We start from the raw sequence: 144,179 nt of genomic DNA on the forward strand, positions 1-144,179 counted from the left end.
TTCCAAAACACACGCGCACACACAACCCAACTGTAGTTCATATCTGACTCTTTGATGTCTTGCAGCACAAGTGAAAGCGGATGAAGTCGAAGGTGTGGGCTGTATTTAAGTGCTTCCAGTTATAATTAATGTCCAGTACGTTTTATTATCCTTAGGTGATTCCTATTTGCTAATTCTTTTCAAATCATGGCTCTGTGTAGCATATACAGAGATCGCCACCCAGACTTTTTAGAGTGACGCTGGGATAAATTCACCAGTAGTACCCCTTCTGCTCTAATATGAGATTTGTGTCCCCACCATCTCTTACATGTATCATTGTGAATTAGGAAAATTGTTAAAGGACAGGAGTGTGGGGAAGCTGAAATGAATAAGCAGAGACAATGACAATAGTGGGAATGGAAAGATGACCATAAGTAACAGCTAAAGGTAAAGTTGCGAAAAGGCGCATTGTCATGGTGGACCAGTTCAAGGTATACAGTGATTTAGTCCGATGCATTCATTAAATTAGATACTGTGAGTTCTAGTGGTTTGGGTTGTAGCGGGAAAGACAATTTTGGACAAACTAGGTTCTGGTCACGGGAAAATAACTGATAATTGGAGGATAATTTAACATTGAGGCTGAAATAAGAATAAGGCCCAACCAACTGTTTGCCATTGTAATGAAAACAGAAAATGAATTAGTGAAGAAGAAATTAGGGCAAAGGTGGGCGAAGAGGGACATTGCTTAGTGGTTCTTTATGTTTAGATTATAGTTGAACAGGAGAATTGCATTGAAATTATCACTTGAAGTTTCCTACTAAATGCCACCAAGTTTATATTGTTGTAGAGAATGCAAATACAACTATGCATGTATCCAATGTCCTACAAATGCCTTCAGTGTCACTGTATATAATCCATCATTGACTTTATATAATCAATTGCTCAGGATCATGGATAATTCAGTGTTTTCCTTGGGTCTTTATCGTCAATGGCCGAAAGTACCAGTTGTCACATGAACAGGTGAATATGAGCAGTGGCTGAATGCTACCCACAAGTGGCTCAGTGTTGGCTCCGGCTAGGTTTCAGCATCATCTCACTATTATTCTTAGCTCAGCATTTGCAGTGCTTCATATTGTCTGTCAGTCAGTGTCATCATAGAGTGTGTCAGTTAGGGGTGGGCGGAATTTGCGTAATTGCGTTACGCAAATCTCCGCGAAACGGTAAAAAATCTCCGCGAACATGCAGAAATTCCGCAAACACGCGGAATTGCTTGTTCGCGATGCTTTTTTCCTGTTCACAGTTGCTGTTTGCGTGCTCGGGGAGAAATATCTCGCAAACACGCATTTTGAGAACGCGAACAAGAAAAACTTTCGCGAAGTCGCGGAAAGCAGAATTTGGGGCAATTTCGCGTTCTCTGCGGAACACGAAATTACCGAAATTCCGCAAATTCCGCGAGCGGAACGGAATTTACCGCCCAGGCCTAGTGTCAGTGAGGCCAGTGCAGTGGTATAATGTTAGGATGCCGTTCTGCTGTGCCTTCCTGATGAGATGTTATGTTCTTCCTACAGCTTAACATGTGCAACTTCCTTAATTTGAGATGCTAAGGGGCATTGATCCCTAATTATAAGGAAACCAGATCAAATGCAGCCAGGCAGGATTCATTCAAGTTTGATGACTGCACAACGGTAAACATTGTTTACCGCAAAAGCCTTTCCCCTCAGGGAATTACAACACAGTTGTTACGACTGCGTTGTAACCACGCAAACCATTACTTCGCAAGTTGGAACAATGTCTTGCAGAGGGGGCAGAAGGTGGTCGATTTGAAATCCAACACCTTATCTACTGTCCGCACAGACTGGAGTTGGAATAGTAAATTATACTATGCAAGGAATAGGGTTTTTGAAGTGTGCGATAGGTGTTGGCGCCTGAACCGGTTGTACATATGTATCTGCCTACAGTAGTTCTGCGACGGTGCTACAGGTGGGGGATGTCCCTAAACCCCTGGAAACTGACACAAGGTCAACATAGCAAAAGCGGGCCTGTGCACACTTCAATGATGTATATGGAGAAATTTCTCTGTGTCAGGGTTCAACAGATAAGAAATACAGTATTCATACGATAAATTAAACATGTAGAAGAACACTTTGGAGTAATGTTTGTTCTTCTTTTATTGCGTGGGATTGCCCAGCCAACACGTGTTTCGCCCGGGTAATACCCCGATATTTCTTCAGAGCTGGTAGGGTCTTGAGCAGGCATAGCCAGCCATCCACACTCGTATCAGCCGGGACGGAAGTAAAGCCGGCGGAGAGACTGGCTACGCCTGCTCAAGAGTCTATCAGCCCTGAAGAAGTCTTGAGGTGTTCCCCGGATGAAACACGTGTTGGCTGGGCAATCGCACAAATAAAAGAAGAACAAACATTACTCCAAAGTGTTCATCTACATGTTTAATTTATCGTATAAATACAGTATTTCTTATCTGTTGAACCCTGACACAGAGAAACTTCTCCATATACACCATTGACGTGTGCACATGCCTGCTTTTAGTAAATTATACTATCCCAACATCCAGGGCCCCCCCTCCGCAAGTGGTTGTTACGACTTGCGGGGTAATGGTATGCGTTGTTACATTGGCGTTGTAATTCCTTGCGGGGAAAAAGGATGCATGAAAAATTGGTATATTCCTACACAACACACGCCAGGGTTTGATCAGGGAAGTTGGCAATTGCAGTGGAACTGGAACAGGCCTTGCTTTAGAATAACAGTGTTAAGGAGGCTATCACCCAAAACGGGTGGGAAATGTTTGGGTTGCTTGCTGCCCTCACTAGACTCTGATTCAGGGCACCTTGAAACACACATTATAAGTGACAAGACTCCAGTAGTTGAAAAGTCCATAGTTAATCTGGTACAGTTTGTACTGTACAAATCAGCTGGTCTATTTAAAAAGCTCAATTGTTGGTAACATAATTATAACATCAGAGATGACTTACAAGGTTTAATCATTAGACACATCAAACACAACGCCTCAAGACAACTTTCTGCACTGCGTCAAATGGAGAGTGCAGGAATGTGCCATAATTACTAACTATATGGCGCATTCCTGCTCTCTCTCTGCACTGGTCACTTGTGGATGCCAAGTGCCAACGCAGCCACCCTTGCAGCATGGTCCAAGGGAGCCTGTGTTACAGCCAGGATTGTTTTTGTGCAGGAAGGGAGGCCTTCAGGAAGGGAGGCCTTCCTGAAAACCAAAACATCCCCTGATACATTATTCTCTTCCTATGTTTGCAGCAGAGTGCAGCTCACGTAGAAAGATGAAATAACAAGAAGAAATAAAGAATGTTCTCCTTGTTATGCCTCACCTTGGAAGACATAGCATTTTGACCCACTTTCATGTTTACTAGTCTTAGTAAATCTAGGAATGCACCAAACACCATGGCTGAATGCGTAGGAATACCCATGCTCTACATATAGAGTAAAGCAAAGGCAGCGGCCTGAGCTGCCTTCCGTTACTTCAGATTTACTATGCCACGCAGGGCCGAGCAAGCTTGCTCCATGTCGCATAGAAAATCTAACTCAAGGGCTTGGGTTGCCGTACATCGCTTTGCGCGAGGCAAGGGCAACACAAGCCCTTGAAAAATCTGGGTCCTGATGTCTACACCCTTGCAGTCCGTGTTTCCCTAAAGTGCCTGAAAATGTGATATTGTTTATAAATATATATTAATACTGAACAAGAATATACACAGTTTTTCCAAAGGAAGCACATAGCTCATGAGAAATCTCCCACAAAAATAGGAGAAAGCTTGTAAATTACAATCCAATGTGTAATTGCGTTAACAGCTTCAAACTCAATCTCACCTAAAGAAAAACCTCTCAGCTGCATCTTGCAAATGTTCTTTCCACGCTTTTATTTTCATTTGGCTTTCCTCCGGGATTCTGTCACACACAGTACCTTCACAGACTCCTTTCAGGGCTTGCTGACGAAAATAAATGTCATTTAAAAATGGCGCCAGAAAATCCTTCACATGGCTCACAGAATTGACAAATAAAAATGTTAGATTAGATTGCTACTGACAATGTTATAATTGCTTTTTCAGAGAACAATGTGAACTCCCACATTCCTGATTCTCTATGAGCTGGCACAATATGCCTTGACAAGTCACAATTTTCATTATTTTATCCCACAACGCTTTAATTTACTCCTTTCTGTCGCTGTCAATTTTTCAGCGAGTTTTACAGTTAAGTGATTACATAAGGATGTGTCCTAGCATGTTTATAGCTGCCCGACAGTAAATAAAGGGAGTAATGTTTCTATAAATATAGACAACAATAACAAAAATCAGTATGAACTAAATACCTTTTCAATGGGAAGCGTTTCATGATTCTTGTGAGCATTACTAATTGTATTTGTAGTTGGGAAAGTTCCTGCATGTGTATTTTAATGTTCTAAAATTAGGACGTTTGAACATTCTTTAAAACGTTTTACAAAAAAAAAGACAACCAGCCGCCATCCAATTTCAGCATGAGGAAATGTTGCTAGTTAGCATGGAAATACCACCCCAAGGAATAGATTGGGAAAATGAGAAACTATGCAAAGAACGGCTAATCTAAAAATTGAATCTTCACTACACCTCGCTCGAGTAATAAAAGCGCTGCACACCCGACTCAAAATATGCCATTTCGTAACATTAACTTTCAAGAGCGAGACACAAATTACAGTAATACTGCCCTGACATTTGCCAAACACTACAGCAAAGTATCTATTTTGCATTCAGCTTAACGTCAAATTTCTGTTGCTTGTTTATCTTAATTGCTACTCGTTGTTTTCAGACCAACCCCTTTGTTTCTTTCCTGTTTTTTTAATCGGTTTTTAATTTCAGCTAATTATATCAGTAATTCTAGTGTAGGCATTGCAAAGTAACCCATTGTTCTATTTCAAAGATACCTGACAAAGTACAATTCCAAACATGTATAACTCACTCTCTCTTTCAAAATGTGAGCTTGGCCTGTCATTTCACTTGATTTTTTATCCCAAGGTCAGTGCAAATTGGGCTTGGGCACATTATTCCTCATTCCATCCATCATTTGTTTCTGCAGCACTTTTTGCCCTAATTAGGAAGGGTATGCCCAGACGTGGGTCCCTGCTCACTGCACCAAATGGAGTCAAGCTATCCTGGCAGAAGAGGGGTGATACCCCAAAACCGGTCCCAGGATGCTTGTTTCTGGTCCAGGGAGGACCAGACTGTTTTGCATTTGTCTGGGTCCAAACTGGGGTGGCATAGTGAGCAAAAGAACGATGGATTTAACCTAGATCTCTTGAATGGGTGTGAATGTTTGATTTATTCAGTATTCTGCCCATCATTTGTTGCCGCAGCACTGGGCACATTATTACCCATTGAAATATTCTTGCAGGTAAAACGTGTAATGATTTTACAGGAAAAACCTATAGGAATGTTTGTTTGCAATTCCCCCCTCAGACTATTTAAATACCGTTACCCAAAATTATCTTTCATTTAGCAATTAATTGTTTTGGCTCTGCTAGTCAATTTGTTTGGTCAAAGCAGAACTAGGCTATAAGTACCAGAATCTAATACTTTCTTAAATAAAAGGTAAGGCCTGGGTACCTGGTGCCCCATTATACTTTTGAAAAGGTGCACCAGGAACAATGAAGAAAAATGTACCACATTATGGGGAATGCACTGCCTCCAGGGCAGCCGTGGACTCATGCTGCCCTGGACGCAGTGCATTCAGATGAAATATGGAGCGGTTGATTCACAGCCGCTCTGTGTTTCACTGTGCAGGCGGTAACACGCCTACACTTTTAGAGGGAAGTAGAAATCCCCTTGCAGGTGGGTGCAGTCAGTGACTGCACCTACCTACAAGGGGATGTCTGGGGGTCCAAAGGACCCCTTTTACCCCCTGCAGAGGGCTGCTCTCAGAAGGCACACTGACAGTGCGTCACTTTTTAGGTGGCACACTGTCAGTGTGCCTCCTGAGGGTGCCTTTGCCTCTGCGCCCGCGACGGTAAAACAGCGCAGGCACAGAGGCAAACTGATTCCCTCACTTGCATGAGGCACGCCCCCATGCAAATGAAGGACTGCCCCCATGAAGATAGTGCTGGCGTTACGTGAGCGCTAGCGCTATTCGTGTTACAGAAGGGCCGCACAAGCGTCTGCGGACCCTTCTGTAATACCAAAGTGCCACGGGCACGCTCAGCATGCACAAACGCCCATTGCTCCCCTGGGGCACTTTATGTAATATGGTCCCTGGTGTCCTTGCGACACTGAGAAATGTTAATTTATACCACTTTACAGGGGTCACCTTATGAACCATGTTTCATTGAATTGTGTCAAATGATGCACTTTCAACAATTTTATACATGTCACACTTGTCAAAACAAATCTAACATAAGGATCATTTTGGGGAGTCAATTGGGGTGTTTTGTGCTGCACGTTTTTGTAATAGGTATGAACATTTCTGCATTTACAGCAATATGAGTCACAAACCATAGTTGAGACTTTACTGGGAAGATATTGTGGAAAATGGTGCATTTTAAAGCACCACCAAGTTTTAGAAAAGGTCGCCCCTCCAATGTCTCAAAGAATCCTGGTTGTGCATCTACTGGTGATACTATCACTTCCATAATGTCTCAATGGACCCTGAGCATGCAGCTACCAGTGATGCCCTCTCCCCATTAATGTCTCAAATAATGCTGAGCATGTAGCTACTGGTGATGCTATCACTCGCATAATGTCTCAATGTACCCTGGGTATGCAGCTACCAGTGATGCTCTCGCCCCTTTAATGTCCCAAAGAAATCTGAGCAATCAGCTACTGGTGATACTATCACTCCCATAATGTCTCAATGAACCATGAGCATGCAACTACCAGTGATGCTCTCTACCCTATAATGTCTCAATGAATTCTGAGCAATCAGCTACTGGTGATCCTATGACACCCATAATGTCTCAATGAACCCTGAGCATGCAGCTTCCAGTGACACTCTTGCCCCTTTCATGTCTCAAAGAATCCTGAACATTCAGCTATGCGTGATACAATAACTCCTACAATGTCTCAATGAATGCTGAGCATGCAGCTACCAGTGATGCCCTCTCCCCATTAATGTCTCAAATAATGCTGAGCATGTAGCTACTGGTGATGCTATCACTCGCATAATGTCTCAATGTACCCTGGGTATGCAGCTACCAGTGATGCTCTCGCCCCTTTAATGTCCCAAAGAAATCTGAGCAATCAGCTACTGGTGATCCTATCACTCCCATAATGTCTCAATGAACCATGAGCATGCAACTACCAGTGATGCTCTCTACCCTATAATGTCTCAATGAATTCTGAGCAATCAGCTACTGGTGATCCTATGACACCCATAATGTCTCAATGAACCCTGAGCATGCAGCTTCCAGTGACACTCTTGCCCCTTTCATGTCTCAAAGAATCCTGAACATTCAGCTATGCGTGATACAATAACTCCTACAATGTCTCAATGAATGCTGAGCATGCAGCTACCAGTGATGCCCTCTCCCCATTAATGTCTCAAATAATGCTGAGCATGTAGCTACTGGTGATGCTATCACTCGCATAATGTCTCAATGTACCCTGGGTATGCAGCTACCAGTGATGCTCTCGCCCCTTTAATGTCCCAAAGAAATCTGAGCAATCAGCTACTGGTGATCCTATGACACCCATAATGTCTCAATGAACCCTGAGCATGCAGCTTCCAGTGACACTCTTGCCCCTTTAATGTCTCAAAGAATCCTGAACATTCAGCTATGCGTGATACAATAACTCCTACAATGTCTCAATGAATGCTGAGCATGCAGCTACCAGTGATGCCTTTGCCCTTTAATGTCTCACTAAATTCTGAGAAGCTCCCGACCCTCAATGTCTCAATAAATCCTTAGCATACAACCTCAGCAGACAACATATTGCAGACTCTCAAGCAGCTGAGCCATGCAAGAGTAGCTCACTCACACAGTCCAGGTTTTTCTTTGGAATTTTAAGCTGTGTTCAGGATACATAATGGGATAAATAGGACTACATGTTCCAGAATGAAGAGACAAAACCTGGCCTGGACAAGCTACTTCCACATTGAATCGAGAAACACTGTTATTAATGCCTACTAAGCAGTGAACTTGAACCAGCCAATATACTGCCACCTGTTAATGCCCTATTACTTACCGGTAATCTTCATTACTCCTGGTCCCATTGTCCTCGTCCCATTCCTTACAAAGTGTAGATGACCATCTCCACGACAGAAAAAGAGAACAGGAGAATGCTGGAACAACTACTCCCACTCCTTCCCACTGGAAGTACATAAGCTGTACCTACCCAGCATTCCGCCTGAACTACCAAGCCACCAACATGAAGGCCGACTGCTCGGGATGGAGGGAGGTGCGTAAGGAATTTGCCGAGGACAACTGAACCAGGAGTAATGAAGAATACCAGTATGTAATAAGGCATTACCTTGGCCTTCCATACACCCACCAACACCAGGGACACTACACCGGAAGCAGCATCCCAAAAGAAGAAAGTGGGAGAACCACAGGTAAAAAAAAACACAGGCAGACGTGCACAACCCGCAACGACTCTAAGCAAACAACAGGACCAAACCCCAAAAACAAGAAGGAGACGACCAAGAAAAGCAAAACAAGGAACCAAACCACAGAGCCTCTACCCAAAGGGAAGACAACCCACAAGGAGAACACCTCCAAACCAACCACATAGGAGAAGAACCCAACAACAAAGGACTAGACACCGATCCCACCAGAAGGAAGCGATGAGGCCACCCAGAGAAGGCCCAAGGCAACCCCACACTGTAAGAAGTCAGGGCCACACCAACAGGGACAAAAGACCCCAGCCAAGGCAAGAAAGGAGGCAAAGCACAGAGACCCACGCCAAAAGAGAACCCCCAGAAGGGCCGAAGCAACCAGGATCCACCCAAAACAACCACCAGAATGTGGCCCTTAAGAAGTGAAAGGGCCTATAGGGCAAAAGAACCCAGAAGGGCTACGGACCCGTGAGAAGGCCGCCAAGGTCAGGAACACCATACAACACCCAGAGCCAGCAACAGAAAAGACAGAGAGTGACACCCCGCAGACAAGGGAAGAACGTCCCACACCACCGAAAATAACCCACAATTACCTCACCAGAAAGCTGAGGGGAGCAAGGAGAGACCCAACAGGCCCCACCCAAAGCTGGATGCAAAGGATCAACACGACCAACCACAGGGCCAACCCCAACACAGCGGGGAAGGCCCTCAGCAGACCCGCCCATACAAAAGAAGACAAGGCCCGCCCCAGGAGCCAAGGCACCGACCAAGATGACCAACCCAGGGCAGGCCCAGAAAGAACAAACCAGGAAGAGAGGGAGCAGTGCCTAAGTGCCGAAGAGAAGGACCCAGGGAACAGGGACAGGCCAACAGGCAAAGACTGAGGCAAGCACCCCGAAAGCAGGGGACACCGAGACACAAGCCTGGCACCCCGCCAAACAAAGGCAATGGAGAGGCCAGAAGCACAGCCCCCTCCACAAAAACGTGGCCAACAGGAACCCACCCAAGCAAAAGCAAGGGATGGACCCCAGCAGACCCCTAATCAGAGCAGGGCACAAACCAAGCAGGGAGAGACAAAACCCCCAAGGCCACTGAGACCAGGGGAACCCAAAGACCAAACAGGGCCAACAGTGAAGAAGCCGCCACAAACAACTCCCACCAAGGGCGACACTCCCAAACAGAAACCCGGGGGTCAACCACAGGGTAGAAACATGGGAATGGGGAAACATCAAGGAAACACTCCAGGTGAGACACAAGGATGAGGATGTGTTCTAGCATGTTTATAGCTGCCCGACAGTAAATAAAGGGAGTAATGTTTCTATAAATATAGACAACAATAACAAAAATCAGTATGAACTAAATACCTTTTCAATGGGAAGCGTTTCATGATTCTTGTGAGCATTATTAATTGTATTTGTAGTTGGGAAAGTTCCTGCATGTGTATTTTAATGTTCTAAAATTAGGACGTTTGAACATTCTTTAAAACGTTTTACAAAAAAAAAGACAACCAGCCGCCATCCAATTTCAGCATGAGGAAATGTTGCTAGTTAGCATGGAAATACCACCCCAAGGAATAGATTGGGAAAATGAGAAACTATGCAAAGAACGGCTAATCTAAAAATTGAATCTTCACTTCACCTCGCTCGAGTAATAAAAGCGCTGCACACCCGACTCAAAATATGCCATTTCGTAACATTAACTTTCAAGAGTGAGACACAAATTACAGTAATACTGCCCTGACATTTGCCAAACACTACAGCAAAGTATCTATTTTGCATTCAGCTTAACGTCAAATTTCTGTTGCTTGTTTATCTTAATTGCTACTCGTTGTTTTCAGACCAACCCCTTTGTTTCTTTCCTGTTTTTTTAATCGGTTTTTAATTTCAGCTAATTATATCAGTAATTCTAGTGTAGGCATTGCAAAGTAAACCATTGTTCTATTTCAAAGATACCTGACAAAGTACAATTCCAAACATGTATAACTCACTCTCTCTTTCAAAATGTGAGCTTGGCCTGTCATTTCACTTGATTTTTTATCCCAAGGTCAGTGCAAATTGGGCTTGGGCACATTATTCCTCATTCCATCCATCATTTGTTTCTGCAGCACTTTTTGCCCTAATTAGGAAGGGTATGCCCAGACGTGGGTCCCTGCTCACTGCACCAAATGGAGTCAAGCTATCCTGGCAGAAGAGGGGTGATACCCCAAAACCGGTCCCAGGATGCTTGTTTCTGGTCCAGGGAGGACCAGACTGTTTTGCATTTGTCTGGGTCCAAACTGGGGTGGCATAGGGAGCAAAAGAACGATGGATTTAACCTAGATCTCTTGAATGGGTGTGAATGTTTGATTTATTCAGTATTCTGCCCATCATTTGTTGCCGCAGCACTGGGCACATTATTACCCATTGAAATATTCTTGCAGGTAAAACGTGTAATGATTTTACAGGAAAAACCTATAGGAATGTTTGTTTGCAATTCCCCCCTCAGACTATTTAAATACCGTTACCCAAAATTATCTTTCATTTAGCAATTAATTGTTTTGGCTCTGCTAGTCAATTTGTTTGGTCAAAGCAGAACTACGCTATAAGTACCAGAATCTAATACTTTCTTAAATAAAAGGTAAGGCCTGGGTACCTGGTGCCCCATTATACTTTTGAAAAGGTGCACCAGGAACAATGAAGAAAAATGTACCACATTATGGGGAATACACTGCCTCCAGGGCAGCCGTGGACTCATGCTGCCCTGGACGCAGTGCGTTCAGATGAAATATGGAGCGGTTGATTCACAGCCGCTCTGTGTTTCACTGTGCAGGCGGTAACACGCCTACACTTTTAGAGGGAAGTAGAAATCCCCTTGCAGGTGGGTGCAGTCAGTGACTGCACCTACCTACAAGGGGATGTCTGGGGGTCCAAAGGACCCCTTTTACCCCCTGCAGAGGGCTGCTCTCAGAAGGCACACTGACAGTGCGTCACTTTTTAGGTGGCACACTGTCAGTGTGCCTCCTGAGGGTGCCTTTGCCTCTGCGCCTGCGACGGTAATACAGCGCAGGCACAGAGGCAAATTAATTCCCTCACTTGCATGAGGCACGCCCCCATGCAAATGAAGGACTGCCCCCATGAAGATAGTGCTGGCGTTACGTGAGCGCTAGCGCTATTCGTGTTACAGAAGGGCCGCACAAGCGTCTGCGGACCCTTGTGTAATACCAAAGTGCCACGGGCACGCTCAGCATGCACAAACGCCCATTGCTCCCCTGGGGCACTTTATGTAATATGGTCCCTGGTGTCCTTGCGACACTGAGAAATGTTAATTTATACCACTTTACAGGGGTCACCTTATGAACCATGTTTCATTGAATTGTGTCAAATGATGCACTTTCAACAATTTTATACATGTCACACTTGTCAAAACAAATCTAACATAAGGATCATTTTGGGGAGTCAATTGGGGTGTTTTGTGCTGCACGTTTTTGTAATAGGTATGAACATTTCTGCATTTACAGCAATATGAGTCACAAACCATAGTTGAGACTTTACTGGGAAGATATTGTGGAAAATGGTGCATTTTAAAGCACCACCAAGTTTTAGAAAAGGTCGCCCCTCCAATGTCTCAAAGAATCCTGGTTGTGCATCTACTGGTGATACTATCACTTCCATAATGTCTCAATGGACCCTGAGCATGCAGCTACCAGTGATGCCCTCTCCCCATTAATGTCTCAAATAATGCTGAGCATGTAGCTACTGGTGATGCTATCACTCGCATAATGTCTCAATGTACCCTGGGTATGCAGCTACCAGTGATGCTCTCGCCCCTTTAATGTCCCAAAGAAATCTGAGCAATCAGCTACTGGTGATACTATCACTCCCATAATGTCTCAATGAACCATGAGCATGCAACTACCAGTGATGCTCTCTACCCTATAATGTCTCAATGAATTCTGAGCAATCAGCTACTGGTGATCCTATGACACCCATAATGTCTCAATGAACCCTGAGCATGCAGCTTCCAGTGACACTCTTGCCCCTTTCATGTCTCAAAGAATCCTGAACATTCAGCTATGCGTGATACAATAACTCCTACAATGTCTCAATGAATGCTGAGCATGCAGCTACCAGTGATGCCCTCTCCCCATTAATGTCTCAAATAATGCTGAGCATGTAGCTACTGGTGATGCTATCACTCGCATAATGTCTCAATGTACCCTGGGTATGCAGCTACCAGTGATGCTCTCGCCCCTTTAATGTCCCAAAGAAATCTGAGCAATCAGCTACTGGTGATCCTATGACACCCATAATGTCTCAATGAACCCTGAGCATGCAGCTTCCAGTGACACTCTTGCCCCTTTAATGTCTCAAAGAATCCTGAACATTCAGCTATGCGTGATACAATAACTCCTACAATGTCTCAATGAATGCTGAGCATGCAGCTACCAGTGATGCCTTTGCCCTTTAATGTCTCACTAAATTCTGAGAAGCTCCCGACCCTCAATGTCTCAATAAATCCTTAGCATACAACCTCAGCAGACAACATATTGCAGACTCTCAAGCAGCTGAGCCATGCAAGAGTAGCTCACTCACACAGTCCAGGTTTTTCTTTGGAATTTTAAGCTGTGTTCAGGATACATAATGGGATAAATAGGACTACATGTTCCAGAATGAAGAGACAAAACCTGGCCTGGACAAGCTACTTCCACATTGAATCGAGAAACACTGTTATTAATGCCTACTAAGCAGTGAACTTGAACCAGCCAATATACTGCCACCTGTTAATGCCCTATTACTTACCGGTAATCTTCATTACTCCTGGTCCCATTGTCCTCGTCCCATTCCTTACAAAGTGTAGATGACCATCTCCACGACAGAAAAAGAGAACAGGAGAATGCTGGAACAACTACTCCCACTCCTTCCCACTGGAAGTACATAAGCTGTACCTACCCAGCATTCCGCCTGAACTACCAAGCCACCAACATGAAGGCCGACTGCTCGGGATGGAGGGAGGTGCGTAAGGAATTTGCCGAGGACAACTGAACCAGGAGTAATGAAGAATACCAGTATGTAATAAGGCATTACCTTGGCCTTCCATACACCCACCAACACCAGGGACACTACACCGGAAGCAGCATCCCAAAAGAAGAAAGTGGGAGAACCACAGGTAAAAAAAAACACAGGCAGACGTGCACAACCCGCAACGACTCTAAGCAAACAACAGGACCAAACCCCAAAAACAAGAAGGAGACGACCAAGAAAAGCAAAACAAGGAACCAAACCACAGAGCCTCTACCCAAAGGGAAGACAACCCACAAGGAGAACACCTCCAAACCAACCACATAGGAGAAGAACCCAACAACAAAGGACTAGACACCGATCCCACCAGAAGGAAGCGATGAGGCCACCCAGAGAAGGCCCAAGGCAACCCCACACTGTAAGAAGTCAGGGCCACACCAACAGGGACAAAAGACCCCAGCCAAGGCAAGAAAGGAGGCAAAGCACAGAGACCCACGCCAAAAGAGAACCCCCAGAAGGGCCGAAGCAACCAGGATCCACCCAAAACAACCACCAGAATGTGGCCCTTAAGAAGTGAAAGGGCCTATAGGGCAAAAGAACCCAGAAGGGCTACGGACCCGTGAGAAGGCCGCCAAGGTCAGGAACACCATACAACACCCAGAGCCAGCAACAGAAAAGACAGAGAGTGACACCCCGCAGACAAGGGAAGAACGTCCCACACCACCGAAAATAACCCACAATTACCTCACCAGAAAGCTGAGGGGAGCAAGGAGAGACCCAACAGGCCCCACCCAAAGCTGGATGCAAAGGATCAACACGACCAACCACAGGGCCAACCCCAACACAGCGGGGAAGGCCCTCAGCAGACCCGCCCATACAAAAGAAGACAAGGCCCGCCCCAGGAGCCAAGGCACCGACCAAGATGACCAACCCAGGGCAGGCCCAGAAAGAACAAACCAGGAAGAGAGGGAGCAGTGCCTAAGTGCCGAAGAGAAGGACCCAGGGAACAGGGACAGGCCAACAGGCAAAGACTGAGGCAAGCACCCCGAAAGCAGGGGACACCGAGACACAAGCCTGGCACCCCGCCAAACAAAGGCAATGGAGAGGCCAGAAGCACAGCCCCCTCCACAAAAACGTGGCCAACAGGAACCCACCCAAGCAAAAGCAAGGGATGGACCCCAGCAGACCCCTAATCAGAGCAGGGCACAAACCAAGCAGGGAGAGACAAAACCCCCAAGGCCACTGAGACCAGGGGAACCCAAAGACCAAACAGGGCCAACAGTGAAGAAGCCGCCACAAACAACTCCCACCAAGGGCGACACTCCCAAACAGAAACCCGGGGGTCAACCACAGGGTAGAAACATGGGAATGGGGAAACATCAAGGAAACACTCCAGGTGAGACACAAGAGCAGTCGCGGAAGTGCAAAAACAGGAGAGAAAAAACAGGGAGGCCCACAGCCCAATCCATAAGACACCCCCATGATCATCCAAGAAGCCAGCAGATGGAACAACAGAAATGCCAGCAAGACACGCGGCCACCAACACTGCACACCCACAGACCCGGAAGAGGAGCACAGGGCAACTACCACAACCCGAAACCCCCAACCACCGAGGGCACAGATAAAATACAGGAAACAGCCACAGCCAGGCCACACAGGGAACTCAAAGCAGCAGAAAGACAGCAAGGTAGCCAAGCAGCCCACACCAGCATGGCAACTCCAAGGCCTAGCCCACTCCAGGCAGTAGCATAGGAGAGGCCAAATTAAAGGGAAAGAACGGTTGCCTGGTCCCCAGCAACACCAGGCACAGGACTCCTGACCACCAAGGGGCTGAAAGGCCCACACCAAAACCAGGCGCACAGTGACCAGAGAGAGGAAACTAGACAAGGACACAAGCAGACTCCCGAAGGTGACCCCCAAGTGACCAAGGTCCCCATGGCCGGACCCAACCAGGCAGAAAAGGCACAACCAAACCTCCCGCAGAGGCAAAGGATGGGCCAAACACAGGGACAGCAGGTCAAGACAGACAGAGGCAAAGCCAAGGCCCCACCATCAGACTGGAAGACTCAAAGCCACACCACAACCCAAGGAGGGACGAGCCTGGAGAATTCAAAGGTGCAGAAGCCACAGAGGGAGGAGGGACCGGAAGAGGGACCAGGTAGAAACCGAACCCCAACAGACACTGCAACCGCAAAGCCCCCAAAAAGAACCAGAAAAACAGAGACCAGAGACACCACAGGCCCAAAACCAGCCCCCGAACCAGAGCGAAAAAAGGAAAAAACAGCCGGAAGGCGTGCAGGAAAACCAAAGGACCAATCCCAAACGACAAGCCCCAAGGGGAAAGAGACAAGACCAATCCAACACCACAGGCACCCCCCAAACAGCGCCACTGGCAACCAGGCACACCAGGGACATTCCAATCAAAACCTCATAAAGCCATTGCCCCAGGGCTGAGGCAATGCTAGGGCAGCGAAAGACACAGCCTGGAAACAGGAAATAACAGGGCTGCCAAGCAGGAGCGAAAACGGAAAGCCGCAACGCAGCCCAAACCCCAGGGCAGGCAGACACCAGATTGCAGTGGCTGCCCCACCAACACCCCCATCAGCCAGGCAAAAGCAACAGGGGATAAACCATGGAGATGCAGAGGCGAAGGAGGACCCACAACACCCAGCCCCCAACAGTGGTAAAACACCAGGCCGCAGAGAAGCATAGGACCCCCAAAAGCGGCCAAAGCATTCAGAAGGAACCACAGAGGGGAGAAGAAAATCACGACACGACGTCCAACCCCCTCCAACCAGTCCAAGTGCAACCCACAACTCAGCTCCGGGCAACAGGCAAACATCAACGCTGGCAAATAGGCCAACCAGGGGCACCACCAGTGCAACCACCGAGCCGACAGCCAACCACAGACAGCCTCAGAAGACCAGCGAGAAGCAGCAGAGGCACAATGCACCAGTGCCAAGGGCCATACCAGGCCAGATAGGGGCCACAATAGCAAACCCCCCAGGTGAGAATGGAAACCAATAGGCAGGGAGGTGGGGAACCCCAGGGCCCAATGCAGGAAGCCAGAAATGCAGCAGACCACAGAGTAGCGCAGAAAACCAACCAGGGAGGCAGATGCACACAACACCGGCAACACCTACCAGCCAGCATAGGCACAGACCATTAACAAAGCGCTGGGCAACAGGCAGAAAACGCAGACTCAAACATCAGGTTGGCCGGGGACTCCAAAGGTCAGAGCCAGAGAGCCATAACAAGAGACAAACCACCATGCAGTACTTACCGCCGGGGCAGGCAGACACCACAACACACCAGTTAGCCCAGGAACTGGCATCCAGAGCCAGGAAGTAGGCCAGCCGGAAACCCCCTTGGAAGAGAGAGAGACAACAGAGACCCAAACACAGACCAAGCAACAGGCATGCTGGTAGTCTCAAAAGGCCAGCAAGCAGCCAACATCATCAGGCATTCTAAGGAGGCCTTGCAGGGAAGGCACAAATCATGCCCGAACCTGAGAACACACCAGAAGACATGCAAGAAGGGTGAAAAGGCTGCAGGTATGCAATAATCACCCCCGGGGCAGGCTTATACCATCCCACACCGTCTGCCCCTACTAGCCAGCTCAGGTGGCTTCCAACAGACCAGCGTCTCATTGGAACAGTCCAGCCCGAACTGCCAAGCCAGGTCCTCCTTGGACCAGAAATGAGCATCCCAGGACCAGTTTCGGAGTTTCACCCCTCATCAGTCAGGATAGCTTGATTTCAGTGGCACAGTGAGCCCTGGGCCCACATCTAGGCATACCCGGTGCACTCAGGGCGAGGAAGCAAAACACAATTGATAGGCGGAATGCAAAACAAATCAAAACATTCACCCCAGTCAAGGAATCTGGGTTAAATCCATCATTCTTTTGCTTGTCACGGATATGCCCACACATGGGTCCTGTGCTCTCCATGCCATTGGAGTCAAGCTATCCTGGCTAATGAGGGATGAACCCCCGAAAATGGTCCTAGGATGCTCGTTTCCAGTCTAGGGAGGACCTGACCTGGCAGTTCGGGCTGGACTGTTCCCATTGGGCACAGGGTCAAAACTGATTTGCATTTGGCTGTGTCCGAACTGGAATGGCATTTTGAGCAAAAAAACAATGGATTTAGGCCCAGATCTCTGTACTGAGGTGAATGTATGACATTGTTCTGCATTCTGTCCATCGATGGTTTCTTTTGCATTGGTCACCCCGAGTGGGACGGGTATGCTCAGACGTGGGTCCCATGCTCTCCATGCCTCTGGAGTCAAGCTATGCTGGCTGATGAGGGGTGAAACCCCAAAACTGGTCCTAGGGGGCTTGTTTCCAGTCCAGGGTGGACCTGGCCTGGCAATTCGGGCTGGACTGCTCCCATTGGGCACAGGGTCAAGACTGATTTGCTTATGGCAGAGTTCAAACTGGAATGGCATGGTGAGCAAAAAAACGATTGATTTAGGCCCAGATCTCTGTACTGAGGTGAATGTATGACAATGTTCTGCATTCTGTCCATCAATTTTTGTTTTTGCAATTGTCACCCCGAGTGGGACAGGCATGCCCAGACATAGATGCAGTGCTCTCCATGCCACTGGAGTCAAGCAATCCTGGCTGATGAGGGGTGAAACTCCGAAACTGGTCCTAGGATGCTTGTTTCCAGTCCAGGAATGACCTGAGCTGGCAGTTCATGGCAGACTGTTCCCATTGGGCACAGGGTCAAGAATGATTTGCATATGGCTGGGTTCAAACTGGAATGGCATGGTGAACAAAAATAACGATGGATTCAGGCCCAGATCTCTGTACTGGGGTGAATGAATGACATTGTTCTGCCATCTGTCCATCAATTGTTATTTTTAGAATTGTCACTCCAAGTGGGACAGGTATGCCCATAAGTGGGTACCATGCTCTCCGTGCCACTGGAGTCAAGCTATCCTGGCTGATTAGGGGTGAAACCCTGAAACTGGTCCTAGGGGGGCTTGTTTCCAGTCCAGGGAGGACCTGGCCTGGAGGTTCGGGCTGGACTGTTCTAATTGAGCACAGGGTCAAGACTGATTTGCATATGGTTGGGTTCAAACTGGAATGTCATGGTGAGCAAAAACACAATGGATTCAGTACCAGATCTATGTACTGGGTTTGAATGTATGACATAGTTCTGCATTCTGTCCATCAATTGGTGTTTTTGCAATTGTCACCCCGAGTGGGACCGATATGCCCAGACGTGGTTCCCATGCTCTCCATGCCACTGGAGTCAAGCTATCTTGGCTGTTGAGGGGTGAAACCCCACAATTGGTCCTAGGATGCTTGTTTCCAGTCCAGGGAGGACCTGGCCTGGCGGTTCGGGCTGGACTGTTCCCATTGGGCACAGTGTCAAGACAGATTTGCATATCGCTGGGTTCCAACTAAAATGGCATGGTGAGCAAAACAATGATGGATTTAGGCCCAGATCTCTGTACTGGGTTGAATGTATGACAATGTTCTGCATTGTGCCCATCAATTGTAGTTTTTGCAATTGTCCCCTCGAGTGGGACAGGTATGCCCAAACGTCGGTCCCATTCTCTCCATGCCAGTGGAGTCAAGCTATCCTGGCTAATGAGGGATGAACCCCCAAAAATCGTCCTAGGATGCTCGTTTCCAGTCTAGGGAGGACCCGACCTGGCAGTTCGGGCTGGACTGTTCCCTTTGGGCACAGGGTCAAAACTGATTTGCATTTGGCTGTGTCCAAACTGGAATGGCATTTTGAGCAAAAAAACGATGGATTTAGGCCCAGATCTCTGTACTGAGGTGAATGTATGACATTGTTCTGCATTCTGTCCATCGATGGTTTCTTTTGCATTGGTCACCACGAGTGGGACGGGTATGCTTAGACGTGGGTCCCGTGCTCTCCATGCCTCTGGAGTCAAGCTATGCTGGCTGATGAGGGGTGAAACCCCAAAACTGGTCCTAGGGGGCTTGTTTCCAGTCAAGGGTGGACCTGGCCTGGCAATTCGGGCTGGACTGCTCCCATTGGGCACAGGGTCAAGACTGATTTGCTTATGGCAGAGTTCAAACTGGAATGGCATGGTGAGCAAAAAAAACGATGGATTTAGGCCCAGATCTCTGTATTGGGGTGAATGTATGACAATGTTCTGCATTCTGTCCATCAATTTTTGTTTTTGCAATTGTCACCCCGAGTGGGACGGGCATGCCCAGACATAGATCCAGTGCTCTCCATGCCACTGGAGTCAAGCAATCCTGGCTGATGAGGGGTGAAACTCCGAAACTGGTCCTAGGATGCTTCTTTCCAGTCCAGGAATGACCTGAGCTGGCAGTTCAGGGCAGACTGTTCCCATTGGGCACAGGGTCAAGACTAATTTGCATATGGCTGGGTTCAAACTGGAATGGCATGGTGAACAAAAATAACTATAGATTCAGGCCCAGATCTCTGTACTGGGGTGAATGAATGACATTGTTCTGCCATCTGTCCATCAATTGTTATTTTTTAGAATTGTCACTCCAAGTGGGACAGGTATGCCCATAAGTGGGTACCATGCTCTCCGTGCCACTGGAGTCAAGCTATCCTGGCTGATTAGGGGTGAAACCCTGAAACTGGTCCTAGGGGGGCTTGTTTCCAGTCCAGGGTGGGCCTGGCCTGGCAGTTCGGGCTGGACTGATCCCATTGGGCACAGGGTCAAGACTGTATTTGCATATGGCTGGGTTCAAACTGGAATGGCATGTTGAGCAAAAAAACTATGGATTTAGTCCCAGATCTCTGTACTGGGGTGAATGTATGACATTGTTCTGCATTCTGCCCATCAATTTTAGTTTTTACATTTGTCACCCCGAGTGGGACGGGTGTGCCCAGTCGTGCGTCCAGTGCTCTCCATGCCACTGGAGTCAAGCAATCCTGGCTGATGAGGGGTGAAACCCTGAAACTGGTCCTAGGATGCTTGTTTCCAGTCCAGGGAGGACCTGGCCTGGCGGTTCGGGCTGGACTGTTGCAATTGAGCACAGGGTCAAGACTGATTTGCAAGTGACTAGGTTCAAACTGGAATGGCACGGTGAGCAAAAACACAATGGATTTAGTACCAGATCTCTGTGCTGGGGTGAATGTATGACATAGTTCTGCATTCTGTCCATCAATTGATGTTTTTGCAATTGTCTCCCCGAGTGGGACCGATATGCCCAGACGTGGTTCCCATGCTCTCCATGACACTGGAGTCAAGCTATCCTGGCTGATGAGGTGTGAAACCCCAAAATTGGTCCTAGGATGCTTGTTTCCAGTCCCGGGAGGATCTGGCCTGGCAGTTCGGGCTCGTCTGTTCCCATTGGGCACAGTGTCAAGAGAGATTTGCATATGGCTGGGTTACAACTAGAATGGCATTGTGAGCAAAACAATTATGGATTTAGGCCCAGATCTCTGTACTGGGTTGAATGTATGACAATGTTCTGCATTCTGTCCATCAATTGTTGTTTTTGCAATTGTCACCCGAGTGGGTCAGGTATGCCCAAACGTCGGTCCCTTTCTCATCCATGCCAGTGGAGTCTAGCTATCCTGGCTACTGAGGGATGGACCCATGAAAATGGTCCTAGGATGCTTGTTTCCAGTCTAGGGAGGACCTGACCTGGAAGTTCGGGCTGGACTGTTCCCATTGGGCACAGGGTCAAAACTGATTTGCATTTGCTTTATCCAAATTGGGATGGCATTTTGAGCAAAAACACGATGGATTGGATTTAGGCCCAGATCTCTGTACTGGGGTGAATGTATGACAATGTTCTGCATTCTGTCCATACATTTTTGTTTTACGTAATTGTCACCCCGGGTAGGACGGGTATGCCCAGACATAGGTCCAGTGCTCTCCATGCCACTGGAGTCAAGCTATCCTGGCTGATGAGGGGTGAAACCCCAAAACTGTTCCTAGGATACTTGTTTCAGTCCAGGGAGGACCTGGCAGTTTGGGCTGGACTGTTCCCATTGGCCACTGGGTCAAGACTGATTTTCATTTGGCAGGGTTCAAACTGGAATGGCAAGGTGAGCAAACAACGATGGATTTAGGCCAAGATCTCTGTACTAGGGTTCATAATTTACAATGTTCTGCATTCTGTCCATCAATTTTTGTTTTTCCAATTGTCACCCCGAGTGGAACGGGTATGCCCAGTTGTGGGTCCTGTGCTCTCCTTGCCACTGGAGTCAAGCTATCCTGGCTGATGAGGGGTGAAACCCTGAAACTGTTCCTAGAAGGCTTGTTTCAGTCCAGGGAGGACCTGGCAGTTTGGGATGGACTGTTCCCATTAGCCAATGGGTCAAGACTGATTTTCATATGGCAGGGTTCAAACTGGAATGGCAAGGTGAGCAAAACAAACATGGATTTAGGCCCAGATCTCTGTACTAGGGTTAATAATTTACAATGTTCTGCATTCTGTCCATCAATTTTTGTTTTTCCAGTTGTCACCCCGATTGGGACGGGTAGGCCCAGACGTGGATCCCGTGCTCTCCATGCCACTGGAGTCAAGCTATCCTGGCTGATGAGGGGTGAAACCCCAAAACTGGTCCTCGGATGCTTGTTTCCAGTCCATTGAGGACCTGGCCTGGCAGTTCGGGCTGGACCGTTCCCATTGGGCATAGGGTCAAGACTGATTTGCATATGGCTGGGTTCAAACTGGAATGGCATGGTGAGCGAAAAAGCAATGGATTTAGGCCCAGATCTCCGTACTGGGGTGAATGTATGACATTGTTCTGCATTCTGTCCATCGATTGTTGTTTTTGCATCCATCACTCTATTCAGGCAGTTGTTAGCTTGCAGATCTCTTGTCTGTCGTACCTTAATGGTTAGTTAATTGACCATTCTTGATTCCGTGAACCATATGTAAGGTCATGTGACATACAGAGCTCCCAGCACAGAGTCTGGTTTGTCATACATCTGTTAACCAACTGCACGAGAGAAGAGAGCCAGATTGGGATTTATAGCAGCCCTGGGACAAATGTTCAAACCAGCCCCACTACGCTGCTGTCTCTTTCACGCCATTCCATCTGTCTCTTTCAGGCTCTCTTTTATTCACTCTTTTCTCTGCCCTATTGCTTCCTCGGTGCCTTACTCCCATAAACATGTAATAGTTGGGCATGGAGATGATGCCCACCAGGACCTTCAAAAACCAACCACCAATGACTTCAGCCCCCTCAGGAAAGGTCTGATTGGTAAACAGTCAGTCAAACACTAGGCATAATGATGCCTCTTTGGTGCAACTTTTCAAGGAATGATAACGTCCGAGCAATACTGCTTTGAAATCCTTACAACTTGGCATGCAGTGTTTGTTCGTAGTGCGAGGCTTATTTTCACATAGTTGATTGGCAACATGCAATGAAGTATATAATTTTACAAAATATAATCCTGTTTTTGTGTGACGTTGTCCAATATATTTTGGTCAGCCTCCTAACAGTTCCCCGCTTGTGGAGCAAGTGTTATTGTTGACTATCACTTTTAAATGCTGAAAAGTCCCATTTCAAGAGTGTAATAATAGGGGCGAGAATTGCTGTCATCACTTAATCTTGGCACTCAGTGGCTGCATGAGTTATCTGCCCTCTTCCTCACCCTTCATTACCCCCTCATGTGTCTTTCTCATCCCAGTCCTTACGATGTGAGACAACCCTGCCTCACGACAGTCCAATTCAGAACTTTAGTGTTTCTTTTATTTTTACCATATAAGCCCCTCCCATCCACTGCCATGCCTGTTTTTTTTACTGTCCGACACTACGGTTGGAGCTTTGGTGTTTGCTGTACCTTGTTTGTTTCCTGGTGCTGCAAGTTTGTGCAGGGGGGATAAGGTGCAGTGAGGTTTTTTTTCTCATATTATACTGTGTGCACGTAGACCTCAACAGTGTTCCAGTCGGTTGCGTTCTTGCTCCGCTGATTGAACGTGCTACCCGCGCATGTGCTTGGTTGGGGCGGGGAGCTTTCCTTTACTTTCTGTCTTCGGGTCATTGTGGTGCTGGAGTTTCAAGCAGTGTCCGGCTCCCCGGGCTATGGTCTTTGTTCCTTTGGCTGGGGGGCAGGCAGCAAATCCTTTTTGGCAATTCTAAGTCTTGTATTGGTTGAGACTTAGTTGCCTGGTAACAGTATTTAATGGGAGTTGCTGGGCACTGCTTTATTCTATGGCTTCTTGTGTGGGGTTTGTACTTCCTGCTTCAGCCATGGGGGATGAAGATTCCTCTCCAGTGCCTGCAAAATCTTCGTCCAAAACAAATAATGTACTGGAACTGCTGGAGGATGACCTGTTGCAGATTTCCAGGTCTGATTTGCAGGATTTAATTAACTCTGCTGTACAGGCTGCGCTGCTTGAGCCTTCTGCTAAAAAGTCTAGAGTGGAGGAGGATGAGGACATGGACAATTCCCCTAAGGGTAAGTATATCCAAGGGAAGTTTTGTTTGGACATGTTGGTCCACATTTGTGAGTTCCTGGGGTTTGATCCTAAGTTGTTGTCTGATGAAGGGTTTTACTTGTAGCATAGTACCTCCATGGTGGATGACCTGCCCTTTCATGATGTCATTAAGGACATTCTGGGTAAGGAGTGGCTTGTGGTCGTCAAGCAGGGGATTCCTCAACTGGCGGAGGTTGATGTCCCATTTTTGTCAAGTTCCTAAAGTCAATTCTATTTTGTCCCCCATGGCTTCTTCTTCTTCTTTGTCTTCGGGGGAGGCTTTCCTTGCTGCCCAGTTGAATGAAAGGTGGAGTCTGCTCTGAAGTGACCTTTTGCTGCTTCTCATTTTGGGGTTCGGGCTAGCACTTCCTCTTCCTATGCCTCGCAGGTCCTTATCAAGGATTTCGAGAAGTAGTTTGATTGTCTTCAGGATCAGGGGGATCCCACTTCTATCTTGATGCAGATGGAGGTCTTGGCTCAGTTTCTCTCTGATGTGACTTTTGATACCCTTTAGGCCTTCTCCTCGGCTGCCTGTGGCTGGTCGGAGGTCTCTCTGGACCCAGCCTTTGCGTCTTGACGCTCCTCAGAAGGCCATGATTCCTAAATTACCTTTTGATGGAAACCATGCTTTTTGGGGATGATTTGAACATGATGGTGCAGTTGTCTGCAGATGATAAGAAGTTGTTGATACCTTTTCAGAGTGTACAGAAGAAGAAGTCCTTTATCCCTAAACAAGTGTTTCAGGGTACTCTGTCTTATTCTTAGTCCTTTCGTGGTCGGGCCCATGGTTGGGGGGGCTATGTTCCATTTTAAATCCAGGCCTCAGCAGCAACAGCAGCCCCGGGTTGCTGGACAGAAGTGGCTGTGCCAAGGTGGGGGCTTGGCTCCATTTATTCCTGGATCATTGGTCAAGTCTGAATTTCGACCAGTGGGTTCTTTCGGTCATCGATCTGTGGTACCAGATTCTATTCTAGGGCCCTTCCCCTTTGGACTGTTTTCGGGTAACCCCATTGTCACGAGACCTCATAAAATGGTCTGCCATGTTGTCAGGGATGGGCTTTTTTTTGTCAAAGAGCGCTGTTGGGGGGTGTGGCTATCAGCAAAGTAAGATGGCCGCATCTTAGGAGTGCTCCGTGCCCGAGGGAGCCATCCTCGGCTATCCATATAATGATCCTGCAGCAACCCACGTAAAATAAGGCACAGCAGCAACCGGAATGTCGGAGGAGTGAAGTGCGGCGCTCCGGACCTCCGTGCGACCATCGGCAGCCGAGGAGCGTGAGACCGCGCACGCTGGCCTGCTCCTCTGACTGAAGCCAGGGATTTGAGTATATTTCCAGCCGCCGGCCACAAAGAAAAAGGCGGCACCGAGCGCACAGACACTCTGACGGGGGCCGTCCCGATTACCGGAGGCGCCCCGCCGGACTGACCAGCTCACGGGACGGTAGACGGCCGTGCACAAGGTAGGCAAGCCTGGAGAATCAGACAGCCAAAACTTGGTGCCTCACTACTGGTGCGGGGAGATCGGCGATGCGGGGCATAGTAATACTCAGGAACCAGCTGGGACAGCGCACCAGAGGCATAGCGCTAGTCAGTAACGGAGATGCGCCAGGGGGCAGCCTGCTAACACGCGGACTAACCTGGGATTCAGGAGAGGATTAATCCGGTGCCTTCAGGCGAGAGCGCCTGCAATCTGCGACTAACACGATCAGGATCCTCACAGCTGCAGACAGGGACACCAGAGGCCCGAGACAAGGCCTGGAGTGAGGACAACAGAACACCGCGTACAGATGCCGGTGGAGGAAGCAGGGGAACTCCCTTTGAGTGGCAGTAAGGGGGTAAATATGGTGTAACTCCACACTGTGAACTCTGACCCCATCAAGAGCCTGCTCCATATCTGCTCCATACAAGGGCCCCTTGAGTTCCGCAACACAGAGGTCAGCTCCGGCCACAGCACTAATATTGGAGGGCCCCAGGAAGTGCATTAGGACACATCAGCGCATGCCTTGCCGGTGAGTGATTCTACATAATTAGAACATCGTACTGCGAATCGGGGGAGGTCCTTGGTGCCCTGGGAATATGTAGCGCCACTACTAACCCCCGCGATATATCAAAACCGTGTTGGACCTGTGTTAACCGGGGTGAGGGTGAGAAAACCGACAGGACGCGCGTGACACACTAAAACGCGGCAGGCAGCGGTGACTTTTGCCCCTCCCACCACCTGAGGGGCCAGCAGAACTCTTATCCACTAATCCAAGATGGGTGGACAAGGCCAGAAGGGCGGACTATCCGGCAAACTGGATAAATACTCATACACTAAGGAGCAAGGGGAAAAACCACAAACAAATGTGACCCAGACGGAGGCCCCGACGCCTCAGGGCCTGGACTCAGTCACGTTACTGGACGTTATGGCCGCCCAGCAACACGTCCAGTCCACAATTGGCTCAATCTCCATGGACATTTCCTTAATACGGGCAGATTTTAAAAAATTGGCGCAGAGACTAACAGACGTGGAATCCACAACAACGACACTGTCCGCAGATACGAAAGCATTACAAAGCCAAGTACAAAGACTAGAAGCTGACAATAAGCTAATTCTAGCCAAACTGGATGACCAGGAAGGGCGATCACAGCGCAATAACATTCGTATTATTTGTGTACCAGAAAAGGTAGGGGGGCCGGCTTTAGATCTCTATGTGGAAAACCTTATCAAGAACCATCTACAACCACTCGGACTGTCTAGCTTCTTCTCTGTGGAAAGAGCTCACCATGTACCGGGGGGAGGCCAAAACTGAGTGCCCCCCCCCAGACAGATCCTGGCCCGCTTCTTCAATTTACGAGACCGCGATGCCATTTTACAGGTAGCCAGAATAGCGCCACCAATCCATCAGGACAACTATACAATTACACTCTACCCAGATTATACGGCGGCAGTAACTAAACAGAGACGCAGCTTTTCAGAGGTGAAAAAAGAACTGCGGGCTAAAGAACTCAAATATGCAATGCTCTTCCTGGGGAAACTTAGAGTGGAAGCGGAAGGCAAGACCTGGTTCTTTACCACATCAGAGGAAGCTCGAGATTGGTTGGAGGGGTGGCGCCCTGCAGTGAGATCAGGCAAACCGAGAACCCAGCAACAACACCGGATGCAAGGCAAGCACAGGCTACGATCACCCAATTCCAGCGAAAAAGGGGACTGAATGAACACGTACCATCACCTCAAGGCTCCGCAAATGTTGATTGGGCCTGCCGAGGAGGATTACATGGACACGTGCTGACCTGGGAAGCAAGTACCATAAGGAGCACAATACACAGGACAGAGGGGCCTCATGTTTATCCAAAATCTATGTGAACGCAGAGGGGTTAATTTGCTGATGGTGCCGGAGGGCTTCTGGGGAATGCGGTTGCACTCTCTCCCCTCACACGTACAAGTTATGGGGACAAAGCACTCTGCTCAGTTGTGGAGGCGGGTAGTTTGGGGTCCGCCGGGCAGGGAGACAGAGAGGGAGACCGGGTGGTTGATAGCAGTAGTATGAAGGAGTCACGAGTACACAGGAAAGTGAGAAGGGCGCTCGCGGGCCTGACGATGTGGGCTCATAGCTTGCTAACGATGCAGGCTGTTGATACAGAATGCCTAGTAATCCGAACATACTGTTGAAAGCTGGTCCTGTGCACCAATGATGGGGGAAAGAAGGGGGGGAAAAATCGCTCTCGGTGCTGACCTGGAATGTGAATGGGATAGTCCAACAGTATTTAAAACGCCAAGCTCCAGATGTGGTGTTATTACAGGAGACACACATGGTGGGGAACAAGAGCAAGGCCCTAACACAGTGGGGGTATAAGCTCCTGGTACATGCAGATTACACTTCCGATTCTAGGGGAACGTGTATCCTTGCAAGGAGAAACCTAGCACTTATAGTGAAGCGGTAGTGGGCAGATCCGGGGGGGAGGTTTGCGGGCCTGGAGGCACAGTGGGAGGGACAGACACTCAACGTTGTTTCGGCATACTTGCCACCAGCATTGGGCAAGGAAGCTTTAGCAGACCTGGGCAAAATACTAATAGACCTTCAGCCGGGCCCGTTGATTCTGGGAGTAGACTACAACATGACCATGATCGACCTAACGGACAGACACCCGTGACGGGGAGGGGCTCGACCAAATATGCTAATGGCAGAATTCACGTCAGCAATGGGTTTGACGAACATATAGCATGCACTACAACCTGATGGAGCTCAATACACATAATTCTCCAATGCACACAAAAGCTCATCCCGGACTGACTATTTCTTAACATACACGTCTCATATGGGCACGTTTCGCAAACCACATGCCCTTCCGAGGGGCATCTCTGACCACTCTCCAGTCAGCATTGATTTTACACATGGGAAACGACAGCCTCGGACCACGCTCACCATTAATCCGTGGATTTTAAAATCCCGGATATTAAAAAAGACATGCATACCCAGACCGTCAATTACTTTAAAGAAAACGTGGGCTTGGTGGACTTGTCGGTGACTGTGTGGGAGGCGTTCAAGGTAGTCCTGAAGGGGCACGCTCAATCATTGCAGGTGGGATACTCTACGAACAAAAACCAACACCTAATACAGTTAGAAAGTGAGCTCCAGCAGCTGGAACAGGATAGTGTCACCGCACCCACAGATGAGGTCCTCCACCGCCTCGCCCTTAAAAGGGAGGAATACAAAATGAAAACAAGGGAACAGATGATGGCTAAACTCCAACGTACTCGCCACAGAGTATATGAACTGGGGGACAGGGCAGGAAAGGTACTAGCGTGGATAGAGAAACGTGACCAAGGTGAGCAGTGGGTGCCCCGAATTATGTTAAATGATGGCACTTATGTCACACACCCCCGTTCTATAGCAGAAGCCTTTGCAGATCATTTGGAACAAATTTACTCCTCCTCCACTACGTACACGGCAGAGGACTCTAGCCAGCTCCTATCAGATAGTGACATCCCGTCGTTATCCGCGACAGACAGAGACGCCCTTGAGGAAGACCCGTCAGATGAGGAGGTCCAAATGGCCATTTGAAGCATCCAATCGGGGAAGGCCATGGGGCCGAATGGGATGCCTGTCGAGTTTCTGCACTTTTTTGCCTCCCAGGTGGCACCACACCTAGATATGCAGTTCATATAGACCAAAATCGTTAGCAAACATTGAGGCTAAGGTCTTAGCGAAAGTATTGGCATTACATCTAGTAGGGGTCATATCCTCCCTAGTATATCCAGACCAGTCTAGCTTCACGCCGGGGAGAAATACGGCACTCAACATTAGATGACTATACAACGTTCTGGCCAGGCGTGATTACATAGAGAAAGATGCAGTGGTGTTGTCCTTGGACGCCACAATGGCTTTTGATTAAATTGAATGGCCGTATTTGTTTGAAGTATTGAAAAGGATGGGCTTTGGGCCAAAATTTAGGGGGTGGGTGCAATTGCTCTACACCGACATAAAGGGCCAAGTGCGAGTCAACAACTGTACGTCGCGAATATTCACACTCCATAGGGGCACTCGGCAGGGATGCCCCCTATCTCCGCTGATATTTGCACTTATGCTGGAACCGCTAGCCGCGTGGGTGCTTAGGGACGTAATGATAAGGGGTCTCAAATGGGCTGAAGACCATGAGGACCGCATATCACTGTATGTAGATGATATAGTGTTATACCTTGCCTCTCCCTATCAGTCTATCCACAGCGTGTTAAACATCTTTGCAAATTTTGGAAAATATTCCGGATATGCTATTAATTGGAGTACGTCAGTGTTGTTTATACTCCGGGGGACAGTCCCAAGGCTTCCCAGAGGGTGTACCGTGGAAATAGCCACAGACGGATTCCGATATCTAGGAATCTATATTACCTCAGATCCCAACCTTTTTTACGATCGTAACCTGGCACCACTGTTGGCCCGGTTGCAAGCGCACGTAAAACACTGGAGGTCTTTGCCTCTTTCCCTAGTTGGCCGAGCGGCTCTTTTTAAAATGTTAGCCCTCCCGTGATTTTTATGCATCCTGCAAAACTGCCCACAACGGGTCCCGGACTCCTATTTTTCGGGAGTGGAGAGTGAAATCCGGCTGTTGCTGTGGGATGGGGGAGCTCCTCGAATAGCACTGAAACAATTAACTAAGGGGTGGTATGACGGGGGTATCGCCCTCCCGGACCTTCGGCTGTACCTTTGGGCGTCGCAGTTAGTTGCGATAAATCACTGGTTGTATCACTCCCCGGTGGACCCAGCCTATCTATTAGACAGGTATCAGATGGGAAGATCCGGATATTTGGGGGCCTTATACTCTAAAGCTAGTAGGAAAAGGTATTTTGGGCCCACCTCACACACGGTCACAATATGGCATCAGGCAAACTGCCGACTGGGATGGTTCAATAGAATAACAAAAGCCACGCCCCTATGGTACACTCAGAGACTGGGACTATTATGCCACCAGCCTGGCTTTGACAAATGGGACATAATAGGGGTATCCGCAGTCGGGGATTAAATTAAAAAAGGATCAATCCTCAGGTTCATCGAGCTGAGGGAAAAATACGATATGAACTAAAGGGAAATCTTCCGGTATTTACAAGTTAGGCATGTTCTTACCTCTGCAATCCCAGATTTCACAGACATACCGGACTCGTCACTGTTAGAGGACCGATTATTAGATGGGCCTCTACACTCAAAAGCAATATTACTAACATATAGAAAGCTCTGCAATAATTTACCTGACCAGTTCCTCAAGCTCAGAGAACAATGGCAGGGTTATCTGGGGCCAATCGATAACGAAGACTGGCAGTCGGCACTAATGTCCCCCAAAGAGGCAGCAATTAACCCTAGATTCAGATTGATACAACTCCGAATTCTACATAGATCTTACATGATTGGCACAACCTTGGTAAAGATAGGGGCGAGACCAGACACACTTTGTCTTAAGGGTAGCTTACAACCGGCTACTTTCTATCACATGATCTGGGAGTGCCCCGAACTAAGGCGAATTTGGGAGGGGACCACAATACACATCCAGAATGCCCTGGGGAAAGACCTACACCTTACTCCACGATTGGGGCTCCTTAATATCTGGGCCCCAACTGACCGTACAGAGGTAGAGCAGCAAATGACCATGCTGGGCTACACCCTGTTTAAGAGAGAGATTGCGAGAGGGTGGGGGGTGGCAGACGTGCCCTCTCCCCGAGTGTGGATGAAAGAACTAGATAGATGCATGGTGGCAGAGAAGGAAGTTTTTTAAGTCACGAGGATGTCCACAGAAATGGGATAAGAACTGGGGTAAATGGAATAAATACCATGGCGATCTATGTGTCTCCCCGTCGGTAGAGCTGGAAATGCAGCGCAACAGAGAAAGAGATTTGGCAACACAATGATTGTAACACCTTCCGCCAAGACAAATGTAATGAGATTTGTGACGAATTTGAGGTACTATATGAAACATGTATGTAATTTGACTATTGAACTTAATAAAAAGATTATTAAAAAAAAAAGAGCGCTCTTGTCCTGATTCTGGAGGTGGAGCGGGGCCTGGAGTTCTATTCAACTCTGTTCCTGGTCCCATAACCCGATGGTTTCTTCTGCCCGATTCTGAATCTCAAATCTTTGAACAAATTGGTGCCACTGGATCATTTTCGGATGGTCACCTTGCAATCTTCATTCCCCTCGTCCAAAAGTTTGATTTTTGTTTTCTTTGAACTTAGAAGTCGCCTATTTTCACATTCCTGTCCATCCGGGAAGTCAGCAATTCCTGAGGTTTGCAGTGAACAGGGTCCATTACCAGTTTCCGGTGTTGCCTTTCGGCCTCTCTACTGCTCCCTGGACTTTTACAAAGGTATTGGCTCCTGCTGTGGGGGGTTTGCAGCTTCAGGGTCTCTCTGTGTTACCCTGTATTGATGATTGTTTGGTCTTTGCTTCCTCCCTTCTTAAGGCTCTTCTGGCAGTGGCTGCGATGATGGCCATGTTCCAGGGTGTGAGGGCTCCTCAACTCCCCAGGATCGGAACGATGCCCGTTAATGGTCCACCTCTCGATAGCTTTAAGTCTGAAAGCTGTTATAGCGCAGAACAGTGAAGCGATCGAGCAAGGGAAGGAAAGGGTGGGAACAGTGAGGAAGGAGACCTGAAATGACACAGAGAGCACACAATCAACATCTATAACCAGACTCTTTTCCTCCCTCTCTCCTTACAGAAGGGCTTAGTGATTTACTACCTGTAAAGAAAAAGGAAAACATGTGCAGTTTCTAGTTGATCCAGCTCAACTGGTGCTTCTCGATACAGGAGGCCGATAAGGGCACTATAGAAAAAGAAACAATGACGCAATTTAGGTACCTAAGGTTTTGTATGCTTTCCTCTCTAAATGTAAAACATGCACCACACTTGAAAAGACACATACCTAAAACCCTTGTTGGCCATGTGTCGCAGAGGTTGTATGAGACCTGATGTGGCTCATCTACAAGCCCCTACTACTTGGGTACATAAAATAAACAACGTTATAGCAATGTTCAAAGATGCACGTTCTTTACTGGTAATGTCTTATAACATTCAAAGGTATACTTTGCCTGACCTGACTACTTGGCGTCAGGTAATCCTTGACAATCCTAAAGGCTAGTCAATTACCACTAACGTGCTACATTTACTGGAGTCGCTGTGGCAAAGGGGGTTCCATCATACTTAGCAAGCACATGACCCTTTCTGTTGAATCCATCAACAAGTAATAACCGTCTGTTGGTAGGACGCTGTTATAGCTCCTACATACACCCCCCGCACTGGTATCCCTACCACTCGCAAAAGACTACAAACGTGTGTCTCACCAACGAGGAGGAACACCTAGTACTTTGGGATGATACTGACACAGAAACAAAACAAATGCTTTCAATCAGCGCTACAAACAAAAGGGTTATTAGTCCCAACAAGAATACACTTATATTCTTTCAATGCACTCTCCCGTGCTTAGGTGAGGATATAGGGCTGGTATTAGTGGTGGTGCAACTTGCACCCTTACCGGACGCATTCTCGTGGCTGTCCTTAGAAGTTCCGGGTAGGTTCCCACACCGGGGCTCCGGCAACGAAGGTCCCCGAATGGAGGAAGATAGACGCGGCACCACTCTGAGGCACCAATCGCGGGGCTCAGCGCAGTATACAGGAATCAAATATGCGCAGAAAACACCAATGCCCCCAAACGCGGCTTAATCCCGCTCCGTCAGTGGAATACTTGGCAACGCCGCAGGGACGGAAGTGCTCAATAAGCCTTCCACTACTCTGCGTGCATGCCGCTCATGGGAAATGTAGTTCTCCGGGTGGTTTTGGTGCCGATCCCCGCATAACAGGACAGGGCTCTTTTTGAGACCTGACACAGGGTCTGGGGTTAAAGCTGAATCTGGTCCCTGTGCAAAGACTTCAGTTTATCGGGTATCTTTTCAACACCATGTTGGGGGAGGTGTTTCTCCCTTCTGCTTGGATCTCTACCCTACAGTCCAGCTGAGTCACCCTTCTGCCCCAGCTTGGGTTTGGTTGCGGGTCCAGGGATTGATGGCTGCCACAACGCTGTGGTTCCTTGGGCTCGCATGCACCTCAAGCCCTTGGTGAATCATCTGTTGACTCAGTGGGACCCTTCCGGTGCAGATTATGATGCTCTGTATCCTCTCTCCCATGTTCTGGTTCGAGATTTGGACTGGTGGCTTTGCACACCCAATCTAGAGAAGGGGGTGCATTTTCAGCTTCCTCCTTCCCTATTGTTGACAATGGACGCCAGTCTTTGTGGCTCAGGGGCCACATTGGGGTCCTTGGAGACCAAGGGTCATTGGTCTCGGGCAGGCTGCACCTGTTCCTCGAATTGGTGGGAGTTGGCAGCCATTTGGCAGCCAATTCTGTTCTTTTAGGTTTCTCTCCGTGGGGCGTATCTTTTGGTTCGTACTGACAATCAGGTAGCTCATTGTTACTTGAACCGTCAGGGGGGACCCAGTGCACATCTCTGACTCTGCTGGCTTCAATGATTTATACCTGGACAGAATCTCACCTGTTGGCATTGAGGGCTGTTTACATTCAGGGGCACCTGAACTTTCATGCAGACAGTTTGAGCTGCAACCTGTTGTCCTCGGTTCTGTTCCATCTGTCTGTTCCTCTGTTCCAGGATCTTTGTCTTCGGTTTGCACTCGCTGGATCGATCTATTTGCTTCCCCTCACAACTCCCTTCTTCCTCGGTTCCGTTCTGAGGTGATTTGTCCTCAGGCTTGGGCGGTGGATGCACTCTCTATTCCATGGCCCTCAGGCCTTCTGTATGCCTTCCCTCCAATTCCCCTCCTCCCGAGAGTGCTGCAGAAGATTCGGGGAGAGGGTTTCTGTACTCTTGATTGCTCCTTTTTAGACTCGACACCTTTGGTTTCCGTTACTGATGCAGCTGGAGGGGGGCTGGTTTGTCCGGCTTCCCTTGGTTCCGTCTCCACTTCAGTTTCATCTCCTGTCTTTACCCCCTTCTTTGTCACTTAAATATGATGGTGTGACTCTTGAGCGGCTAACATTGGAATCTTTGGCTTGTTCTTCTTTGGTGGCCTGTGACATTCAGCAGGCGCATCGGCCTTCAACCCTTTAGAGCTATGGTAAGCATTGGGGCTCTTTTATCTCTTGGTGCTCCTCTCATGGTTGTGCATCTTGAGGATGAGGAGCTGGCTTCTATTATTGAATTTTTCTGAGGTGGGTTTTTTAAAAACCTTTGCCCTTCCACTTTGTCTTCTCAATGGGCTGCGGCTCGGGCATGTAGGAGTCTGAGGGCCTCCTTAGAGGGTGCTCCTCCTTTGGTGAGTCATCTTCTGCAAAGTTTTCGGCTTGGTCATCCGGTCACTCCTGTGATTGTGTATTCTTGGGATTTGCCGACTGTTTTGAGGGGTCAGCAGTTTCCCCCTTTTGAGCCTTTGTTGGAAGCAGATGTATTGTGGCTATCTGATAAGGTGGCTTTTCTGTTAGCCATCACCTCCGATAGGCGGTTGGGTAAGTTTGGTGCTTTGCTTGTATCCTTTCCTTATTTGCAGTTTCTGCAGGGCAGGATGGTTTTGCTTTTCTCCCTAAATGCTCCTCCAAATTCCATTTGCAGCAGGAGTTGTTTATTCCTGATTTGCCTGGGGATGGGGTTTTGCTTATTCCTTCGGCCTTGGATGTTCGCAGGGCCCTTCAGGTTTACCTCCAACATACTCTGGGGTTTCATCTTTCTCCTGCCCTTTTTGTCTCCTGTGGGGGTGTGGCCAAGGGAAAGAAGGTTTCTACTTCCACCATCAGTTGGTGGGTGCGTTTGGTGGTCTGTCAATCATATTAGTCTGTGGGTCTGCCTCCTCCGTCTTAGGTGCAGGGGCGGTCGACATGTTCTGTGTCAGCTTCCGGGGCTGAGGCGGCGGGGTTTCTATCCAGGAGATTTGTAGGGTGGCTACGTGGCAGTCCCATCATACGTTTGTTTGGTATTATCGCCTTGATGTTATGAATGCCTCTGTGGACAATTTTGCTGTTGGTGTCTTGAACGCTGCTGCACCTAATCATTTGTTTGATTAAATGTTTTGTACTTTTGCGTGGATCCCTGGTTTCCTGCGTTTTTCTTCATGGTTTTTCTGCTTATGAGGTTTTTCACATCGTGAGAACTGGACTTGTTGATAACAGGCAAGGTGGTGGGTGGGAGGGGCTTATATGGTAAAAATAAAAGAAACACTAACGCTCTGAATTGAACTGTCTTGAGGCTGGATTGCCTCACATCGTAAGGACTGGGACAAGGAGGACCTTAATAGGGGTAATGAAGATTACCGGTAAGTAACAAATCATTCTTGCAGTGCGCCTAGATGTGAGGTGTCACATTTCTTTCAGTTTTTTTCTTCTGCTTCTACCTCTCACTCACTTTTTTTGGGCTTATAGAGTTAACAGTATTTATGTGCATACTGCTGAAATGCTAAATAATAACTTGAAAATGAAAAATGTGTTAAATGTTATAAAATGTGCCTTCACTTTAATGTGCAAATTAGAAAATGTTATTTATTTCCTACAGAAAGCTTTAATTTATGTATTTCTTCACTTGCTAGGCTGCACTGCTCATTTAGTCAACACTGTCTCTTTAAGAAAAGAAATGCTTATAATAAAATAGTTATTTAATATTAGATTCAAACTCTAAGGTTTGACTTTTTGTGAAATGTACTGTGTTTTGAGAATAAGTATTCTTCCGTTTTCTCACACCATATGACTTCAGTGTAGTTAGAATGCTCTCTTTGCCACATATGTATAATGAATAAGAGTGTTTATGAAAGGGAAATTCTCACTGTAGCTCACAATTCCTGATCTAACCAGGACATACCAGAATTTGAATGTTTCATTTTATAGAACAACTCAATGTTATACGGTGAGAAAATAGACAGATAACAGAGTAGGTTTGTAAAAGGTTCTCATGAAAACCTTTGTAGATGTAACTTTTTGTAATACGTTGCCGCCATTTTTAACACACTTCATACTGACGTGGACGTTTGCTGTGGTAATAGAGGGCAAAGACAATGGACCATCGGAAGACCTCTCACCATTTGATGATTATGATGACATTCACCTGTTTGTGCAACATGTTCAGCTGCTTTCTATATAGTATGTGTTCCTAGCAAGAGAGACCCAAGACCTTTTCATGTATCCCTACCCTGCCATGCCCCTAGGCACTTTGCTGTGCTCAACATGACTTGTCATAAGCTACAGTTTACAGTGATTTCTTTGTTTTCCTTACATCTTATAAGCAAATGATTTATTATATGCTGAATACAGCTACTGTTGTTATTCCTTTCTTCTCTCTTTATAGATGGTTGCTACTGCAAATGTCAGGAGAACTAAGCTGAGTCTTCATAACAACCCTTCATAGGGAGTTTGTTCTTTCTCTTAGCTATTTAAATATGCTCCGAAATCTACGTGCTGTTTTCCAGAAAGAACTCCTTATGGGTTTTTGTCAGAGTAGAATAGGTCATTCAGTTTAGAATAAGGACGATACTATGAATGGAACACACTGTTTTATTTGTCTATGCTTGTTCTAACTATTTACATTTCTTATTATTTCTGTGATGGATTTGCCTCTAATTTAATAAAAGAACAAAAATATTGATTAATCTACTTAATGAGGGAATAAACTTTTCAAACTTCACCAACTCCCTCATTATTGACTGAACATCAAATGTAATTATCAATGTCTTTCGAAAGCGGTGGCAAAGAAACTAGGCCGAAAAAAGTGCAGAACTTCCATGTTCTCTAAAATATCCAGGTTCTTTAAGTAACTTAAAAGTGATATGATTTGTGGAAATCTTTGTGAGCAAATCGTGTAGCAGAGGATAGGTTTTACACCATGAATGGAGCTATGAAATTGTACCCCAATGATAATTATAAAATTCCAAACTCCTGATTCCCATGTCTAGAACTTGAAGATCCGGCAAAGCGGTACTCAAAGGCGGTTGCGGTTTGAAGGTGTGAGTATTAATAGAGCAAATGTGTTGCTGCTGTGTTTGTATATTTTTCCCTGATTTAGATGGACATTGATTAGAGTGAGTGAGTGAGGAACAATAGTTGATAAGTGGTTAAAAAAGGTTTTCAAAGATTTCAGACTCATTGTAGTCAAAAGATCCTGGGATAAAATAATTGACAATTTGTTTGCAGAAATTTTGAGGTGTGGTGTGTGAGGTACCATCACCTGTACTTGTAACATAGGATTATTACATTGTTGTGATCGATTAATATTGTTCAGTGTTAGTTAAAACCTTGTGGAGCAAATAGGGGAAGCTGCACTGATTTGTTTTTTTTTACACTGGTCAAGAATTCATTAACAAATACTGAAGAGATTCTTGTTTGTATGTAAAATTGTATTTCTTTAGTAAGAGCAAACAAAGTTTGAACTGTTGGGTAAATTATGTGTGTAAGTGCAGAGAAAATTGGTAAGGAGGGTGAGTGCTGTAAGGAGTGAGGTTGTGCGTAAAGTAATTGCACTAAGATTGGTTGACAGGTGTGATTTTGCACTGCGATTGGTTGGTCACATAGCAGTGTCACACTGGGATTGGAGCACTTAAAGTGAACTGTGAAATTGGATTTGTTAGCAAAAGACTCTGAAAATAATAGCTGGAATTTCATTGGATTAGCAGAAATGTGTGGAAACGGAAACAAAATCATAACATTTGATAAAGCGTGTTGTTTCAGATTTAAATTTTCATCAATTAATGTTTTAAAGAGCTTACATTTTGGTGAGAGGGGATGTTACTATTCCAGTATGCAGAGGAGAAGAGGTGGCACCTGAGTGTATGCCTGCATATATTATGACTGCCAAACATGGGTTAAATAAATGTACTTGTCTTCACCAAAAGAGCAGGATTACTGAGAATGAGGGAGCTTTGAGTTTTCCTAGGTGTGGGAAATTTAAAAGCAGAATTCTTGATTATTGGAAGAGAAATTTGCTCGAAATAAAACCACCACCTAGACCCCTTCAGTATGAAGCGTTTAATGTATGGGAGAGAATGGCCAGGGCAAAGGCGAAGGAAAACTACCAGAGGAGGACTGGTAGGATGGTGAAGAATTATATAAATGCCCATTAAGATGAACAATTGGGTAGTTGGAGGAAAGCTATCAATGTGGGAAGTAGATTACATCCAGTCCTTACTTTAGAGACTGGTAAACAAAAGGGGGCAGGACTAAGACTACAGAACAAAAGAAGAGAGTGAGTAAAATACTGATTCAGGAGATGAAATACTAGAACAGGTGTTAAGTTTGAGACATCCACCACACATAATCTCAGCTGAGCCAAGTGGTTCAGGTAGTAGTATTAGTTCTTTTGTGCCAAACGCTCCAGTACAACCAAGTGTATCCTAAATTAAACAACTCCTGAGGATATTGAAATTGCCTCACTAGTAGTAGCCGAACCACACGTTGCTGTTCCAACAGTGACTTCTACAGCTATGGTGTTCAATGTAGCCCTGGTACCTGTTATTAGTACTCCATTTGTAACTCTGGTATAGCAAGTGCTCCTCCACTTGTGAAAACTAGACCTGAGACTCAAATAATTACCAGAGGAGTATCTACTTCAGAATTTGTGCTCACTTCCCAAAATTCACAGTTGTTGCCTTGAAGCCACTGCTAGTAGTGGTGGTCTCTAGTTGACAGAGGTAGGTAGAAATATGGATTTTCCCGATCAGTTATGTCCCCTATCTTGGACCCCAACGGTTCTATGTGCATGTTACAAGTACATGTATGTTCCCTCCAGTTCCAGTTATGAAGACGCAAATACATGTGCGTCCACCGTCAACATGCCCTCTGTCAGATCCGCCATGAATAGGCCGGATATTCCATTCCTAAATATGAAAGGCCACCGGCTTTATATGGTTCACTTATGCCATTCTACAGTCCAGGCAAGTAGGCCCGGATTCTGTCATCAAACTCCTCTTGCTTTCTGCCTCTGAAAACTCCAGTTCGAGCCTGCATCTGTGACCATGAACTTTGTCTCATTCTCTGCGCGGCTCACGAAGCCTGACATCAGCCTATTCTCTGCCAAGAACTGTATTTTGCCTTCGAGTTATCTGCTTCCCCCTCAGCCGATGCATTCCTGTCTAGTAGTTTAAGTAAACATTCTTCCAGCTACCGAGCAAAAGGCTCGACTTCTCTGTCCTCATGCAAGTAATTCATAGCCCTGTTACCATGGAATATTCCTACCCCCTCGCTTTCAGTGTAGACATTTAGACGCTTGTACACGCACGCACAGTCAGTATAGAATAGATTCTGTCCGAGAGTCCTTCTTTTGTGGATAACATAGTTCTTTAAACATAGGATGTTAGATATGATTTGGGATTAGGTTGACTTGACCCCCCAGACTTTTTGTCTCCACATGTAGAGCTAAATGTCAAGTCCCCTTCACCCCCTAGTTGCACGTCAATCACACGTCATACTGCTGCGCGCGCATCTATGCCAAGTATTATCTTATGGATCCACCTATAGGTGACATCATAACCAATTATGTTCCTTTTTACGCCTTATTACACCCTTTTTTCGGTTACGCAGACAAATCGTCATTTTCCTTATCAATTGTTACGCCTATTGCATTCGCTTCATTGTAATGTATGTACTATAAAGGTTACTTCATGTCAATAAAGTATGTACTTCACTTCCTGAACCTCCGTGGTGATGGAACTTGGAGCAACCGATTATAATCGATCATTGGAATAAAGCCCATTCCGAACCTCTAATACCACGGATTCTGCCTCTCATTTTACTGAGCTATTTAATTATGTTTCTGTATCAAATTAAGCCCAGGTAAAGGAAAATTATTTACCACATGAATGGCGCCCGAACAGGGACACTTTCTCATCTCACGCGCCGGCGGTGAGTTGCAGGCCCGGTCTCCTGCCACAGCTGGACGGACAATAACGCGTACCAGCAGGATTTCCTGTATCTCCCTCCGGTCAAGCGGGGGCGACTGAGACTGCGATCAACACCCAGACGAGGCGGTGAGAAGTGCGAAGTATCCCGACCAGAGCCTAGCTGAGAGAGCAAGATCCGAGGTATACAGAGACCCACCAGTTCGAAGTCAAGCCCAGTGTCCGACGAGTCGAGTCGAGTCCAGTCCGGTTCAAGTTCAAGTTACCGAGGCCTTCCGTTTCCGAAGCTACCCGGTGAGTACCATTGCTGGGGAGGCATTTTCTGACGTGCACATAGGTTGTGCCGGTCAAGACGGGTTTGGGTACACAAATCCGGTCTGCACTGTTTTAGCAGTGTATCTGTACTGTTTAGCAGTATATCAAGTATTCCGAAGTATCTAGTTATTGTCAAGAATTAAGCTTGGTGATTAGTTATGCAGACGATCATCATTGTTGGTTATTTTAAAGGTTAAAAATGTTTTAATGTTTAATGTTTAATGTGTTAAACGTCCTGCATATTGTGGTATGAATGGTTGTTCATTATTGTGCTTTTGTATTAAGTGTGTTCAAGATTAAGTATCGGATCAGTTGTCAATATGCCGCTCTTTTCGAAATTAAGACAGATCACTACTAGAAAAGGGGTTCTCGAAGAAGCCGTCCCTATTCCTCCTAGGGACACTCCAGGGCACTTCATGTATCACAAACATGGCTTAGACGCTATATTATTTCTTGATTTATGGGTAGACTACACCAAGGGATTACCAGAAAGTCAGAGGTGGCCCGCAGCGGGAACTTGGGATGCAGAGTGCATCATGAAAGTCGAGGAAGAGTTATGGAAAAGGAAAGTCAGACAGTCACAGAAAGACGCCGTTGAGTTATGGCGTAAAGAATCTCATAGACGCACAGAAAAAGCACGTAGACAGGAAGAAAAGAATAAAGAAAGTTCAAATAAAGTTCGAGAAAACCTATTAATTGAGGAAGGTATCCGAGTGAAATCAGAACAAGTAGACAGACAAAGAAACACCCTTATGAATGGTATGTATCCCCTTCTGGCCGAAGGATTACCTAAGGCTACTCCAGAGATACCGAAAGACTTGCCACCCCCATTGTTCCCAATAAAGGTACATCCTAAGGGGCATCCTAGAACAGCAGAAGATGTTTTTCTTTCCTCATATTTAGATGACGCAGCTCCCGAATATGCTAATTCCGCCCCGCATAGACCGCATACCAGGGAGGTCCAACGCCAAGAGCCAGCACCCGTATCCCTACAGCAACAAATCGAGTCACAAGTTCTGGCAAGCACATCTGTTTCTGCATCCGCTCCTACAGCTACTTCTATAGCTGTGTCCACACCTGTAGTTGCTGTGTCACGTTCGACGAATCCTTTCACACCCGACACCCCAGATGGGGCCACGGGAGGTGCTACTAATATCTTTTCTACGCCACCCAGAATAAATAAACTTACTTTTCAAGAGTCAGCACATTCACGTACACCCAAACTCATAAGTGCCCGTACGCTGAAGGAACTTCTTATAGATTGCAGATATGACCCTGTGCCCGGTAAAGAGGACGAAATGACCCTGGCATCATTGCGTATCAGACGAGCCGCAGTGTATTTAGGAAAGTTACCAGGAATGACTGAGCATCTAGATAAAATATATCATTTTGTCCAAACAGGGCGAGATCCAGAATGTATTAACAGAGCTATGGAATACCAGAAAGTAGAGATACAGGGGGAACTGTTACGTTTCCTCATAAACTGTGTGATCAGAAATCAAGACCGACCGGGGGTAGACCCGGAAGCAATGAAAATTCTTACAAGATGGAGCCAGAATATATCAGAAGGGAGACATGATAAACAAAATTGTATAATAGCCATGTGCCGAAAGATCCGTAAAGAAATAGAACGCCTACACGAAGAGAGATTAGAGGTAGACGAGTTCGAACAGAGCGAGGAAGAAGGGTCAGGACGGCCCACAAGACAGTCAGACACCATAGCCTATGTAGGTAGAGGAAGATCTTGTAATAATAATAGACGTCTTACTGACTCGATACGTCCGATATGTCCAGATAATAACAGGAATTTCCAAATACCTATAATTAATATAAGGTCAAACGAGCATTCGTTCCAAACCGCCGACGAACTACTCCGAGAACGAAGGGGTTATCATTTTCTCGATTCTATGGATGAACAAGATTTAGCCAGGGCAGCTGTCCATTGGGTGGACAGTCCCGGAAAATATAGTGATGATACAGTAGTACGCACATTTTTGAATCTTACCCCAGATGAACAGAGGTTAGCTGGGATTTATATGATTCAACAACTCATTATACTATATCGAAGTCAGCATTCGGACCCTGGTCCCTTACCTGACATACTGACTGAATTGCTTATGAATAAATGGAGAGGTGCAGGTACTAAATTAATTAAAGAAATTCTAGAATCAAGAAAGCAGTATATTCTTTTTGTATGCGCAGAGCATGTCTCATTGCCCGTCAAGGAAAGAACCACGTATCACATGGATAGACAGAATCCCTTACGAGAAGTGCACCCAATAAAAGGCGAGGACAACGAGTTCAAGCGCGTATTTGTATATACGCCCATATCGAAAATAGAATTGTTACAAATGAAGAAAGTGGTACCCAGTCATGACAAAGATCCAGCGGGTTTTCACCGAGAAATTAAAGACATGTTACTCATGGGAGAGTATACCTATCCCGACATTATGACAATATTAAAGGTATTGATGCCTGCTGGTATTTATGAGAAACTCAAGGAAAAAGAGTGGGAGGTAGGAGACCAAAAGATAGAATGGTCAGTGTTAGAAGCGGAAGAAAAAGCCCGAACTGCAGGAGCAGGACTTGGGGATAAAACTAAAGCACTGCCAGGTTTATTAGTACAGGTACTGCCACGTTTATTAACTACGAAAAAGGAAGATTGGGGTACAATTTCAGCCTGTAAACAGAAGCAAGATGAAGACACTAGTGATTACTATGCCCGATTTGAAAAATGTTTTGGTATAAATAGTGGCATAAAAGCAAGTAGCGAATCATACCCACATCTGTTTGTAACAAAATTAGTAGAAAATGCCCTGCCACCAGTAAAGAATAGAGTATTAAAATTCGAGAGTACCTGGCAAGGTAACACTCCATCACAAATGTTACAAATGTTACAGTACCATCATAATAGAATTAGAGAGGAACAAGAACATGAACACAGACGCATGAAAGACACGAAAATGAAAATGTTAGTTTCCCAGACAGTTCCAGCTGAAGGACATAAAAAGGGTATGACACATTCCGATTCAGCAGGACCTGTAAAGGGGACATGCAATTATTGTAAAAAGCCAGGTCATTATGTACACGATTGTCCAGTTTTAAAACATAATATCGCCATAGGTAAAACACAAGAAAGACCACGGCCATTTAGACAAGAGCAGAATGAACAAGGAGCTCTGCAGCATGCCCAGGCCATGCCAGCCGCACAACAGCCAATACAGTTTGTGCCAGCTGCACCACCGTTGCCTGTTGCTGCCACACAGACAACAACACGACAAATGTATCAGAACGCACAGTATGAATATCCTGAGTATCAGCGTTACGCATGAACTAGCCTAGAGAGGGAAGTTGACTTACCCCTTATTGAAATACCTGTAGATCAAGAAGGACCTTATGTACATAGTGAATTATTAGGCCAAGATAGGAAATTTTTACTCGATACAGGGGCAAGTCGAACAACTATAAAACGTAGTGAAGTTCCAGGGGCACCCCTCTCAGGCTCACAGAATATTTCCCTTGGTTTTTCAGGAAAACCTATTGTTAATGAAGTGTCACAACCTCTGCCACTCACGATAGGACCTCTGACCCGAACTACAGATTTATTGCTTACTAAATCATGTCCAGAAAACTTGCTAGGAATAAAAACATTAAAAGCTCTAGGAGCCATAATATGTTGTTCTCCGGAAGGAGTAAGGTTGTTTTTACGAGATTTTAAAGGTCACTATGTGTCTAGAGACATGGATCCCCGACTGCAGACTTTACCTACACGTCTATGGGCACAAGGCCCTACTGATGTTGGTTGCATGAATATTACACCATATAGAGTCACGTTAAGGGCAGGAGTGGTGCTACCACGAATGCGACAATACAAGTTACCACCAGATGCTGTAGTGGCTTTACTACAAATCATTGACGAGCTTATTGCCCAAGGAGTAGTTGTAGAAACAGACTCCAATGTATGTAATTCACCGATAATTCCGATTCTTAAACGAACAGATCCTAAGGCCCCGCTAGTATATCGATTGGTTATTGATCTGCGCGAGTTAAACAAATGCATTGTGCCACAATTTCCTGTGGTCCCAGATATCTCGTCATTACTGACAGCTATTGATTCCGAAGCAACATTCTTTACTGTAATCGATCTCAAGAATGCCTTTTTCAGCGTCCCAATAGATCCGGAAAGCCAATATTTGTTCGGATTTAGTTTAAATGGACGTAGCTTTAAATTCTCACGCGCACCTCAAGGATTTACAGAAAGCCCCAGCATCTATAGCCAAGCACTGAAACGAGAACTCGATAGTATCCACATGCCAGTTAACACTGCTCTGCTTCAATATGTCGATGATCTGCTGATCACCGCGAGAAGCGAACCGGAATGTGAAAAAGCATCACTGACAGTTTTACAATTTCTAGCCGAAAAGGGGCACAAGGTGTCCCCTTCTAAGCTGCAATTCTGTGTCCAGCGAGTTGTTTATCTTGGACACTCGCTGTCCAAGGAGGGAAGGCAGCTTACACCCGACCGCATTCAGTTAATAGCTAACATGCCAATACCCAAGACACAAAAGGAGGTACGGGCTTTCATAGGCCTCACTTCATATTGTAGGCAGTGGATCCCTCAGTATGCATTTCTAGCAAAACCACTCATTCAGTTGACAACACAGGAGGCAGCCACATCGACTGTTCTCCCTTGGACTCAAGAACATACACAAGCTTTTGAAAGCCTAAAGAAAGCTTTATGTCAAGCACCTGTTTTAGCAACACCATGTTACAGAAAACAGTTTACACTTTTTGTTACAGAACGCGAAGGTACTGCCTTGTCAGTACTCACACAGGAACAAGCAGGAGCACACAAACCATGTGCTTATTTTTCTAGTACATTAGATCCAGTAGCTCAGGCTTTGCCTGCATGCCTGAAATCAGTAGCAGCGACAGCTTTAGCAATCAGACAAAGCGATGCCATAGTGTTAGGACACCCATTGACAGTTCAAGTACCACACACAGTAGAGGTCCTTGTAAATAGAACGCAAACACAACACTTGACTATAGCGCGACTTACAGGGTATGAACTTACATTGTTTCAGCCACATATAGAAATCAGACGCTGTAACACATTGAATCCTGCCACACTTTTGCCAGTAACCGGAACAGACCCACTAGCTCATGACTGTATTGAAGTTATTACTATAACGACAAAACCCAGACAAGACTTGACAGATGTCCCATTGTCAGATCCAGACTTGACGTTGTATGTAGATGGTTCATGTATGAGAACAAGTACAGGAGAGTTAGTGGCTGCTTACGCAGTCACCACAGATACTGAAGTCATTGAAACTAATCGTATAAATACTTTGTCAGCTCAAGCCGCAGAGCTCATCGCTCTGACACAAGCCTGTATTCAAGCCACAAATAAAAAAGTCAACATATACACTGATTCACGTTATGCATTCGGAGTTGTACATGACTTCGGCGTGCTGTGGCGAGAGAGAGGTTATTTAACTTCCCACGGTGCCCACATTCAGCACGGACCCCTCATTCATGCCTTATTAGATGCAATACATCTACCCACTGCAATATCAATTATGAAATGTAAGGCTCATACGAAGGTTACTGATATCATTTCCCAAGGCAATGATCTAGCCGACAGAACAGCTAAACAGACTGCTCAAACTCAAACCCCCGACATGACAAAGACAATAGTCCCGACACCGACACATTGTATGACAGTTAAAGATCCTACCCTTGACGTAATTGACATACAGACACATGCTACACCAGACGAAAAAAAGAAATGGACTGAATTAGGAGGGATCCAAACGGACCAAGGATGGATGATGAAGGAAAAGTCTGTTTGGTTCCTTCCTGATTCAATGGTCCAAGTTATAATTAACACTATACATAGTCCAGCGCATCTAGGAGAAAAAGCTATGCTAGACAGCATTCAACACATCTGGTTCAATAAACATTTACGAGCAGCAGCCAAACAAAAGGTCCGTACCTGTATGATCTGTTGCCAGTTCAACCCAGGAAAAAGCGTTCCTGTAGAACAGGGTGGATTTCATCCTCCTGACCACCCTTTTGAAGTCCTCCAGATGGATTATATCCAGATGGAACGATGTCGAGGATTCAAATATGTTCTCGTAGTTGTCTGCGCTCTGTCCCGTTGGACGGAGGCATACCCGGTTTCAGATTACACTGCCCCGACTACTGCCAAACAGTTGGTTCGAGAATTCTTCCCACGATACGGTTTACCACGTGTTGTCTACTCAGATAACGGCCAGCCGTTCTCATCCGAATTAATGAAACATGTTTCACTTCTGCTAGGATATCAGTGGAAATTCCACTGTGTTCGACACCCCGAGGCAGCAGGTCTAGTAGAAAGACATAATCAGATACTGAAAATCAGACTGTCCAAAATATGCAGAGAGAAAGGTGTCGACTGGATAGTAGCATTACCAGTTGCACTCTTTTACATGAGAATGGTAGCACACTCTCGAACAGGGCTATCTCCATATGAGGTGATCTTCGGCAGACCACCAAATATGTGGGGGACGCCCATACCACGCAAAATAACTGATATTGACTGTAATATGCTGACAGATTACTTGGCTTCCTTGATGTCTGCACTACAATCTTGTCGTTCACAGGTTGCTGCAGCATTTCCCGACAACACTGAGGTGAAACCCCATGACGTAGTTCCGGGTGATTTCGTGTTTGTGAAAAATTTCGACCGAAAGACTCAGCTGGAGCCCAGGTGGAAGACACCCAAGTTGGTTCTGCTGACCACAAGAACAGCCGTGAAGATCGAGGGCCGCAAGGGCTGGATTCATTCAAGTCATATCAAGAAATTTCATGGACAATCCTCGGATATAGACATTGTGCCCTGCACTCCCTCACAGACTGATTCAAAACTTCCTTTGGTTGAAAAGACTGAAACTGAACTCTATAAAGTTAAATTGAGGCCTAGAACGTCAGACGATTTGATTGTTTAAGTCCTCTCCTAGGTGAAGCGGTTGAATCTGTCTCTGACATGTATCCTCTAGACCTGAATCATGGACAGTCGCGAAAAATGATGAAACGACAGGCGTATTGTAAATCACTGCGTAGCCATTGCATAGTGACATTAATAATCTTGTTTTTCTTGAGTCTTTTAATAATTACTGCAAGCATATTGTTGCACCTATATTACCCTATTTCTAGACATGTTTATAATGTTACTGCTGAACATTCTTTTAATGACTTACCTCCGCATGAATTGTCTTATAGACTTGCGCTGCGCAATAACACTTTCATTAGTATGTTACATCATTCCCATCAGACTAGTAATGCCACTAATTGTTGGGTGTGTGGCCGACTCCCTCCCTATCAGAATTATGAAGGAGTCCTGCCTTTCTTTCCACATCCGTTTACACATAATGGATCCTGTGGAGCATGGTTTAGTTTAATCAATTCCATAGACTCAGACACAGCAGTTTACCAAGATCATTGGGTATGGGGAAATCTGAACCTAGTTTTACTCAAGGTCTGCTACCCTGACAAGGAGGGTCGCCCCAAGAGAACAGGAACTGATCTAGAAAATGAAGTATATGGATTAGGTAATTTTACACCTAATCTCATGATTCTAAATGTCGTATCCGAAGCTGAACTAGTCTTGCCCACCATGTCAGTATTCCCAGCGAAGGGTGAATTATGTGTAAGAAAGGTTGGTTCCATACATATGGGCCATAGTAAATGCACCACTACAGTAGAATTCAGTGATCAAGGCAAATCTTCATTTAGAGCTTATCGCCACTCCTACTTTATATGTGGTCAGACTGCATATATGCGTCTACCTCTAGACTGGGATGGTACCTGCTACATTGCATTCCTTTTGCCACCTGTTTTCCTAGCTCCTCCTGATTATTACAGAAATATTCATTTAGTACACAACAGAGAGCGGAGAGATCTCCCAATTGTCGATTACACTGAAACAGCATGGGAAAAATACACAGATTTCAATAAAGGCATCTTTCCTTATATAGGTACTGTTACTAATAGTAAACTGATACGTAGACTAACTAGAACCCTTGAAGCAGTAGTGAATGAGACTATTTCCGCCTTAGGCAATTTAACGGAAGAGCAGTCTGCTATGCGGATTGTTGTGCTTCAAAATCGTCTAGTTCTTGACGTCATCCTGGCTGATAGGGGCGGAGCTTGTAGGGTCATCGGATCAAGCTGCTGCGTATTCATACCAGAAAATTCGCCATCTGTATATAAAGCCATCACTCGCCTTCATAAGATTGTAAACCAGATACACCAGAACCCAGGCACTTGGACTTGGTCCAGTTGGTTTTGGAGTGTGATATCGGCCTGGGGATGGAGAGTTTTATCCTTCCTAGGTATTGGCCTTCTCATACTATTCAGTTGCTGTCTATGTCTGCAATGTGGACCAGCGATTTGTGGTCTGTGTACCACATCGTGTATTCCACCACCAAGATTTTGTTCGTCCCGGAAGAAGAAAGAAGAACAAATGATGTTATATTAACAGATCAATGGATTGATGAAGATTGATATCTCTTAACGGGCAAGTAGGGGACAAGGAGGGAATGTGGAAATATGGATTTTCCCGATCAGTTATGTCCCCTATCTTGGACCCCAACGGTTCTATGTGCATGTTACAAGTACATGTATGTTCCCTCCAGTTCCAGTTATGAAGACGCAAATACATGTGCGTCCACCGTCAACATGCCCTCTGTCAGATCCGCCATGAATAGGCCGGATATTCCATTCCTAAATATGAAAGGCCACCGGCTTTATATGGTTCACTTATGCCATTCTACAGTCCAGGCAAGTAGGCCCGGATTCTGTCATCAAACTCCTCTTGCTTTCTGCCTCTGAAAACTCCAGTTCGAGCCTGCATCTGTGACCATGAACTTTGTCTCATTCTCTGCGCGGCTCACGAAGCCTGACATCAGCCTATTCTCTGCCAAGAACTGTATTTCGCCTTCGAGTTATCTGCTTCCCCCTCAGCCGATGCATTCCTGTCTAGTAGTTTAAGTAAACATTCTTCCAGCTACCGAGCAAAAGGCTCGACTTCTCTGTCCTCATGCAAGTAATTCATAGCCCTGTTACCATGGAATATTCCTACCCCCTCGCTTTCAGTGTAGACATTTAGACGCTTGTACACGCACGCACAGTCAGTATAGAATAGATTCTGTCCGAGAGTCCTTCTTTTGTGGATAACATAGTTCTTTAAACATAGGATGTTAGATATGATTTGGGATTAGGTTGACTTGACCCCCCAGACTTTTTGTCTCCACATGTAGAGCTAAATGTCAAGTCCCCTTCACCCCCTAGTTGCACGTCAATCACACGTCATACTGCTGCGCGCGCATCTATGCCAAGTATTATCTTATGGATCCACCTATAGGTGACATCATAACCAATTATGTTCCTTTTTACGCCTTATTACACCCATTTTTCGGTTACGCAGACAAATCGTCATTTTCCTTATCAATTGTTACGCCTATTGCATTCGCTTCATTGTAATGTATGTACTATAAAGGTTACTTCATGTCAATAAAGTATGTACTTCACTTCCTGAACCTCCGTGGTGATGGAACTTGGAGCAACCGATTATAATCGATCATTGGAATAAAGCCCATTCCGAACCTCTAATACCACGGATTCTGCCTCTCATTTTACTGAGCTATTTAATTATGTTTCTGTATCAAATTAAGCCCAGGTAAAGGAAAATTATTTACCACAGTAATATGGACCCTTGCTTCTAGTCAGGGTAAGGGGGATTCACTTCTAAAATAACCCCTGCTCATCCCCTTGGTAGCTTGGCATGAGCAGACAGGCTTATCTCCGAGGCAGTGTGGAAAGCATTTGTGAACACATACAGTAATACAGTGAAAACACTACAAATGGCCCCCACACCATTTTGGAAAAATAACCATCATTATCTAAACCAAAACGAAAAAAAATCAACAATCCAGTAATCAAAATATGGCTTTCAAAGTTAGAAACAGTTCTGTCCATAGCAAACTACGGATGCAACACTTTCAACACACAGTACCGTGGATGCATCACAGTCACAAACAAAATCAGCCACAGGGAAGGTGATGCGTTGGTTCCTTACACCCAGGGATGGTGATGTATCAGTTCCTTACTTCTGGGGACGTGATGCGTCGGTTCCTTACTGCCATCCAGGGGAGGTGATGCGTCAGTTCCTTACTGAAGGAGAGGTGATGCGTTGATTTCTGACTGTGCTTGGAAGGTGATGCTTCATTTCTTATTGCGGTCCCTGTGTTCTTGTAGACTTGGCGCCTCAGTGTGATGAGTTGCGCACCGGAGGTGAGACGTCCCTTTGCGCGGCTTCGCGTCATCAGGCGTTGGTGCTGGGGGCTCTGCGATGAGACTTTGAGTCGTCCGGTGGGACTCAGCACAGCTTCGCGTTGCCAGGCATTGGTTCCGAGAGGCTTTGCATGGTTTTGCGATGCTTTGCGCCAGTTCTTGCAGAGAGCAGCTGCAAAACCCACTTCTGGGGCCTTTCGGCTGCGGGAGGCACCTCAGGTAAGGGTAGGACTCACAGATGGCAGAGTCCAGCAGCACCAGTAGAGGTGCAGGAAGTCTTTTGTGTCCCTGATACTTCTTAACAGGAGGCAAGTTCTATTTCAAGCCCTTAGAGATCTTCTTCAAGCAGGGGACACAGCACACAGAAAAGTCCTTTCTCCTTTCCTTGGCAGAAACAGCCACTGCAGTCAGACAGCAAACAACACAGGGGCAATATTACTCCTCAGTTTTTCCAGCTCGTTTCCTTTCCAATTGCAGAAGGACGCAAGGAGCAGGAAGGAGAGAGGCCAGGCAGGGGAGGTAGCAGACACACATGTAAGTGCCTTCTTTATTCATTTGTAAATAATTTGGGAGGGGGGAGGAAGTGGCTAACTCCGGTCTGCCATGGAGGCAGAGTTTTGCCTACCTCTGAGTTTGCAATGGAGCGCCACGTAGGCAAATCTCTACAAACTCAACTGGCGGAGCGGAGTTACCTGCCCAGGGTTAGAAAAGAGCAAGCAAATAGTGATTGGAATCCATTAACTGCCATGGGTCCTCACTGTGGAGTTATTGTTAACCAGAACCAAGATGCAGTACATGACTCATAATAAGCTGACAAAACGCTAGCAAATAATTTTGTCTTCTGAAAATGTTGTCCTGCAGCATTTCACGGTGTTAAAACCTTCAACGTTACTGCCTGTAAATGAAGAAAATTGTGATGAAAGTGAACACGACTGTCTAGATGTCATGGAATTGTTCACCCTGCCCTGACTTTAAAAATTAACCCCTGATTGATCACAATCATGAGTTATTTGTAGATGGCTCATGCTTGAGAGGTAATGTTGACACACTCAGAAGAGCATGTGCCGTGTGCACCATAAATGATGTGATCAAAGCTTCATGGCTCCAAAAAGTATTCTCTGCCCAAGTTGCTGAGATATTTGCCCTTACTAGAGCCTGCAGTCTCACTGATCAAACAAGAGTCACATGATTTACTGACAGCCAGTATGGGTTTGGTGTAATCCATGATTTTGGACAATTGTGGTCAACAGCGAGGCTTTCTTACTTCTTCAGAGACCCCCAACAGAACCGGAATGCAGGTCAAGAACCTACTGTATGCACTGCAGTTATCAGGAGAAATTGCTATGGTGAAGTGCTTAAACAACAATTGATGGACAGAATGCAGAACAATGTCATACATTCACCCCAGTACAGAGATCTGGGCCTAAATCCATCGTTTTTTTGCACACCATGCCGTTCCAGTTTGAACCCAGCCACATGCAAATCAGTCTTGACCCTGTGCCTCATGGGAACAGTCCAGCCCGAACTGCCAAGCCAGGTCCTCCCTGGACTGGAAACAAGCATCCTAAGACCGGTTTCTGGCATTTCAGCCGTCTTCAGCCAGGCTTGCTTGATTTCCAGTGGCATGGAGAGCAAGGGACCCACGTCTGGGCATACCCTTCCCACTCGGGGTGACAAATGCAAAAACAACAATTGATGGACAGAATGCAGAACAATGTCATACATTCACCCCAGTACAGAGATCTGGGCCTAAATCCATCGTTTTTTTGCTCACCATGCCGTTCCAGTTTGAACCCAGCCATATGCAAATCAGTCTTGACCCTGTGCCTCATGGGAACAGTCCAGCCCGAACTGCCAAGCCAGGTCCTCCCTGGACTGGAAACAAGCATCCTAGGACCGGTTTCTGGCATTTCAGCCGTCTTCAGCCAGGCTTGCTTGATTTGCAGTGGCAAGGAGAGCAAGGGACCCACGTCTGGGCATACCCTTCCCACTCGGGGTGACAAATGCAAAAACAACAATTGATGGACAGAATGCAGAACAATGTCATACATTCACCCCAGTATTGAGATCTTGGCCTAAATCCATCGTTTTTTTGCTCACCATGCCGTTCCAGTTTGAACCCAGCCATATGCAAATCAGTCTTGACCCTGTGCCTCATGGGAACAGTCCAGCCCGAACTGCCAAGCCAGGTCCTCCCTGCATTTTACATTTGTCACCCAGAGTGGGAAGGGTATGCCCAGACGTGGGTCCCTTGCTCTCCATGCCACTGGAATCAAGCTATCCTGGTTGAAGAGGGGTGAAACCCCGAAACCGGTCCTAGGATGCTTGTTTCCAGTCCAGGGAGGACCTGGCTTGGCAGTTCGGGCTGGACTGTTCCCATGAGGCACAGGGTCAAGACTGATTTGCATATGGCCTGGTTCAAACTGGAACAGCATGGTGAGCAAAAAAACGATGGATTTAGGCCCAGATCTCTGTACTGGGGTGAATGTATGGCATTGTTCTGCTTTCTGTCCATCAATTGTTGTTTTTGCATTTGTCACCCCGAGTGGGACGGGTATGCCCAGACGTGGGTCCCTTGCTCTCCATGCCACTGGAATCAAGCTATCCTGGCTGAGGAGGGGTGAAACCCCGAAACCGGTCCTAGGATGCTTGTTTCCAGTCCAGGGAGGACCTGGCTTGGCGGTTCGGGCTGGACTGTTCCCATGAGGTACAGGGTCAAGACTGATTTCCATTTGGCCTGGTTCAAACTGGAACGGCATGGTGAGCAAAAAAACGATGGATTTAGGCCCAGATCTCTGTACTGGGGTGAATGTATGGCATTGTTCTGCATTCTGTCCATCAATTGTTGTTTTTGCAATGGTGAAGTGCTTAGCACACAAAGGAGGAAGCGGGTACATTGCAATGGGCAACTGATAGACTGACTCAGTAGCCAGATATTGTGCTCTGTTAGCCTATTCATTCAATGGAGGTTATGCATGTGAGTCTGAGGAGGAGGGAGCTTTTGCCATGTTGAAAATTTGTCAGAAGCAGAACAGAACAGTTGGGTAAAAGTAGGTTGCGACAAAAATGCAAATGACATCTGGATATCAGCGGATGGGCGATCAGTACTGCCAGACAGCTTGCTGTTTCCAATGACACAATATTACCATGGATATACACATTTGGGGAGAGACATCATAGCTGGACTTTTTAGGCAGAGAAGGAATAACTCCAGATTGAGAATGCTGGCAGAAGAGGTTTGCCATAGGTGCATGCCTTGTCAACAGCTAAACTTATGGAATTAAACTCATGTCACACAAACACACCTAGGGAGATCAGGTGGTCCATCCAATAGAATGCAGATGTATTTTATCAAGATGTCTGTCCATAACGGGCTGAGATACATCCTGGTGATACTGTGTGTCTTCCCATGATCGGTGGAAGTCTACCCAACTAGAAGAAATGACACCCTCACTGTAGCAAAAGTGCTATTACGTGAATTGATCCCCAGATTCAGCATAACGATCTCTCTTGAGTCAGATAGAGGACACTTCACCAATTAAATCATGAAACTGATCTGCACAGCCTTACAGATCAAACAAAGATTACATTGCAGTTAATTACCAGAAGCCTCAAGTATCGTTGTCCTGGTAAACAGTACCATCAATTCAATACTGGCCAAAGTCCATGCCTCCACCTCTCTGACCTGGTCGGATGCATTACCATTGGTGCTGATGAGTATTCAAAGTATACCTGGCAGGAAGACAAGGTTATCTCCATGTGGGATACTGACAGGCAGGGTGATGAGATTACCTGCTGTTCCTGCAAATGCTTTCATGAACATTACTGATGACATTATCTTGGACTATTGTGAGGAGCTGGATGACGTTGTCCATTCTGTCTCTCATCAAGTCTCAGCTGGCACACAAGATCCGCACCAAGAACAGTTCCATGACCTTAATCCTGGTGATTGGGTCATGATCAAGAAGCACACTCAGAAGATTTGCCTTGAATCCAGATGGAAAGGCCCAATTCAAGTGATCCTTACGACACACACAGCTGTTAAGTGTGCCGGATTACGGAACTGGTTCATGGTTCACATACAGAATGAGTGAACAATCCAGAAGGAGCACCTTTGTCTTGGATCATGAGTGAAGAGCATTAGGGGTTGTACCACCAGTCGAGAGACCACCTAGACCAGTGGCACCATTCTCGTTTCAGCGATGACGAATAGTGCACAGAGAATCAAGTGCCAGTGCTAGAAATAACACAGAGTGGGGTGGAGATCTCTTATAAAAAAGAAACAGAGATCGAGTCGCCAAGAAGAAGTGCTCTTTATGTGGCCTTAAGAGGCGAAGATCCAGGCACAGGAATAAGCACTGGAACAAGGAGAAGTAATCGACGAGCAGAATAGACAAAAGGCTATGAAAACAGAAATCTGAGAAGAAGTTCTTCAATAGCTCGAATACCAGAAACAATGCCTGTAGAGACTGAATCTGGTGATGAGAGCAGTTTGGACTAAAATCAGCAAAATCTAAGAAGATCAAAAAAAGAACGGGTGCCTTGTCGCAGGTATTTAGAACCTGAATGGTCATATTTTCTGAACAATGCCTTAAATGTTACATTGGAAGACTTGTGCAACGTGAACCCTGAACTATTCAAACCTCCCAAAAAAAAACCATAAAATACAGGAGAAATCATTAAGAAAATCTAAGTCTATATGAAGAAAGGAAGAAACATGAACTGTGCGTATTAGAGATTGTTATTATAGTTTGTTATTGTAAATAAGATAAACCTAGGTATGAGCTGAAAGTTACAGAAACAGGAGGATAACATTTTAAATGAACATGGAGTAGGGCTAAGAATTGTCTCGATACGAGTTTCATTAACGAAGAAAGAAGAAATCATCATGTTGCAGGGATTCTGCTCAGGAACAGAAATATGTTTGGGAGCATATAACATCAGTATATATCCCTACCCTGCCATGTCCCTTGGTACTTTGCTATGCTAAACCCGATTTGCCATAAGCTACACCTTACAGGTATGTCTTTGTGTTCCTTGCATTTTGTAAGGAGTGTTTCTGTTATATGCTGACCGGAGCTACAGCTGTGATTCCTTTCTTCTTTCTTTATAGTCGGTTGCTACTGCAATTGTCAGGAGAACTCAGGTGAGTCTCCAGAACAACCCTTTATGGGTAGTTCATTCTTCCTCTTAGCTATGTGAATCTGCTCTGAAATCTACTTGCTCTTTTCCAGAAAGAACTCTTTATGGGTTCTTGTTAGAGTAGAACGTTTTTTTTTTGTTTCGAATAAGAACAACACTATGAATGAAACACACTGTTTTATTTTTCTATGCTTGTTCTAACTAATTTTATCTCTTATTATTTCTGCGATCAATTTGCCTATAATTGAATAAAAGAACAAAAATATTGACCAATCTACTAAATGAGAGAATAAACTTTTAAAACTTCACCAACATTCTCATCATTATTCACTGAACTTCAAATGTAATTATCGATGTATTTTGATGTGCAAAGCTCCATTCGAAAATGGAAGCAAAGATTCATTAGCTGAAAAAGGCACAGAACCTCTGGGTTCACTAAGTAAGTTTAAAGTGGTATAATTAGTGGACATTTTTTGAGAGATTTCTGTGCTGTCACTGCATACTCTACCGCCATAGCTACTTTTTTACCTGGTATCAGAGAAGATTGCAAGGAAGAGGGTCCCACAATCGACATGCCACAAATTCAGCTTTCAAAATCAAATCTTTTAGCAACTGAGAAAAGTTGGTTCATTATTTAAGTATGTCATTCAGGGAAGTTTACATCAGCCTGCACTATGCTGATCTGTGGGGCACCACAGCATGGCCACAATCCACCTGTGCAGATGCTGTGAGGAAGACTGTTGGCTTCCTACCATCTACTTTCTGTCAAGGCAGGTGACTGCAGTGCCTCCTACAGATCTGTCCGGAGCTGATGAGCAGAAGCTGATGCCCCCAGCCTGCCGAACTCTGTCACCTACATGTACAGTGGGATCATAGCTTTGCCAGACATTAGTTCAGGTAAAAATGTTACATTTTGAAAGAGTGGGTGGACACATCCAAATGCAGGTGATTTGACAGGTTTGGGTAAAGTGGGAACCATATGTTAATCCATATCAGGAAATGAAAAACTCACAATGAAGATGTAAAATAACCCCGGGGAAAACCTCTAGTGCTATATCATCTCTTACACAGAGTGAATTGTACCTGCTTCAAAAGCCCAGACACTGACAAGAAGGCTGTCAGAAGGACATCGGTGTATCCTTGGGAATGCTTCATGTTGGCATGAGGGGGCCCTGAACTTAGAAGTGCCAGAACCCTGTGAGGCAGGGGAGGATGAGACTGACAGTGGCCAGTGCCATGCGGACACTTAAATAAATTGCCACCGGTCGCCATGTGGCGGAATGTTTCTTGTTAGTGTGGCGAGGCCTAGGACTACGTGCCCAGGAATCCAGCGATGCAAGGGAGGCAGAGACTGAAAGTTGCCAGAGCCAGGTCGGTGCTTTTAAAAATCAAGGCTGTGCCTCATAATGCAGGATGCACACAGGATGGGCCCGGGTGAAATCCAGGCCAAGCGTGGGCCTGTCTGTGCCCATCAGTGGCTGACAGAGGTTGGGGCTAGGCACTCCTCTTTCATGCTTTTGTGTTATTATTAGCATTGCCTGAGCTGTATGGTGCCAGCTGTCGGCAAGATGTTGAAAAGTCGACTGCCCTCTAAAGAGTCTTTAGTGGCTCCAAGTATTGTCACCTTTTAAAGTAATGCCAGGGTTGCATTTAATGAAGAGTTTAATAATGTTGAAGAGCGACTGGTAAACACCCAGGGCCTCATTTATGAGGTTTTGCCACAGGGCAGCACTACAGGCCTTCCTACTGCACTGCCCTACGCTTAAAAAAAAGGGCAGGAATGCGCCATATCTATCAGATACAGCACATTCCTGTCCCTTTCCCCTGTGCTGGCGCCCAATGGGCTGCTTTGTGTGAGAAGTTGGCCTGGTATATGCTGTCCACTAATTAAAGTGGGCACCTTGCACCAGTTCAAATGACCTTTATGATGTATGAGGTCAAAGACATCCTTTAGAAAGATATCGTAGTGGTAGCTGTGGAGAGCCGCCTTCAGGCTTAATCTTGAAGGAATGTAAACAGCTTGTTTTACCAGAATATCCCCTATAGAATTAATGAAATTAAAGGAGAACTACACAGTAGTTATATAAAAATATGTATTTATTAATATAACACTCTCTAGTATCCTTTACCCGAGGCTAGAAGACAAAGCACACAATATGAGTTCAATAGAACAGTTGGAAGTAGCATAATACACAGCGGGCTCCAGGGGGAGACCAAACCATATACTAAAATAGTAATATAACAACCACGACTCAGGTCAAGACAAGGTCTGGAGAAAGTAGATTTATTGGGACCCCAAGGAACCATCCAAGGTGAGTAGATAGGGACCCCACAGAGGACGGGTGCAGTGTGCTAACACGACCGCGGGCTCCGTACAGTTCTATGGGGAAGTCGCAGTATACATTTTTACAGTTTAAGGACCCTTCTAGAAGGACTTGGAGGAAACCCTTCAGAACATAAGAGGTTGGAGAGCCACCCCACCCGTGGATACCGTAGTACCAGAGTTACCTATCCCAGAGTAGCCGGGTGCATAGGGCTGAAGTGGAGTCAGAAACCGCCATTGTTTGCTATGGAAGGCTTCAAAGAAGTGCTGCTGCCGTGAAGGTGAAAATAGTCTGGTGGAATCCAAACCTGGATTCTGGAAGGAAGGAACCTGAATGCAGAGGGGACAGAGTCTGGGTCACTTCAGAGTGACCAGGGGCCCGGGAGACGAATGCCCACCGATGTCAGGTGCTTCAGGTGCAAAGAAGAAGGGATGCTTGATTCTCCAGCCACGCGGACCAGGAGACATCAATGATGACCAGGAGCCAGATGCGAACTATCCCACAAAGGATGCCGAGTGCTGTGGGGTCGGTGTCCAGCTGGAGTACCAACAAGCCTTGGCAAAAGCAACGCATGGAGGAAGGTCAAGCAGGCTACGGTGAGGACCAGCAAGGTCCAGGGGACTAACCAAGCAATGGGGAATCAGGGCACATCTGGACAACCAGGAAAGATTCTTTGGCTGTCCTTAGTGCACCACAGGTCGTGCACGGAACCTGAAAGGAGTAAGGGCACAGACAAAGCTTTGGACAGAGAGGGTGACAAAGTCAGGCCTAGTCGAAGTCCAGTGAAGTCCAGTGTCCAGATGATCAAAGGTCATTGGTTTCTTCTTGTAGAATCCTGTCCGCATAAAATCTAAAGTCTTACAGCCAGATAAGCTCTTTTGTACCCACTGGAGAGGGTTGGACAGATTTGGATACCCTCCTAGGGGAGGGTCAGGACAGAGGGATGGTTACACCCATGTCCTTTGTCCAGATTCATGCCAGTGCAGGAGTCAACGGCCAAGAGCTGGACTATGCACAGGGACACCAAATGAGCCCCAAGTGCAGACTTTTAGGCACTCTCAGAGTGCACCCACCCAGCCCAAATACACTAAATCCTGTCTGAGAGGTGGTCACACCTCCCTGTGACAGGATGCCTGTTGTGCTGCCTTCCTCTGCTCGAGCTCGGCTCAGCAACAGGAGAGCAGAAATGTGTCTCTGGTTGGCAGCATCTGTTTTGTGCTGACTGGGTCAAGAAGGCTGGCACTGGATAGACCAGTGACCCCACAAAGCTCACTTCAGAAGGATGGAATCATACCTCCCACACCAGTTACAGGTGTGGAGGTATGATTCCAAGGTGTTTGATACCAAACACAATATGTTTCTATGCAGCCGTTTTCGAGATAGCATTTACAGCGAGGTTATAACGCACCTCTACCTATATGTCTGGCTGAGTCACAGACAACCCAGTAGAATGGTCTCTGAAGGCTGCAGAGAGTCTCTGCTCATACAGGGGCACCCTCTCACTCAAAACCCAGCACCCTGCCTTCAGGATTGATAAGGCCTGATATAGGGGGTGACTTTTCAGTTTTATGTGCAGTGACCTATAGATATAGTGAACCTATATCTAAAGTAAGTGGTGCACACACCAGCTTACACAGGTTGCAGTAGAAGACCTGTAGTTCCATTTTGTATGACCTCTCATGGGTGACATAATTCATGCTTCAGCCCATGGGAGGCCTCTGGGGTACCTATGCCCTGGGTACATGGGTACTAAAAACTAGGGACTTATAAGGGTCCCCCAGTATCCAATCTGGCGTGTACCAAAGTACATGCATAACAATTTAAAGGAAAAAAAAGATAGACCAGGGTCCTGATTAGCAGGAACCCAGTTAGACTAGTTAAAACAGTGCAACATCAAGCAAAAAGTGGGGGTAACCATAAGAAGCTGATCCTACTTTCCTACACAACACTCCCTAAATGAAAGAAGATGAGACTAACCTTGACCAGTTGAGTCTTGATTTTCCAAGTGGAAATATCTGGAGAGTCCATCTGTATTGGCATGGTTACCTCTAGGTCTATGTTCCACTGTAGGGAAATGGACTACATCAAAAGCTTGGAGGTTTCACCCTTCATCTGTTTTAGCCATAAGAGGGGCTTATGGTCTGCCTGAACAATTAAGTGAGAGCCAAGCAAGTATGGCCTCAGCTTCTTCAGAGCCCAAACCAAAACAAAGGCTTCCCTCTCAATAGCTGACCGACATTTTCTCTGGAGGTCAGCCTTCTGCTTCTAAAAGCCCCTGGCTGATCCTGACCCTCTTCATTCAGTTGTGATAACAGAGCCCCTACACCCAACTCAGATGCATCAGTTTTAACAATGAATTGTTTAGAATAGTCAGGACTTTGCAGAATGGGGGCACTGCACATGGACTGCTTCAGGTCATCAAATACCTTCTGACAGCTAACTATCAACTGAACCTTCTTATGCATTTTCTTAGAGGTCAGATCATTTAGGGGATCACTATAATCCAAGAAAGCCCTGACTAGAGTCTGGATAGTTGGAGCAACCCAGTCCATGATGGTTTGGGTTTTGCTCTGCAATGGTTGAACCCAGCCTCCACCCACAAGGTGGCCCAGGTACACAAGCTTACTCTGTCCTATTTGGCACCTGGTAGCCTTGATAGTGAGGCCTGCTTTCTGCAGGGCCTCCAGAACGTTTCTCAGGTGGACCAGGTGATCCTCACAGGTGGAACTAAAGACAACAATATCATCAAGTTAAGTTGCTCTGTAGTTTTCCAGGCCTGTGAGAACTTTATTGACCAACCTTTGAAATGTGGCAGGTGCATTTTTAAAGCCAAAGGGCACCACAATAAATTGACCATGCCCACTAGGGGTTGAAAATGCTGTTTTGGGTTTGGCATCCTCAGCTAGTCTGATTTGCCAATATTCAGCAGTGAGGTCAAATGTGCTTAAGAACTTGGCTGAGGCCAAAGTATCAATGAGCTCATCTGCCCTTGGAATAGGGTGGGCATCAGTCCTAGTGACTGCATTGAGCTCCCTCTAGTCCACACACAACCTAATTTCTCTTTTACCTCCCTGGGTATGAGGTTTGGGTACCAGGACCACTGGACTGGCCCAAGGACTATGCGAGGGTTCAATCACTTCCAATTCCAGCATCGTTTGGACCTCAGTCCTGATGCAGCCCCTGACATGGTCAGGTTGGCTGTTAATCTTATTTTTAATGGGCAGACTCTCACCTGTGTCCACTTCATGGGCACACCAAGTGGTCTGACTAGGAGTCAGGGAAAACATATATCTGTACTGATTGAGGACCTTCCTGCGATCAGTCTGTTGTCTGTGAGGCTGCCTGCCCAGGCTACACCATCAACTGAGCCATCATCAGGGTTCTGTGAGAGGAGGTCAGCGAGTGGGTCACTCACTTCCTTCTGTCCCTCATCAGTAGCCATGTGCAAGCCCATGTCTGCCCTGTCCACATATGGATTGAGTCTATTCACATGGAGCACCCTGTGGGGCTCCTGGGAGTTCCAAGGTCCACCAGGTAGGTGACCTCTCCCTTCTGCTCAAGAATTGTATGGGGTCCACTCCACTTGTCCTGGAGAGCTGCTGGGGCCACAGGCTCCAACAACCATACCTTCTGTCCTGGCTGATACACAGTCAGTACAGCCTTTTGGTTATGCCAAGTATCCTGGAATTATTGACTCACCTCACGGTTTTTACTTACCTTCTTCAAATACTCAGCCATCCTGGAGAGGAGACCAAGTACATAGTCCACTATGTCTTGCTTAGGTGGTTTGAGAGGTACATTTCATCCCTCCTTCACTAAACACAAGGGACCCCTAAGTGGATGCCCAAACAGAAATTCAAAAGGGCTGCAGCCAACCCCCTTCTATTGGACCTCTCTGTAGGCAAAGAGAAGGCAGGGCAACAGGACATCCCATTTTCACCTCAGCTTTTCTGGGAGGCCCATGATCATGCCCTTCAGGGTTTTGTTGAACCTTTCAACTAACCCATTGCATTGTGGGTGATAAGGTGTGGTAAATTTGTAATTTACTCCACACTCCTTCCACATTGCAGTGATGTAACTGGACATGACGTTTGCATCTCTGTCAGTTAAGACCTCCGTAGGGAAACCCACTCTGGAAAATATTCCCAGGAGGGCCCTGTCCATCACAGTAGCTGCGGTGGTTCTAAGGGATATTGCCTCTGGGTACCTAGTGGCATGGTCTACCACCACTAGAATATATCTGTGCCCAGATGCAGTTGGAGGGTCCATGGGACCAATTATGTCAATCCCCACCCTCTCAAAGGGAACCCACCACCACACGTAGTAGCATCAGGGGGGCCTTTGTGGTACCACCTGACTTACCACTGGCTTGACAGGTGGTACAGGAGCGACAAAACTCCTTGGTGTCCTCTGACAAGTGAGGCCAGTGAAAGTGAGGGACAAGCCTGTCCCATGTCTTGCTGTGGCCTAGGTGTCCTGCTAAAGGGATATCATGTGCCAGTGGGAAATCCCTAAACCTAAGAGGTATGACCGGCCTCCTGGTGGCACCAGGTTTGGGGTATCTACCCTCTGAGTAAAGGAGTCCTTCATCCCAGTAGATTCTGGGAGACCCACTGGCACTCCCAGCAGCCTCAGTAGCAGCTTGCTGTCTGAGGGGTTCAAGAGAGGGGCAGGTTTTCTGCTCCTGACTCAGTTCTGCCCTGGGAGGGCCCCCTGTTCCCAAGAACTCGACCTGATCAGGTTCAAGTCCCTCTGAGACAGTTCCTTCACAAGGACTCGGATCCTCCCCCTCAGGAGAATGATCCGCACTCTGGGTCTGAGGAGAAGACACTACCTTACCCCTCTTGCTCCTTCTCTTGGAAGACTCCTGCTCCATCTTTTGAGGATCCAGGGCCTGTTTAGTGGAAGACAGTTCAGCCTGTGACCTAGTCACAGCAAGCACGTCTGCAGAGATGCCCAACATTGCTGCATGTGTCCTGAGTTCCACTTCAGCCCAGGCTGAAGTTTCCAAATCATTGCCCAACAAGCATTCCACAGGGAGGTCTGAGCTAACCACAACGTTCTTAGGGCCAGTTACCCCTCCCCAGCTGAAATTAACAACTGTCAAGGAATGGTCTGTCCTGACATTGTTAGCATTAGTCACTTGGCACATCTCATCAAGTATGAGCTGATCAGGGCCCACAAGATCTTTTGTCACCATGGTGACACTTGCTCCTGTGTCCCTATATGCCATGGCCTCCTTACCATTGATCAAATGCTGCTGTCTGTATTTGCCCAGATTACAGGGGCTCACAAATAAGGAGGCAATTTTCAGACTGAGATGGAGTTCTGACTAGGCCAGAGCCCATCTCGGATCCCAAGGTGAACCCTAGTATACCCTTGTTCCCTGTACCACTACTTGGAGCTGAACTAGGGGGAACAGTTGCCTTAAGGGCAGTGGTGGTGGTAGGAGGATCCTTGGACCTTGAACAATTGGCATCTTTTGTCCAATTCTTTTTTCCTTATACAGGAAGCACCAAGGTTTAGTTTTGCCTTTACCTTTGTCAGACTGTGACTCCTCCCCAGATGCAGGTTTTTGGGGCTCTGAGGAAGACTTCTGGTCTTTACCCTTTTCCCCACCCTTATCTGAAGGTTTAGCTTCTTGCTTCTTCTAGTCACCACTTGTGGTCTGGTTTTCCTGCTTCACCCTGGTTCTGACCCACCTAACTGCCTTCTTTCCCAATTCTTGGGGAGACGTCAGATCAGAGTCAACCAGGTACTGATGCAATAACTGATTTTGGCAATTATTAAGGATCTGCTCCCTCATAATCAAGTTGTACAATCCCTTGAAATCATTCACTTTGCTGCCAAGTAACCAGCCCTCCAGAGCCTTAGTAGGCCAATCTACAAAGTCTACCCAGTCCTGAGTCTGTGTCTTCTGGGTGTCTCTGAGCTTAATCCTGTAATGTTCAGTTATTAAGCCAAACCCATCAATGAGAGCACTCTTGAGGACTGAATAGTTGTCAGCATCCTCTTCTCTAACAGTGAGGAGCTTATCTCTACATGTGTCAGCAAAGGAGAGCCACAAGATAGCTGCCCACTGCCCTTGAGGGACCCCCTGTTTTTTACAGGCCCTCTCAAAAGCAGTTATTCATTTGTGGATGTCATCCCCACCATGGTTGGGAGGGACTATCTTGCTCAGGTTCCTATGATCATAAGTATATTCCTTTCTTCTAGGGACACTGTAGCTGCCACCATGGGACTCTAGTCCCTATCTTTTCCTTGCCTTCTGTAGTTCTAGGGATTCCTTATCTAGGGCCAATTGCTCTAGCTGAGCCTCAGCTTGACTTTCTCAAGCTCTAGAAAGTGGCACTGTCTGTCATAGGAGTTGTCTCTCTTATGAGATATGGAGGTCCCTTCGGACTGTGCTGAATGGTAGGATTCTAAGCGGGATATCTAGATCTCCTAGGTAAACTCTGCACTCTTCCAGTAAAGAGAGGGCCATTGGGGCCGTCTCTAATCTCTTCCTGAAGATCTGAGTTGTCCAGGTGTGTCATCTTGATCCTCCTGGCCAGGGTTTGAGTCTAGGTCAAAAAAGGTTTCACCTCATGGCCTACCCTCATTCCCTGCCCCGCCCACTCTTTCTACCTCATCTGACCCAGGGGTCTTCCTAAGGTCATCCAAGAGTACAACCTTAATGAGACATTGGGTGTTGGCATTTCTCCCTGTCTTCAGCTTCCTAGAAACACACATGGCTTTCAATTCCTGGAATGCAAAACCAGTGTATCTAGAAGGCAGAGAGCCACTGGCTTCTCCTTTAGAAGGCATAACTAAGTGTAGTGTGTTGTATGCACCTACCTAACCTAGTGGGAATTAAGCTCTCTTAGGTTGGAGAAAGGGTGCGCTAGACCTTTAACTCACCCAACCCTAAGTTCAATAGAACTTCCTTATTCTAACATTTAATATTATATGTGCCTAATACTTTAGTGGTTTTCAGTTAATCAACCCAAAGAGATTTATCTGGTAAAACAATTCAGGCTTGAATCCCAACCGCTGCACACCAATGTGAGAAGTTGACCTGGTATATGATGTCCACTAATTAAACTGGGCACCATGCACCAGTCCAAACGACCCTTATGGTGTATGAGGTCAAAGATAACCTTTAGAAAGCTATCCTTGTGGTAGCTGTGGAGAGCAGCCTTCAGGCTTAATCTTGAAGGAATGTAAAGCAGCTTGTTTTACCAGAATATCACCTCCTGAATTAATTAAATGAAAGGAGAACCACACAGCATAGAACACAAAGCACACAATATGAGATCAATAGAAGAGTTGTAAGTAGCACAATACAGTGAGCTCCAGGGGGAGACCAAACCCTATAATAAAATAGTGGTATAACAACCACGACTCGGGTCAAGACAAGGTCTGAAGGACGTAGAATCGTTGGGACCCCAGGGAACCACCCAAGGTGAGTAGATAGGGACCCCATGGAGGATGGGTGCAGTGTGCTAACATGACCGCGGGCTCTCTACAATTCTATGGGGAAGTCACGCTTGCAATTGTACAGTTTAAGGACCCTTCTAGGAGGACTTGGAGGAAACCCTTCAGAACATAAGAGGTTAGAAAGCCACCCCACCCGTCGATACCTTAGTACCAGAGTTACCTACCCAGAGGAGCCGGGTGCATAGAGCTGAAGTGGTGTCGGAAACTGCCATCATTCTCTATGGAAGGCTTCAAAGAAGTGTTGCTGCCGTGAAGGTGAAAAGTGTCTGGTGGAATCCAAGCCTGTATTCTGGAAGGAAGGAACCAGAAAGCAGAGGGGACAGAGTCTGGGTCACTTCAGAGTGACCAGGGGCTCGGGAGATGAATGCCCACCAATGTCGAGTGCTTCAGGTGCAAAGAAGGGATGCTTAACACTGCTTCACAAGGACCAGGAGATGTCGATGATGACCAGGAGGCAGATGCAAGCTGTCCCACAAAGGATGTTGAGTGCTGAGGGGTCGGTGTCGGGCTGGAGCACCAACAAGCCGTGGGAAAAGCAACCCACGCAGGAAGTTCAAGCAGGTTACGGTGTGAACCAGCAAGAATCATGGGACTCACCAAGCAATGGGGAGTCAGGTCATATCTGGAGCAACCAGGAAAGCCCAACAGAAATCAACATGACCCTCAGGAGGAACTACAGGCCGAATGACTTGGAGTCACAAGGGGACCTCGAGCAAGATTGCAATGTACCAACCCACGGAGCACTCGGTGTGAAGAGGCCAGAGTTCTTTGTTGGAAATACTGCTCAGGGTCAGGACTACACGGATTCAAATGCACAAGCTTGGGAATTGCCAACAAGCATATGCAACTGCAAATAGACGCTGTGCAGGGGTTTGGGTTATGCAGTCCCCACAAGGGATACTGACCTCAAACTTGCTGAGAGGGCAGATCGACCTCAGGGACCTTCATAACCCACCTCCTGTGTTGCTGAAATCTTCGGAGTCTGCAGGAGCTCAAGAGCAGCAGACCGGTCAGTTGCGTTTGGTGCCTGGGAATGCAGGGGAGTGACTCCTTCACCCCAAGGGAGATTCTTCAGTTTTCCTTGGTGCACAACAGGTCGTGCACGGAATCTTATAGAGCAAGGGCACAGACAAAGCTTTGGACGGAGAGAGAGGCAAAGTCGGGCCCAGTCAAAGTCCAGCGAAGTCGAGAGTGTCCAGACGGTCGAAGGTCAGTGGTTTCTTCTTGTAGAAACTTGTCCACGTAACATCTAAAGTCTTACAGCTAGGTAAAAGCCCATTTGTACCCACTGGAGAGGGTTGGACAGATTTGGGGGACGCTCCTGGAGAGGGTCAGGACAGAGGGATGGTTACACCCATGTCCTTTGTCCAATTTCGCGCCAGAGCAGGAGCCAATGGCTCACAGAACTGGTTTGAGCTGGACTATGCACAGGGACACCAAATGTGCCCCAAGTGCAGACTTTCAGGCACTCTCAGAGTGCACCCACTCAGCCCCAATACACTTAATTCTGTCTGGGAGGTGGTCACACCTCCTTGTGACAGGATGCCTATTGTGTTGCCTTCCTCTGCTCGAGTTTGGCTCAGCAGCGGGAGGGCAGAAATGTGTCTCTGTTCGGCAACATCCATTTTGTGCTGACCGGGTCACGAAGGCTGGCACCGGATAGACCAGTGACCCCACAAAGCACATTTCAGAAGGGTGGAATCATACCTCCCACACCGGTTACCAGTGTGGAGGTATGATTCCAAGGTGTTTGATAACAAACATGATACGTTTCTATGCAGACGTTTTCGAGGTAGCATTTACCGCAAGGTTATAATGCAACTCTACCTATATGTCCGACTGAGTCACATACAACCAAAAAGAATGGTGTCCCAGGGCTGCAGAGAGGCTCTGCTCATTCAGGGGCACCCTCTCACTCAAAACCCGGCACCCTGCCTTCAGGATTGATAAGGCCCGCTATAGGGGTGACTTATAAGTTTTAAGTGTAGTTACCTATAGATATAAAGAACCTATATCTAAAGTAAGTGGTGCACGCACCAGCTTACACAGGTTGCAGTAGCAGACCTGTAGTTCTATTTTGTATGGCCTGTCAGGGGTGGCATAATATATGCTTCAGCCCATGGGAGGCCTCTGGGGTACTGATGCCCTGGGTACATGGTACCATATACTAGGGACTTATAAGGGTAGCCCAGTATCCAATCTGGAGTGTACCAAAGTACATGCACAACAATTTAAAGGAGAAAGCAGATAGACTGGGGTCCTGATTAGCAGGATCCCAGACAGACTAGTCAAAACATCAAGCAAAAAGTGGGGGTAACCATAAGAAGCACATCCTACTTTCCTACACTGTGCACCAATGCAGGCACCTTTGCACCATTGTGCAAGGGTGCCTGATGTGCAGGATTAATATTTCTGTGCAGTAAGGGAAATCTTCCTGCACAGAAACAATCGGAAGAGGCTTTTTCCTCTTTCTATGTGTGCTGCAGAATGTAGTACACATAGAAAAAGGAAAAACGAGGAGAAATAAAGATATTACTGCTCGTTGTGCCTCCCTTACGCATCCCCTGGGGAGGCATACATTTTTGAGCTTGCTAAGATTTATGATTTCACGTAAATCAGGAACAGTGTCAAAATGCCAAGGCATGCCCCTTTAATGCAGAAAACTGTGTTAAAGGGGACAATATTTCTGAGGCAGCATTAAGCCTAAAAAAGTGGCTCAATACTGCCTCGTAAATATGGAGCATGCTCCTACGCCAAGGAACATCACAAAAAGTGAAGTTCCGACGGCGCGGGCCTCATTGATGAGGCCCCCAATGGGCTGTGAAAGAGGTGGCCAAAAAGAGTGTTCGATTGTCCTCCTCCAATAGAAAGACCACAGCGCTTTCTCACACAGGTAATTTAAAAGGGTCTAATTACCAGTGAATTCAGTTTGACAAATTGCTCCAGCATCCCCCATGGATATTCATGGATTGGCAAAGAGATTAAAAAGTACCACCAAATCAAGGCATATAGTTGGGAAAGGAGCAGCAGCTTCACTTCAATCAAATAGGTTGCAGAGTAAAGGAGATGCAGCCCTAGTAGACTGTAAGTATGCGGATACATCATGTCCTAAACAAACATTGATGAACATTATGGACACTACTTTATGTTCATTGGAAAACTTTGTAAGAGATTCATTTAGGCTGGTTTTTAATAGGATTGATTCCATGGAAGTGAGGCTTTCTGAAGTTTTAGATCTGATTCAATCACCTGTACTTAGCCAAGAGAAGAGGGGCAATAGAGAGGTATGTGTAACAATCAGAGTTCTAATGCTTTAGGGGTCATAAGGCAAGATTTAGTTGGGAATAAATTTGACCCTGACACCAAAAATACAAATAGAGTATCCTATGAGGAGGGGAGTCCTGCTATCCACAATAACGACCTAGACCATAGGTTTTGTCAACCCAAGTAGGAGATGCGCATGTTCTATACGAGTTCCTTTTTACATTTACAATTAAAACACAAGGCTAACCCATATTTTATTATTTTAAAGTGGGTTCTCCACCTTAGCCCTGATGTACAGGCGGGGTAGAGAGAGTTAAACAACACAGTAAGACGTTGACTGGGTATAAAAGCTGAATTGGAGCATCATTCATTTGACAGAATAAAAATGGTACATCATGTGCCATGGATCGGGCCAGGTCCAAAAGCATGCAAAGAGTATTTCATGGTGATACATTTTAGCTCAGCACAGTTTGTACTCACCATTCCTTTATAAGATAGGGGATCTCAGCAGTGTCATTAGGATACTTCTATTGAGGCATGCAACAAGGACCCTGTCTCTGGGACACAGAGTGGAGAATTAGCGCGTTCTGAAAGTGAAGCTTATTCTCCTTTTGCCTATTCACAGTTTTGAGTGAGCAAATATAATCATTATACCACACTCATGGGTAAGTCCTTTCAGGGATGACAGGTGATAATGGAAAGCCAGGTAGTGGAATTAGAGAATCCTGCCATGCCTCGCATACCAAAGAGGTGACAAGATCTTGCAGGGGAGATGGTGGGGGACACCCTCCACATTTAAATGGAGGGTTCAATTCCTATTTTGGAACATAGCCGGTGTGCGGTCCAAACTAGAAACCCCAGACTGTCTAAGCTTCATTTATGAGTTCCCTGTTTTCAAGAAACTTGGGCAATTAATTCCATTTTTCTGCAAAGGTATACATCTGTTTGTTCCCTGCTATTAGGTCAAGTCATGGCAGGTCAATAGAGAGCTAGCTATCCTGCTATCTGTGATTCTTCTAGGCAGTGTAATTAAAAATGGTGCAAATTGGGTGGCGTGGTTATGGCGCTGTGCAAGATGGCCGCCTAAGGATTCCGCTCCTCCGTATCCGGACCTGCTTGGAGCTTTCCGATGCCTTTTCTGCCTTCCTCCATGACGGAAACTGCCCGTATCCTGTATTGGAATATGTTGTTCTTCTGGTGAGCCACTTTTCAGCTTCAACCACATACGCGACGCGCTTCACCATGTCTCAGGCATTGCGGTCATCTCCTCACAGCGGCCGCCATTTTGGGCGCGCGCTTTACCGCCACTGCTCCCCACGCTCTGACAAACGAGCACTTCTGCAGCCAACATCTTTCCACGTTGAAGAATGCAAGATTCACTCTGGTCCTCAAGTTTCATCCTGCTGTTTTTGACCTGCTTCAGCTATTGTGCTCAACATGCTTTTAGCTGCTTATGTTTTGGAAGTTAATTATTTCTATAAACTGTGCAATACTCTACTACATCTGGTTCTAGGATGTTTTGTTACTGAAACCTATCTCTTTCAGTCATGTATAATATATTTAATTGAGGCATTTTTCAGTGAGGCAATCTTCAATCGTCCTGCTGTATTTTTCCTCACAGTTTCCTCAAAGCACCCGCCATTTTAGAGATGCGCTTTTTATCACGTGCCTCTTACACACTAATGGCGATGTCCATCAAATAATAGCCATTTTCATGGTGTTTTTCTCCTCAGTTTGTTCTTCTCAAGTACGCATCTCATCCATCAACCAAGGAGATTTATGGCTATTTTCTGCGTCTTATTTGATTTCATGCCTGTATCTTTACATCCTAATTAATTTACCGCTGTGGAACTTCGCAGCTGTCTATGACAAGGACTTTTCTCACCTAATCCAACTGTGCTTTTCCAGGGGTCTCGGACTGTTGTTTTGCCTGGAGCTTTTATTATCTCCTGTAACTGGTTACCCACACTACTTACTTTTGTTATTTGATCTCTATTGGTCATATTGATATTGAACATTATTTTTCTTGGTGATGTATTTATTCTGATACCAACAACACAACGGACCTTCATCTATCTTAAGCTCTGGTTGTTACTTATGGGACGATTGCGCAATCCAAAATTTGTTTTTGTACCATCAAGGACTACTTCTTTGGCTACGTCTACATCCTCCGTATCGTTAGCACCAAACTCTCCTCAAATGGCTGGAGTAACTGCTGGCCGCTCATCTTCGTCACAGACTGCTCCAAGTAAATCCTCTCCACCTGTTTCTTCAACTAAGCGTTTGAAACAAGAGCCTCCCTCACCGGACAAAACACCTTCTCCCGTTTTTATGGAATTGCTTTTAGAAGAGATACGTGCGTTGAGCCCTTTTGTGGAATAAACTAACAATAAAATGCAATTTCTTGAAGAAAAGTGTCCTACTATAGACAACAGAGTGACCTTATTGGAACAATAAGCATCAGAGGTACAGGTTAATTCCCAAAGGATCTCCTCTTTAGAGAAAACTGTTCTCAGTCTCTGACAACATACTGAGGATTTGGAAAATAGGAATAGAAGGAATAACCTTCGTATTTATGGTTTGCCAGAATCTCTAGAAGATGATGATCTTGTATTCCAATGGCCCAAAGCTTTATGAGGAAGCACTCGACAGCAAATGAAAAACCAAAAGGTTTATTTTCACCAAGAAACCAGCATTTGCATTCCAGTTAGCATTCATAGCGCCTGACGCGTTTCAAGGCGCCTGCCTTTCTTCAGAGGCGACTTACAAGATGTGAATGTTTCCAGAGAGCTTTTTATTCACAGCTGCATGTAGTTTGTTAATTGCTTTGCTCAGTGCGTTTTTCTTTTCAGTGCATGCTGGAATGAGTAGTTCAGTGCAATGTTAATCACGTCCTTTGTAGGTTCTGTTTAACCATTCACGCTTTTAAAATCCATTATTTTCTTTAGTGGGACCCAGAGTACAGAGCTGGTTAAAATAAACTCACTTGCTGTGCTGCAACAGGTATGGAAATAGTTTCCGCCAACAGCCTCTCTCATTTCGTGATGGTGCATCCCTCCACGACAGGGCTGCCGTGTGATTTATGTATTCCAATGGCCCAAAGCTTTATGAGGAAGCACTCGACAGCAAATGAAAAACCAAAAGGTTTATTTTCACCAAGAAACCAGCATTTGCATTCCAGTTAGCATTCATAGCGCCTGACGCGTTTCAAGGCTCCTGCCTTTCTTCAGAGGCGACTTACAAGATGTGAATGTTTCCAGAGAGCTTTTTATTCACAGCTGCATGTAGTTTGTTAATTGCTTTGCTCAGTGCGTTTTTCTTTTCAGTGCATGCTGGAATGAGTAGTTCAGTGCAATGTTAATCACGTCCTTTGTAGGTTCTGTTTAACCATTCACGCTTTTAAAATCCATTATTTTCTTTAGTGGGACCCAGAGTACAGAGCTGGTTAAAATAAACTCACTTGCTGTGCTGCAACAGGTATGGAAATAGTTTCCGCCAACAGCCTCTCTCATTTCGTGATGGTGCATCCCTCCACGACAGGGCTGCCGTGTGATTTATGTATTCCAATGGCCCAAAGCTTTATGAGGAAGCACTCGACAGCAAATGAAAAACCAAAAGGTTTATTTTCACCAAGAAACCAGCATTTGCATTCCAGTTAGCATTCATAGCGCCTGACGCGTTTCAAGGCTCCTGCCTTTCTTCAGAGGCGACTTACAAGATGTGAATGTTTCCAGAGAGCTTTTTATTCACAGCTGCATGTAGTTTGTTAATTGCTTTGCTCAGTGCGTTTTTCTTTTCAGTGCATGCTGGAATGAGTAGTTCAGTGCAATGTTAATCACGTCCTTTGTAGGTTCTGTTTAACCATTCACGCTTTTAAAATCCATTATTTTCTTTAGTGGGACCCAGAGTACAGAGCTGGTTAAAATAAACTCACTTGCTGTGCTGCAACAGGTATGGAAATAGTTTCCTCCAACAGCCTCTCTCATTTCGTGATGGTGCATCCCTCCACGACAGGGCTGCCGTGTGATTTATGTATTCCAATGGCCCAAAGCTTTATGAGGAAGCACTCGACAGCAAATGAAAAACCAAAAGGTTTATTTTCACCAAGAAACCAGCATTTGCATTCCAGTTAGCATTCATAGCGCCTGACGCGTTTCAAGGCTCCTGCCTTTCTTCAGAGGCGACTTACAAGATGTGAATGTTTCCAGAGAGCTTTTTATTCACAGCTGCATGTAGTTTGTTAATTGCTTTGCTCAGTGCGTTTTTCTTTTCAGTGCATGCTGGAATGAGTAGTTCAGTGCAATGTTAATCACGTCCTTTGTAGGTTCTGTTTAACCATTCACGCTTTTAAAATCCATTATTTTCTTTAGTGGGACCCAGAGTACAGAGCTGGTTAAAATAAACTCACTTGCTGTGCTGCAACAGGTATGGAAATAGTTTCCGCCAACAGCCTCTCTCATTTCGTGATGGTGCATCCCTCCACGACAGGGCTGCCGTGTGATTTATGTATTCCAATGGCCCAAAGCTTTATGAGGAAGCACTCGACAGCAAATGAAAAACCAAAAGGTTTATTTTCACCAAGAAACCAGCATTTGCATTCCAGTTAGCATTCATAGCGCCTGACGCGTTTCAAGGCTCCTGCCTTTCTTCAGAGGCGACTTACAAGATGTGAATGTTTCCAGAGAGCTTTTTATTCACAGCTGCATGTAGTTTGTTAATTGCTTTGCTCAGTGCGTTTTTCTTTTCAGTGCATGCTGGAATGAGTAGTTCAGTGCAATGTTAATCACGTCCTTTGTAGGTTCTGTTTAACCATTCACGCTTTTAAAATCCATTATTTTCTTTAGTGGGACCCAGAGTACAGAGCTGGTTAAAATAAACTCACTTGCTGTGCTGCAACAGGTATGGAAATAGTTTCCGCCAACAGCCTCTCTCATTTCGTGATGGTGCATCCCTCCACGACAGGGCTGCCGTGTGATTTATGTATTCCAATGGCCCAAAGCTTTATGAGGAAGCACTCGACAGCAAATGAAAAACCAAAAGGTTTATTTTCACCAAGAAACCAGCATTTGCATTTCAGTTAGCATTCATAGCGCCTGACGCGTTTCAAGGCTCCTTGATCTTGTGTCATTTTTCTCCTCGTTTCTCTCGAGACACCTGGAGATGCCTTCGACAATCTCTCTCAGCATTCAATTGGCTCACAGATTGGGTCTTCGCCTTTCCAGCGAAGCCTTGAGGTGTCATCATCCTCTTCTTGAAGTTTACAGATCTTCTCTCAGTCCTTTCTGCAGCCATATCAAAACATCAACTTTCCTGGTTGGGTCAGAAAGTATTCCTTTCTCAAGATGTCTTTAAGGCTACTGCCTCCAGAAGAAAATAATTCCTCAATCTACGGGCTCCTCTTAGAACGCTTGGTGCCAGATATGGTTTATTCCACCCATGTCTTTTCGAAGTGACGTACCAAAATCAAACTTGGTCCTTATTCATACCACCAGTGGCATGGACACTACTAACTCTTCTAATGGTTGATCATTTAACCTTTCTTTTTTCCTTACAGGTTTTTGTTGATGTTTTACAGCTTTTCTCTATATTTGTTATGCAGTGTTCTGTTTTTGGCACTACCTGTTAATTGTTCATCCGTAGTTTTATCCATTGTGTTGCAGTTTTGCCTTTTGATGATTCTTAAGAGTTTCAGTATGGTTCATTTTGATGTTCATTTCCTCTCTCTATGTCTGTTTTCCTCAGACATCATGAGTTCTTAACTTTCTATTGATTTTTTGCTTCCTCATTTTGCTTCTTGACTGGTTTTCCATGCTTCTATGTTTCTCCTGATGCTCTCCGTCTCCTTTGTTTATTCACATAGATTGGTTGGTGTTTATTCCTTCGACCCATATGGCTCCCCTACTACTTTCCTTCGTCCTGGTGTGGTCTGGATTTCCTTTTTCGGGCGGCTCGTCTTGTTGAGTGTCGCTATTGCCCCATTGTCCTTTTTTGTGTTCCCCTCAGGAATGTTACTTTCAGTCATCCTTTTTGGATATGTACTGTCTCTTCTTGTATTTCCTTTTCTTTTCCTTCCCCTCTATTCCTTCTTTTTCCCCTTTATCTACTTGCTTAACTCCTGTTTCCTCTATCTATATCTATCTTCCTTTTCTTTCCATGTGCGGTATTATACTCTTTTCGGTGTTTTCTTAGTTTCTTCTCTAAATGCCCCCTTTTCTTTTATTTCACTTTTCTCCTTCTTATTGACACTTTTCTTTTTCCCTGTTTCTCTCTGTAGTCTTTGTTCTATCAAATTTTTTTTGTTTTTTAATTCAAAGTCATTTCCTGGAATGTAAAAGGCTTTATTAATCCTATTAAATGACAGAGAATCCTTTCCCACCTAGCTTCATATAACCCTGACATCGTTCTCTTGCAAGAGACGCATCTTACAGAGGCCGAATCTCTTAAGCTCAAAAGAAGCTGGGTGGGTACGGTTTTATTCTCCTTCAACCAATAAAAAAAATGGTGTTGCCATCTTATGTCATAAAAAATTAAAATGTAAAGTCATGTTACAAGAAAATGATTCTGATGGTAGATGGATTGTTGCTTAGTTATTAATTAATTCTGTGCCTTTAACAGTCTTTAATGTCTATGGTCCTACAATTCCTGACTGTATTTTTTGGCCTTCAATTACAAAAAAATGTATTCAATACCGAGATGACATTTTGGGAGGTGATTGTAATCAGATTATGGATCCGTTTCTTGATCGCAAATCAACTGTTCGTTTTACACCTCATAAAACTCACAAACAATTCCTTGATTCTATCTCTCAATCACATCTCATCGATTCTTGGAGGCTTGCTCATCCTGACACTCTTGACTATTCCTTTTTCTCTCCCCCCCATGCTTCGCTCTCTCGCTTGGACTACATTTTTCTCTCTCAGTCTTTATCTCAAAATTTACTATCTTCCTCTATTGAACCCATAATTATTTCGGACCATGCCCAAATTGTAGCGGACCTAGACTTACTTCCCCCGCATCCCAAATCTTCTCGTTGGCGCTTTAATAACTCTCTTCTTACTGGCCCTCTTTTTTCCTCCTCTTTCCGCTCCTTTGCTAACAATTTTTTTTTGCTCAATTGTAATTCCAATACTTCTCCCCATCTTCTTTGGGACTCCTTTAAACAACTGCAAGAGGATTCATTATTGATTTTGTCTCTAAGAAAAAAAAACTATTTCTTCAGAAACGGAAAGATATTTTGGCCCATATTAAATTTTTGGAACATGAATTTTACACTTCTTCATCTAAATCCATTTCACCGGATCTCATACAAGCGAAACTTGAATTCAATACATCTACTACCGACAATGCATCGTCAATACTTCTTCACAGTTATTATGGAGGCCGTGACAGATCAGGGAAACTCTTGGCTAATTACCTTAAATTGCGCAAAGAACGCTCTTTTATAGACTCTGTTTTTTCTTCTGATAATACTCTTCTACATAAAGATCAGGAAATTCTTAAGCAGTTTCAACTTTTTTATCAAAATCTTTACACCCCAGAGTCCCCTTCCTCTGCTTCTCTTATTCAGTCCTATCTGGGGAAACTTCCTAGTCCCTCTACTTCTCATCTTAACTTTTCCAATCTTTAAAAAGCACTTTCACTTGACGAAGTGTCCCAAGCATTGAACGCTCTTACTAAAGGAAAATCACCTGGACCAGATGGTTTTTCAGTTGAATTTTACTTGCACTTCTCTGACCTTTTACTTCCCAAACTCTTATCGCTTTTCCAATCATTCTACTTATCTGGCAAGGCAGATGGTACTTTTCAGGAGGCCACCATCTGCCTCATTCCTCAGGAAGGCCGTGATCCCCAATTTTGTAAAAATTATCGCCCGATCTCTTTAGTTAATGTGGATTATAAACTTTTTGCTAAACTACTTGTTTTACGTCTGGATCCTCTTTTGCCCCATCTTATTGGCAAAGAGCAGTGTGGTTTTGTTAACGGTAGGCTAATCTCTGATAACCCTCGACTTTTTCTCAATGTCTTGAATAAAGCTTCATCTCTTTCTATTCCTCTAGCTGCTATCTCTGTTGATGCAGAAAAAGCTTTTGACAGAGTTGATTGGTATTTTTTGTTTGCTTCACTACGTTGGCATGGTTTTGGTCCTAATTTCATATCCCTTATCTCCCTACTGTATTCTGCTCCCAAGGCTTCGGTCCTAGTTAATGGTCAGGTTTCTTCTTACTTTCCTCTTCAACGAGGAGTTCGTCAGGGTTGTCCCTTATCCCAACTTCTTTTTGTTTTGGCCCTTGAACCTTTTTTGGTCTCGATTCGTAATAATGATTCCATCTCCAGTTTTCCCTATGGTGACAATCAGTTAAAGCTCTCTGCATATGCAGATGATATTCTTCTATTCATTTCTAATCCAGAAACTTCTCTCCCCCCTTTGTTATTGGCATTTATTTCCTTTTCACAGGTTTCCGGGTACAAAATTAATTCCGATAAGACTGAAATTCTTCCTCTTACTAAATTCTGTCTTCCTCACTTGTTCTCCTCCACTGGGTTTGCTTGGAATAGTCCGAAGATTAAATATCTAGGTATATGGCTTTCTAACTCTATTCCCTCCTCAATTCAATTAAATATGTCTGCAGTTCTGTCTCGAATTGAAAAGGCATTTTCTACTTGGAATCCACTTTTTCTTTCTTGGTGGGGTCGGTTGGACTCAATCAAGATGATGATTGCCCCTATCCTTATCTATATCTTCTCCATACTTCCCGTTCATATTCCCGCTATTCACTTCAAACGTATTGATTCATGCCTTTCAAGATTTCTCTGGAAAAACAAAAAATCTAGAATTGCTTTATCATATCTTCGAAAGTCCAAACTTAATGGTGGAGTCAATTTCCCAGATTTTCGTCGCTATCATAAATCTTTCTCATTACGTCAAGCTTCCAGGTGGCTTACTTCAGAACCTTCTCCCTTTACTCCTCTTTGGCTTTTCATTGAACAGATATTGCTGTTACCCTTCTCCTTCAATGAGGTTATACGTTTCTCCTCTAAAACTCCCTATACTTCTCTTCCTTTATTCAAATATACCCCCTAACTCTTGTCATCCTTGGTTCATCCTCCTATTATTACCCATGAATCTTTCTTAGATGCCCCTATCTGGCATAATTCGCTTATTCTTCTAAAGAATAGACCCATTTTTTGGAATGCTTGGAGGTTACGTGATGTCAAGTGGGTCAATCAGTTCTTTGATGGAACTTCCTCTTGTTCCTTCCCCCAATTTCAACTCTTATTTCATTGCCCTCGATCTTTTTTACGTAAATTCTCCATTCTTATGACAGTAATTCTTGACACCTATTACTCCCTTCCTTCCTTGTCTTCTTCTCCTGCCCAAAATCCTCTTCTCAAATTACTTCTCACCCTTCCTAAAGCTTCTCTCATCTATAAATTATTTTTATCTCCCGATCCAGATCGGGCTAAATCTAAAGTAGAACTTTCCTGGGAAGCGGATTTGGGATGTGTCTGGTCTGTTGCTTTTTGGGATAAACTTTGGTCCAGATCCTTAAAAATTTCCCGCTCTGCCTCTCTTACTCAATCTTTATTTTTTCTATATCACAGGTTGCATCTTTCCCCGATTTCCTTGTCACGTTTCTCTGTTTCTCCTGATTCTAAGTGCTGGACTTGCGGCTCTCCTGATGCTGATCTTATTCACCTCTTATTTCTCTGTCCTACAGTCTCTAAATTCTGGGATAAGATTTGGCTATATATCTCTCGGATATTCACAATCTCCATTCCTTATTCTATGTCTCTTCTCTTTCTGGGTAGTCTCTCTGAGTCTTTAGACCTTCCCTCACATTCCCATGGCCTACTTGACCTCATGCTTGCTCTTGCATTCCGAAACATCTCATTTAATTGGAAATCCCTTACAAACATCTCCATACAATGTTGGTGGAATACTCTTTGTCACTTTTGCTTCCTCCTGTAAGCCGGTCCATAACAGAGATCTCTTCTGGCTACCACATACTACATACTTGGATCGGCTGGCTCTAAAGAAAATTCCACATAACAATTCAGAAAATTTTAAACCCCCTTGAAGGATATTGTCTCTGCCTTTCTTCTCTTTTTAATTTTTCTATGATTATGTTTTATTATCTTGTATACCGTACACTCTGTATGCTTTATCCACAATATTTTGTTTTTATGCCATTCTTTGTATTTTATAATTTTCTAGTCTTAATGTTTCTTTTCTTCCCCTTTCCCTTCCTTTCTCTCTGCTCTCCCCTTCTGCCCCGTCTGCCCCTTCCTTCATCTTCAAACTTCATAAAATGCTTTTACTTTTTCTATCCAGATATTAGCCTAAGTCATTGTTTAATTTCATATCCAAATTTTTTCTTCTGTATTTGCTGATTTCCTTATGTACTAATTATTTTATTCAATAAAGCTTTTCCAACTTAAAAAAAAATGGTGCAAATTCACCACAGATCATCAGGATTCATTTGAAGGGCACTTGGGACATTGTGTTAATTTATTATTATGATAACATTTTTAATAGTATGTCAAATGGGCAATAATGAGCTGAGAGACAATGTACGATTAGGTGAGTATTTATTCTCAGGATTTCAACATATATCGGTACAAAGTCTTGGTTCTGGCTTCCTTCTTGTCTTCAGAGGACGTCTTCAGGGTTGGTTCTCTTCACCCTCTCATCGGATAGGGTGAAGAAACAAAGAAACACGTTTTAATGGCTTCGTCGTGCACAGGCAGGTTGGTTGTAGGGAGAGGAGTGGGGAGGAAAACACCTTAAGACCACCACCAGGTGACCGCCAGCGCCATGCTCGCTAATGCTGCGTACTATCAGGGGCTTCTATGCCTCCTTGGTCCCCGCGGTTGATTCCCTCCTGTTCCGACCTCCCTTAGAGAGCCATCCCTGTACACGAGAGTGTACCTCTGATAGCCACGCTCCTCCTGGAGCATGGCGGGTAGGCGTGTAGTACCGGATCGGGTCCTGCTCCCTCTGTTGGGTTCTTGGGGCCAGTGACGTCCCAGTCTCTTCCATGGAGGGAGCGTCTTCTTCTTCGCTGGGGTTTTGACGGTGTCCTTCTTGTCCTGGGGTCCTGACGCGTAGGTGCTCCAGTCCTCTGTCTTTCCGATGCCTTTACTTCTGCTTAAAAGGCCCACCTCCTCCGTGCCTTCACTGGAACAAGGCCCACGTGACGGGGTTACATGGGTCGGGCTGGCCTCCTGGGAACCGGAATCCTTAAAGGGGCCGTAACCGGTCTCTAACTCCTGTTCCCACGGCAAGTGAAAACAGAATACGGGAGAGATGAAAGGGGGTAAGGGGTCAACTATTTCACTTTCCTCCTCGCCCCGTGAAGTCACCTCGTGACATAGTACCAAGGCCAATGTGGTATATGCCTTAGAAAATGCTTGAATTTTTTTTATACATACTAAGGGCAGGGGGATATTTATAGTTTGGCTAGGTAATTCCATTGCATATATGTGTCAACAATATGCAAAGGTAATTTGCGCAATGATAAACAAAGAGGGCAAAGGGATGGCACATTTCTATTCATGGCATTTATGGAAATGTTTTGAACATGTTTTTAATGAAAATTAATTTAGCTTTTGTTAATGATATCTGCACTTTTCAAGAAGATATGTTCAAGTACAGTCGATTTTGTGCTTGTATCAGAGAATGCTAATTCTTTCATTGAAGGATGACAAATTGTGCCTACTTACACCAGTGATCATAACCCCTTATTACCGGATTACTAAGTGGATTTAGCCGGTGTGCTGTCGAGTCTACCAGGACAACATTTTGTGTGATTTAATCAAGTGCAAACACTTTCAGATGGGTATCTGTCTGGATGATAATGATATCATCATTCCAGCATTAATGGAGGTTGATAACTATGTAAAATAAGCTTTATTGCAAAGGCCAATGGAATCCCAGGCAAGAGTTTTGGGTGGTTTCACTCGAATCATTTTGTACAAAAGCTTGCAATATGTTAAAGAGGGCTTTGAAGGCCAACCCAAGAGCAAAGTACAAGACTTTATAGAGAGGCATTTAATAAGAGTAGGCCGGTTATAAAGGAGATGATATTGTTGCTGGTCAACGGGCCTGGTGGTTATGCAGCTTAATTCTCGTTAGCATTTTTGGTCACAGCCTTGTGCTAATAAAATAAACCATTTACCAGGCCTAAACAATCCTTTTTAATGCATACAGGTAACCCCTAGGGCAATCCCAAACAGTCTATATATAGGGCAGTGCGCAGTGCATTTAAAAAGTATACTTGTATCTTTTACATATCCTGGTAGTGAAAAGCCCCTAAATGAATTGTTCACTATTGCAAAGCCTACCTCTCCCATAGGATAATATTGAGTTACCTTATTACATTAAATAAGTGCTAACTTTTAAGTGGGAGGAAGGAAAAATGGGGAGTTTGGTATCTAAAATATTGTAATTTGAAACTCTCTTTGTTTATTTATTGATAACGTTTTATATAGCGCGAACGTGACCCACGAGGGTATCAGAGCGCTTTACAATATACAATTATTAAACATTAGATGGTTGATGTAGTATACAAACATTTGGTCTTTGCTATTCAGTACAAAAGAGGTAAATAATATTATATGGATAGCATAGGTGACCAGTAGACAACAAAGAATGACCCACGAGGGCATCAGAGCACTTCACAGTACACAGTTATTAGACATTAGGAGGTTGAGCTAGAATATATACATTAAGTAATTTCCATACAATCCAAAAGATGTAGACAGAAATATCTGGATATCATGGGTAACTATTAGTCAACATCGAATTATAGCCTTAGGATGTAAATTCGTTCAGTAGAAGCATTTTACTTCTTTTTTGAAGGAGGTAAAGGACGAGATGCCATGTACCCGTGAAGGGAGGGAGTTCCAAATCTTCGGTGCGATCCCCGAGAAAGCTCTGCAACCAGTTCTCTTTTTATGAAAGGATTCTGGTTACACTAGTAGTGACCTCGCACTTCGCAATTGTGTGCATCCTCCCCATCGCTCTAACTTTAGTGCTAAGTAAGTGGGGGTAGTGTTATGAGGGCTTTGTGGGTCATGCAGGCAACCTTTAGGTGTATTCTTCCCTTGATGGGCAACTAGTTCATAGCTTTCAAGGTTGGAGGGAAGTGGTTATTTCTTTTAATCCCTGAGACCAGTCTGGCCACAGAGTTGAGCGAGGCCCTCAGCGGAGCCAGCTTGTATTTGGGGAGACCGCATAGGCTGGTGCTTCCGTAATCCAATCTTGGTAACACCAGGGCTTGTACCGCCATTTTTAAGTTGGTCTGTGGGAGAAAGGTTTTAAGTTTGCTTAGTATACTCAACTGGTGATTGGCTCCGTTGGTGGCATTAGTGATTTGCGCTTGCATGTTCAGGTGTTTGTCTATGGTGACTCCCAAGGATTTCGCGGAGTCAATGATGAGGGAAGCACAGTCAAAGGAAGTTAGATGCTTCAACCATAAGTCTATCTTGGGTATATGATTGGGAGGGGAGATGAGAAGGAATTCTGTTGTTTTGGTGTTAAGCATTAGGTGGTTGCCAGTGAGCCAACTTTGAGTGTTCTGCTAAATAGCGTTGAGAGAGATGAAGTCTACTTGCGAGGAGATTTTCATATACAGTTGGGTGTCGTCAGCGTACAGGTGATATTGGATGTTCGCAGAGTTCAATGCATTTGCCAGGGGCTCCATTAATAGATTAAAGAGAATGGGAGAGAGTGCTGAGCCCTGCGGAACCCCTATGGTGACCAAGGGGTATTGTGAAAGTAAATGCTTCATCTTGATTCTTTGTGTTCTGTTATTAAGGAAGGAGGTGAACCATTGTAACACTGGTCCAGTAAGGCGCATCATTCGTTCCAGTAGGGACAGTAAGTTGTCGTGCTTAACCGTATTGAAAGCGGAGGATAAGTCAAGCAGTATCAATAGGCATGATTTGCTGTGGTCTAGCATTTTTAGTATGTCATCCAATATGTGGGTGAGAGCAGATTCCGTGCTATCACCTTGCAAGAAGCCGGATTGGTGTTTGTCTTGTAGATTGAAATTCTCGATGTGATTACATAGTTGTAGTTGTACACATTTTCCAGCAGTTTCGCAAGAGTAGGGATGTTGGTTATCGGGCGGTAGTTGTTTAGATATGAGGGGAGGGAGTCAGTTTTCTTTAGTATAGGTGTGACCTGCCCTACCAGGGCCGGACTGGGAACCAAAACCGGCCCTGGCAAAGTGCTCGGCTGGCTACCCGGGGCTTGGGGGTGCCGCCGAGCTCTTTGCCAGGGCCGGTTTTCGGCCGATTTTGTTACAGGGCCGATTTTGCAGCTAGGCTGCAAAAAACGGCCCTGTAAAAAAACGGCCCCCACGGGCCCAAAAACGGCCCCCACCCATGCGGCGTACCGGGGGATTGCCCAGTGCCCGCTACGGCCAGTCCGGGCCTGTGCCGTACTTTAAGACAGTCCGGTATGGAGCCTAATCTTCGACCATAGGGTATCATAGATGTTTTGATCATTTTGAATAGGGAAGGAGGTAGGGGGGCAGAGAAGTGATTGGAGGGGTTAATCGCTAGAAGAGTGTTGTAGATTTCTTGTTCAGGGATGGGCAAGAAGGCGCGCCAAGAGGCATTGTTTTTGGGGGATTCCGTCAGAGTACTAGAATGGGCCACGATCTGCGCGCAAAATTTAGTGTCCTGAGCAATAGGTTGTGTAAGGAGCTTCTTGGATTGGATGTGGAGTTCAATGGATTTTGTTTTTTCAAGGAAGAAATTGGCAAGCTCATCTCAGTTAGGAATAGCCGGATTGTTTAGTTCCACAGATTTAGGCGTATTGCGCGCTTGTTGTTTGACTATTTTCAATAGTTACTTGGGGCGGTTAATAGCTTGGTTCAACTGAGTCTTGAAAAAGTCTGCTTTAGCCTTTAGGATCTTCCTGTTGTATGCATTCCTCAGCACTCTAAGGTGATATAGGTGATCAGTGGAGGGTGCTGATTTCCATAGTCTCTCGGCTGATCTTAGCTTTCACCGGTCAGAGTTCAGATTCTCGCTGAACCATGGTTTGGAGATTTTGGAGGAAATGTTTTTTTTTGGAGGGGCGCTGTAGAGTCAAGAATTTCAAGCATAGTGGAATTGTAAAAGACTGTGAGGTCATGGACGTCAACCATGTCTGTCTTGGGGTTAGGGCGGAGATGTATTGGTTTACTAGGTCGGTGGGGTCAATATTTTTAATATTCCTTTTCCACTGTTTTGTTTTAGGGGGTTGGCCCCTTTTTGTAGCTACCTCAATATTGATGAGGAAGAGAATGCTGTACTGGTCCGTCCAATCACATGGGGTGATGGATTCTAGTGATACAGTGTTCGTTTTTGCTATGATGAGGTCTAATGTCTCTCCCTTGTTGTGGGTTGGACTGCCACAGAATTGAGAAAGATCCTGATCTGACAGAAAAGATTTGAGACAGCTTACAACATGGTCGTTTGAATTATTCCAATGGAGATTGAAGTCGCCCAGGAAAATCTGCGGTACTTGTGAGTTGTTGTTGGATGTAATGACTTCAATTAGCTCATCGATGAATGACAGATTGTCACCAGGGGGGTGGTAAATTATGTGAAGTTTGCTGGTGATGCGCTTGTCAACTGAGATGTTGATACAGAGATATTCACAGGAGGATAGAGAGATGGGGTCTACTTGATTGACTGTGATTGGGTTACGATAAATGCAGGCTAGTCTGCCGCCAGGGTTTACGTTTCTGTCCGGATGGATTATATTGTGACTAGGAGGTACCAGTAAGTCTAGGATGGGAGAGGACAAGCTATTTAGCCATGTTTTTGTGAGGACGATAATGTCTAGATTATTCTCGAGGATGAGGTCATGGATGTCAGGAGCATGTTTGCAAGCGGATCTGCAATTGATGAGTGCACACTTCATCTTGCTAGATGAGTGGGATAAAATAGTCTGCACTAAGTTGATATTAGTGAGATTTTCTCTATTAATGGATCTGAAGTTGTGAGTGGGTTCTCTGAAGGGGTTGGTTTGTATGGATTCGATAACGCTACATCGGGGCTTACTGTTGACATTCGGGGTGGCATAGGATAGGAGGAGGTCATCTAAGTCATTGTCAGATAGTTCAGCAATTGCCCTCCTGGGACGGGATGGGTTATTGGGGTAGGGTATCTTACTCTGCCTAGTGTCCTCACGGTGTGATTTCTTGGTGATGTATCCTCTAGTTTGGTGACTAATACGATTTTTGATGGTGAAGTCAGATTTTGCAACACAATTTTGAAAATGCCACTTTTAGAATGTTATATACAGGAAAGAAAAGCAACCCAGTATTCCCTTGTGCTTGGGTGAACATTAAAATAGTAGAACAGAGTACCTCAACGGATGTATTTCTCAGCAATGAATGTATCTGTTTTTTTAAAGAAATTCAATATGTCACCTTATGACATCAAAATTAAATTCACAGTTATTCAAAAATCAATTCCGAGAAATCAAATGTAAATGAGGTGCATGCTCACACAGTTGTATAGATGTACATACATTTACTCACATGTGCATTTATTACTACACCTAGATGAATCTCCAAATTCTTTTACTATTAATTTCCGATTGTAGATTTAAACGTATGAGTAGAGATATGTCTCCAACCCCTTAAAGAAGGGGATGGAACCTCCTAAAACAGGAGTTAGGACTGTAATGGTAGTACTAGTAACTTTGCACACAAGTGAACATCTCCAACACTGTGGCAGAGTTCTACCTGTAAGAAGGAATAAGGACAATTGTAAAATTGAAATAAACTTTAAATCATAATAAAATGTTTTAATATACATGCAATTAATTTTAAATATGTATTATTAGCTTAAAGCTTATACAATTAAATATAAAATTAAATTAGTCCATCAAATTAAATATTCAATAAATATTTAAATATTTTTAATATATTCATCTGATTTCTAAACATGTTTCCAAATATTAACTAAAAAATTAATTCCCCCCTCACTAACCTTTCCAATGTTATTTAACATGTAGTAAGTTTTGTCAGTTATCTGCTAAATGAATCTAAATGATCTTAAATGTTTTAAAGAAAGTAATTTTTTTAGTCAAGTTTCTTATTAGATTTAAAATTAATAAATATATATTATATATCTATATTTAATGTAACATATATCTGTGTGTCTATAGTTTAAATGTCTAAATAATTTAATTAATTTAACAATGGTTCCTATGTGATGTTTTTTTATTTTTCTGTAGCACCTGTGACTGGCCATGTGTGGTGCTAGACTTACTCTGAGGCAAGGTTAAAGTACAATTTAGCTTGTTTTGACACACTTAGGGCTATATTAACTTTCCAAGTATAGTTTGTGCACAGCAATGTTCATATTATTTTGTGTGTGTGTTTGTCTTAACATATCCCTGTGCAAATCCCTCCTTAAATTTTCCTTAACGGCTTCCATTTAGTATTAATTCATCCCCATTTTCCAGCCACTTGCCATTATCTCTTTCACATTTATTACAAATTGCATGGCTGCGTATGTGGTGATCTCTGCCACTGTGGCAGAGATCTCTGCACAGAAAGAAAGGAGAGGAAGAGATGAAGGTCTCTGGTGTTAGGTTTGTGGAAATCATTCTATAATATCTGAGTAGCACTACTGTAGAGTTACTTTACGTACTACAAAATGCAGTTTGTGAATCAGGCTGAATCTGTGGTTTACAGACATTTTTCAAGCATTTCTCAAATTCATCTCTACATCCAAAATACTTCTGAAAGGCCATGGCGTAGTGCAGGAAGCATAGCTAGCCATACCACATTGCACAAAATGAGTTGACGAGAAAAAAGCTTGACATTCTGAAACAAAAATGTAGCATTTGCCAATTTTCAGAACCCTCGACATGAATGCTGTATGTAGTATTTGGTGTACAAAGAAATAGATGTCGGAAATTATAGTTAAGCATGTTTAACATACGTATGAAGGGTTTGTAGAGATCTGTCAAAACCCCACCAAAGGTACATTATATATTATGGGGTCATCAACCAAATTAACAAATGGAAGTGCTTTTTTTACACACACCCATACTAGTCATTTTGATGCCCTTCCCCTTCAAAAAAGATTTCAAATGTCGGTTATTTTTTTTGTTAATGTAGTAAAGAAACATTTAATGCAGTGTAATGTGAAAAAAGAAAAGGCGAAGCAAACTTTGTTTATTTAGGCCTATGTAAACTTTAGCACTCTCAGGACAGAATTTGAAAAAAGGGTGACAAATTGAGAACTTGTCATGAAAACAAGATTTGTTTAACAAAAATAATGTGACAAATTACCTATTTACACATTTATAGAGGGAACATAATTTGCAATGCATAAATATGAGGCAGGCTTTCCTTTGGGCTATTGCTAAGGCTTCCATATTCAATACATGTCAGCATCGATTTAGCCGTTCTAGCAGAGATAAGACTTCAGAACATTTCCAATTCTAGGTTTCAGTATGTTTCAGCATTGCCAGAGTGGGAAGAAGGCCAAATAATATTAAAAGTCCAAATGTTGTTGTTGGTGCCCTGCCGGCATAATTTAGAGGCATTGGTTCAAATGTAGTGACAGATAGCAAATATGTAAACACTATCTATTTCTCAAAACTTGGACCCACTATATATTGTTAAAACATGGTAGAATATAATGGCTAATTCATAGAGGGTTGTGCATTAACAACATAACAATACCACCTAACTTGAAAATGTTGATTCTCGTAACATTTTATGAGAATATTCAAGAGTACACACCACAGATGACAGCACAGTAATAAAATCAACTTGTGTTCTTTTAAAACATCTAGCAATCTTTAAAATTGGTGTTTTTAATTGTTTCTTTTGAAATCCTACATATAAATAATTAGTTTGACCTAATGCCTATATACAAAGAAGAAATTCAAATGGCACAGTAAACAGCAGTCCATCGTTCAATTTCAAGTACACCAATTTTTGGGGCTTGTGCTTTATGATCTACATGAACTATAATTATAGTTTATTTGTGGTTACAACATACCATATAACTTTAAAACACATGGGGTCATATTTACCAAACTTTCACACAACGCACCGTGGCAAGACACCTTGCTTTGATGCGTTACATGAAAGGGAGGGGGCACGAATGCTCCATATTTAATATTATATGGCGCATTCCAGTCCTCTCCTTGTTCTGGCATACCTTCGTACAATGGTGCTTGCATTGCTGGCAGGATTGTTTTTGTGCAGGAAGGGACACCTTTGTGCAAAAGAACAATGCTTTGCGAGCTTGTCTAAGTGTGCAGCAGAGAGAAGAAACATTTAGGAGAAGTAAAGATATTTCTCCTCTTTACATCTCCCCTGGGGAGGCACAGTTTTTTGACACTGCATTCCCTAGTCTACAGTTCATGGCAAATCTGAAAATGCGCAACAATCCATAGGTTTATGTATGGGTTCACCCACGCTCCACCAATGGAACTCCTTCCTGGGGCAGAGTAACGTCAAGGTAGCAACTTGCGCTGCATTGAGTTACTGCAGATTTACAAAGCACTGTAAAGCCATGAAAGGTGGATGCCTCATCTAGCATTTGAGTTGCCCTTGTGTTACCTTGCGTGGTGCAAGAGCGACGTAAAGCTTTCATAAATATGGCCCATGGTTTGGTGCATGTTTTCAAATACTTGCTGGTATGCACATTTTGAACAACATGACTGTTTTACTGCAGATGTTTGGGCTGTTTTGTTTTCAGTTTTTATTTTTTGTGGCATTTAGTAATGTTTTCCTAATGTTTTCCAAACCTTTGAAATCAGTCTTTATTCAACTGTCTAACCCCCAAAATAGACAAAAACTGTGTTTTTCGGTGATTATAAAGCACAAATTTATTTTGAAGAAGAGGTAAATGGATATGTAGTGTTTTCCCATTGGCAGTGTATTCAATGGACGTATGTTAGACTGTTAGAGCTTAGAAAGTCTGTGTATTGCATTCTCACTCACATCTCTTTACCCTTCACGCATCTCATTACCTCTTGCAACTCATTAATTGGCACTCTTATTTACATGATTATTCATAGTTTAAAACCTAAAAGTGCCATATTCAAATGTTGTTACAAAATAAATATATCAGTTTTTTGTTAAGCGCAAACTAATCACCCCTAATGGTCTCAAAGCGCAGTGGCCATCGGGGAGATTAAGAGAGCTATTGTCCTGAGTCACATGGTGCTGAGGGATCGAACCGTGCTCCCTACATTCCAGAGTCAGCCGCTCTGGCCGCTGTGCCACACATCTCCCACATTATAAATTCCCTGGACACAACTGGGGGTCATTCACCTACTCCTTAGTGACTAATATGATATTGTAGGAGTGGTCAACCCTGCCAACAGCACAGTACCTTGTGAAACCTCGAAATTTGTTAATAGAACCAAATTAATTTGTAGCTTTAAAGCATGTTAACCTTTATGTTTTAAGCATGCTTAACACCGCTTCATGCATTCTTTGACTGACTACATTAAGGGGGTGTTGCTGTTGTGTGGATATTCATAACTGCCAAGTCTCCCGATGGCAAATGTCTCACGTTGTAAGTCAACAAATTAAAAGAGAGGGCTCCACAACAATGGGGCAGAGCACCAATATCAATAGTACAATACAACCTCCCCTTGTGAAATGGTCAACTGCATGTGTAAATCTCACATTCACCGCAAACTCAGTTTGAAGGCGGAATGCCCACACTTATATACTAAGTACCACAACAGTATTAAAAGACACAACGTTTGAATGAAATGAATAAAATTGCATTGTGCTACTCACTTTATAAGTTAGTCTTGACCTTTCAGTAGATATCATCCTGTACTCTAGGACTTGAAAATTATCATAGTAACAACACCAGAAGAAAAAAGAGCATGTCCGAAAGCCACAAATTTTGTTGGTATGTAGAAATTCTGGTGACAACATACGTTCCACAGGGGTAAACTACCATGACTTCACGGGCACTAATTTGAAGTACCATTTGCACACATCTTTTTCTTCGCAGGTTCCATTACTACGCATGCTTTAACTACGCATGCTTCTACTACGCAAACACCATTACTACTGAATTACCATTACGCAGGCTAACAGATCAGATACATCAAATTAGATCAGCTACTTCAATGAAATTATTTATTATTATTAGTTTAGTGTAATTAGCAAGGGCAGAGAGACGCACAGCACTCACCGGGTAATCCTCCTCATTATGACACTGCTAGCGCCGCTGGACATAATCAAGAGTTTTATGGAATGCGCAACCGTCTCCACTATGGTGTACAGGGGGCTACCTCTGTGGCGAAAAACCGGCCTCACAATGCCAGCAGACAGGAGCGTCAGCCTTAGGCGCTGCAGGCAGGTATCGTTGGAACCCGGCATCACAAGGCAATTACAGAGAGCATGCACAGTGTAGTTGAGAGGGGCACATACATTACCAAAATGAGAAAGGTAGCAAGAGGAAGGACATAGTTGTGTCTCTGGTGACGGAGTTTGGTTATGGGTCAGTATGCAGTTAACAAGTATGTTTAATAAGGGTTTTATTATACATTTAAATGTTTTGAAATCACAAAATTGTCCTTTTTCTATTTTTATTCAAATGAAGTACGTAGACGTAAGAATGTCATTTGGAGGATCGACACCAATGGAGAAGAAGAATAGAAGACCGATGTACAGGTAAGAGCTTTAAAGAGATTACATTATTTTTTTTTCGAGGTACTTTTTAATAGAAGGAGAGTGGAGGGAGGATAGTTGGATTAGTGAGGAGTAGAAAAATTACATATTTGAAAATGAGAAAAAAAGAGTAAACGAGTAAAGGTAGCAAGAAGAAGAACGAAGTCCGGACTTTTGATTGAACACTCACCCAACTAAAACACCTATTTCCCTGGCATTACGTGCCAGGGGATAGGTTACTATTTCAATTAAATTATAATTAAAAAGAGCAAATAATGCATTGTACTTGTATGCGTTATATTTACTTGCGAAGTAAAAACATTTTTAATATATTACTAAGAAGTTGCGAAATAAAAGCATGCGCACTGAAAAGTTGCATTGTAATGGTATTTGCAAAGTTAAAACTTCGTATTAAAAGCATGCGAATAATTTGTTTGCGTAGTAACAGCTCATATTCGTAGAAGGAGGGGAGAGATTAAAGGAGATTGCACTATGGTCGGTCCAGCAAGTAGGAATAGTGTTTTAGTATGTAATTCTTATATCATTGGTAAAAATTCCATCCAGCGTGTGGCCCACCTTGTGAGTGGGAGCATATATTAGTTGCTGTAGCCCAAGACTAGCTAGCGACTAATAGAACACTAGAGTCTTGGTTGACCATCACTTCTAGGTAAAAATTAAAGTCATCCAGAATGGTCAGCCTATTCTCCGCTATATAAGGTTCTAATGGAGTTTTAATTTCATGATGGAACAGCAGTCTAGGACCTGGGGGTCTGTTAATCAGCAGTCCATCTAATGAGCATGTTGCTGAAATCATAAGTTTAAAATGAGTGGCTTCGCATGTATGAAGGTTAGATCCCGAGTCTATCAGGGATTTAAACTATGATTTAAAAACAATTGCCAGTCCCCCTCCCATGCGTCCCACCCTGGCTACCCTCTGGATAGAGTAGTTAGCCGGAATAGCATTGATTAGGTCAGGTCTTGAGGCTGTATTAGCCCAGGTTTCCCTGATGAACACCCAGTCGGGTTCCTCTTCAGCTAGAAGAATAGCAAATTCCGCCTTCTGTTTTATAAGGGAGCAAGCATTTAGAAGTAGACCCCTATATTTCTCGAGTTTTCCCTGTGTTGGATTTGGCATGGTTTTTGTCAATCATGTTTATCCCGGAGAGATTGCTAGCAGGGGACGTAGGGTAGCCACAGGAGGTACATGTATGTTGCAAGTGTTTATCCTCGCTCTAAGGAGGGAAGATAGCCCAAGAACAGTGATTCTCACCATTTTTGATCTTAAGTAAGGTTTCCGTAGAGTAGGAGAGCACAAAGTGGAAACTTCTCTGTCATGAGAACTAGAGTCTCGTGCGCCTGGTGGAGTCCGGACACGAAGGGTCAGACGGGCCTGCCTTTGGCACGCCAGCAGCGCGCCCGCTGCGCACATCCGCTGTGCTTCTGCGTGGACATGTGCGTTAAGTAGTGGTACTAGTGAAAACACTAGACAGCTAATTGCTCGCTAGACTCTCCACTCCGGAAACCGGAAGTATAGAAAGCAAAGGCGTATGCCTGCCCCCGCAACAAATGAGAAGGAAATGCTCGCGGCAGACCGGGTGGCAGCACTCAGCCAGGCAAAAAGGTAGGGAACAGAGAAGGGTTCCAAAGTAGAGGAATAATAGAAATAATTAAAAGCAAAACAAAAATAGCACCCCTCGCAGAGTAGGTTCAAGCAATTAATGCAGATTACTCCTGAGAGAGGTCACATGTATAAAATGGCAAAGGGCCCAAGTGCAACAGCCCTAAAGAGTCGGCCGGGGGAGTACTGAAGTGTTTCCGGATGGCTGACAGGCTTTCCCGTTGTTAGCCATCCGGAAAACCGAGTCGGATTCCTTTACGAGCGAGCCCATCAGAATGGCTCAGTCGGAAAGGAATCTGAACGGCACATTCTGATGCGGGCAGGAGGGTTCGGAATGGCGGTCGGAGAGGTTCCTGCCTGCATCAGAATATGCCCCTTAAAACGAAGGCTAAAGCTCTACCCTCCTTTTTCCTTTCAAACCTTGCAGGTTTTCCTTTCCACAAAGTCTTCATAGTTTTTTTAAATAATGTTAAATTGTGAGTCACCTGACTCCCCTAAAGAAGACATATATGCGGGGAGCAAGGCAACACTCTTCAAGGGCAAGGAGAAAAAGTACTTATCTTGGTCAACATCTCTATGATAGTAAGAGTAGAAGCAAAGGCCCAACTGAACAAAAACGTGGGGTGCTTTTGGCAATCTTCACTTCCGACAGGATGCATCTGTTGACGGAAAAGTCACGTATTGCTGGAGTCGTGTCGCAAGCACGACGCAACTTCAGCAATGCTCAGGGGTGCCCTATGCCTAACATGCTGTGTCACTCCTTACGCCTGCTTCAAGCAGGCGCAGGGTTTTGACGCAGCATGGACGTAAAAGTGACTCAGTGAAAACTTGTAGATTTCACTGCGTCACTTTTACGGGGCTTCCTGCGACGGAACGCCCACCCTGCATACATTAAACCTGACGCAGGTTTTATGTGGTGCAGGGCTTCACAACGAGACACATCTCCCTAGATGCGTCACGTTGTAAATGGGCCGCAACTTTTACGCTGCCGCTGCATCACAAAAGTGACGCAACGACGGTGCAAAAGTGACGCAAGGGGCTTGTAAATCAGCCCCTAAATTTTTTTCATGCAGTCATGACCCAAATTCAAATTCAAATTTATACTTTATTGTTTAAGTTAATAAAAACTATAACAATATCCTAAAAATTAGATTACGTTTAAATTGTACAAAAGACAATTTCATATCATATAATAGAAAGTATCAAAAAAGTTGTTGGCAATATTATTATCACGTTAGTGCTCAATATGAAGTGCATTTATACAGCTAACTAAGCGTTTTAAGTGCATGACCCATAAAGGAACATGTGGTGGTTTGGAAAAGAGTTTTTTTTCCTCATTTGATAAGACATCAGAGGAATCTTGCATTGGTGTCCTGGACAAATGCCTACTCTCTTCAAAGCTATTTATTCTACACAGTTCTCAAAGGAGAAGCTGTCATGTGGTTAAATCTTCCACTCTAAGAATAAATTACTACCTTCTTTAAGGTGTCTGTAACTTTTCAAAGGATTGCAATTGCTGTTGGGGTCGCAAACCATCGATTCAGATCATTGCAATCCAAAATTAGCGGGTCACACCCCTTCCTAATTCGGATTCAAAATTAGTCTGAAATCCCCTTTTATAAATTCGCAAAAGCTTTTCCGAACTGCAAAAAGGGAATTTGTGCACACACAAAGACATTTTGCAGTTGCAAGACTAGAGATTTTGCAAATCACAGCGACTGCGACTATGAAACGGCTTTGCACATGAGGCCTATGGGTGTAAAGGCTGTGGTTGAAGATCAAAAGAAGAGACCCTCTAAGGAGCATGGATCAGAGAGATGACCTATCACCAGGCTTCGAGAATTACTATGAGAACATGGAAAATTTAGGGGCATATTATCAAGAAACGGCGTTAAGATTATCCCCGCTTTAGCGGCAGAAAACTGCCGCTAAAGCGGCGATCATGGGCTTGATAATAATCCACAGAGAATTCCCATAGAAGCCCATGTTGACACCAGAACATGGGCTTCTATGGGAATTCTCTGCAGCATATTATCAAGCCCATTATCGCTGCTTTAGCGGCAGTTTTCTGCCACTAAAGCGGCGATAATTTTAACGCCGTTTCTGGATAATATGCCCCCAAGTTTGATATTTTCTCGTTAATAAATTCATGGAACTTGGGGGCATATCAGCAAGCAGGCGATAAAACATTATCGCCGCTTTTGCGTCCGTTTTCAGATGAAAAGCGGCGTTAATTTTATCGCCTTATCAGCAAGGTCACGCTGTCGTGTGAAACCTTGCCTTATCACCATTTCCCTTAACGCCCATCTTTGCATCTTTAATGAGATGCAAAGTGGGCGTTCCTCCTTAGGATAACGGGAGAAATGTCGCTAAGCGACATTTCTCCTATTATCAAGCCTCACGCAAAGCTACATAGCGACAAGAAAAGTAGCGATAACCTCTGTTATCGCTACTTTCCTTACGCATGCTTTGAAACTGACTTAGCCATGATATCCTATGGAAGGTGGATATCATGGCTAAGTATGTGAGACCCTATCAGAAAGCTATCGCCAAAAGTTTTGTGATTATCGCTAGATTTCCAGCGATAATCGCACATTTGCCAGCTTGCGCTCTGAATTTTTGAGCTTTGGAGATAAGCGTTGCTAATAGCACACTATCTCCGCTATAAAATTCAGAGTTGGCCGGCGATAATTAGCCTCACGCTAAGAGCGCTGAGCGATGAATTATCGCCGGCCCTTGCTATATCAGCAAGGGCCGGCGATAATTATCGCTCAGCGCTCTTAGCGTGAGGATAATTATCGGCGGCCAACTCTGAATTTTATCGCGGAGATAGCATGCTATTAGCAACGCTTATCTCCAAAGCCCCTTAGCCTTAAAATACATGCATACCAGAGTATTGAGCCTCAAATGGTACAGTTAGCGCGTACATGCAAGAATGTAATCACTACCTTTGCAGCTATTTTTACAAATTGTATATTTATGTACGGATGGGAAAGTTGCCATGTTGAATGACGCAGCCACGCAGTTCCCACGCCCTTATTTCACTTTTACCTTCTCTGTGTTTCTAACTCAGCTAACATATTATACATAGTATTCCCAGGAAACTGTGTTCTGAGACAACCATGCAAGAGGGGTGGATACACTCAAACTGAACACAAAACATTTGCAAATTCCCAAATTTAATTACAGGAGAAAAATATTTCTAACCCCCCTCTAAAGGTTTACAGGCAAGAACACTACAGTTCTGAATACCAAGAAGTGTTGAATATTAATGCTACTTCAGAATTAAGCTTTCATTTTAAGCTACTTATCTTTCAAGGGCTTTTTACTTATTTCCTTTGCTGTATTTCTAATTATCAAGATATTTGTATTGGGAAATTACAAAGTGCAAGCAATCTGCGTCTGCATGCCTTTTCTGTTACTGTTCTATAATAACTAGTTGATATGTTACACTAGTCCCTGGCTGAAGCTATATAGCTGGAATTAGGATGTAGTGAGAAACACGGATTTCAATAGACAATTGAGAGACTCATGCATTATCTCTCTGCCAAATGGGAACATAGAGTTATACAATAAGTTTAGTTTTTCACGCACGGCGTATTTAATCACTATCCATATGGTATGTTTATAAACGGATGAGTGTAATATGTAAATCTGTTGATTAATTCTGTGCCTTCTGAAGAGAGTGTGCGAAAGATATTAAAATTTGAAATTGAAATAATAGAAGCGTGATATTTGCTTTACCAGAAAATATTTTTCTTTGAAGTGTCAAACCTAATTTATTCCTAAAGGAAAGCAAGAACACTTCATAACAGCATTTAATATAAAGCCAATGAAAAAACTGAGGGAAGAGTTCACATTTCTCACTGTATTACGCATTTTTAGAATCGTGCTTGTGCCTTCGAATTTTTTCAGACAAATTAACACAAAATTATGAATCTCATTACATAAACTACAGAAGTTGCTTAATTTGCATCACGGTCCTATTTATTTATTGATTACATAACATAAGCGTGGTCTATAATGCCCCACTCCTTGTGGATTCTGGTCGTCAGTGCTGCTTTTACAGCGGTAATTAAAAATGTGTGTGTTGTTCACAAAGGAAAAAAAAAGATGTCTATTGCATATTGCTGCTGCTAAAAACACTGAACACCAAAAAAGGTAAGGGCACAGAATAACATACACGTACAATATCTTTTGTGTTGTTTATGTGATGCACATGCCCTATGACAACCTTTACCAAGGAGGTGGTGATCCAGCGGGATACCTACCTCAGTTATTCCATCACCACATACTCACCTGGGCCATAAACACTCACACAATCATATAAGCTAGCAAATACCGCTGGGGTCAATTTTATAATGTTTTATGAGATTAGTTACCTGTCAAAATTTAACTAATCTTTCACTGATCAAAAAGTTCTTTCCTCTGGTCAATGGACCTCTTAGTTGGAACTAGTTGATGGTGAAATGACATCAGGATTATTTATATTCCTTACCATTCTGAAATAACCACAGACTCAGGAGAAGTTTAATTCCCTCTTAATTTCCTCTTTGCATGTATGCGTTTTTCTGCAGTACACATACAAAGAGGAAACGGCCTTGTAGCTTCATTTTTGTGTATAAAGGAACCTTTTCCTGCCCAAAAACGATGCTGTCCACAATGCAGGTACTCTTGCACTTTAGAGCAAGGATATCAGAATTGGCACATGGCAGCATAAAGAACACCAGCGCAGTGAGAGTGCAGAACAGCGCTACATCTTTGTAGATATGGCTAGTTGTACGATTTATTTGTAAATGTGGGATAGATTGGTTTGGAGCATAGGCGCCGAATAAACATCAAAAACTCTTCTTCAAGTCTTAATAAAAAAAGACAATCCAAAAGGAAGAGCATTGAACATGAAATGCTCTACCGATGACTCATTTGTCTTTGGGCTTTGTTATGACTTTTGCAGTGTGGGCTGCCACTCCTGCACCCTGCTCCCACATTGCCAAAGCGATAATTTGACAGCCCACCAGATCATGACTGGAATCCAGGTTGAGCTGTCCTGTGGCAGCAGGCCAACAGCGGTGCCTATTTAAATGCTCGTATGAGAGCCGTAACAGGTACCGCAATGGGAACACCTTTACAGGTTCCTTCTTTGAATGGACTGCCAAGCCCATGCCCTGCAGGAAGTTAGGGTGCATGCAGATAGGGGGGCACATAATGCATCCCTTGGCGCAGAGGCAACAGGTGGCTCTATAGAGCTCCTTTGTTTCCTCACCGCCAGACTGTTTATGGCAGTCGCAATGCCATGAAAAGTGTGGCGGTGAGGAAACTAGCAATATATTTGGCGGTGCCAGCATATTACCAGCCTCACACCATTGCAAGACCCCTGGTGGTAGCAATGGTTCGGTGGCATTCCAACCTCCATAGTCAAAATATGGCAGGTGGGCCTCCTGTTTGGCGGTCTAAGGACCGCCACCATGACTATGGCGATCAGTGGTAATAAGGGCCTCTGGCAGTTTGGAGAGCACAAATGACAGACTGGCAGGTTAAAATAGCTGATTTTCTGTCTCAAATGTATTGAAATGGAGTACATTGGAATGCATCCAATGATTTCAGATAGCTGTGTCCCTTATGTACTGGAGAAACTTCACCATCAATGGAGACAGATTATTAAATGTAATTACAGAGCTTTAGGGGCTGAGTCAGTTTCACCAGTAAGGAAGTGACCACTCGAGGAATATGCCGATGGAAAGACCATAAGTGGCAATGTCAGTAAGATTAATGCTTGTCTTTTATATTAGCAAATACAATATATATAAGGTCCGCAACATTTTCATTTGCCAATGTTTAACAGACTAGCTGATGAAGCATAATTTCACATTTTGATATAGGCAAACAGATTTTAAGGAGAATGTTGCATTTTAGGTGAACGGAGCTGAGAATCACCTTTGTCAGAGGACTTGTATTTGGCCCATGGAAAATGGGCGTTTTTCTCTATATTTGTTAGAGTGGTTTCCACTTTCTATTATTGGGAGTGTTCTAAGTGAAAATCAGTAAGGATGTTGTTGCACTCTATGTGAGTTGGAACTACCTAATGACAACTATCTCACGAAACTTAGGGGCAAATTTACATGAAAATGGCGCAGTGCGAAGCCACAAGCAATTTAGTTGCGCCAAGCGGTGTCATTTGCAAAACACAGGGATGTGCTGTATTAACAAGAATATTGTGCATCCATTGGCTCACCCCTGCGCCATTGCTAAAAAATGCTGCCCAACACCAACACATGCACCCTTGCACCAAGGTGCCTGCATTTTAGGAATGATTGTGTTTGTTTTTTGGCAGGAAGGTGTCACTTCATGCACAATCATTAATGGTGTGTTGCTTCTTCTATGCATGCTGCACACATAGAAAGATCAAAAAATGAGGAGAAATAAAAGTATTACTCCTCGTTCCGCCACATTAACGCCCCCTTTTTTAAGGCGTTAGTTTCTTGCACTGCCACAGATTTATAGATCCTTGTAAATCTGGAGCAGTGGCAAAAAGCAATGAGTGTTGCTGGGAACGCCTACAGCAACACCGATTGCACACCCCTGTGCCACAGAAAACTGCATTGCAGAGGGCCATTTTTAAAAGGCTGTATTAACAATGCAAAGTGGCTTAGCATCACCTTGTACAAATGGGCTTGCACAGAGCGTCACAGGAACATAAAAAAAAGTGATGCTCCGATGATACTAGAAACTTGTAAATATGTCCCTAACATACAATGTCATGTTCAAAATCCTATTTTCAAAGCTGTGATGTTGTCCTTGCGTTTATTAGAAAGCACTCAGCAAAAGTTATATGTCATAGACAATATAATCCCAAATCGCAGAGAGTAGTGAAGACTAAGCCTTTCACACTATCAGCCTTATGCTTCAGTATTGATTAATCCACTTATGTTTTGTTGGGTCTTCATGTTCTGCTACACACTCTGTTGTGAACTGTCATTCCAATAATTAATTGATTACAATTGCATTCGAAGAACACAATGATACATCATAACGTTAAAATGCATTCATGAGATGTCCTACACAGGTAAGATGGGTAGTCCTTTTTCAAAATCAATATAAGCAATATATTTAACATTCAAATGCAAAATCTGAAACCAAAAACAAAATTAATTCAAGTAAAATTCAACGTTATCATTTTAATGACTAAATCTGATCAATTCAAAGAGTGCAGCATCACATTCGCCTCATGGTGCACATAGAAATGATTAAACCTTTTAAGGGTCGATTTTCAGACACTTTAAAATGTTCTGGGCTTTCGATGTGTTGGGAAAAAAATGAGATGTACATGGTGGAACAGTAGGCAATATAACAGTGCTTCTTAAATTTTTTAGAACCCCGACCCACTGTCTAGAATGACACACATTGGCAGCCTACCTAGCTTTAAATGGCATGAGGTGGCCGATATTTTGAGGTAACTAAAGCATCATGTGGTAGCGCATTTACAGAATGTAATAGTGCGTTTACAGACAGCACATTTTCCAATGAAATTTGCACAGTCACACGTAAATATATATTTATATATATATATATATATGTATGTATCCACACAAAGAAAGGTTGCCCCCATGGAAGAGCCGCCAGGTAGGTATTACTTGCACATTTATTAATGAGATGCTGCAAAACGTTCCGTCAGGGAACATGCTTAAAAATCATCAACCTCCTTTGCCAGACGCGTTTCAGGTTTCCCCTTAATCATTGGCATCCGGTTTGGTGATATTTCAGGGAAAAACAAGGGTGCTGCTAATTATATCCTTGAACCTCCCCCAGTGGGCGTGGCTGCTCCTGCAGCCTTCTGGTTCATGTAGTCGCCCTTCGTGTTACTCAAGTGAGTTTTGCCCAGAGTTCGCCTATAGTCACTTGAACAACCCCAGTGGGTAAAAGCTACAGTCCTGTTGGAACGCATTGACTTTCTCGTGCATCTCATAAGGCTCTACCTCCCGCTGTGGCGATGACTTCACCTCTGATGTCACCTCGGGTCTGCTGCAGCAGAGTGGCTCCTTCCACAACTGGACCAGCCTCTAATTATTCCACACAAAGTAAGGATGACCCCATGGAAGAGCCGCCAGGTGGGTATTACTTGCAAATTTATTAATTAGTTGCTGCAAAGCTTTCTGTCAGGAAACAGGCTTAAAAATCATCAACCTCCTTTGCCAGAAGCGTGTCAGGTGTCTTTGCCCATAATGGGGTCGTCGCGTACTATCATCCAACTTTTATTAATAATTTTACGCAATGTTTTATGTTGCTTATTATATGTTAATATTAATCTTGTCTCCTGCTTCTGTATGTTAATAGAGTCGACTACTTCTGGCATAATTCTAGATGTTAATATCTGTCTGTCCTGATTGTTTGTTTTTCTGATGGTGATGTCTATAGTTTTTTCACTGTAACCTCTGGCTAAAAAGCGTTGTTTACTCTGTTCTTGAGCATGTTGCAGGTCTAAATCAGTGCTACAAATTTGTCTGATTCTCAACATCTCTCCATATGGTATGCTGTGGATGAGATGTTGAGGATGATAGCTGGTGGCATGTAATACACTATTAACTGCGGTGTCCTTGCGGTGTAGCCTAGTATCAATCTGTTGGTTGTGTATAAACACCTCAACATCTAAGAAGTTAACCAAATGTTGAATGATTGTGGCTGTGAAACATTAACTCATTATCCTATATATGTATATATATATATATATATATATATACATATATATTACCTACTGGCGGTCGCCAGTAGGTAGTTATAGTTAGGACCCCTTTTCCATAGGAAATCCGCAACATTCTATTTTGAATAACTTTGGCGCCGGTCGATGAATCCTCGCGAATTTCTCAAAATAGGTGGGGCGCTACGCTCCGCTCCTACCCTGAAAGTCTCGGGGGGATTCGTCAAGCAGGGGCTGAGATAAAAGGGGGGTCCCAAAACGCGTTTTTCCCATGCATTTTTCCATAGGACCTTTAGAACGAGCTACAGCCCGAACGGCTGATCAGAATTACTAGAAATTTGGCAGAGAGGTAGCCATAAGGTCAAGGAAGTGCCTTTTGCAGGTCTGGTGTAAATCTGTTCAGTATTTCCTGAGTAAATAGCATTTAAAAGCATATATATATGTGGGCGGAGCCTAACCACACATCTCATCCTGAGATCTGATTGGCTGTCAGCACTTCATCCAAGAAGTGTTGGCAGCCATCTTGGGACAAATATACATGATAGCACCTCATTAAAAAGCATTGCAGTTAATAGAAGGTTTTAAGACTTTAGTTACATTATAAATCATTTGTTGATGGTACCATACTCATTTTAGGAATTGTGGTATGTTCTAAGGTGATTTCACCATGTGAAAAAGCCTTCTGCTGGGATATCATGATTGAGAGAAAAATATTTTCTCATGCTTTTACCACAGAGGTTTGGAAGGTGATCTATAGGCTAAACTGAGAGCTTATTTTCTGTAAATTCACATTATCTTTCTCAGTCATGTGAGAATGAAGTCTGATATTCTCAGTAAAACATGTACATCCAACAAGGGCAGAGACTGTCAGTTGATTCCTTTGTGTTCCTTTGTGTTCTACTGCAGCTTCCCAGAGTGTTCCAAAGAACTACTAGAGCGCTAACAGTCCTACTTATGATAAACGTATGGCACACCTGAAGCCATCTTGCTTGGATTAAAGTGGTAACTCTTAAAACATTTAATTTAAAAAGGAACAAAATGAGGGGGTTCATTTTTCCATAAAAAGTATGATTAGTGCTGCAGAAAGAAAAATTAGGGCACATTTTGAGTGACTTCTCAAATCCTCTTCTATTTCATTAAAAAATTCTGACATGCAGACTGAAACATGCACTTTCAATACCAGCAGCAGTTTTCCCTGGTGAGCAGTAGCTTTACTACAGTGATCTAATGAGCAAAAAGAGTGCTAACATTCTGAATTTATGGCAAATGTGTGACACATCTGAATGCCTTCTTGATGGAATCAAAGTAAAAAACTGAAAGTATTTCCTACTGAGGAGACTGCAGTAAATGAGGAAATTAGGAAACTTCATAACAAATAAGTCTCCCAAGATGGCCACCAGAGACAAAAGAGCCCAAATGTAGCCCAAATATCACCCAGATGTAGCCCAAGTATAGCCCAATGACAGAATGTCCCAGAATGTTCTTAAAAACAACTAGAGCGCTTACTGTCTTCATTATGACAAAAGTATGGCACACCTGAAGCCATCTTGATTGGAATAAACTGGTAACACTTAAAACATTTAATTTAAAAAGGAACACAATGAGGAGGTTCATTTTGCCATAGAAATTATGATTAATACTGAAGAAAGAAAATGAGGGCACATTGTGAGTGACTTCTCAAATCCTCTTCTATTTCATTAAAAAATTCTGACATGCAGACTGAAACATGCACTTTTAATACCAGGAGCAGACTTCCATGGTGGAGTAGTTTTACTACAGTGATCTAATGAGCAACTAGAGTGCTAACATTCAGAATTTATGGCAAATGTGTGACATATCTGAATACCTTCATGATGGAATCAAAGTAAAACACTGAAAGCATTTCCTACTGAGGAGACTGCAGTACATGAGGAAATTAGGAAACTTCATAACAAATAAATCTCCCAAGATGGCCACCGGAGACAAAAGAGCCCAAATGTAGCCCAAAATCAACCAGATGTAGCCCAAATATAGCCCAATGACAGAAGTGTGCAAAACACTTATTATTTTGTGTTTTTGCAGTGTTATATAGTGCAGACTTGTCAGGTATTGGAGTGCTTTACATGAGCATTGGTTACATCACACAAGAACAAATTCATTTTGGTTGTAGACATGGGGAGACTAAGTGATTTGACCAGAATCACAGAATGTCGAGCTGAAGCAGAAACTTCAACCTGGTTCCCCAGTTGCAAAGTCTGCAGTTCTGGAAGTAACACCACATCCTCTCCCCTAAGTGCAACATTTAATCAAGTGGTCAACTGGATAAAAAAACATAAAGATAACAAATAATTTAAAAGTGCTTTGTCGCTATTTGAAAACTCAGAAAATATGTCCTTATTTTAGTCTTTTAGAGCACTAACCATAATTTTGATGCCAATAAGACCCTCTCATATATGTAATTTCTAAAGGAAATGCTCTAGGTATTACAGTTTTGATTACATCAAGATGATGTCAGGCGTTCCACACTTTTGTAATAAATATAGAATGTTAGCAATCTAGTTGTTCATTAGGATACTGTTGAGAGGCAGAGGCCAGGGGCACGGACTCTGAAAATTGAAGGCAGGTAGGAGGGTGCAAAGGCAACAATTTAACCACACTGAGCAGGCAGGAAGGGCCGTGGAAGCACAACAGACAATGGAGGGCAGTGGAAAGGGGGGCAGGGGCAACAAACCAACAATACAGGACTTGCAAGAGAGGCTGTTGGAGGGAAGATCTATTACGGGTCAAGGAAGCTAGGGTCGGTCCCCAGATCCCCGGGAGCCACCACAGAACTGAGCAGGAGAGTGAGTCAGGGACAAAAGGGGCACCTTAATTTGAGCCGGGGTGCCTAGGAACGCTTGCTCCAAAAATGAAGAAAACAGACATATGAGACATGGAATTGGAGGCAGAATACAATGGCAGTTTAATGAGAAGATGCAACTTCAAAGAAACCGCAGAATAGAGACATAAAGTACAAAAAACAGAATCCAGATAATCATACAGCTGTCATAATATTCTCTGTATCTCAATTAATGTACTGACAGAGAGAGAGAGAAAACACATCTATAAATGCATCATGAGAAACAAGTTACACCAAGGAAAATGTTACCTAGGAACACTCACGTTTACTCTTAGAGCAAGCATTCCTGCAATTACAATACAAAATCTTTTAAATGCAAAAGTAAAGAGAACAATGGTTAAACATAACATGACATTTCATATAGGTAAAATAGAATAAGATACTTCAAGCAAAGCAGAGCAAGACATTTTAAGCAAAGGAAGACAAGAGCTCCCAGCTCTTGGGGAAAACCTGCACTGCCTGTTAACCTACATACAGACGGCGAGGTAGTCCGTCGATATCTGTGGGTGCTCCCTTTTTATATCATTTTGTGGGCTCCTTTGCACGCTACATCTACCTACGTATGCTACCCAAAAGCTTCGACTGCAGATTTTACCAGACATTTCGTCATTTACCCACTTAATGCTGACAATGGACTGGGTGAAAAGGTCAGTCTCTCAGGCCAATCGCTTATCGTAAGTTCCATAGAGCAAGCAGAAAATAATGGGTATTGTACGGGAATTCAATATATTCATGTATAAAATCTCCTCAGTTCTCCTAACTTGACGCTCTGCGGTTGCCACTTCCTTAAAAGCGGGAAACCTGCCCAGAAAGCAAGTACCAGTCCAGCATGCAGCCTACTGTATGTCGACAGCTTCAGGGGGATGTTGAACTTTGATACCGAGCACGGAGCACTCGGGTAGGGTGGGGGCTACTAGTTTGGATCAGAAGGCCTCGCAGACCTGCCTTCAGACTGCTATACCCTAAAATTGCAGAGCTATGGTCAATTTAACAAAGAGGCCTACATATTGAACAGAAGGGCCTACACAGGGGTTTTATGCTGGCTGAGTGGTAAGGATGTCTCAGGATAATTATATAGCAATACAGGACCCGCTGGTCAATTTAATACGGCCTACAAATGCAGCTGGCAGGGCAAGGACAAGGGTCTCATACTTCAGGTGTGGACAGAACGGGCCAGGGGCCCCCTGTGATACAAAATCTACCCTCCTTCAAGGCTGTGGCAATGTAATAGACCATTGTGGGCAGAAGGAAGAGGCAATGGTAGTACAACCATACATGCCAACAGACCCGATTCAGCCAGGAAACGTCCAATGTTTTTAAGCTCAAATGGGCTTTATTTGATCTGTCTCCTGTCTACAATATCCTCTTTTTCAATGTAACTCAAAGGGGAAAATCAATACCCCAGTTTTTTTTCAAAATCTCCCTCTTACCAAGTTCAAAATGTTCGCAAGTATGGTACATTGGATCATGGAAGGAAATGGGATAGGGACATGGACTTGGATAACAGAGGACAGGAGGGACATGGAGAGGTGCACCAAACTGACCCTGCAGGGCAGGCATCAGGGTTTGCAGCAGCACAATACACCACACAGGGCATGCAGGACGGGAGTGCAGCACAACAATCCATAGAAAGCAAGAGGGAGGGGACAGGACCATGCACATGGACAACAGAGAACAGAGGGGCAAGAGGCAATGGTAGCTAGCTGACCATAATGGACAGACAGGAGAGAAAGCTGCAGCATAACAGACCATAAAGGGCAGGAGGGACGGATCAGGGGCATTACAATGGAACAGACAAGCCAGGAGGGAGGGAGTAGGGCTGGGGGCAAGGGGGCAGGGCAGGAGCAGCAAGATAGCCATGGAGGTCAGGCAGGATGGGCACTAGAAGCAAGACACACCATGAAGAGCAACAGTGAGACTGTGATGGCATACACACAGACCATGGAGGGAAGGTGGCAGGGGGTCAGGGGCAGCTAACTGACCACACAGGGAAGGTGGGAGGGGCCATGGCAGCACAGAAGACCATGCATGGCAAGTGGGAGGGTTAGTGGCAGCACAATGGCTATGATGGGCAAGAAGGAGGGTGGAGGGGCATGCACAAAGGACAATGGAGGATAGAAGGGAGGGTCAGGACCTGTGCACAGACAAGCAAGTTCAGGGGAAGGGACCTCACAACAGACCACACAGGGCAGGCAGGAGGAGCAGTTGCAGCACAACAGACCAGGGAGGGCAGAAGGGTGTGGCAGTACAATGGACCATGTAGGACAGGAGGAAGAGGATAGGGGCATGGCATGTGGACAGGCAGGGTGGAGGTGGCAGGGACAGGTTACAGTCATCTGACAATGCTAGGCAGGTGGGAGGGGAGTGGCAGCTCAACAGAACACTCAGAGTAGATAGGAGTGGCAGGTCCATGGGACATGGTGGGCAAAAAGGATGGAGCAGGGGCATGCACAAAGACATCGGAGGGCAGGGGGAAGGAGAATAGGGGCAGCAAGCTAAGCACAGAGTTTAAGCAGGAGGTCAATGATGGGGCATAGAATTGGGCAATGGAGGGCAGGAGGACTGGACTGGTACATCATACTAAATTGAGGGCAGTGGCAGCACATCAGACCATGCATGGCAGGAGGGAGGAGGCTAGTCCATGGATTCACACAACAGAGGATAGGGAGGAAGGGGATGGGGCAGCAAGCTAACTGTTCAGAGAAGGCGGGTATTAGGAACTTTATTGTTTTTAAAACAGTGTGTCTGTGCGAACTACTTAAAATATGAACAAGTATGCAGCATAATCTCACTTTTATTCAGGAAGAAGAGGACGTTTGTGACTGTGACTCCGGGCTCACTTGGCAGAAACACCCCCTGACCCTCCACCCCCTATCGCAAAATGTAATGCCCGTGAAAAGGGTAGGTGAACACAGTGTTATATAGAACATAGTCCTGAGAGCACGATTGAAAATGAAAACTAGATATAGTGTATGGTATAAACTATGCACCAAAAAGTGTGATATAAGATGAACCGGGCGTGAAATATAATTTGCAATACATTGTGCGCAATGACAGATTCATTGGAGAGTGCGAGATAGCACAGGCACTAGCGCGTGCTATGCGATATGCGCCTTGGAGTGTAATATGCACAGGGCAGTGTTGTGTAACCTAACTAGTCTCTAAAGTTGTAATATAAAATATGTGCTGGGGAGTGTAACGTTGCATATGCACTGTGACAAATATATGGATCCCAGATTGTAATATGTATGGCATAGCACTGTGCGTTATAACATAGGCATCGAGAAAGGCACGTTAGATGGGGCAATATAACCCGTGCGAAGACAAGTGTGGCATGACATATTCACGGGGTGGTGTTACAGTGCACATGGGCTAGAGAGTGTCATAGCATATGCACTAGCTAGTGGAATACAACACAGAGGTGTGTGGCACTCGGCAGGCAATGGTGGGTGTAACACAGCATTGGGCTCTGTCAGGAGCACGCTGTGACTCTCAAGTGATGTTCGTCCCCTTTCCAGAGAGTAAAATAAAAAGTATTACACATCCGGCAGTGGATGTGTGTTTTATTAACCGTGAGGGGGGTTTCTTGCATAGTTTTGGTCGAATTTTTGTCGAATCCCCTTTGAATGGCTTGGTGTGCATGTGTATTAAATGTGCCCGTCAATAGCTACCCATGTTTGTATAAATAAACGACAAGGGTGTCTACCAGGATTAGGCACGGTAGGGCATCAGACATGTCAGAGCTTCACTAGTGGTGTAAATACATTCCACGTGGATTCATTGCATGCATAGTCGCCTTTTAATGAATATCACGCAAATCGTCATGGTGATAGGTACGTACGGTTTGTCCAGCATGTCCTAGGTGTGTCTATAAATATATATTTTTTAAAAATAATAAAAAACAGTGGCCGGCCCTGGGGATTGGGGTCAAAAAAATATAATTAGGAGACTGGCCCTGGGGGATGGGGTCATCAGGGCCAATAAATTAGAATAAGAAGGGGAACCAAACAGCCCCCCTTCTTAAAAAACTAAAATAAATAAAAGACTGGCATCGTGCCGGAGGCCATGCCCCCTCCGTGCAGCACTCTGCAAACGCGCCCCCAACAGGCATCTCCAGTATGCACCAGGGAGCTGCGCTGCAGCCAGGTGTTCTGAGGCCAAGCCCCTTTTTACACCTCTCTGCAACGCAGCTCTGTGGCGCTTACTGGAGGTACCTAGTGGTCTAGTTTGACCCTAGGGACCCTTAGGATTCAGGGGGACTCTCAACTTAGAACAGCCACAGGGCGCGTTTACACAGTGGTGAAGGGAGGGGACGGGGCCTGAGGTGACGTGTGCAAACACGCACTATGGCATGTTTTAAATTGGGGATATAATTTCCCTTCAATACTGAGGGCCCCTGGGGGCTAACTAGCCCACCAAGTGCTTCCAGTAAGCGCCACTGAGCTGCATTGCAGAGAGGTGGTCCAGGCCGTGCCACTTTTTACACCTCTCTGCAACGCAGCTCTGTGGCACTTACTGGAGGTACCTAGTGGGCTAGTTGGACCCTAGGGACCCTCAGGATTCAAATGAACTTAATCTCCCAACTAAAAATGGACACAGGGCGTGTTTACACAGTGGTGAAGGGAGGGGACGGGGCCTGAGTTAATGTGTGCAAAAACGCCCTGTGGCCTGTTTTAAGAGGTAGTTTTAATCCCCATGCCCTATTATACACTAGGGGCTTACAGAGGAGGTCATGCTAATCACAGGGGGACCCCAACGCATAATGTTCCCTAGTGTATGTAGGTGTTTTCACTGTATTCTAAGTGTCTTTTAACATAGCACTGGCTCTAGGACTGGTTAGTCAGACTCAGTTACCACCAGTATCCGTCTGAAAAAGTTGAGGGTACAGGATGATTTTGCAACAAGGCTTCTTTCTGCTCTTCTTTTTGTTCTTTCTGCACGTTATCCTTCTTCCTGCACTTATCTTCGTATTTGAGGACTTCTGTTGCTTCTTTCTGCACTTCTTTTGTTTCTTTCTGTGCATTTTTTCTTCTTTCTTCACATGTCCTATCTCTGTAGGCATAGTTAGAAATTAGCATTTAAAAAACCTTTGAAATTCACTGAAAAAACCATGGGTTTCACACACGTTATAGTTAGGAATTAGCATTTAAAAAACCTTAGAAATTCAATGAAAAAACCAAAGGTTTCACACATGTTATAGTTAGCTGGACATTTCACTCATAAAAAACCATTGAAATTCCCCCGTTATAGTTAGTTCAGCTAACTATAACTCGCGCGCCCGCAATGCACTACTGATGACGTCACATATTACATCACTCATGACATGGTCACTGACATCACTCATGACATCACTGATGACATCTCAAATGACATCACTGATGACATCACTGATGACATCATCCAGTGATTGTGTGTTTTTATGAAAACTATATATTTTTTATATTTATGTATATCTCAAGGTCAAAGGAAGAATAAATGGGTATATAAGTGTCTAAATGGATACTTTTTTTTGGAATTTTTTTTGTGTAACTGACTGTTTAAGTGTATCATAGTGAATACATGGCTTACTGAGTAATCTTTAAATATTTAAATATCTGTATCAGTTTCTTACTTTGTGTATAAGTGGCTGCATGGGTTGGTGAGTAGCTACATGAGTGTCTATATAGGTTATTAGTTGTTTTTTTATCACTATGAGTGTCTGAGTTTCTGTATGGTTCGGTGGGGGGTATTACTTAGTGCATAGGTGCATGAATGAGTGACTCACTGTTTGTATGTGTTGAATACAGCATGTGTGCAGGACTGTATGGGTGGATGAGTGTGTGCATGGGTGTGTTAGTGAGTGAATGACTGTCTCAATAGTGTCTTTATGAGTAACTACATATGTTTTAAACTAGTATATGTGACTATTGGTGTATATAAGTGAGTATATGTGAGAGTGAGAGATTGGAAGAGTTCCTGTATGAATAAGTATGTGTTTCTATAAGTGATTGTTTAAAAGAGTAAGTATATGTAAGTTTCTGTAGAAGTAAGTGTGGTGGTGTGTGTATAACTGTATATGCAAGTAAATGGATGATTGATTCTTTATTAGCATGAGTGACTATGTGTGTGAGTTACTCTATGGATGAGTGGCATTGTGTAACGGGATGTACAGGTGTATGAGTACATATGATGAGTGAGTACATGTATGAGTGACTGTAGAGGACTGTTGGTGAATTACTGTATGTGTATGTGGTTCTTAGAATTACTGAATAGGTTGTTGTAACTGATATTGATATGTTCATTATTTTGAACATTTTAGTTTCTATTTTTGAATGTGTGTTTCAATGGTTATATTAGGGGGAGAGGAGGTCTGCCACTCTATCACAAGGATGATGTCATCAGTGATGTCATCAGTGATGTCATTTGAGATGTCATCAGTGATGTCATGAGTGATGTCAGTGACCATGTCATGAGTGATGTAATATGTGACGTCATCAGTAGTGCATTGCGGGCGCGCGAGTTATAGTTAGCTGAACTAACTATAACGGGGGAATTTCAATGGTTTTTTACGAGTGAAATGTCCAGCTAACTATAACATGTGTGAAACCTTTGGTTTTTTTCATTGAATTTCTAAGGTTTTTTAAATGCTAATTCCTAACTATAACGTGTGTGAAACCCATGGTTTTTTCAGTGAATATATATATATATATATAATCTACTGGCGGTCGCCAGTAGATAGTTATAGTTACAACCTAGTTTCCATAGGAAATCTCAAAATTCTATTTTGAATAACTTTGGCGCCGGTTGACGAATCCTCGCAAAACTTTCAAAACTAATGGGGCGCTCCGCTCAGCTCCTACCCTGAAAGTCTCGGGGTGATTCGTCAAGCGGAGGACGAGAAAAAGGGGGGGTCCCAAAACGCGTTTTCCCAATGCATTTTTCCATAGGACCTTTAGTCGCAGCTACAGCCCGAACGGCTGAACAGAATTACGTGAAATTTGGCAGAGGTAGCCATAAGGTCAAGGAAGTGCCTTTTGCAGGTCTGGTGTAAATCTGTTCAGTATTTCCTGAGAAAATAGCATTTAAAAGCATATCAATATCTATACGCGCGCACCGTGCGCGCACTGTGCGCGCACCCTGCCGTGCGCGAGCGCAATTCTGATTGGTTGTTAGATGTCGGTAAACATTCGATTCGGTTGAAACCAGGAAGTGTCGGCTGACATTTTGTCTCTCGCAGTCTGAGGGGGTGAAAAAAAAAGTTGGAGAACATGAAAAGGGGGCAGAGTGGACAGTTCCTGACCCCCTAGCCTTGCTCAGGGGGTCACAGAAGGACCCCCAAGGGAGGTGCGCGCACGGTGCGCGCACCTCGCGATTTAAAAAATCCAAAAAAAATAATGGTGCGCGCACAGTGAAAAACCAGAAAAAAAAATTATAAATACATAACTTAGCTTTTTAAAAAACGTACAAATTCACTGAAAAAACCATAGGTTTCACACACGTTATAGTTACGAATTAGCATTTAAAAAACCTTGCAAATTCACTTAAAAAACCATAGGTTTCACACATGTTATAGTTAGCTGGACATTTCACTCGTAAAAAAACAATGAAATTCCCCCGTTATAGTTACTGCAGGCAACTATAACTCACGCGACCGCAATCCTCTGCTGATGACATCAGATATTACATCACTGATGACATATGTGTCTTTAGGAAAAATAAATATTTGTAATATATGTATAGCTAAAGATTAATGGAAGAAGACATATGTAAATAAGTGTCTAAATACAGTGATGTAATATCTGACGGTGGTTTGGCAATGTTTTTATGCACCTTGGGAATCAAGTAAAATGTGGGGATAACTGGATGCTCCTTTTTCAGAAAACGATATTCCTCATTCGTTAACAAGCCCCCACTTATCCAGGCAAGAAGCTTGCGATAGTGGTCATCCCATGCCAATTTAACAGTATGGACATTGCTCTTTTTATAACATGCTGTATCAGAAAGTTGCAGTTCAGCTTCCTCCATATAGCTGCCTTGGCCATAAGACCACGTTGCCACCCTTGTCCGCCTGTCTTATAATTATGCCAGTATTTGCTTCCAATTTCTTTATAAGTTGTTGATAACATAGATTTTATTTATTCATACTGTGGCGGGTTTTATTAGTAGCAATGTATAGTTTCTTCAAATCCTGCACAACAAGTTCATGATAAACATCCAAATTGTCGCGTAGCATGATTGGTTGAAAGGTGGATTTAGGCTTAAATGGTGTTTCAAATGCTCTTTTTGTATTATGCTGTGAAAAACCCCCAATGTTGACTGCCCCTCCTTGTTCATTCTGCAGATCCCATGCTGTTTGGAAAAGATCCACATCGCCCGCTGTTAATAGTGGAGGACTCTCCAGATTTTCTGATGTTGGCAACATATTTTCCTGTTAGGATGTAAAATATGGAATTTATTTAATTTCAGTTTGCGTATAAATCTGAATGTGTCCATTCTTGTGTCCGCGTAATTGAAGTTACAAGGGGGACAGTATGATAAGCCTAATCCCAGGACTGTCATTTCCGCTGTTGATAAGGGCAAGGTAGTGAGGTTGATTACTGAGTTGGGATTTATATTGGATTCTGATCCCTGCTCTGGAATCGGTTCCATCTTCCCCTTGTTGTCTTTTTGCCCATATTTTTGTTTCCTTTTGCGGCATTTGCGTCTCTGGTTTCGCCTGTAATTGAGTTTTTGGTTGTTACTCCAGGTAATGCTCGCGGCCTCAGAGTATCGCGTCTGTCTTGGCACAGGCAGTCGACCTCCTGTGCTAGGGATAGTTTCGTAAACCCCAAATGCTGTGCTCTAGTGCTTTCCCCCTCCGGGTCACTCTCTGCAGCTGAACTCAGTTCCGAAGTCGATGTTGACAAGGCTGCTGCTTCGCTCAACTTTCTTTGTGGCGGTTTGTTAGCTCTTGCTTTCACTGCATCATATTTACGAGCATAAGTAAAAATGTGGCCATTTAAATAATCCACCCGATCTCTTTCAAATTTGAATGTCTTTCTCCTTTTTATAATCTCTTCGTCCTTCTTAAGACGTGCCATCATATCGTCTCTGAATTTTATCACTTGATCTGTGCTCTCCATTTTACTGATTTCCACCTCCAAAAGTTCTATTTGCGCTTGTAGTTTAGCGCGATCACTCTCCGCATATTTAATTAGGATCTTCATTAATCTACTGGATGACTCGAGATTAGATTCCGCCCACTCAGCGAGCATAGCCGGGTCGGGGCTTTCATAACTTGGTGCCAGGGTGATGCGTAATCCTCTCGGCACCCTTCCGTCTTCCAAGTAGCGGGATAGCGATCTATGCTCCCAACACTTGGATTGTTCTGAGCGCATTAGTTTTTTATATATATATATTACCTACTGGCAGTCGCCAGTAGGTAGTTATAGTTAGGACCTATTTTCCATAGGAAATCTGCAACATTCTAATTGGAATAACGTTGGCGCCGATTGATGAATCTTCGCGAACTTTTCCAAACTTTTGGCCAGCTCCGGTCCGCTCCTCTCCTGAAAATTTCACGGTGATTCGTCAAGCGGGGGCCGAGAAAAAAGGGGGGTGCCAAAACGCGTTTTCCCCATGCATTTTCCCATAGGACCTGTTGACGCAGCTACAGCCCGAACTACTGAACGGAATTACACCAAATTTGGCAAAGAGGTAGTCCTCAGTTCAGACTCATGCCTTTTGCTTAAATGGTGTAAATCCGATCAGTAGTTCCTGAGAAAATCAAAATCACATATATATCTGGGCGGAGCCTAACCACACATCTCATCGTGAGATCTGATTGGCTGTCAGCACTTCATCCAAGAAGTGTTGGCAGCCATCTTGGGACCAATATTCATGATAGCACCTCATTAGAAAGCAATGCAGTTAATAGAAGTTTTTCAGACTTCCGTTACATTATAAATCATTTGTTGATGGAACCATACTCATTTTAGGAATTGTGGTGTGTTCTAAGGTGATTTTACTAGGTGAAAAAGCCTTCTGCTGTGATATCATGAATCATGTTTGAGAGAAAACTATTTTCTCATGCTTTTCCCACAGAGGTTTGGAAGGTGATCTATAAGCTAAACTGAGAGCATATTTTCTGTAAATTCACATTATCTTTCTCAGTCATGTGAGAATGAAGTCTGACATTCTCAGTAAAACATGTAAATCCAACAAGGGCAGAGCATGTCAGTTGATTCCTTTGTGTTCTACTGCAGCTTCCCAGAGTGTTCTTCAGAACAACTAGAGCGCTAACAGTCCTACTTATGACAAACGTATGGCACACCTGAAGCCATCTGGATTGGAATAAAGTGATAACTCTTAAAACATTTAATTTAAAAAGGAACAAAATGAGGGGGTTCATTTTGCCATAGAAAGTATGATTAGTGCTGCATAAAGAAAAATTAGGGCACATTTTGACTTCTCAAATCCTCTTCTATTTCATTAAAAAATTCTGATATGCAGACTGAAACATGCAATTTGAATACCAGCAGCAGACTTACCTGGTGAGCAGTAGCTTTACTACAGTGATCTAATAAGCAACTAGAGTGCTAACATTCTGAATTTATGGCAAAAGTGTGACATATCTGAATGCCTTCTTGATGGAATCAAAGTAAAAAACTGAAAGCATTTCCTACTGAGGAGACTGCAGTAAATGAGGAAATTAGGAAACTTCATAACAAATAAATCTCCCAAGATGGCCACCTGAGACAAAAGAGCCCAAATGCAGCACAAATATCACCCAGATGTAGCCCACATGAAGCCCAATGACAGAAGTGTGTATTTGCAGTTTTCTATAGTGCAGACTTGTAAGGTATTGGAGTGCTTTACATGAGCATTGGTTACATCACACAAGATCAAATTCATTTTGGTTGTAGACATGGGGAGATTAAGTGATTTGACCAGAATCACAGAATGTTGAACTGAAGCAGAAACTCCAACCTGGTTCCCCAGTTGCAAAGTCTGCAGCTCTGGAAGTAACACCACATCCTCTCCCCTAGGTGCAACATTTAATCAAGTGGTCAACTGGATTAAAAAACATAAAGATTACAAATAATTTAAAAGATCTTTGTCGCTTTTTGAAAATTCAGAAAATATGTCCTCATTTTAGTTTTTTAGAGCACTAACCATAATTTTGATGCAAATAAGACCCTCTCATATATGTAATTTCTAAACGAAATGCTCTAGGTATTACGGTTTTGATTACATCAAGATGATGTCAGGCGTTCCACACTTTTGTAATAAATATAGAATGTTAGCAATCTAGTTGTTCATTGGGATACTGTTGAGAGGCAGAGGCCAGGGGCGCGGACTCTGAAAATTGAAGGCAGGTAGGAGAGTGCAGAGGCAACAATTTGACACTGGGCGGCAGGAAGGGCAGTGGCAGCACAACAGACTATGGAGGGCAGTGGAAAGGGGGGCAGGGGCAACAAACCAACAATACAGGACTGGCAGGAGAGGCTGTGGCAATATAATAGACTATTGTGGGCAGAAGGAAGAGGCAGTGGTAGTACAACCATACATGCCAACAGACCCATTTCAGCCAGGAAACCTCCAATGTTTTTAAGCTCAAATGGGCTTTATTTGATCTGTCTCCTGTCTACAATCTCCTCTTTTTCAATGTAACTCAAAGGGGAAAATCAATACCCCAGTTTTTTTCCAAAATCTCCCTCCAACCAAGTTCAAAATGTTCGCAAGTATGGTATATTGGATCATGGTAGGCAGGAGGAATTGGGGTAGGGACATGGACTCGGATAACAGAGGACAGGAGGGACATGGAGAGGTGCACCAAACTGACCCTACAGGGCAGGCATCAGGGTTTGCAGCAGCACAATACACCACACAGGGCATGCGGGACGGGAGTGCAGCACAACAATCCATAGAAAGCAATAGGGAGGGAAAGGGACCATGCACATGGACAACAGAGAACAGAGGGGAAAGAGGCAATGGTAGCTAGCTGACCATAATGGACAGGTAGGAGAGAAAGCTGCAGCATAACGGACCATAAAGGGCAGGAAGGACGGATCACAGGCATTACAATGGAACAGACAAGCCAGGCGGGAGGGAATAGGGGTCTGCACAAGGAAACAGAGGGCTGGGGGCAAGGGGGCAGGACAGGAGCAGCAAGATGACCATGGAGGTCAGGCAGGATGGGCACTAGAAACAAGACACACCATTGAGAGCAACAATGAGACTATGATGGCATACACACAGACCATGGAGGGAAGGTGGGAGGCGGTCAGGGGCAGCTAGCGGACCACACAGGGAAGGTGGGAGGGGTCATGGCAGCACAGAAGACCATGCATGGCAAGCAGGAGGGTTAGTGGCAGCACAATGGCTATGATGGGCAGGAAGGAGGGTGCAGGGTCACGCACAAAGGACCATGGAGGATAGAAGGGAGGGTCAGGACCTGGGCACAGACAAGAGAGTTCAGGGGAAGGGGCCTCACAACAGAACGCGCGGGGCAGGCAGGAGGAGCAGTAGCAGCACAACAGACCAGGGAGGGCAGAAGGGTGTGGCAGTAAAATGGACCATGGAGGACAGGAGGAAGGGGATAGGGGCATGGCATGTGGACAGACAGGGTGGAGGTGGCAGGGACAGGTTACAGTCATCTGACAATGCTAGGCAGGTGGGAGGAGAGTGGCAGCTCAACCGAACACTCAGAGTAGATAGGAGTGGCAGGTCCATGGAACATGGTGCGCAAAAAGGATGGAGCAGGGTCATGCACAAAGACATCGGAGGGCAGGGAGAAGAGAATAGGGGCAGCAAGCTAAGCACAGAGGCTAAGCAGGAGGTCAATGATGGGCCATAGAATTGGGCAATGGAGGGAAGGAGGAGTGGACTGGTACATCATGCTAAATGGAGGGCAGTGGCAGCACATCAGACCATGCATGGCAGGAGGGAGGAGGCCAGTCCATGGATTCAGACAACAGAGGATAGGGAGGAGGTGGATGGGGCAGCAAGCAAACTGTTCAGAGAAGGTGGGTATTAATTAGGAACTTTATTGTTTTTAAAATGTGTGTCTGTGCGAACTACTTAAAATATGAACAAGTATGCAGCATAATCTCACTTTTATTCAGGAAGAAGAGGACGTTTGTGACTGTGACTCCGGGCTCACTTGGCAGAAACACCCCCTGACCCTCCACCCCATCGCAAAATGCAATGCCCGTGAAAAGAGTAGGTGGACGCAGTGTTATATAGAACATAGTCCTGAGAGCACGATTGAAAATGAAAACTAGATATAGTATATGGTATAAACTATGCACCAAAAAGTGTGATATAAGATGAACCGGGGCATGAAATATAGTATGCAATACATTGTGCGCAATGACAGATTTATTGGAGAGCGCGAGATAGCACAGGCACTAGCGCGTGCTATGCGATATGCGCCTTGGAGTGTAATATGCACAGGGCAGTGTTGAGTAACCTAACTAGTCTCTAAAATTGTAATATAAAATATGTGCTGGGGAGTGTAACATTGCATATGCACTGTGACAAAGATATGGATGCCAGATTGTAATATGTATGGCATAGCGCTGTGCATTATAACATAGGCATCGAGGAAGGCACGTTAGATGGGGCAATATAACCCATGCGAAGGCAAGTGTGGCATGACATATTCACGGGGTGGTGTTATAGTGCACATGGGCTAGAGAGTGTCATAGCATACGCACTAGCTGGTGGAATACAACACAGAGGTGTGTGGCACTCGGAGGGCACTGGTGGGTGTAACACAGCATTGGGCACAGCCAGGAGCACACTGTGACTCTCAAGTGAGGTTCATCTCCTTTCCAGAGAGTAAAATAAAAAGTATTACACACACGGTGGATGTGTGTTTTATTAACCGTGAGGGGGGTTTCTTGCATAGTTCGGTCGCATTTTTGTTGAATCCCCTTTGAATGGCTTGGTGTGCGTGTGTATTAAATGTGCCTGTCAATAGCTACCCATGTTTGTATAAATAAACGACAAGGGTGTCTACTTGGAGAGTACCCACTGGCGGGGATGCCGGGTTTAGGCACGGTAGGGCGTCAGACACGTCAGAGCTTCACTAGCGGTGTAAATACATTCCAAGTGGATTCATTGTATGCATAGTCGCCTTTTAATGAATATCACGCAAATCGTCATGGTGATAGGTACATACGGTTTGTCCAGCATGTCCTAGGTGTTTCTATAAATATATTAAAAAAAAACAAAGGCCGGCCCCGGGGGATGGGGTCCCTGGGGCCATAAGTGGCCTGAGGAGGGGGGCTACGCAGCCCCCCTCCTAAAGACTTTTTTTTTTTTTAAATGCCATGACCCGAGGGTTGGGGTCCCCGGGCCAATAAATTAGAAAAAGAATGGGGGCCACACAGCCCTCCTTCTTAAAAAAATAAAATAAATAAAAGAATGGCATCGCGCCGGAGGCCATGCCCCCTCCTTGCAGCACTCTGCAAACGTGCCCCCTGGCCAGTTGTAAGTTGGGGAATTAATTCCCCTTCAATACTGAGGGTCCCTGAGGGCCAACTAGCCCAACAGGTATCTCCAGTATGCACCAGGGAGCTGCGTTGCAGACAGGTGTTCTGAGGCCATGCCCCTTTTTACATCTCTATGCAACGCAGCTCTGTGGCGCTTACTGGAGGTACCTAGTGGGCTAGTTTGACCCTAGGGACCCTTAGGATTCAAGGAGACTTAATGTCTCAACTTAGAATGGCCACAGGGCGCTTTTACACAGTGGTGAAGGGGGAGGGAACGGGGCCTGAGGTGACATGTGCAAACACGCCCTGTGGCGCGTTTTAAGTTGGGGAAATAATTCCCTTTCAATCCTGAGGGATCCTGGGGGCCAACTAGCCCACCAGGTGCTTCCAGTAAGCGCCACTGCTCTGCGTTGCAGAGAGGTGGTGCAGGCCGTGCCCCTTTTTACACCTCTCTGCAATGGCACTTACTGGACGTACCTAGTGGGCTATTTTGCCCCTAGGGACCCTCAGGATTTAAGGGGACTTAATCTCCCAATTTAAAACTGCCACAGGGCGTGTTTACACAGTGGGGAAGGGAGGGGACGGGGCCTGAGGTGACTTGTGCAAACACTCCCTATTGCGCGTTTTAAGTTGGGGAAATAATTCCCCTTCAATCCTGAGAGCCCCTGAGGGCTAACTAGCCCACCAGGTGCTTCCAGTAAGCGTCACTGAGCTGAGTTGCAGAGAGGTGGTCCAGGCCGTGCCACTCTTTACACATCTCTGCAACGCAGCTCTGTGGCGCTTACTGGAGGTACCTAGTGGGCTAGTTGGACCCTAGAGACTCTCAGGATTCAAATGAACTTAATCTCCCAACTAAAAACGGCCACAGGACGTGTTTACACAGTGGTGAAGGGAGGGGACGGGGCCTGAGTTAACGTGAGCGAACACGCCATGTGGCACGTATTAAGTTGGGGAAATAATTCCCCTTCAATCCTGAGGGACCCTGGGAGCCAACTAGCCCACCAGGTGCTTCCAGTAAGCGCCTCTGAGCTGCGTTGCAGTGAGGTGGTCTAGGCCGTGCCCCTTTGTACATCTCTCTGCAACGCAGCTCTGTGGTGCTTACTGGAGGTACCTAGTGGTCTGGTTGGACCCTAGGGACCAACAGGATTCAAGGGGACTTAATCTCCCAACTTAAAATGCCCACAGGGCGTGTTTACACAGTGGGGAAGGGAGGCGATGGGCCCTGAGCTGACGGGTGCAAACACGCTATGTGGCGCGTTTTAAATTGGGGAAATAATTCTCCTTCAATCCTGAGGGACCCTGGGGGCCAACTAGCCCACCAGGTGCTTCCAGTAAGCGCCACTGCGCTGCGTTGCAGAGAGGTGGTCTAGGCCGTGCCCCTTTGTACATCTCTCTGCAACGCAGCTCTGTGGCGCTTACTGGAGGTACCTAGTGGTTTGGTTGGACCCTAGGGACCCTCAGGATTCAAGGGGACTTAATCTCCCAACTTAAAATGGCCACAGGGCGTGTTTACACAGTGGGGAAGGGAGGGACGGTGCCTGAGGTGACGTGTGCAAACACGCCCTGTGGCGTATTTTAAGAGGTAGTTTTAATCCCCTGCCCTATTATATACTAGGGGCTTACAGAGGAGGTCATGCTAATCACAGGGGGACCCCAACGCATAGTGTTCCCTAGTGTATGTAGGTGTTTTCACTATATTCTGAGTGTCTTTTAACATAGCACTAGCTCTAGGACTGGTTAGTCAGACTGAGTTACCACCAGTATCTGTCTGAAAAAGTTGAGGGTACAGGATGATTTTGCAACAAGGCTTCTTTCTGCTCTTCTGTTTGTTCTTTCTGCACGTTATCCTTCTTCCTGCACTTTTCTTCGTCTTTGAGGACTTCTGTTGCTTCTTTCTTCATTTCTTTTTTTTTCTTTCTGTGCATTTTTTCTTCTTTCTTCACATGTCCTATCGCTGTAGGTATAGTTAGAAATTAGCATTTATAAAACCTTTGAAATTCACTGAAAATACCATAGGGTTCAGGCATGTTATAGTTTGGAATTAGCATTTAAAAAACCTTAGAAATTCACTGAAAAAAACATAGGTTTCAGGGGCGTTATAGTTAGCTGGACTTTTCACAAAACCATTGAAATTCCCCCGTTATAGTTAGTTCAGCATGTATAACTCGCGTCCCCGCAATGCACTGCTGATGACATCACATATTATATCACTCATGACATGGTCAGTGACATCACTCATGACATCACTGACCACATCTCAAATGACATCACTCATGACATCACTGATGACATCATTCTTGTGATAGAGTGGCAGACCTCCTCTCTCCCTAATAAAACCTTTGATACACACATTCAAAAATAGAAACTAAAATTTTCAAAACAATGGACATACCAATACCAGTTACAACAACCTATTCAGTAATTCTAAGATCCACATACACATCCACTCATTTACCAACAGTCCTATACAGTCACTCATACATGTACTCACTCATCATATGTACTCATACACATATAAATCCTGTTACACAACGCCACTCATCCATAGAGTTACTCACACACATAGTCACTCATGCTAATAAAGAATCAAACATCCATTTACTTGCATATACAGTTATACACACACCACCACACTTACCTCTTCAGAAACTTACACATGCTTAGTCTTTTAAACTATCACTTATAGAAACACATACTTATTCATACAGGAACTCTTCCAATCTCTCACTCTCACATATACTCACTTATATACATCAATAGTCACATATACTTGTTTAAAACATATGTAGTTACTCATAAAGTCACTATTGAGACAGTCATTCACTCACTAACACACCCATGCTCACACTCATCCACCCATACAGTCCTGCACACATGCTGTCTTCAACACATACAAAGAGTGAGTCACTCATTCATGCACCAATGCTCTACTTAATACCCCCCACCGAACCATACAGACACTCAGACACTCATACTGATACTCAAAAAAACAACTAATAACCTATATAGACACTCATGTAGCTACTCAGCAACCCATGCAGCCACTTATACACAAAGTGAGAGACTGATACAGATATTTACATATTTAAACATTACTCACTAAGCCATATATTCACTAAGATACACTTAATCAGTCAGTTATACAATCAATTTTTCAAAAACAAATCATCCATTTAGACACTTATATACCCATTTATTCTTCCACCAACCTTGATATATACATATATAAAACATATGTAATTTTCAGAAAAACACACATTCACTGGATGATGTCATCAGTGATGTCATTTGAGATATCATCAGTGATGTCATGAGTGATGTCACTGACCATGTCATGAGTGATGTAATATGTGACGTCATCAGCAGTGCATTGCGGGCGCGCAAGTTATAGTTAGCTGAACTAACTATAACGGGGGAATTTCAATGGTTTTGTACGAGTGAAAAGTCCAGCTAACTATAACGCCCATGAAACCTATGGTTTTTTCAGTGAATATATATATACACCCATATACATATGTATATATATTTATGTGTGTATGTATATATATGTCGTGACCAAGGTAGCGTGAAGCTATCAAAACGCGTTGACAAGCGTCTCGTTGGAATAAAGGAGACCCGTTTGAAAAGAATCCTTTGGTGTGCTGCTTGATTTTTCTGGAGGAGAAATAATTGGATAACTAATATATATATATATATATATATATATATACAAATATATATATATTCACTGAAAAAACCATAGGTTTCGGGCCTGATATAGTTAGGAATTAGCATTTTTTTTAAACTTTGAAATTCACTGTAAAAACCATAGGTTTCAGGCCTGATATAGTTAGGAATTAGCATTTAAACATTTAAAAAACCTTACAAATTCACTGAAAAAACAAGAGGCTTTAGGGGTGTTATAGTTAGCTGGACATTTTACTCGAACAAAACCATTGAAATTCCTCCGATATGGTTAGTTGTACTAACTACATCTCGCGTGCCCGCAATACACTGCTGATGATGTCACATATTACATCATTCATGACATGGTCAGTGACATCACTGATGACATCTCAAATGACATCACTGATGACATCACTGATGACATCATCCAGTGAATGTGGTTTGGTTCGTTATTTAAATATGTATTATATATATATATAGAAATTTGCATTGAAGAACGAGTGGATATATAAATATAAATATCTGGATGGAGGATTTAGTAGCAGTGTGATTGACTGTTTACTTGACTAATTTATAGTGTCTCACTAAATATATTGGATAGTGACTAAACTGTGTGAATATCTGTATCACTTTGTCAGTTGTTGTGTAAACTGCTGAACCAGTTGGTTACTAGCTACGTGAAAGTCTATATTAGTTATTGATTAGTTAACTGACTATTTGTATGGGACAGTGAATGTGTGTGTGGTTCGGTGGGGGGTGTGTGACTGCCCAAAGATGTGTGAATAGTTGATTCAGTAGGTATATGAAGCTAAAACTACATGTTATAACAGTTGTTAGGGTGAGTGAATATGTTTATGGGTGTGGTGATGATCCAATATATGTCTCAATGGTACATGTCCAACAAACTAGAAAAATAAAAGCCAGTGTATGTGTCAGTTGTTGTATATACATATGTCTACATAAGACTCAGTGATTGTATGAGTGACTGTATGGATAACTATACTTGTAATAGTGTTTTTATAACACACTAAGTATGAGTTATTATCTATATGAAAAGATGAAGTGGTGTTTTTATAAGTGTTTAGCTAAGTAAAAGTAAGTTTGATCCATTGTTTGCATAAGTGAGTAGGATGACTTCATAAGTGATTAGGATGTGTGCTGGTGTGTAATGTCGATATAGGTGTATAAGTAGTATGTTTGATAGTGTTCTATTGATCATTGACAGCACGTATGAGTGAATCTATAGGTAAGTGATTAGATGTGTGTATAGATCTAGGAATCACTGAGTGGGTGTTTAGAAACTTGTATTGGTGTGTCAATGGTTTTAAATCTGTCACTCTGTATTTTACAGTGAGTGATGAAAGGTTATACTAGTGTATGATGAGGTGTATCTGATTGTCACGTGGATGATGTCAACAGTGATGTCATCAGTGATGTCATTTGAGATGTCATCAGTCATGTCTCTGACCATGTCATGAATGATTTAATATGCGACATCATCAGCAGTGGATTGCGGGCGCGCAAGCTGTAGTTAGTACAACTAACTATATCGGAGGAATTTCAATGGTTTTGTTCAAGTGAAATGTCCAGCTAACTATAACACCCCTAAAACCTATTGTTTTTTCAGTGAATTTCTAAGGTTTCTTAAATGCTAATTCCTAACTATATCAAGCCTGAAACCTATGGTTTTTTCAGTGAATTTCAAAGGTTTTTCAAATGCTAATTCCTAACTATATCAGGCCTGAAGCCTATGGTTTTTCAGTGAATTTCAAAGGTTTTTTAAATGCTAATTCCTAACTATATCAGGCCTGAAACCTATGGTTTTTTCAGTTAATTTCAAAGGTTTTGTAAATGACAATTTTTAATGTATTAATTGTTATACTGATTTTTTTGATACTGATTTACTAAATTTTTTTTAAACTATTCATTTTTAGATATTTTTTTAATTACATTATACATTACAAAACAAAATATACTTTCTCAGAATGAATTACTTTAGTTTAAACACTTTGCGAATAGGCAATAGACTTTTAAGTACAGTAGTTACAGTTGTTGCAATGGGCAACACAATTTCAAACACAATGCAACATTAAGCTCAATGTGAATTTCTAGTCAAATGAAATTTGTTACTTTATGGATTACTTTTTTAACCACAGGACTGGATCCTAGATTCAGTCCTTGGAAATCTCCTATAAACAGTTGAGTAAAAGCGTTTTGGTTATAATAGTGATTTTTAAGGAATATTATTGTATTTTAAAAGTTGACACTTTAAACATTTTTCACATAGAATCACCAATGTTATCCTATGGCAGAAAATTCACTTAGCAGGTAAGTAGTTTTATTGTTACTTTTTCTTACTTAGTGGTGGATCCTGGATCCAGCACTGGTGCATTTCCTGTAAACAGTTGAAAGAATGTGTTTAAGTCATACAGGCGATTTTTTAGGAATATTTTTAGTTTGTGAAAATAGAGACTTAGAAACTTTTTTGGTGAAAACCACACAATGGATTCCTATGGAAGGAAATACAAGTTACTGGTAAGTACGCTTAGAATTACTTTTCAGGGTGAGTGCTGGGCTAAAAGATGCAGCACTGGGTTCTCTCCTGATAACAGGTGAGTAAATCGGAATTCGTAGTTTGGCTGATTTTAGAGGAATATTTGTACGTTTCAAAAATGGACACAGAAACTTTTCTGCTGAAAACCACACAATGGATTCCTATGGAAGGAAATACAAGTTACTGGTAAGTATGCTTAGAATTACTTTTCAGGGCCAGTGCTGGGCTAAAATGCAGCACTGGGTTCTCTCCTGATGTAGATACTCCTACATCCACACCAAAACCATCTAGAAAGGAGTTGGCCGCCAAGGCCCGGCGCCGTAAGCTGGAGGTCATTTGCGAAGAATATCGCCGGCTGGTGGCTCAGGCGGAGGAGGAGGTGGCTGCAGCTGCAGCCTCCTCCAATGCCCCGGGCCCCAGTCAGGCCCTGCCGGCAGTTTTACGGCACCGTGGTCCGGCAGCCACCCGCCGCCGCGCCTCCATCTCAACCACTGCTGCCCCCCACCCTGCATGTAACTGCAGGGCATTTCGCCGCCAGATGGCCCGCTTGGAGGAGAACCTAGAGGAGCGGGTAAAAATCCTGGTGGATAAACACCTGAAGACCCGCCGACTATAGAGGACCTTGTCGTTCGCCCCTTTTTTAGGTCTTGCCTGACCCAGCGCATGCGCTGGTCTGGCGAGACATTTTGTGAGGGCTCCAAAAAGTGCTACCAGGCCAGCCTAGAGCTACAATTCATGTGCGCGGGCGCGCGCGACACGCTTTACCGCGATTACTTTCACTTTCACAGCCGCACGGCCGCTTTGATGTTTGATCATGATCGCGATCACTTTCGCGGCCGCTTTGATGGTCTCCGTGAGGCTTCAATAGATTGCAGCAGTTAAAACAAGCATTGGCATAGCCAATAGGTCTCGCTTTTGGGACCTTATAAGTGTTTAGTTACGCAACTGTTGCATGGCTAAACACTCATAAGGTCCCAAAGGCAAAACCGATTGGCTATGCCAATGCTTGTAAATTCCTTTTGTTGGTGGGTGGGTTTTTGGGCGTTGGGGATTCACTTTTGGACATTGGGACATGGACTTTCGTTGTGGACATTGGTTGGGGTTAGGGAGGGGGGTGGGTTAGGTCAGAGTGGGATAGTTTATTTTTGTTAGGGTCTATTAAATTTTATATTATTTACTTAAACATACGATGTTAATGTTTTGTGGTGGGTTACTGTTTTCCGAATTCAATCTAAGTTACATGGTTTGTTACTTTGGGCCCGATTCACAGAATTAACTTAAGACAAAATCCTAAACTTACTACTTTTGGTATTCACAGAATGCACTTACTACTTTTGGTATTCACAGAATGCACTTACTACTTTTAGTATTCACAGAATGGATTTACAACTACTAACTTTACGTCCGCACTCGGGCCGGAAATTCCAGCCCGGAGGCGGAGCTTCCGGCCCGGAGGCGGGGCTTCCGGTCGGAGGCGGAGCTTCCAGCCCGGAGGTGGAGATTTTGGCCATGGCTAAATCTCCGCCACTGGCCAGAATCCCCACCTCTGACCTGGAAGCTCTGCCTCCGGCCCGGAAGCCCCGCCTCTGGGCCGGAATGGATGGGAAGTGGGGTTTTGGGAAAGGTTTGAGAAAGAAAAACAGACAGTATGCATGGACACAGCAAAAATGACGACCATGATCCATTATCAAAGAAATCAAAGTATAAAGTTAGAAAAAGGAAATGCATGCATGTTGAGGAAGAGAACTTGATGGTTAATGATAATGAGTTGTACTTACTAACTACTACTACACAATTAGACAGTACAGGGCAGAAATTATTAATACGAAATTTGCCTTGCCTGTCTGCCGCCCTCGGAGCTCAGACCAAACCAAATTACATGCTGTACCGGGCTTACTTTTATTTTTCGAGCTAGCAAAGGAAATGAAAAGATAGTTGTAGGGATCAATTACCAAACAAACCACAACACACAGTTGTAATAAAAAGGAATCAAATAAATTTAAAAACGAATGATGAATGATACTAAAGTTACTGTATTATCCTGGTCCAAATGTGGAGTTGCATCATTCTCGTCATTCCTCTTGGTCCTCCCTTCCATGGACACTCCGCACATCAATCTTGGGTACTACTGCCTGCCTGATGTGGATTGGTAAGGCAAGTGTGAGTTGTTTCTCCCACTATAGCACAGGTTAAAGGCCGGCATGTAAGTGTAGATGGAAAAATAAAAGGGGTATTGAAAAATAACTAAATTTAAAAAAATAAACTCAATTACAGTGGAGTGCAAGAAGAGAAGACAAGACTCTTGAGAGAAGACTTTCAGATTGAGGCAGCTTGGATAGGATACATAGTGTCTACTCTACAGCATTAAGCTACAACAACAACAGGACAGGACTCAGGAGCCAGCACAGCCACAGAACAGGACAACCGCGGCACAGGCCAGTCACCCTACCCCTTACCTTATATTTTGACCGAGCCAGACAAATGACATCTGCACTGCAGCAACCTAGCATTTTCCAAATGAAGTGACTAAATCAATGTGCCACTGTCCCTCATATCACTACACTCTACTCCAGTCCACACCACTACACGGACATGTAGCCTAGGTCTGCTGTGGTTCTTGTTGAAACTGTTTACCTTTTAAGGCAGTCCATGAAATGCAGTTATTACATCAATTATCTCCGATCCAACTGACTGACTGTGTGCAAAGATAGTATGCTCAGCAGCATCATGATAACCGTGTGGTACGTGTTCTCCAACACCAACTCAGTCTGTAGTTACTGATTAAGTTTATAATATATTCCATATTACAAAATTGCAATGGATATTGGGCGGCACTTGCAGTGGTAGGAGTACAATGTGGTTATTAAACAACAAGGAAACATTGACTGTCACCTGACCTGAGTTACTTTTACTTTGTCGATAAACTAGTATAGTTTGACTTCATGCACATTCATTCGTAGTCAGCAAGCATCCAATGCAATGCATGCCATCATTCACAATAATCACTCATTACCTGTCTTGCTGTTCTCTTTGGCTGTCAGATCTGATGCCTGCCTAGCCTTCTGACAGTCAGTGATGAGTTTCTTTCGACTTGGAAACAAAACAGAATATAGCTGGAGTCACGTTTCACTTCTTATGGAGGGACTGTTGGAGGCAACATATATTGTACTATTCTCCGTCTCCATCCAATGTCTGGCTTGCTTGAAATGTATTTAGGGAGAGTAAGGAAGATGGAGGAGGACCCTGAGGAGTGGAGTGGACAGTTATGCACAGATGTGCAACTCCAATAGGGAAATAAAAAGAAGAGACTGTTGATGGATTTGTTTTGATTAGATTTTGAACCAGAAAAACAGATAAACAGTCACACACAAATAAAGGAAGGGAGAACAATTTGAAAGCCTAGTTGTCAGGGAAGAGGAGTATGTCCTCAAACTCTGGTGGTTCAGACAGAAGTACGTCATGTAAGGACCCACTACTTATGTCATCGAAGTCGCTCTCCTCTTCCTGCTGTGATTCACGTATTTTGTACTCCGGTGGTATAAAGTGTTGATTAATTTTGATCATGGTTAACCTCTCCACGCTTTTGGGCGAGAGACTGGTCCTTTTCACAGTAACAATGGCACCAGCAGCACTGAAAACACGCTCTGAAGAGACACTTGCAACAGGTCAAGCCACATACTTTATTGCCAGCCTGCTGAGCACTGGACATTGGCTTCTTTTCCCATACCAATACACCAATGGGCTTTGCTCCATGAAGACCTCTGTTGTGTCATCTAAATAGGCCTGAACCATCCGCTCAATGTTCAGGGGTGCTCCGATTTGCTTGGTCTCTTTTGCCTTTGCATCAGTCATGGACCTTACAAAACCCTTTCCGTTGAAACCAATCACCTGCCGTTTTTTTAAAATGTGGCTGATGATCCTGTTGGTGCTGTTGATGTTATTGCTGGCAGTGTTGTTGACTGCTGGGAGGCAAACACACTGCTCTCTGCTTCTGAAGTAGAACTTGACTCTGGGTGCCCTGCAGTACTTTTTCTGCCCTGGGGTGGCGGGCCTCTAATTAAGATCCGTTCGTTTTCAAAGTCAGTGGCTTCCTCAGCTATCAAAGTTTTGTACTTGGCAACATCCACTTCTGAAAAAGAAATGACTTCATTACTGCTCAGCAATAATTTGTAACGTGGATCCAAAATTGAGGCAGTAATGTTATGTCGATGTGACACAATGTTATTTTGAATCCTTGTATTGTCAGATAAGCGAGCGGCTAAGGTGTCCGCCAAATAATATGCGTCTACTTTGTCATCCACACCTGCGTACATTTCTGACACCTCCTTCAGCTCTTGCTCTAGCATGTACAACAATGGGATAGCTTGGCCCATAGTACAGTCCTCCCTGCTGACTTCATGTGTGAAGACCTCAAAAGGAAGTAGCATCTCTGTCAGGCATTTAACGAGGTCCCATTGGGCCATCTCAACGGTCATGCCTTTCACAGTAGGATCTCCTGACCTTTTCATGACATAAGCATTGAGTGGTATGTACTGCTCAAACAGACGCTCAAGCATGTAATAGGTTGAGTTCCAACGTGTTGGCACCTCCTGGATGAGTGCTTTGACTGGCATTTTATGCTCACGTTGAATGACCCTCAGCTGCTTCCGGGCTTTAAAAGAATGGTTGAAATGTGTGCATATTCTTCTGCAGGTGGTCAGTAAGCTGCTGACTTTGCTTTCATTTTCCAGAAAGTCTTGAACAACAATGTTAATGCAGTGTGACAAACATGGGACCCTGAAATAGCCACCATCTTTCATGGCCCTAACTACATTGCTGCCATTGTCTGTGGCAACAAAACCAATGGTAAGCCCTCTTGGTCGCAGCCACTCAAACACCTTGCTGTTAAACTCATCCAAAATGTTTGCAGCAGTATGAGATTTATCCATAGCAAACATGGCTACAGTTGCATGTTTGCAGGTGTCTTTAAAAGTCTCAGCAGTGTCAACAACACCGTCAGATATCTTATCTTTAACACCCGAAAAAGAGACCCAGTGTGCAGTGATGCACATCTAATCAGTGGCGTGGCAACTGATCCACATGTCTGTTGTCAGGTGGATACTCTGAACAGCACTCTGTTTTAAGGCTTTTCCAAGCAATTCCAGCACGCCGTGACGTAGTGCCGGAACAGCAACTCTTGCGAAATAGTAGCAGCTGAGAACTTTTCATTTTGGGCAGATGGTGGTCACAAATTCAAGAAAACCCACCCCTTCAACAAAAGAAAAAGGGAGAAGGTCCAGTGCTAACATTTTAGCCACCTTCGCATTGTACAAGCGTGCTATTGGGTGGTTGCGTTCGTACTGCCCCTCCGGCCTAGTAAACATTCTAAGAATGGTAGGCTGCGTGGTATTCCTTCCTGTTCTCAACGTCGCACTTTTTTTGAAAGCAGTACTCCTTGGTGTCTCAGGCTGACTCTTACTCTTGTGCCACTGAGATGTGGCTGAGGGTGTGGGCATTACCACTGCAGTGCTGAGGACAGGGCTACTTTGTGTACCACTACCACAGAGAATGTCTCCCTCTTTTTCCTGTTCCACCGTGAGCGGACTTTCTACTTGTTTATCCCCAACAGCAATGGTTCCAGTTTGTATGCGACTAAGGTGCTCCTCCCACTGGATTGCGTGGTGTTTTTTCAGATGGGTGATTTGGCCTCCGGTACCATAGTTTGTACCAAGCTTACCACGACCAACAGAGGTATGACAAACGGAGCATATAGCAATGTTCTACTCCTTTCCGCTAACCGTAAAGAAGTCCCACACTGGGGAGCTTAACTTTTGTCTCCTGCTGGAGGTGCTACTTCCAATGCCGGATGAACTGGAAGGTGTGTGTTGAATTTGACTCTGTGCAGTAACACTACCTACTTCTGCAGAGGTGGTGCTTGTGCTGGATGTAGGATGCTGCCGGCCGTTTGCTAATGTAAATATGGAAGCTGGAGTTCGTGTTGGTGTTACATGTGTTGGAGGTATGCGTGCTACATCCCTCGCAGCCATTTTAGATAGTGTAAAAGTGTTGGTCTCCATCTCCTCAGGCCCGGGAGTGATGTTCGTGATGACTGGCTTATCATCATCATCCTGCTCTTCGACATCAACCTCCATAAGTGTAAGGCTTTCTGGAACCTTCCTCTTCCCATGCCTGCTCTTGTGACGTGTTTCCCTCTCAGACTCAGTTTGTGGCTTCCAAGTGGCATCTAGATCATCAGAAGGGGGGCTTGGTGAAGAACTTGATGTACTAACCCTCCTTTTCCTTGTTGGGGATTTGGAAGACAATGGAACTTCTGAAGGAGTGGCTTCCTCTTCTTCCTCTGCATGAGGCTCAATTTCCTGAACTGCCCCTACTTCGGGAGGAACTACAGCTACTATTGCGGGCGGCGGTTGCGGCTGTTGGACTCTTATCTGCTGTGTTCCCTCCTGCGTTGATTGTGTACTACTTTGAGATAGAGATAAGTTTAGTTCAGGCTCAGCATCACTGCTTTCCACCATAAGGTTGGCTACCTCTTCCACACTCATCTGCTTGGGCCTGGGTTGGTGGGTTGGGCCCACTGATGCGGAGGTGCTGCCCCCAGCTTGGCCCCCAGACACCGCTGCTGCAGGCGTAATTTTTGGTGTCCCAAAAAAGGTTTTGGGAGGCCGACCGGACTTAAGTGACACTTCCTACTGATGAGTACAGGCCCCAGCTAGGCCCGCAGGACACAAGGGTTCGCTCTCCTGTAAAGAAGCCTATAAGGAAGTTGGCACGGAAACTGCAAAGTACAAAGACACGGTTTATTAACCCTTAAGGGTGGTCCTACAATCCATACAATACCCTTCAGTATTGCATAGAGTAGCACACAGAACTTGCATACACGGTCCCCTTTTATACACAACAGAGGGGCTCATAAGTGGGAGGATACGACATGAGACGAGGAATGTTACCTTTTATGGACATTTGCAATACAAGATCGATATGTGGGCGGAGCTGACATACTCCTTAAGCCCGCGAAAACATGGTCAAGCAAGGACTAACTGATAACAGATGTGGTCAAGTCTGGGCATGCGCCAGACGGACAAAGGAACTATTTATAGACTGTTACTAGGCAGATTACAGGAGTAACTAACACAAAGATAAGACTCTTCTCGTGCTGAGCACGCGGAGACATGACAATACAAAATGGAGTCCAGACTTCAGTCAACATAACAAAAGGAACATGTGTAAGGGAGGAGAATTCATGTCTTTAGTAAATGCTTAATCACATCGAAGTTGCAATTTACAACAGACGACCCTTTCAGCATTTACTGAAGACATCCGGCTTGTTAGAATAATCATCATATATATCGATTATCATCATTTCTTCTACTTCCTTAGCTAAACGTTTCTGATAAGTGACATTGGCAATAGCTTTCTTATCGGGGATACAAAATGATACACATACGGAACAGAGCAAGGGACCACATTGAACACAGATACAGCAAGAAAACAGAACTGCTATAATTATGCAGAGGCCAGTCAAAACCTTCCAACCCCAAGCAGTGATCAATGCCCAAAACCATCCAGAAAAGGACCAAGTGCCGTTTTCTGTATGGATTTCAGCTGCAATTTTATGCAACCTATTGATTGCATTATAGACTGAAGGTGTGTGATCAGGAATAAACACACAGCAACTACTTCCGATAATTTTACAAGCTCCACCTCGATCAGCTAACATAACATCTAACACCATACGATTCTGCAATGCAACAATTCTGGTAATCTGTAATTCTTCCGTAAGATTCCCAAGAGCAGCAGCGGTTTGGTTTGTCACAGCCTCTACCACTCGTGTTAATCTTCGAACTTTCCTACTATTTAGGGCAGCTCCAACGAAGAAGAACAATCCTAAATTGAAGTCGATATACTGCTGCAAACTGGTGTCAGTCTGATCCACATCATCAATTGATAAAGTACGTTTATACCTATTTACAGTCACATTATTTAACAACTTTAAATCCTTATGATAGGATGCAGGTGCCAGAAATACAGGAGGTAACAAAAATGATACATAGCATACTCCAGACCAACCGGCTGGCAAACGGTAATAACCTTTAGTTCCACACACAAAATACGTATTATGGGATGCTAAGAAAGTACTGTTATTCAATCCATCGATGTTTAATATGGTAATACAATCGCTAACACCAACAGGAATATAACCCACACTTTGGACACACAGATCCGCTTGAGCTTGTGCCACTTGAATCACAAATCTGTCTTTTCCCACAGTGTCTCTGGTGTTCGTGAAAACATATGGATTCGATTCATTGTCTGGTCGATACTCTTCCCATTCCCAAATTGTCCCATTCGCTTGCGGATATCCATCTTTATCCTGATGACATTCTTTATTGAGTCTGAAGAGTAATCGTCCCACTGTGGGTTTCCGAGTGGCAAAAAGCAAAGTGTACCATGCTCTACAAGAGCCATTATGAGAGAAAGGAAGAGGTATGAATGGCGTTCCTCCCTTCTTCTGATGAGCTGGCATCATACCACATATCTAACAGTTCGTAGCATTGGTGGCAACATGGGTATGATGTAACATCTGGATGAAAGTGTTATTCAAATAGGACTGACGATGCTTCAATTCTTGATACGGAAGGGTATAGAAATAGTGCTCCGCAGGCACTGGAGTGGTCAACACAAGCAACTCTCGGGCAGGAGTCACATTCTCCACAAACCATGTGGTTATCCCAACAATAGCTACTGTGAGCATAAAACCTATTGCACAAAGGATCTTCTTTTTCTCCATGTCAAAATAGAAAATCAATATCTTCCTGAAACTAAAGGTTTGTCAGAACTCTTCCCCTTGGGCAGCGGTCGATTTCTTCACCAACGGGCCAAGACGGGTGTCACTACACTAATGCAGGGCTGATCCCCCCCCCTTGCCTCACTGGCTCTCCGTTTCACTAACCCAAGGGCCGTTCTGACAACATGTCCCGATACTAAAGGATTCACTTTCTTGGCCTCAGATGATATCGCCTTCCTCCAGGAGTCGCGTGGTCTGGAAAGAGCTCCTCGGCGTCGTTCGATTCCACAGCACGGCCTTTCTCTGTGGTCAGAATCTCTCGTTGATCGGTCAGTACAGCGGGCTCCACCAATCCGGGCGGTACTTTGCGGCAGTGCAGGGAATGGATCCAATTCTTTCTGTTGGAAACTCGCACAGCCGTCCTTGTTGCCAGTAAGACTTGCTCAGGGCCAACCCATCTCGGCTCCAGGCTGTTCGTCCTGTCGAAGATTTTCAACATGACATAGTCTCCAGGCCGGAGACTATGTCCTTCGCCGGTGGACCGATCAGGGAGCGCCTCCCGGACCTGTTGATGAATGGAAACCAAGTTATCCGTTAACTGTGCCAGATAATCATTCATCATTACACAAGGTACATCATACACAGTCTTAGGTTTTGGTGGACCCCAAATATTCATTGGACGTCCAAAGACAATCTCATACGGTGTAAGACCGATTCGAGAGTGCGGTACCGATCTAATTGACAACAATGCCAGTGGTAAAGCATCTGGCCAAGTCAAAAGACGTTGAAGCTTGAATTTTAGCGATCTTGAGCTTCAGTGTACCATTATACTTCTCGACTAGTCCTGCAGATTGAGGGTGGAATACTGCATGGAACTTCTGGGTGATGCCTAGACCCTTCAGAACATACTTTATAACATCCGCTATAAAGTGGGGCCCGTTATCACTCCACAGAAGTCTACAAACGCCATATCGAGGGAAGAACTCCATCAACAGCATCTTAGCAGTAGTCATTGCAGTATTGTCTTTCGTAGGGTAGGCCTCAACCCATTTGCTAAAGGCACACACCACTACTAGAACATACTTCAAATTGTTACAACGCTCGAGCTGAATGTAATCCATCTGTAAAACCTCAAAGGGTGCAGTAGGCGTTACGAACCCTCCTGCTGGGGTCCGAGTCCGCTTTCCTGGGTTGTACCTCAGGCAGATCATACAGATCTGCACCACTCTCTTTGCCGTGCTAGCAATCTCTGGATGCTCCCAGACTTGGGTAAGCAATTTTACAATTGCGGAAGCTCCAACATGTGCTAGCCCATGTGCCATCTGAACCATAGGTTGTACAAAAGCTGTGGGTAATTTCCATCGATCCATCTGCTTATTTCTCCAGCAACCCTCATCATCCAATTCTCCCTCACTGGACCATTGCTCCCGTTCTTTATCAGAAGCGGTCCTCTGTATTTCTCGCACTTCTTCCTTCGCATCATGCCATCTTTCTACTTGTGACTTCACTACATACATGGCAGTAGCACCGGGCTGCATCGCAGTCTCCCGCGCCACCCGGTCTGCTAACGCATTCCCTTCTCCAACTTTATCGACTACTTTCCTATGGGCGCTACATTTAATGATGGCAATTCTCTTCGGATGTGTCAATGCAGTTAAAAGATTATGAACTAACTCCCCATGCATTATTTGTACTCCATGCGACGTTAAGAACCCTCTTTCCTTCCAGAGCAGGCCGAAATCGTGCGCTACTCCGAAGGCATAGCGGCTATCTGTATAAACATTCACACACAATCCTGTACTGAGCTCACATGCTCGTGTTAATGCTATCAGTTCCGCTGCTTGAGCTGATTTCTGTGGTATGCGTGCTGTCTCCACTATTGTTTGCAATGTGGTAATCGCATACGCTGCCGAAGTCGTACCATCTGGTAGCTTCAGGCATGACCCGTCCACCCACAGTTCTCCATCTACATCTGAAAAGGGCGTATCCTGGAGATCAATACGATCCTTTGTTTGTTCCTCGGTCATAAGGATACAATCATGTGCTTCTCGTGCCTCAGACCGAGTCTCGGGGTATGGCAACAATGTGGCAGGATTTAACGTCACGCACCTCTTCAACGTGATATGAGGAGCCAAAAGCGTCAGCTCATATCCCGCTAAACGGGCACTGGTCAAATGCTGCGTCTTTGTCTGATTAAGCAGGGCATCAACAGCATGGGGGACTAATACCAACAGCTTATGAGATAACACAATTCCCTCGCTCTGGCGTATTGACACAGCTGTCGCCGCAACCGAGCGAAAACAACCAGGCAATGCTCGAGCAACAGGATCAAGTACAGCCGAAAAATATGCACAAGGGCGCTGCTTGTCGCCGTGCATCTGCACTAAAACTGATAATGCACATCCATCTCTCTCATGCACATACAGCGAAAAAGGCTTGGTATAATCGGGAGTCCCTAACACTGGTGCTGAACAGAGGGCCTGTCGCAGTTTCTGAAATGCAGTGTCACACTCATTCGTCCAGGGGAGCGGGATAGGTGTATCTTTTGTCAAAAGGGCTAACAATGGCTTGGCTATGTACGAAAACCCTAATATCCACTGCCTGCAAAAAGAGACAAGACCCAAAAATGCGCGCACGTCCTTCTGCGTGGACGGCGTCGGCGTATCCAGAATCACTTGGACACGATCTGGTGTGAGTGCACGTCCCTCCTTAGACAAAAGGTGACCTAGATAAGTCACCTTTGGTCTACAGAATTGCAACTTTTTCCTAGAGACCTTGTGATTGTGGGATGCCAAAAAGGAAAGCAAAGACAACGTACTCGTTTCACACAACTCCGGGGTGTCAGCCGCCAGCAAGATGTCATCGACATATTGAATGAGGGCGACACCCTCGGGCAGAACAAAGGAGTCCAATTGTCTTTTCAAAGCTTGACTGTAGATGCTAGGGCTTTCCGTATAGCCCTGAGGAATTCTACAAAATCGGTAAGACCTATTATTTAAAGTGAAACCAAAAAGGTATCGACTATCGGGATGAATGGGAATCGAAAAGAAGGCATTTTTCAAATCAATAACTGAAAACGTGGTCGCCGTAGGCGGGACCAAAGTAAGCAACGTCGTGATATCCGAAACCACTGGGTACTGAGGTATCACGATCTTGTTTACTTCTCTCAAATCAATGATAAACCGATAGACTTTGGCATCCGTATCCTTTTTCAGAATGGGTAGAATCGGGCTATTACAAACATTATAGGGAACTTCTTCCACCACTCCCACCTTAATCAAATCCTGCACAATCTGTATAAGAGCCTCTTCCCCCTCCTGCGAAATACGATACTGGGGAAGGCGTGGTAACACCGCCCCCTCCTGGACAGTAATGTGAACAGGCGGAATCACCATCTGTCCCACATCAGTATCCGAGGTGGCCCACAGAGCACGGGGGAGGGCAGCTAACACAGCATCTTCTGTAACCACACACATCCGTTCAGACAGGGGGTAATTGTCATTCAATATCACCCGCACTCCAGCAGGGGAACACCGGATCGTAGCTCTGAAGTGCTTCAGCATATCAAGGCCCATAATATTATCCGGCGTGTTCGGAGCTAACAAAAACGGACAGGGTGCAGAAAAGGAATTAACCTGAAATGTGAGGGGCTGCGAAAGAGGGCTTCGGGAGAGTGTTCCATCGAACCCTACCGATGTAACCATTAAGCCAGATGGGGGAGCCCTCGGAACCAATTGTTTAGACAGCGCACTACGAGTCGCTCCTGTGTCCACTAGAAACTGATCAGTGGAGCCCAAAACCTCAGCTGATACGTAAGGACCCCTCTGATCAACTGGCACCTCGACTGATTCCAACCCCCATCCAATGCATTCCTATGCATGCTGAGAATCATAGTACCCAGAACGGTCAATCCCCGACACTTGATACTGATTTTGTCGATCAAAAACATTTGACCTATCTCGTTGCTGCCCAGCAAGGTCAAAACGAGCGTGATCATTAGAATTCCCTCTAAAATTCGAGAAACCCCCTCTACCTCTCGGGCCGCCCTGAGTGTGTCCCTGACTGTGTCCCTGCCGTGAAGCATGCAACGCTGGGCATTCTCTGGCCCAGTGCCCCGATTGCTTACAATAGGCACATTGATTCCTATTCAGATCAGATCGGCCCGAGGGAGGACCATAAAATCCTCCCCTACCTCTATTTACACCCCGTCGGGGCGGACCATATACCTGTGCTAACATCACCTTCGTTTTTAAATCCTTCGATTTCTTTTCCTCCTGCCCCTTCGCTTCTAGCTCCTGGCGCTCATAGTACTGGGCTATAGTCAGGAGGGCTGTCGGGGTCGTAGTGGACCAAGAACTTTCACTCGCTTTGAGGCGAGCTGCAATTGCCGGTAATAGATTCGCCACATATTTGTCAGCAAAAAGGTGCCGACCCGTATCATCCGTAAGAGACTGGCCACTAAAATCATGGAACGTCTCCTCAAAGCGCGTAAAGAAATCTGCAACTGATTCATCGGCTTTCTGCTTACACGAGGCTAGCATATTCCAGTCAATCTTTTTAGGAGGAATGATGGTCTTCAACTTAGTCAGAATAGCAGCGGGGAGATCTAAGATAATCTGAGGTGGTTTCTGCGCGGGCTTTCTCTCCCTATCCTCATCCTCAAGTTCAGACCATCGAGCCTTAAAAGTGGCAACATCATCCACCTTCCGCACGGATCGCCACATATCCGGTGGTAGAATAAGCCCAAAGAACAAATCTATATCTGCTAAGGTCATAATACAAGAATTCAAGGCCCCCTCGACTTCTTCGTAAAAGGCCGCTGGATTCTTGCGGGGATCAGGCAACGCATTCTTTAATGCCATGACGTCAGCCCTATGCCAGGGAGTATAAACCCAATTATACACAAAATATCCCTTAGCATCGGCGGAGGTAATATCCGAGCTAGTCCCCGCTCCTTTAGGAGGAACATACAAAGGCGCCGCTTCGCGCATTGGTTTAGCATGCACTGGATCGCTCTTATCTGATTGAGAGGTGGATGAATGGCCGCCTCCAGTACGCGAATCCGACCGCTTTTCCTCCTCAAGGTGTTGGCGCGCTTTCTCTTTAAGGTCTGCTGCCGCATCCCGCAACGCAAACAGTCGCCGAACCGCCTCAGGCGCCTTAGAGGGAGAGAAAACACCATTACGCAATGCTTTAGAATCTAATACCACATCAGCAGGTTCAAAGACACTGGAATATTTCCGAAAGGCGGCAATCACTTCATCAGAAAAGTGTCCCAAGAAATACACCCTTTCTCTATCCTGCCACGACTCCCAAGAAGCCACCAGTTCATCAAGGGGTAACTTGCCCTTACATGCACGATAGGAAAACTGTCGAAGCTCACCCATTCGCTCGGCCGATAACATGGACCGCGTGTCTACCTTACTTGAACCCGATCCAGAATCTTGTGGCCTCGGGGCAGACGCGCCAACATAAGGAGGCGGAGAACGATCTAATAAATAAAAATCATCGTCATGATTATTAAGGACAGGATAAAGTGGCTGACGAACAGCATATTGACCCGAGACTTCTAACCTATGTTCTTTCTCTTGTTTCTCCGTCTGTTCTCTTTCCTCCCGACGCTTTGCTTCCTGCGCTCTCACATGATCATTCTTTCATTGCTCTTTGTCAAACAGCGCTTTCTCGCGTTTCTCTCGCTCACGCACTTCCTTCACCTATAGTCGCACACATTCAAACATGTCTTGACGCGCACGCCGTTTACACATACACTGTTCCACATACTCAATCTTACGTATATCAAACGACCCATACAACGGCCACCGTAACTCAGGATCCTTCTTGGTATATTTCCTCCATACTGTGCTGTACATTATGGAGGAAAGACCATGCTTCACATACATATCCCTATTAGGAGTCCCCTCTGGGGGAGCTGGAGCAGATTCCTCGAGGTTTAACCGGTTTCCAAAGCAGCAGCACCACTTACGGAGTGCGCTAAAAGCAGGCATGCTCAAAAATAATGCAGAATATGCAGTATTATTAAAAAAATGGCACTTAAACGTTGTGCTGTTCAAAGTTACACAGTTCCGGAGAAATATCTCCACATTACCTGCCTATATGTGTTGCAACGCATATATTCTCACAATAATCAATACAAGATATGACCGGTCATCACAAATCAAACTCAAATAGCCAACCCAGGCTTCAAAAACTCGGAGCAAGTACCGTACAACGGTTCTTACCAATCAAGAGTCCAGATTCCAACTGCCAAGCTCCGAAATTCGCCCAAACGGCTGTCACGGCAGAACCGACAGAAGAGGTTTCAGTCGAGGACCGGCGCCACCCAGATGGTCAGCTCGGAAGGGAAGGAAGAAAAACCTCGGGATGCCAGGACTAAAGTGCCTCTGGCAGTGATCACATCCCCGGCCAAATTCCTCACCTTCGTCGCGACCAATCCTTCGAGCATCCGAGTCGCCGATGAGCCCCACGTGACGGGCGCCAATTGATGAGTACAGGCCCCAGCTAGGCCCGCAGGACACAAGGGTTCGCTCTCCTGTAAAGAAGCCTATAAGGAAGTTGGCACGGAAACTGCAAAGTACAAAGACACGGTTTATTAACCCTTAAGGGTGGTCCTACAATCCATACAATACCCTTCAGTATTGCATAGAGTAGCACACAGAACTTGCATACACGGTCCCCTTTTATACACAACAGAGGGGCTCATAAGTGGGAGGATACGACATGAGACGAGGAATGTTACCTTTTATGGACATTTGCAATACAAGATCGATATGTGGGCGGAGCTGACATACTCCTTAAGCCCGCGAAAACATGGTCAAGCAAGGACTAACTGATAACAGATGTGGTCAAGTCTGGGCATGCGCCAGACGGACAAAGGAACTATTTATAGACTGTTACTAGGCAGATTACAGGAGCAACTAACACAAAGATAAGACTCTTCTCGTGCTGAGCACGCGGAGACATGACAATACAAAATGGAGTCCAGACTTCAGTCAACATAACAAAAGGAACATGTGTAAGGGAGGAGAATTCATGTCTTTAGTAAATGCTTAATCACATCGAAGTTGCAATTTACAACACTACTTCTTCTGTTCCTTCTTCTCCATGGCAACTTTCTTGGTACCGGAGGACCTGCTACCTGCTTTCTTTGGGGGAATCTTCTTCAGATGTCAAAACAGCACTCAGTTGCACAAGTTGCAGAGATGCCTGGTCAGGTCACTCACACGTCACGTCGTGTACAGCAGCAGGACGTCTGTCTGGCAAAACAACGGTCGATGATGATGACACACCTCCTCCGTCTTTTGTGCACCTAAAAGCAAAAAAGCCAGAAGAACATCAGTCAAAAGATCAACAATATAAAATATAAAACTTCTTAGTGTCTGGTGGGTGGTCACAATTATTACATTTTAGGAAGTCAGTGAGCAACAACAGTTTAGCCATTTATGAGACTGACAAGGCCAGGGCTCCTGGTGTACTTGTACTGTGTACACTCAGGAAGAAGAATAGCAAAGAACAAAAACATAAATGTAGTGTAGCCTGTTTGCCCTAAATAAAAATTTGTGCATCTTATGGGATGGATGCAGCATCAGGGAGCAACAACAATGAACATATACACATAAAAACTAAAGGCTTTTATTTACAACACCCAAAAAGTGAAGTATACCCCCGAAAAAAAGTAAAGCCCTCATTTTACATTTCAATCCAAAGCCATACATGATGTTGAAATTTAACGCACAACACAAAAACAGTTGTTTAACTTCCATGCACCCGTGATGATTGATGAGTAGTACCCCTGGGCCTACTGTACGACTAGGCCACAAGCTTGGAGGCCTATGGAAAAAGCACAGTGGCTGGTACCACAAAATGGCCGCCACCACATGGCCAGGCCACTCACAAAAACAAGACAAGGTCAGGAATACAAGACAGACAATGCAGGCCTATTGCAAAAGCACAATGCCTGCCTCCACAAAATGGCCGCCACACATGCTCAGGCCACCCACCACAATAATAACCAAAAAAGTGATTACAAAGGACAGGAACAGGAAGTTGTAGTGTCTGTGGAACTTACTTCCTCACCTAAATAATTTTAAAAAAAATAAAAGTGACACCGTGCTCCAAAACTACAGCAGAATGACAACCTGAGGAGTTTTTTTAGCAAAATGTTCGGGATCGCAAACTGTACAAAAAGGCTTTATCGCGTGCACGAACATGCATATTGAGAGCGTGAAAATGACAAAAACTGTAAGTCAGCGTTACCGAAAGTACGCGAGCTGAATCCCTAGGGTTACCTACTGGCTGAAAAGCCCTATTTATTTAACACACACCCAAAAACTGCTATTCCATCCCAAAAAACACCTTTTTCAATTCAATCCAAAGCCATCCATGGTGTAAAAAAAATTCAACAGACAACACAAACTGTAAATTTTAATAATGCACCAAAGATTTGAGGATGACTACCTCTGGGCCTACTGGCAGACTAGGCCACAAGCTTGAAACAGAATGGCAAAAGCAAGCACACTGCTTGAATGGCTCCACAAAATGGCCGTTACACACCCACAACAAAAAGAAATGGAAGACAGACAATGTAAGCCTATGGCAAAAGCACAATGCCTGCCTTCACAAAATGGCCACCACACACATGCTCAGGCCACCCACCACAATAATAACAAAAAAGTGATTACAAAGGACAGGAACAGGAAGTTGTAGTCTCTGTGGAACTTACTTCCTCTCATAAAAATATTTTTTTTTAAATGAAAGTGACTCTGTGCTCCAAAACTACAGCAGAATGACAACCTGAGGAGTTTTTTTCAGCAAAATGCACAAAATCAGCGTTTTCGAGAAGGATTTATGTTGCTCGCGAGATATTGTTTGCCAGATTGCAAATGCTGCGTGTTCGGGATCGCGAACTGTACAAAAAGGGTTTATCGCGTGCGCGAACACGCATATTGAGAGCGTGAAAACTAGGGGTGGGCGGAATTTGCGTAATTGCGTTACGCAAATCTCCACGAAACGGTAAAAAATCTCCGCGAACACGCAGAAATTCCGCGAACACGCAGAATTGCTTGTTCGCGATGCTTTTTTCCTGTTCGCAATTGCTGTTTGCGTGCTCGAGGATAAATATATCGCGAACATGCATTTTGAGAACGCGAACAAGCAAAAATTTCGCGAAATCGCGGAACGCAGACTTTTGAGCAATTTCGCGTTCTCCGCGGAACGCGAAATTCCGCAAATTCCGCAAATTCCGCGAGCGGAACGGAATTTGCCGCCCAGGCCTAGTGAAAATGACAAAAACTGTAAGTCCGCATTGTCGCGCTGTGCAGAGTTACCGAAAGTACGCGAGCTGAATCCATAGGGTTACCTACTGGCTGAAAAGCCCTATTTATTTAACACACACACAAAAACTGCTATTCCACCCCAAAAAACACCTTTTGCAATTCAATCCAAAGCCATCCATGGTGTAAAAAATTCAACAAACAACACAATCTGTAAATTTAAATAATGCACCAAAGATTTGAGGATGACCACCTCTGGGCCTACTGGCAGACTAGGCCACAAGCTTGGAACAGAATGGCAAAAGCAAGCACACTGCTTGGATGGCTCCACAAAATGGCCGCTACACACCCACAACAACAAGAAATGGAAGACAGACAATGTAAGCCTATGGCAAAAGCACAATGCCTGCTTTCACAAAATGGCCGCCACACACATGGCCAGGACACAACAACAACAAGCATAAGCCAAGGGGAACAAAGAAAATAAATGCAGGCCTTTATGGAAAAAGAAGCACACACTACTAAACTACCACCACAAAATTGCCACAAGCCACATGGCCACTCACAGTCACAACAGGCCATGGAAAACAATGAACTGAAGCAGGCCTATATGTGACCGGACAAAGGAGGCCTGCTGAACAACACAGCTTTAGTACAAAAATTAAAATCAACAGGGCTACGAAAGGATTGGAAAGAAGTTACACTTCAAGCACACACATCCAACAAAGGTATTTCACACACACACACACAAACAGTGAAATGCACCACAGCCACATTTAGCATTTCAATCCTATGCCATCCATGCCCTACATGATGTTGAAATTCCACAGACACCACGAAACATGGACCCATGGGTACCCTACTGGCTGAAATTGCAGAGAAAAACAACTAAGCCCCTATTGAAAGTACAGGCCACCCACAACAATAATTTTTAAAAGCAATGAAAATCCCAGAAAAATGTAGGTACAAACAAGCCCCAATGAAACAAACACACCAATTCTCCAACTTACTTGCAGTAAATCAAATCTCAAATCAAAAGTCCTCAAATAAATCCAATCCAAAGGTATGATGCAGCAGACAGACACAAAAAGTGATCCTTCCAGCTCCAAATCCAAATGAAAGTCAACAGCACATGGACAAAGCACTGGGAGGAGCCTGCTGGACAGGAGCAGGAAGTTGGAGACTCAGGGGCACTTCCTTCCTCTTGAAAAAAAGAGTAAAAAAATTTAAAGGACTCCTTGCACAAAAGACCACAGCAAAATCACAATCTGAGGAGCTTTTCTGAGCAAAATGATCATTTTACAAAAGGTTTTATGAAGCTCGAGAGATATTCTTCACCAGATTGTAGTTTTTGCAAGTTCGGGATCGTGATCTTACCAAGACAGCCGCCGGAATTCAGCTCGCGCGCCCGAATGA

Source organism: Triturus cristatus, chromosome 2_1 (assembly GCF_964204655.1).
Source record: "Triturus cristatus chromosome 2_1, aTriCri1.1, whole genome shotgun sequence".
NCBI lineage: Eukaryota > Metazoa > Chordata > Amphibia > Caudata > Salamandridae > Triturus > Triturus cristatus.